Source organism: Pezoporus wallicus, unplaced genomic scaffold (assembly GCF_028554395.1).
Source record: "Pezoporus wallicus isolate ANWC-B61680 ecotype Strahan unplaced genomic scaffold, APGP_CSIRO_Pwel_v1 contig_7339, whole genome shotgun sequence".
In the NCBI taxonomy this organism is placed as follows: Eukaryota; Metazoa; Chordata; class Aves; order Psittaciformes; family Psittacidae; genus Pezoporus; species Pezoporus wallicus.
The window spans coordinates 254,864-397,105 of NW_026636333.1; the positions used below are offsets into that span (position 1 = coordinate 254,864).

The 142,242-nt window shown below is 47.9% G+C and overlaps 3 protein-coding genes and 1 long non-coding RNA gene across 5 annotated transcripts in view; 2 read left to right on the top strand and 2 right to left on the bottom strand.

The window, feature by feature from the left end:
• Positions 1 to 221: 221 nt before the first annotated feature.
• ITPKB (inositol-trisphosphate 3-kinase B) lies at positions 222 to 68,581 on the bottom strand. Its single transcript, XM_057400034.1, has 8 exons — positions 68,401 to 68,581; positions 66,032 to 67,115; positions 16,007 to 16,106; positions 15,175 to 15,388; positions 12,488 to 12,692; positions 6,687 to 6,788; positions 5,111 to 5,182; positions 222 to 2,404 (listed from the first exon to the last, which is right to left on the bottom strand). Exons 2-8 carry the CDS (start codon positions 66,950 to 66,952, stop codon positions 2,189 to 2,191), a joined length of 1,830 nt encoding a protein of 609 aa, XP_057256017.1. The 5' UTR covers positions 66,953 to 67,115; positions 68,401 to 68,581; the 3' UTR covers positions 222 to 2,188.
• Positions 68,582 to 90,028: 21,447 nt separating this feature from the next.
• On the top strand, positions 90,029 to 109,169 carry PSEN2 (presenilin 2). 2 transcript variants are annotated; one of them, XM_057400035.1, is made up of 11 exons: positions 90,029 to 90,068; positions 95,432 to 95,628; positions 96,357 to 96,586; positions 97,886 to 98,027; positions 98,915 to 98,982; positions 99,764 to 99,984; positions 100,804 to 100,902; positions 103,077 to 103,154; positions 104,709 to 104,828; positions 105,311 to 105,429; positions 106,751 to 109,169. In XM_057400035.1, exons 2-11 carry the CDS (start codon positions 95,485 to 95,487, stop codon positions 106,904 to 106,906), a joined length of 1,377 nt encoding a protein of 458 aa, XP_057256018.1. In that variant the 5' UTR covers positions 90,029 to 90,068; positions 95,432 to 95,484; the 3' UTR covers positions 106,907 to 109,169. The 2 variants fall into 2 exon arrangements, with proteins under 2 accessions (XP_057256018.1, XP_057256019.1); XM_057400036.1 differs by lacking the exon at positions 90,029 to 90,068 and adding an exon at positions 90,229 to 90,340.
• On the bottom strand, positions 93,830 to 121,828 carry LOC130594267 (uncharacterized). The gene is made up of 4 exons (XR_008971036.1): positions 121,794 to 121,828; positions 121,217 to 121,297; positions 110,680 to 110,735; positions 93,830 to 94,461 (listed from the first exon to the last, which is right to left on the bottom strand). It is a non-coding gene; the product is annotated as an uncharacterized LOC130594267 (long non-coding RNA).
• A 10,509-nt stretch (positions 121,829 to 132,337) lies between these two features.
• COQ8A (coenzyme Q8A) overlaps positions 132,338 to 142,242 on the top strand; it is a 29,921-nt gene continuing 20,016 nt past the window's right edge. The window contains exons 1-3 of the mRNA XM_057400037.1: positions 132,338 to 132,552; positions 134,809 to 135,219; positions 136,442 to 136,508. Of these exons, the coding sequence (XP_057256020.1) occupies positions 132,376 to 132,552; positions 134,809 to 135,219; positions 136,442 to 136,508 (655 nt within the window). The 5' untranslated portion in view covers positions 132,338 to 132,375. The remainder of the gene's footprint in view (positions 132,553 to 134,808; positions 135,220 to 136,441; positions 136,509 to 142,242) is intronic.

Sequence of the window (142,242 nt, forward strand, 5' to 3'; positions counted from 1 at the left end):
CTTTGGTGGGCTTCCCTGCAGGAAGGGGATGGAAAAACTCGGGCATCACCCAGTCTGGACCCCCCAGCTCTGCTCCCTGCCAAGCCAATTCCCATTGATCAGGATCCATCCTAGTGTGTGCTGGGGCCTGATTCCTCTCAGAACCATCACAGACACGGAAGCCAGCTCCCGGGTTGCTCTCGGGCTGCCACAGAGCAGACACAGACATTACAGCAGGCAAATGCTTCCCATATGCCTTTATTTGCAGGTTACAGGACTTCTTTACAGGCACTGTGCGTTGGTGTTGCAGCCGGTTCAGATTGTTTTCTGTATTACCCAGTGACTGAGAGGGGAGCTGGGAGCAGGGAAAACCCCTCCAGCAGCCCTTCCAGCCTCCAGAAAGGCATAAGACATCTGAGGGGAACAATGTGCTTCTTCTGAAGCCATGAAGCAGGGGATCTGGTTTATAAACAGGCTTACAAAATAATATACATATGTAAGAGCGGCTCAAAGCTAAAGTACAGCAGTAAGTGGTACGTATCTATGCGTATCTGTCCATACCCCTTCTCCAGAGCTGGAAAAGGGATGGTTTAAAAACTAAAAACACAGTTAAAAAAAAAAAAAAAGAGGGGATTCCATGCATTAAGTTTTAGTGTTTTGTGCAATTAAAATGGGATGAAAATAAATATAACTTAAAAAAAAACAACCCAACCTTTTCCATGACACTAATGGAACCAGAGGCAAGTCTATAAGGCACTTCCACATGGGCTATTCTAGAAAGCCTGGCAAGGAGCTAAAACAGTGCAACCATGTACAATGGCATCACACGAGCTGAAGACGTGTCTGGTGAGAGATGAACTGGGAAAAACCTTAGGAGACATCAGTCCTGGGGAAAGAGGCCGGGGCATGGCTGCGGGCAGTGCAATGGCCAGCTCCTCATTGCTCAAGGAGAGCTCCCACCGAGGGTGCTGAACCACTGAACGATGCCAGAGGGGCTCTGGAGCATCGCTCCTGGGAGCAGGATGAGACGGTGGCTTTGGGGATGGAGCAGGGGCTGGGTTTGTGGCTGCCAAGCTCCTGCATGCTCTTTATGTCCTCACCATGAGGGCCTCCCCTCCCCACCACCCTCCCCATGGCTGACCTTTGGAGCCAGCCCTGCTGCAAGCAGCTGAGTTCAAATGTTCCAGGAAGTTAAAGAATAGCCTCCACCCTAAATAGGGAACTGGGTGTTTCTGAAGGAGCAGGAGCGCTGGGGCTGTCCACGCAGCACTGAAGAACCAAAGAAGACTGATCAACCTGGATGGCTACTTCAGGTCTCATAGTAGTCCCTTACAAGCTATTTTTCTCTCCCCCAGCCTTGCCCGAAGTCTTTATTCACTGTGGAAGGCTGGAGATCCCAGCAAACGAGGGCTGAAAGCAGCTCCAAGCAGGGAAGATGGGTCTCTAGAGAGGAGGCTGAAGTGTTAGCCACCATTCCAGTGCAGCCAGCATGGGAGAATGGGTGGGAAGCATCTGGCCATGGTAAATACCTGTGCCTGACCACATGGCTCTGCAGCAGGAGGGAAACCATTGCGCTCCAGTGTCACCTGATGGTAACTGAGCAACTGCTATGGATGTCTTGAACACAAGGAAAAACCCCATTCTGCCCTTCTAGCATCATATAAGGACTCAGCACAGCCAGCTCTCTAAGCTGAAACGTGCTGGCAAAGATGACTAAAGGCTCCCACCCCAGTATCCTTTGACATCTCCGGGCCTTGCTCACACACGCTGGCTGCCAGAGGGTGCTGGGCATGGCCATTGAGTTTTTTCAGGATGAAACTACCAATCCCAGCACAGGGACAGGTTCCTTCCTCCACCAGCTCTCTTAAAGGGTCTTAAAATCAGGCTGTGCAAGAGACATAAGTGTGATAGGCAAAGCATGTGCTCGCCTAAGCATCCCCATCCTGGCTGGCACGGCTCATGCTCCCACTGGCTCTGCAAGGCCAAGGTTTCAAGTTCACTTTTGTTCTGGCAGGTTAGCTCTCTATTTACATGGAGAGGAGGAAAAAAAAGGAATCAAGACATCCTAAAAAACCACAACGAAAACACATTAAATAGGGAGAGTGTAGCTTTCAAATGGGAAGGGCCAGGGCTGGAAAGTGTCTTGTAGTGCAGTTCAGAAGTCAGTCGGGGGCAGGTTGGGGGTAGTGGCAGAGTCGGATGCATGGCTTTAATGTAAGTCTTCGTTCTGGGACAGCTCTGTCAGGATCTGAATGAGGTTGTCCAGCCCCCAGAGGTAGCCATCCTCTCTGTTCCCTTCTACCCAGGGCACGTTGTGCTGCAGAACTTGTCCCTCCGGCAGCGGGGTGGTTTTCCCAAAGTCAATCATCCAGACTTTGGCCTGCTCCTTCTTGTCATGAATGAAGAGGAGGGAGCTCCCGATTACCTGCAGAGAGGAGAGACCAGTGAGCGATGCTCCTATTGCTCAATCTCAGCCAGCTTCAGGGCTTTCTTCTCTCAGGCTGCAAGAGATGATGCTGAGATTTTGCAGGAGCAAAAAAGCAAGCCCTGTGTGTTGCTGGCTGCGGCTGCAAAGCAGACAAGCTGATTTACTCATACAAATCTCAGCTCTTGGCAGAAAGAAAGGATCAGAAAAACATGGGCATGTAAGACAGAGGTGTCAGTTTGGAAAATGAGTCAAGGGAAGGAATGGGATGAATTGTCTCAGACTGCTATAGGGATTTTTTCCAAGGCTGGTTCTTTGTGACTGGCTTGTGCTGTTCAAACTCACCAGCCCTGCAGCCATCAATCACCACAGGGACGGGGATGCTCCAGGTACAAGTTACTCGCAGTGTGCTCTCCCCTGCCTGAAACACCATCCAATTGCACCCACATTCTCCCTAGAACATGCTCCTGGCTTTCACAGTGCTCTGGGAATGCAAGTTACAGAGGTGCATGTAGGTGAATTTCCTTATCCATGAGTTCACTCAGCTGCATCTGCTTTGAAGAGCTCTTTGATATCCTGATCATCCTTTGGGAAAATCCTGCAAGTATTCTCTGGGCAAGTGTGGGGAAGCCCAGAGATGCATTTGGGGAGGTGAAGCACAAGACCTTTTACAACATAAGCCTCAAGGCCTGTCACAGAGTGATGAGACCCCACAAGCCCAATGCTCACCACCCACAGAGCAGAGATGCTCAGCCTGTGGGTACCTCCAGCTCAGCCCAGCCTCCAGACTGCCACCCATCAGCAACTCTGCAGTGGCTACCCAAGGCTTGGGAACACACATCAGTGTCAGGCCATGCACCATTGTGCTCTTCTGCTGAATCTGCTCCTCCGGTCAGGTTTTAGCAGGCAATACTACAGAAAAAGCACCAATGGGTGCATTTCAGAGCTGGCCCACGTGAAGATTGCTTCCCAAATTATGTCTGACATGCACGAACTGGTGGATGATGAACTCACTTGCCCTTGTATCGGCAGCAGTTAGACAGGACACAGCATGCCGAGAGCCAGGATTGCCCCACACAGTGTGCAGATACATGGAGGAGCACAGCTCTAGGGGCATCCAGCTGGTGTCAGCCCTCTGAAACAGCAGCACTAAATGTTACTGGGGACTCCCACGTCTGTGCTGTCAGTGGGATTTAGTTTGAGGTCTGCCTTTTAGACGAGGGGCTCAGATGGGAAGCGTGGACTGTTTGAAAAAGCTATTATGAATTTACATTTTTGAGGAGACTTCCTCCTCCAGCGCATTGGGAAAACATCCAAGGGCCAGAGATACATGTTATTTCTCAGAAATGCTTATCTTCTTCTAAGCTCTTATAGCCCACTCTTGGCCCGGACAGAGCATTTTAACAGCAAGAAAAAGCCTGTCCTGGGTCTCCAAATTCTCCTGCAGCTCCTTGGAGGAGCCCTGCCCAGCGAGGGCCCTGTGGAGGGACACACAGAGCTTGGCAGACTTTCTGCTGTGCTTCATCTCAAGAAAGTGGGACAGAAAGTCAGAGCTGCTGCTTTTTAATTTTGAAGGAGTGGAAACTCTTTTCAAAGCCTCCCTGAAAGGCTGTTTTGTTTCTGTGTTTCCAAATGAAACCCTGGCGCTTAGCTTCAGGGAGCATTTTGTTTCCTGTGTTGAACTGACCTGAAACCCTGGGGTTTGACAGCTCCCTTCCATGTGTGGCTGTGGCCAAGGTGGCTCCTGGTGAGGGGCAGTGGGCTCTTGGAGCTGTGGCTCCTGCTCTCTGAGTCGAGGGCTCCTATGATGCTCTTTTGCCCTTAGACAACACATGCCAAGGACATGCTCTCTCATGTTTTGTTAAGCAGATGCAATAGCAAATACTCGTTGCCAATGCTGAAGCAATAACACGGTATAATTAGATTATGGAGTAGTCCAATTTCATTGAAACTGCCAAGAAATGTAGTGCTTCCTTTTTGTATTCCCACCAGAGATCAATTTTCACTGTAGAAAATGTTGATTTCATGCACATTCATTTCTGGAGGAAGTTCTGTTCAGGGGAATCATGCAGTGACAGGACAAGGGGGAATGGCTTTAAACTGACAGAGGGGAGATTTACATTAGACATTAGGAAGAAGTTCTTCCCTGTGAGGGTGCTGAGGCGCTGGCACAGGGTGCCCAGATTAAGCTGTGGCTGCCCCATCCCTGGCAGTGTTCAAGGCCAGGTTGGATGGGGTTTGGAGCAACCTGGTCTAGAGGAAGGTGTCCCTGCCTGTGGCAGGGGGTTGGAGCTTTAACGTCCCTTCCAACTCAAACCATTCTGTGACTATAATTCTATGACTAGTCCTTACTCCAGCTCAGCAAAGGCAGTCCTTGAAGATCTGCAATACTGAAGCCTTGCTTGATCACATGGAGCAGCCACACAACACCTGATGCACATTTAGACAGGCCTTTGTCTCTAGAAAACCCGTCCACTTTTAATTTGTCTGAACACCAGCTTTCAGTAGATGTGAGCCCATGTCAAAGACATGAATATCTCTCAATCATCAGCTGATGAAGAATTAGATAAACAGGGGTATGAAAATAGGGGTATAAGGATAAATTCAAAACTGTAGACATTTACAGCCTTTGACTTCTCTCCTTGGACAATCTGAGATCAAACCATTTGCATCTTGAAGCAGATCTATCTGAACACGAGTCTTTACCTCATGGCACTTGAAGAACGGGGATGTCTCCAGCGTAGCACGGATGCCCTTCAACCGGTTAAGGTAACTGTTCTGGAATTGAAAAGACACAAACAAAACCCCCAAGCTGTCAGTGCTTCAGGAAGCCTACATAAAACTGCTGCACGGGGCAGGCAGGAACATTACCCCTCCCAGCACCCTCTCCAGGACACCAAGTTTGCATGGAGAGATGCTGGTGGTGTCCCTCAGCCGCCCTGTGCTCAGCATCCTCACACAGACCTGTCCTGTGGGAGTGTGTCCCCTCCTTTTCGGGATCCACTCATCCCTTTGGCCTCTACATCATCCTGTGAGCTCCTGCTGCTTCCAAAACTTAGCGAGAGCATTTGCTTGTGCTGAACCAGTCCCTTCTACAGACTTTTCCTCCTGCATCCATTGTGCTCCCAAGGAGGGAACAGCTAATTCAGCAGCATGCACAGCCAGGCTGCTTTTTAATCCCACCTGTACTCTTTTTAACAGGTCAACTCTTCACCTCTGTTGCCATTTTACTACTCAGTCAGCCAAGCATCGTAAGATGCTTCTGTAACTCCTTATCAGCACTTCTGCAAAGCTGCTACCATAGGTGGAAGTGCTTTCATACTGGTCAGCACACAGGTCAAGACCCAAGTGCCTGTTCAAGCATCCCTGCAAATTGCTTCAAAGGTGGCCTCTTTGATATCATGTTGAGGTTTAGATAGAAGGACTAAGTGCAGGAGCACACAGAACAGATATCTGGGCACTATAATACACCTGCATTTTCACACTTTGCATGGGGAGATGCACAGGGAGATGTATGGCAACGGTTTTGCCAAGGAGCCCAGTCTAGAGCCAGGGTATGATGGTGTGAGCGTGCTCTAAACTTTTGGGGGATAAAATGCAGCCAAGCAACTTCATTTGCAAATCCAGGAACAATCCCTGGGTATCTGTTGGCAAAGTGAATGTGCTTGGCTTGAAGGAGGCAGCCCCAAGGGCCGCTCCAGCTGCAGCCTTGTGTTTGTAGGCTTTATATAGTACAGCTTAAAATGGAAGTGCTTTGTCAAACAGGATATTTGACACAGTCAGTGTAAATTGTTTACTGCTCCATCTCTTACTCTCCTGGCAACATAGAGAAACTTGGGAAATGCTGACTGCGGCTCGGCCATGGGGAGGGCACGTGGCACGGGTAGGGACATGCTTTGGCCACCCTTCCTGTGAGACCGAGGGCAGGGCAGCCTGCTTGGCCAGGGTGGGAGCCCCTGCCATCACATGCTGGTGTACAAAACAAGCTCAGAGGCTGCCGACAGCCCCATGGAGGAGGGGGCAGAGAATGGCTGTGCCTCCCAGCGGGTTCTGGAACCAACCCTTGAGCATCCTCAGCACAGTCAGACACGGCTGAAGCAGTGCTGCTGCAGCTAACGTGTCCCCTCCCAGCCCTCCGCTGCTCCCCCCTCATCCCCGTGCCAGGATGGGGTTTCTCTGTGCCAGTTTTCATGCAGCCGCCTATGGCAAGGAGCTGATGAGCTGAGGGCAGCCTCTGCAGGAGGAGCTGTCTCCAGGCAGCCCCCCAGCATCACCCACTCACCAAAACGTTGCGGTTTCCTCTGGTGAACTCCCTGAAGGCCTCTGTGACTTGCTCCTTTGTCCGTGTCTTCTTGAAGTCCCGGTTCACAGTGCCGTCCTCTTTCTTGAAAAGAAGGGAGAGCAGTGAGCAGGGTGGGGAGGGAAGGAGCTGGGACGGGACTGGTGTTTCAGCAGCCATGCATGTCTCTGAGTAGGATGCAACCAGCCTTTTTGGCACCTGAAGGACCCGTCTACGCTATGACTATGAGCAGAAGCAGCAGTTCTCTGTCTTGCACATCCCAAATCATCCTACAGCTCTGCTGCATTGCCCCTTAATGCAAATGGCAAGTCTCCACTATCATATATTTGCTGAGGTCACCGGCAGTGTGGACAAACTACCTCTCACAGATCTGGTGCTTGCTGCCAGCAGGCTGGAGATCACTCATTTCTGGCCACACTGTGCGCAAAAGGCTTCCCTTCACTGCTGTGGCTGAGCACAGGCACCAACACCAGCCTCAGGCTGCACCCCTGCTTGGGGAGGAAAGCAGAGCACAACCACAGGAGGACAAAACTGAGTGCGAACAGAGACAACATCTCAGGGCTGGCACAAAAACCCTTCCATGCTAAGTCCTCCACAGACCACTGCAGCAAGGTGGAGACAAGGAGCAAGCCCCACAGCTGCCTTGCCTTTGATAGTCCATGGACAGCAACCCTCAAAGGCAGGAGCATGGTACCAAGATGCAGTAAGCAGCCTTGTGCTCTCCTCCTTTTCCCCGCAGGCACATCCGTGCTCCTGGCTGAACCTCTGGGCAACCTGTAGGTTGCTCCCCATTTCCCCAGGCCTGCTGATTTTTAGATCATCACGTTTCATTGTCTGGAGCAGCCATGGGTCAGGCAGGCAGAGCTCGCTTCCTGGATCCAGGGGCTATTTTAAACCACACGTGCTCAAGCTCACAGCTTCGCTTGCAGAGCTCCATCCCACTGCTCCAGACAGCTCATTTGCACACAATAGAGCAAAGGGACAGAGGCTAAAAAGACATCCTGTGGGCTGGGGAAGATGAAGTAAGGATGAAGAAGCACAGCAGAGGCTGGGGAAGAAAGAGAGCACAATGAAATCACCTGTCCCGAAGATCTTTGGGCCCTAGCTGGACTTTGAGACCCATCCAGGGAGGTACCTCTGGATGGGCCACGTGCATGGGGCTATGTGCATCCCTCTGGACAGAGGGCTGGCCATGGTAGCCAGTCCAGCTTGGGAGAAGCCCAAGTGCCCAGGCTGCGGAGACCTGGCAAAGCAAGCCTTGTACCGAACCCACACCTGATGTACAGTTTGGGATGAACCAAACACCACACTTCCAACTTCCAGCTTGCGTTTTGTGCAAAGGCAATAATGAAAGCAGTGTGTGAAAGGTCTCTGTCTACAGGAAAATCTTTGTTTGCACAGGGTGCAACCAATGTCAAACCACCCTGGACCCAGGCTGACCACCGCGTGCTGCCACAGGGCTTAAAAGCAAGGCTAGTGGCTGGCAGAGCACGGATCAGCAGGGGCTAGGGACAACCTTCTTGCAGGAGACCTCCCTGCCATAGCACCCATCCTGCTCATGGACCAAGCAGAGCTAAGCTCTCTGCTTCTGGCTGCATCTTGTGAGGCAGCAAGCTGCAGCAGAGCAGGCAGAAGGCCTGCACGAGGATGCTCTGGTGGCACATACACGATGTACAGGGGAAGGGTGCTAAGCTGCTGTACGTCTGCTACGTGAGCCCTGACGTGGCAGTTCAGAACTCAACCCACCCTCTCCCGGGGGATGATAGATATCACTTTGGAGAAATGCCACAGCACTAATTTCACATGTAAAGAGCACAACTTTCCACAAAGCATCCAAGAAAGGAGATGGACTTCTAAACGCTCCTAAAAATAAATGAAACCCACAGATGGCCTTTCAGATAAGGCAATCTAGGCTTCAGGAAAGCCAAACAGCCTATCCGCAGTGCTGCTCCCATCATCACCCGCCTCCCGCAGTTTCCTTGCCCAGCCAGATGTTGCTGCTGTGGGGCTGACAACTGCCATGACATTTACAGGTGTCCGAGCCCCGAGGGGGCTGGCTTCCACACAGCACAAATGTGAGGGGGGCTGATAAGGGCTATGCAGCCTCCGCCCCACCGGCGATTCCAGTTTGCACTGGCGTCACTGGGGCAGGGTTTGGGTCAGCCAGCTCTGCCTCTGTGTCCTGCCTCAGATGGGGCTCATGAGCTGCCCACATTTGGAAAGCCAGGTGAGGGCTTTTTCAGGGGTTGTTCTGTGACCCTGCAACAGTCCCAGCCCCAGGAAATACCGTCCCACCATGGCTTCGCTGCAGGCAGTGGTGAATGGCTCTCGGACGAGAGAATCTGCTTAGAAGTGGCACTTATCATAGAATCTCAGACTAGTTTTGAGTTGGAAGGGACCTTAAAGCTCATCCAGTTCCAAACCCTGCCACAGGCAGGGACACCTTCCACTAGACCAGGTTGCTCCAAGCCCCGTCCAACCTGGCCTTGAACACTGCCAGGGATGGGGCAGCCACAGCTCCTCTGGGCACCCTGTGCCAGGGCCTCAGCACCCTCACAGGGAAGAATTTCTTCCTAATATCTATCTAAATCTCCCTTCTGTCAGTTTAAAGCCATTCCCCCTTGTCCTGTGCCCTTGTAAAAAGTCCCTGTCCAGACTTCATGTCAGCCATAGGCACTGGGAGCTGCTCTAAGGTCTCTCGGAGCCTTCTGTTCTCCAGGCTGAACAAGCCCAGCTCTCTCAGCCTGTCTCTATACAGCAGAGGTGCTCCAGCCATCAGAGCATCTTTGAGGCCTTCTCTGGACTCACTGGCGCAGGTCCAGGTACCCCAGAGCTGAACACAGTACTCCAGAACTAAACACAGTACTTCTTGCAATGAGCTGCATGTAGCTTCAACTGGGTCACCGGTTGTATTACTTTTAGTGTGGCAATTTCATTAACACCTACAGCTTCTGACAGTTTCAAGCTACTCCCCAAAGTTAGATGAGTGTCATTAACTCCTTTTGCACAGGAAAATTTCCATTTTAAACAGGAAGAACCGGATCCTCAAGGCCACATTGGAAAGCAAGAGGTCAGCCAGTAAAAGGTCCCAACCCTGAGCTGCCTGTTGACCTCACCTGCCCATGCTGTCCCTGCTCCTTCCCCTGTGCCCTCTTCCAGCCCATGCATCCACGACCAAATCCTGCCCTTCTCTTGCACAACGAGGTGCTCTCCTGTATCAGGCTCCAGCCATGATATTACCTGATATTAGAATCAGGCAGATTCACCCCTGCTCTTCCCATGGAAGCATCTGCAGCAGGAAAGAAAACATGGGGGGGCTTGTCATTAAATAATAGTTTCCTGAAATTTCCTCCAAGTACTCAGTAGCAACTCAGGGAATTGAAGGAGTGCTCCTTAATGTGGAGACCTGACTCCAGAAATAGGGCAAATACAAGGATGTGGCACAGCATGACCAGCCCTGCTGGCAAAAAAAAACAGCTGGGAACCAGCATGAACTGTTAATGCTTTAGCTTAGGGGGAAATAATCCAGAAGTGAGGGATTTAAGGAGAATTACAGTAATTAGAGCCTTGATCAAATTAGTCAGCCCCTAGCACAGCAGCAGCATTACTCCTGGAGGCCAGCACTTCCCAACATTGCTCAATTAAAGGGCTGCCCCACTGCTCACACCATGCGGCAGCTCACTTGTGGTCATCCAAAACAGAGGAGCAACTCTCACTGCTTCTTTATAGCTTTTATTTCCCTCCACGGGGCTTTTTGGCCTGTGTGGGAATACGATCTTGGGTTTGGTTTTCTTTTACACTTTTCATTTCAAGTGGTTCACATATGACCTGCTTTGCTCTAAAGGCCTTTAAATGTCCTCAGATCACAAGCTGAGAAGCACCGCTGGAGGCTAAGGGTGTATCATGTTGAACTATAAATAGACAGATATTCCTTTATAACAAGGAGAAGAAACAGTACATGGGAGCTTTGGTCCCATTGGCCCAATTCTTATTTATATAGCCTCAGTTTTCTAATAAGCACCAGTAAAACAACAGCATTTGGAATGCAAAACAGCAGCAGTGGGAACTAGGCAATGGGTTGCCCTGAGCCAGGGCAGCTCCCATCATACTTGCAGGCATCCATAGCAGAAAAGGGTCTTTGGGAAAGCTGCGGAGATAGGGAAGAGCTGTATGAGCAGGCAAGTGCCCTGACCCAATGTAGGCACTGCAGAAAGCTGCTATGGGGCACCACAGCCAGCAGCATCCCAGACAGGGCTGTGGGACAGGCAGGGGTACCTCACGTTGCTGACAGAAGACTCTTGATGGGGCTCAGCCCAAGGTCTGCTCCTTGGGTTTCCGAGGGTGGCTGAGTGAGGGATAAATGCACTGTCCTCTGCTGGCCATGAAACACTGAATGAAGAAGGTGCCCTCCTTCCTATGTGCAACATGCTCTGCTGGGCTTTCCACAGCCCAGGGACTTTGTCCCACACAGCAGTGCAGATGAGTCCCTTCCTACCAGTGGTTTGGTATGTGGGTAATCAGAAGTAGTGGCTCTGAGCGACCCAGTCCCGCTCATCACCTTTTAAACCTATGGTTTAACATGTGTTTGACCAGTGAGGTGAAAGAAAATACCACCAGGAAAGTCTACAAATCTGCTGTATAGGCTTTTTCAGGCAATGGCTTCCTTTGGTTTAATTCTATCATTGTTACACCACTATCTCCAGTCAGGAGAGGTGCAGGAGTTTAAGGCTGCAGCTGCAAAGACTCAGATAGATGTTCTGGGAGAATTCTGTCCAGCTCAGGAAAAAAAACAACCTGTCATCAAGAGAAAGAAACTTCTTCAACACAGATGCATGCAGAAACCAAACCATCATTTCTGCCAAGAGCAAGTGGCTGCCTTGAGCTACCACTGGGCCCCCAGCAGTGCCCCAAGCCTGACTTGCTGCAGACACAGTTTGACTGAGCTCCCCTCAGCTGCCAAGCCAACACCATGCCCCGGCATGTGATGAAACCCTTAGCTCAAGCATGGTACTACCTCTAACTCATGCTGGCTGGCTATCAAAAGTCATTAAGCCATTGTTAATGTTCACGCCAGTCTTTCTGCCCTAACACAACAGCTTTGAGGGTAGAGACCTAATTCTGTTCAAGTGCGTCTCTCTGGAATAAAGCCTGCTTGCCAGGAGAAAAACTCCTGGGCTGGCTCATCTAATGGGGACACAAAAGCATCCCAGCAGGTGTCTCCAGCAACACGAGCTCTGAGCAAGAGCAGTCAGCAGGTTACACGTGTGGCAGAAAGTGCTGCTACTTGTGTTCACCCTGTTTCATAGGGCTCAGTTGCTGATTTTTTCCAGGCAGGGATGTAAATACATCCTCCTCATCAACTGGGGATAAATTCACAGTTCTGGCCCCAGATCAGCACACATTCAAGCTGGGATTCAGACTGACAGCTCAGTCTAGCAGCGCAGCAGTATCAAAATCAAACAACTAATTTGAGCCTTCAAGTTGGAAGACGGCACTTTGCATTTCACAGTCAAGGAAATCAACCAAGCAGCTGATTTAATGAGATTATGGCTAAAACTGTCCTCTTGCATTGGTGCCCTGAGGTCAACTGCACTCTCAGAAGAGCAGCTCTGCCGCAGGCCAGGTGCCTGACGAGGGTGGTTTGGCTTGCAGGCACCAGGGATGCCCTGAAGTGAGATGGTCTTGCCACCAACCTGCTGTGTGTGTGCCTCCGTGAGTGAGTTTGGTTACCAAATGCTCCCAGCAGCTGTTCCCCCTGCTCTGCACACCCAGAGCAGCCTCACCTTTATCCCCTCAATCCTGAAGCCCAGCGTGGCAGTCGAGCTGATGGTCTCCCTCCACTGCATGTAGCGGGGCTTGGTTACTGCCCGCAGCACATTCTCCTCCTCAGTCGGGGCATCAGGGTCCACCTCAATCATCTTCTGGTACATGTCCTTCCTCAGGCTCGGCTTCTTCCGGGCCTTTATCAGCTCCTCCTCCAAGTATGTCCTGCAAGGAAGGAAGGGAAACATTAGAAGGCCCTAGGACCACCAGAGAAGGTGCTACAAGCCCATAGACAGCCCTTGCCCCAGAAATCAGGTCAAGCCAGAAGAGCCAATATCTGTGGAATAAGGCAACACAAGCAATAACAGAACAAACCCCACTGCAGGTAAATGGATCCTGATTTAAATAGCACTCCATCAGCAACACCTGGTTATCTTCTCAGTTCATCAAGGAGCCACAACCAGTTTGGCAGTAACATGGGAGGTTACTCCTCACAGGTGCCCACAGTGTTACTGCCACCCCTTGTTCCTGAGGGGGCCTTGTCCTCTAATGCTCAGCAGACCTGAGCTCTCACACTTAATGGCTCTCACAAACTAAACATGGCTTTCAAGATGTGTCCACAAAAGTGCCCACATGCTCTAGGACCCATCTGAGTTGAAGGCAACAGGGAAGTTACCATCACTCCTGGGGCTAGGGTGTGGGGAAAGGAGGATGGAGAGTGCAGAGGAGTGTGCCAAGACCTTGGCTTTATGCATCCTTCAGAGGAGCACCACTCTGAGCCAGAGAATGCTAATGGAGAAATTCTGCACTCAGGCATGCAGAAAAGCATCATCTATAAAATAATACTTCCTGCAGCAGTAATAAACCACTATGTAACTCCTCTTGTGGCTCCCAAACCCACCCCAGCTCAGCCTGGCAGGTGCCCAGGCTCTCTCCAAACAGCTCATCAAGCTGCAGAAGATGCCCCAGCAAAATGACACAGGAATGCCTCCCCCCCATCTGTCACCTCCAAACTGCTCTATACCTCCCCCTCAACATGCCCAGCTCTGCAGAAGGGCTATGCCCTCTCTCCATGTCCCTTGTGCCAAAATCCCTGCACTGAGAGTGAGGTTCACCTTCAGAACCAAGCAAAATGCATGGGGAGGATGCTAGGCAGACTACGTGGGATGGGGTTCCTGTGTTTCCCCCAGGCTAAGCAAGGCAAACTGGTGTCTTTTCTCAGGGCAGGGATATGCCATCTGCAGGGCACCAGCCCATTTGAAAAACACTGCAGGTGGACATGATGAAAGGCTTCAGCAGAGATCACCAAAGCCAGGATTTCTGGGCAGGCAGAATAAAAGAGCAGAATAAAGCAGCGGTGTGCTCACAAGTGCTGCTCACGCTGCTCAGAAAGCTAGGTTGCCTTTTGATGAGAATGACAGATTGTCTGTGGTTTGGCCCCCCTGCATCGCTGCAGGCTTGAACCATCCCCGGGGCTTAAGACAGACAAAGTTTTGTTTAGGGATGACTGAAGGTGGCTCCTGCATTCCAAAGCCAGGCTGGCAGGAAAGATCCAAACCTGTATCTACCCGGCAGATAGCTGCTGGCTCAGAGGAGAGGTTTAACAGCCTTGAGGTTTAGTTTATCTGCCCAGCTGTGGGGATGCCCCTCTCCCCAGCATTAGCCCAATTCACCCTCCCTCACCAGCTCCTTCCACAACACCATCTTACTGAATGACGATGATGATGGTGCCCAGCATATATGTCCCCTTGCCTACTCTGCCTGTCTTAGCTCCAAAAACCCAAGTGCCCAAATTACCCAACCTGTGATTTGTGTGCAGGAGGCTTTCCTCCTCCCAGAGATAGCCACAGGAGCACCTGGGCAGCATGTCCAGCAGGTCTTCTGGTGGCTGTCATCTCTGGGTCCAGAGTGGATCCCATCTCCTTCCCGCATCAGCATGGTATGTGCCAGCCAGGCACACGTGGCTGCGCTGGGGCCTCCTGCCCTTCTCTCCACCCCTCCGGTGGAAAGTATTCCTCGCCTCTTCCCTGCTGACAGCCCGACACGCCAGTTCGAGTTTCACATCAGGAATTCAGGAGGGGAAAAATAAAGATTCCTCTCTCCCACAGAAACCATCAGCTTTTCCAGCAGCACAAGCATCTCCACCGCGTCCAGGCTGCGCCTTAGCCAGCGAGGGGGGTCTCAACCCGCCCTGCCGCTAGCCTGCAGCAGACCCAGGGCTGAGCGGTGGTCCAAGGCTGCTCCAAAGCTGGCAGCCACCGGGGGTCACCAGCCCTGCTCACATTTGCTCTGGGACACCCTAGTCAGCTCAAAACATGCTGCTGGCCAAATGGCTGCAGCTTGGGATCTGTGGATGGTTCTCAGGGAGGACACGGGTAATGTTGCTCATCTGTTAGGAAACGTTTCAAGAACTGTGTGTGAAAGGCTCTAAACTACTTAGCACACACATTTTATCCCTCAAGTGTGCATGGGAGCAAAGGGTGAGCAGAGGGAAAGTGCCTCGCTTACGGAAGCTGTGCCATTCAAGTGTCTTTATTTCACCCCTCTGGCACCAGGGGCAGGATTTCCCACACCTTTTGCTCCCTGCCCCTTGGCTGTGTCCTCATGGGGCAGATAGGCACGTTGCAGGTTGTGTTTCAGCGAGTTTTACCCAGGAGATGCATTTGCTTTGAGTATCTCACCAAACAACATCCCCAGAGCCACTCACCTGACCCCCATTTTGCAGTCCATGACGCAGGGGGAGTCAAATTCAGCCAGCAGATCTTCCATCTGGTTGTATCGCTCCCCATCTTTCACCACGTCGCCATGGTAGGCGGGAACATAGGGCTTCAGGACATCATTCATCAGGCGGTCGAGGCAGCGCTGCTCGGATTCACAGTGCTTCTTCAGTATCCTGCCGTTGGCCGCTGCCTTGAAACTACCTGAGGGTGACAAGGGACAGTGTACACTTGCATTGGATGGTGGATGATGCTGTGCCTTCCCAAAACAAGAAAGGCAGCCCAGCACCCGGGAAGCATGTCCATTGACACCTGCACAAGAAAGAGTTCCCACAGGCTGGGACTTTCAAGCTCAAGCTGCCAGTGTCAGAGGTTTATAATCAGCAACATCACACCTTAAACAGGGCAGAGACCTGCCCTGCAGCACCCAACACATCTGCCTCACATCCTGTGCGTGCTCTGTGGTAGGTTCACACCTTTGTTTCTAGGCTCATGCATGGGGCATCTTTGTGCTGGGCAGCATCACCTGCTTTGTTGTGGATCAGCAAGAGCTTGGGTCTCACTCAAAGGACCCAGCTTTCTGCTGCTTGAGAAAATAGCATCAGTAATACCTTCTGGCCATGGGAGCCTGAAAGCACAGAGCACTGCACTTCCATGTCACCCTCCTTAATATTAGGTAAGTCACTCTCCTGGGATAGAGACGTGGGAGCTGAAATCTGTGACCTTCACGCAGCAGTCAGAAGCAATTCTGGCCAACAAAGCCCATTAACCTGAGATAATGAAGAGCCTTTCCCCAGCTCTGCCCCTCCCCATGCTCTGTACCTGCGTGTCCCGCTAGCTGGATCCAAGGATACTTCTTCTTGAAAGACATCACAAATGGGGACCAGTGCACCATATTCTTGATCTTCCTCCATGACTTGCTCTAAGGGGAAAAAAAAATATTGAAGGTGAATGCAATGTTTTAAGCTTTTACCGTCTGTAAAGTCACTTCAGGCAGCACACAGCTGTTTTGGACATGGGAAGAGGCCCCAGAGCCAGCGCAGGATGGAAGCAAAGAGAGAAGCTGCTCTTTTCCCATTGCCCTGTGCCAAGCCGGAGCCTCTATATTCAAAAATCACAAGTAACTTCACTGAAGTGGATGGCGTTACAGTCTTGTTCCAGTTGGCTGCTGCTGCAGAGGACCCAGCCATCCGCACTGCTTTGTCTCGGCTCCCCGCATCCCTCTGGAGAAGCAGCGGGGACATTAACCCATCCTTGGGTACCACAGTTAGATCACTGCAGACGGAGCAGGGAGGGGAGCCCAGGATTTCTCCCCGGCCACATAACTCACCTCCAGCTTGTGCAGGGAGCAGGAGATGCTCACACAAGCAGGCAGAGGCTCACTGCCTGGCTTTTGTTCCCCACTGAATGTCAGCTGCTTTGTCCATTAAGCTGGCAACCCACGTGCCGCCGACCCGCCTGCTCCAGCCCATCTGTAACTACGTTTTAGGGAACAATTCCCTTCTGACATGTTGTGTTTCTCGCCAGATAGATGGCACAAAACTATTTACATGAGTGTAACAAGGGCTGCATCAGACATACGAAAGCCTCCTTCGAAGGCTCTTTCCTGCGAGAGTTTTTCCCTGGATTGTTCTAGGGAACATGCCACCAGTAAAGGCAGGGGGATGACCTCTTATCTCAGCCCCAGAAGGCGACAGCACAAACAAATCCGGCAAACAATATGCAACGGTGACAATGGAAAAATGCCTCCTTGCAGGAGCTGGGACAAACAGATGGTGTAAGTCCTGGCTGCTCTGAGCTACTGGGTTCAGCTGAAAGCCTGCAGATAAAATTATCCTCATTTGCTCCGCTCTGAAGGCATGGGAAGGAGCCTTCCAGAAAGCCCAAGTAATCTCTTCCTCGTGTTTGGAGAACCAGCCCCTGTTCCAGTAATGCCTCGCAGACAGCCGCGGAAGAGCCAGCGGCCCTGACTTGCAGTTTGGATGCTTGTTGGGGGTGAACTCACGGCACAGGAATCCGTACTGGGAACTGCTGACATGTTTAAACGGCGAGGAAGAAGCCAGACGAAGTGTTTGAAGTGTGGAAATCACATCGGGTTACCTCTGCACCATGCAGCAGCCCCAGTGGGGAGTGGGGGCACATCGCACGGAGAGGCAGGGGCTGCCTGCACGGTGAGGACCAGGGGCGGGAGAGGGGAAGAAGAAAGGTCCTTCCCCACCTCCCAGCTCGGGAGGAGCAGGGTGGCCCTTCCCTGGATGGCTGCCCGTGGCCCGGCGCGTCCCGGCGTGCCCTGGCACTGGGACAGCACTGCAGGAATTTGGCACGCAGCTGCCCAAGCGCGGGGTGACACCGGGCATCCCCTGCGCCCAGGCTCCTCCATGCCACGGGTTTGCTCTGCCACCCAGCTTGCTTGCTTTGGCAGGGGGGCCGGCCAGTTCCCTACCTGACATGAGGATGAATGTTTTTATTTCCAAACAGAGTGCCAGAACTTGTGTGCTTTAGCTGTTCTTTGTTCTCCCTTTGGCAGAAAGTGGGAGGGAAGTGGGGGGGGGGGGGTGTCCCCTCCTTTTGTTTTTAAAATAGTAACATCAAGTCCTGGCTGATGTCATGAAGAAAAGAAGGGGGAAGAAAAAGTCTCAGAGGGAGTTTGGACTCCAGATGAGTGGGACCCACCTCCTCTAAAACAAGGAGAAGGAATCCTCCCCCCACTTACTGCACAGCACCATAAGTCACTCCGTCCCAGGAAACACGCCAAGGCAACGTGTCTTCCCAGGCCAAGAGTTTGTTTTTCGATGGTTAGAGCTTTATAGCTTGAACCTTGAGCAAAGCACAGACAGAATGAAGGCAACCAGCCCCTGAAGCAGGACAAGCCGAACTGGCTTCCCCCGCAGGGGTTTTCCTAGGAGTGATGCACTCCTGGAGCCCCCCAGAGACACAAACCACCGCAACAGACTTTCTGCTGAGCTGCACAAGACAAAAGCAGTCACTGAGCACACCCACATGAGAAGCAGGTTGCATGTCCCTGTCGCTATACACTGAAGGAATCATTTTCATCCAGGCACTACCTAGTTTCAGGCACACCTTTGGCCATGCATTTCCAACCCAAGTTTTAAGGACATGTTTAATGACTTAATTTATGGGGAAGCTTGAGGCAGCTTTGTCCACCTCAAGTCCCTCCCAACTTGCTGGAAATAGACTGTGTAGCAAGTTGTGGCCACTGCAGCAAGCTGTGGCTTCATGCAGCCACTTCCCCACCGCCATCGTGGGGACAGCCACATGGGCACTTGCAGGAGAGAGGAAGGACCATCCCCGCTGCAATCCCCTCAAGAGTGACAGTGACCAATGCCCCCAGTGATCCTGCCACCCTCTTTGCCTGAAGATTCTCCCCAGGTAAGAATTTGCTCCATGAGGTCATCCTTCGTACTTTCCCTGCTGCTTCAAGAGAGACGTTAATGTGGCTGTGAACCACTGGCAGGGTCCTCCACAGCCACTGGGGATGGCTGAGAGCTTCCAGCTAGAGGTCTGTGTTTATTCAAACACTGGCCTCTGTTCAGAAATCTGTCTCAAAGCTGACAACTTGGGATCCCGGTCCTGCCAGCCCCTGTGTGGGGCTCCTGCAGCTGGCTATGGAAAATCAGAGCCGCGAGGTTCACACCACTCCAGTTGGACTCCATGGCCATGTGCAGGAAACAGCCCCTCTGTGCTGCGTGCCTCCTGCCCTATTAATATACAAAGCACTATTAATATACAAAGGGAGCATTAAAGCTATTTACAGTAAAGAAATCTTCTTTAACCCGGCCCGTCAGGAACCATAAGGGCATTGCCTCCAGGCTCTTCTGTGACTTTTGGTTTATATTTGAAGGAATTATTGCACACAGGTGCAGGAGCACACGGGCAGCTGTATGCTGTATGCACATGGTGGAGGGGTTACCTGCAACAAACCCCCCCCCCCGACTCAGACTAAAGGATTTTAGTGTGAGGTGTCCCTGCCCATGGCAGGGGGGCTGGAACTTGATGATCTTACGGTCCTTTCCAACCCTAACTATTCTGTGATTCTATGATTTTTCCCCACACTGGCAAGAACAGCTTTGCGGGTGGTGTTACCAAGCGATGCTGCTGAAGGCCAGCTACGGGCTCTTCCAGTTTGCCTACGAGGAAGTGAGCAGGCAGGTTGTCATGCTGAAAGCCAAGCATGCTTCACACTCTTTTGCATGATCAAACTCTGTGCCTGCCTGTGGCACCCTGCACCCAAATCCAGCTCCCTGGTTGTTTTCCCTCCTGCAAAGCTCCCTAAGCCATGTTGACTGCATGTGGCCTGTGTAAGCAGTGAACACGCACGAGGTGTCTGATGAAATTCCACACTTTTCATTTAAAACCTGTTCCAGCGTCAGCAAATGACTGATTAGCTGTTAGGTAGCAAGTTAGTGACTCTGAAATATATTTAGTGAGGAGCGGCACAGTTTTCCCTCATCATCTGCCACATGGAAATGAAGCTGAGCAACTGTCAGAACCAGCTCTAAAAATGAACTTCCAAGGGTTCTGCAGCACTCTGCTTCTGTCTCTGCCCTCTTACAGCTTTCACTTGCCCTGGAGCATGGTGCCCCAAGCTGGAGGTGGGATACGGGCCAGAGGAGTTAAGCCCTTCCAGTGAGCACCCACAATTGGTCAGTGGGAGAGGGGTGCTGGGAAAACAATTTTATCTGCTGCATGTTTAACTTTACTTATCTGAAGCTGAAAGCAAACTCTAGGCTTTCCCCATCTGTCAACAGAGCTTCATATGGAAAGAACAACACAGGAGAATTTAGTGCCAACCCAGAAGGTCAGAGGATATATTGTGTTTAATTAGATTAAACAAAAAGCGACTGATGAGCTCAGCGCTCACTGTACATTTTCCCTACAGCATATGGCATTCCTTTAATGTCTGCTTGCAGGGTTTGTGCCTTTCTGGGACTGCCTGTCGCCTCCCTTTCCCAGCACGGATGCTGGTGGAATTTGACTGGTGTGATTCCCTGTGCACGGAGCCAGCGGGGTGCTCTTTCCTTTCCATGCATTCGGCCAGAGAGATAGGCAGTAACTGATTTAATTTGCTGAAATTATGGTTTCCTACAGTTTTATGGGACCAAATGTTCCTGGAAATAGCAGGAGCTGGACCTGTATTTCAGTGCTTTTGATTAACTAGAGCATGCACCATCGGAGGCAAGATTACACAGCTGGGGCAGGGGATGGGAAAGAGTGGGAGCAGTGTTCAGTTAAGGATTTTCCCCATTCTGAAAAGAACCTCAGCTCTTTTCTCCCAGGAAGATCCTGAAATAGCACAGGATCAGAACAGACGGAGGAAAACTATGAGGAGACACCACTGCCCACTGCTTCTCCTGGCTTCAGTGCAACTGCTGCAGCACAGGGGCTTGCACGAGTGACACCCCGGCTTTCCCTTCACCCACACCAGCACCCTTGCTCACTCCTCAGTCACCAGAGGGACTCTCCAACCACGCTCCCATGGGGCTAGTGAGGGTGGAAGGTACAGTGGGCCTGCTCGGCTCTTCGCTTTCACTTCCAGCTCTTCCAGAAGGAGAGGTGCAGCCCTGCGGTGCCAGGAGCCCCTGTGGGAAGGGGCTTTTGGCACAGCTCAGAAGTGCTCCGGGATGTTTCACTCACTGAGCTACTCCTTGTGTCTGAAGCCTTGCTGGTTTAAAAGACAATGTGGTGAGCAGCTCAGAAGGCAGGCTTTGTGCTGGGGAGCCCTCTTCTTCCACAACTGAAGAACTGGGGGGAAGCGTTTGCCCACGGAATTCACTCGGCGTCAGCCTGCTCTGTGGCCCCTCGGACACAGCCAAGGAAAAAGAGGCCATTTAGTTTTCCATGTTTAAAAGAATGAATGTGTTTTCTTCTGGTCTTTAAAAAGTAGTTAAGGTTTCCCTAGTGATGATTGTTTCCCTTGACTGGGAAAAAGCTTGTCACTCCTCCAGCGCAGTGAGGAGGCCAGCTTTGTTCATTGTGCTGGGTGCTGGGTGCGGAGGGCAGCGGGGCAGAGCTGGCAGGTACCATGGAATGCCTCCTCCTGGCGTGTCCTGGCATGTGGGCGATCAAAATGCAGGATCCTGGCTGAAAACCCTCCTGTGATGCGCTCCGGAGCGCAACTGCTGAAGTGGTGCAGAGCTGAGGTTATGCCCTGCTTGGCTTTGCCATCTCTCAGCCCCCTGACCACCTCCTTCTGTCCAGGCAGCAACAGAAAGAGCCCAGTGACTGCTTCAGAGGCTGTGATCACTGCCCCTGACGCTGGCAGCAAGTGGCAGCCCCTGTTTTACATCATCTTCTTCCTATGCAAACTCCCCTTATCCATGCCAATGCATTTGCTTCTGTACTGCACAACCACTAAACAGCCTTGTTTTGGCCAGAGGAGCAGCTTGCAATGGGAAGGTTGTGGATCGGGAAACATTTTTTGGTTTAGTCACACAAGGCATTCAATAAAAATCTGAGCAGCTCCCCAAAACCTGGCAGAGGCAATGCCAGTCAGGCTCTCATGGCCGCCGTTGAGCAAACATAAAGTGAGGCCCAACGACTGACTTCACTCAAGTGAATATAAGGAAATGCAGTTTGATGACTGAAAGGCATTTCTGGGTGCCCAGCCATTCAAGTCCCAACCCCTGAGCCCCATTAGACGAACTGTCTTGATGGCTGGGGTGTAGGAGCTCCTGCTGGGGCATCACAGCTTCTGCTGCTTCCCAAGGACTCTGTCTCATTTAGAGAGAGAGAAAATCCCAACAGGTGCATTATTTGTTTTACTTCAGATGCTTTGTTTTCCAGAATAGTCTCATTTTAGCCAGCGAGGACTTTGGCAGGAGAGAAGCCACTCCCCTCTTGGCTTTGTGAGGACTGCCCTTTTCTCCATTGGGAGCAGGCCCACCAAGACCAAAGATCTCGGGTAGAGGGTCATAGATAAAGCTACCGCCTTTCTTGCCATCCACAAGAGACCAGCATGCGTGATAGAGGAGCCTCGATAAAACCCCATGAAAGCCAGGAACATCTGCTCGTATCATTGAAACAATATTCCAGAGTATTGGAAAAAAAACAGGAGCTTGTTGCAGGCTCCCTCTTCCTGCTTGTGGTGGAAGCGAGGAGCATTAGAAGCAGCAAAGGCAGATGAGTGAGCAGCAGTCCTTCGGCTTGACCTCCCCTATCACAATGGAAGGAAACGGAGCGGCTGTGGGAGCCAGCTGCACAGAAGTCACCCATCAGCTAGAAGGACGTTTGCAACCTCCTCACCCACAGAGCGCAAGCAGAGCACAGCAGCGGTGTGGGCCCCGTGTCAGTGCCACTCTTGGGGTTCACCGTTGCGTTAGAGCTCTCTGTCCAATTTGGCAAAGAAGGAAAGAAGCCAGAAAAGCCTAAGAGAGAGCACTGGAGCTCAGAGGCACAGCCTCAGAGTCATGGCTGTCTCCATGAGGCATTCCTTCCTTTACTTCAGCAAAGCCGAAAACCTCCTAGTGCAGATCAGCCGCAAGTGACTTTCCCATAAAGCCGGTTGAATTATTAATTGCCAGCATTAGACACATTCAGCCTACTTTCCTGAGTCGGAACTGATCCAGATCTCTGGAAATGTATTTGTTACTCATTAAGCACACACAAATAAGGTTTGTTAAGCAATTTTCAGCTTAGAGAAGGTAAGTGAATAATTCAGAAACGGCTAATCGCTTTTGCTGCACTGCTACGTAGGATGTACAGTGCTTCTTCCTCAGCAAGCAGCTAGCTTTTAAAAGCCAGCAGATGATTACAATACTTGCTGGTAGCCAAAAATGGGCCTTGGTGACCTGGTTTGTGAGGAGTCCCGGAGCGCTGCAGCCCATCAATGCAACATGCTAGTGCTCAGAGCTGTAGGCAGCCAGATCAAGCGTCCAGCTGAGAAACACAATGTGCTGTCCAAAGATCTGACCCCGTATCAGGGAGCTTGTCATCGGCGTTGATGGAAACTGCTCTGTTTCCATCTGGAGACTTGCGTTTGATCCCTTTCCCAGTTCCAGAGTATTCACCGCTGTCTTTTTCTGGTTCGTAATGTCATTTCTGCTCACTGGCTCCTCTAGCAGCGCAGCCCAAGCTGCAGATGTGGGCTCCTGAGCTCTTCAATCTCATCCTGCTGGTGGAGAAGAACCCCCCCATCCTCCCCAATCCTGACACTGTAAATCCCAGGAGCCCAATCCTGCCACTATAAATCACTGTAAAATGTGAGAGCTAGCACTCCCTCTGGGACCAGAATACATGCCCTTCTTGACACCAAACAACTGCCTCAGTCTCTGGTCACTTGATTTGAAAGCCAGCTAAAGGCCAGAGCTGCAGTTTAGGATACAGAAGAGATTCAGCTCCTAAAAGTCACAACAGAGTGTTCCAGTGGGCAGTGGTTTGGCAGAGCACACAGCCTTCCTGCAAGAAACGGCCTTCACACAAGAACTCTGCTCTTACAAGCCAAGCAGGTGGGACAGAAGCTGTAGACTTTGCTGGGTCCTCCCAAGGGATGGCCAGGACCCCTGAGTCCTCTGGGAAGGGGGCTCCCTGGCACAGGGTATGTTGGGAAGCAACACAGGTGCTCAGACCAGCAGGAGATGGTAAAGTACCAGTTATTGCCAATCTAGTTTGTTAAGAATGGGAGATAGAGTTACCCATAGGATTCAGGCTGCCAAATACCCTCTTCTACATTTGAAGGCAAGTTTTTAAGGATTTAAACCAAGATGCTCCATTTAGAGTCTTCTTAAAGGAATTTTGGGTCAGAGACATCAAACACAGAAGTGATATCAATGAGTAGAACAAAGCAGCTTCTAATGCTTGGTTTTCTGAGTCTGATTTCTCTTTGTCTGTTTCAGGAGGTGACCCAGAAATCTTGGGATTGGACTAGTCTGCTCTCTGACAAGGGCTATGACATGAACTGAAATGCCCAGAGCTCATGCCCCAAAGAAGTGGGGCATAGATGGACTTCCTGCCCCTCAAGGCCCATAGCAGGCACACACTACAGTGTGATGCTACATCACTCATCCGTTCAGCCTGACTTATTAGCAGGCAGGGTGGACATGGGCCAGACCATGCAGCCACTGACATCCAGTACTATTGTAGCCATATGAAGTATTTCCTCTGGCATTAGCACAGAAGGCATTGATATGGATGCTGTAAATACAACACCCTAAAAGCATAATGCCCATAAGCCGTGATGATGCACAAGCAAGGTTATGCAAAAGCAATGCCAAGTCATGCAATGTCAGTGAAGCAACCTGCAGGAGAAGCTGGATGAGAAAGGCCTGGCTTTTAGGCTTGAGTTTTCCTGTTGCTGAAACCCCCAGCAGCTCGCACTGGTCTTGGACACATTTCCATTGTTGTTGGCCATAAGAGAACTTCACTTTGTGGAATATGCGAGTGAGAAATGCATCTCTCTTCCATGAGCAAGTGAAACGTTTAGATGTGCTTTAAGTGCCTTGGGCTGGAGTGGGAAGGCAGCGATGGAAGGAAATAAAAAAGAGCCAGGCTATGGCTGTGGTAATTTGTTTAGAATAGAAGAATTTTTAAATTAGTCATAAGCCCTGAATGTACCCACATTTACTGGGTATATGAAGTGTAAAAAGCTGATTTAGAAGAGCAGTTATAAGTTTCATAAACATGACTAAACTCTAAAGCTGAATGTTCAGCAGGCGTGACCTTTTAATTCCCCCTTAAATCAGTTTAGCACTCTCATTTGTGTTTGGAGTCCCTTGTGTTTGGATAGCACTTTGATGATTTAAAGTACTATTTAGAGTTTTATTGTCTCTGCTGCTTCAGAGCTAGGACCGCAAATACTCTGCTAAGTGGCTGGAGGAGTTTCTGCTTATGCAGGCGCTGCTGGCAGCACCACCAGCTTCCCTCAGCTAGGCTCCCCAGCATCCCAACATGCTAGCATGGGATAGACCCCTTTTCCTACACAGCTCCTAAATAAAATTAGCAACCAGAAGAACCTCCTCCAGGAGTGAAAATACAGCTCTGGTGTTAAAACAGCACTGACCTACTAGAAACAATGATCTGGACCTGGAGGCAAAGAAAAGCTTGTTCCAATCATCGTGCACCCACAGGCCAGTCCCTCCTTGTGCTGCAAGGTGATGCTCAGGCAAGGGCAGTGCAGATCAGCTTTTACAGATCACAGCATTCACTACTCCTGGCACCAGAGTCTGTGGGCACACATGGGTCTTCCCTTTACCAGAATGAGACAGACTTAAGTTCATCTACCATGAACTGCTTCCAAGCCCACCTCATGGGCATCCCGGATCTCTCTCCTCCACCAGCTTCCCGGCTGCACTGCCCTGAGTGGGTATGAGAAGCACTTCAGAAGCTGCTTGCAGTCACTCCTTCCTCACTGAATGCATCTACCAGAGGCTGCACTAAAGCCAGGGGCTCCTTCAAACACAGAGCATCTCATCCGCTCAGCTGCTCATTCCCAAGTCCCCACCCTAGCAGTGTCAGGCTGCGAACAGGGAGCACATCCCCCTCCACTTCAGCCAGATGACCCTGTTCCCTGTCCTATGCGGACACAGACCCTGCTATGCCCCTGCTTCTTCAGGCAGGGTGCTCGGCATCACCCGGCCTGGTGAGGACAAGGAGTGGCACAAGCTCCGTGGAGCCAGAGCCCCATCTGTGTGCCACGGATACAAGCAACCTTAGCGAACAGGACAGAGGGACGCTGCCCCCCTAACCCATCACAGCAGAAGGTCTGACAACAAGCAGCCCTCAGCACAGCCCCAGCAATGACTTTATCCTCAGCTTCATTTTCAGAGTTAAAGCCTTATGCACGCCCCTGCAACCATTTTAGTTATGAGTCACTGAAAAATGCCAGCTTTAGCAAGGCGGCTTGCCTTCTGCAGGGCTAGGTACATACCTGCGCCACCAAAGCCAACGTCCTGCCACACCTGCCTGGTGGGAGACCATCCGGCACGCTGCGCAGCCCTGCACCAGGGAAAAGCCAGTGGGGTAGTGGGGAAGAAGCTGTCACAGCATCAGGCAAGGAGGTTTCTTGGTAGTGATGAGCGATGGGGTTTTCCTACGCTGCTGCTTCTACGCTGCCTTTGAAGCTTGTGCATGGAGCCGGCAAGCCCCGCTGCACCCCGGCACACCCCTGAGCCCTTAGGGAAGGGGATGGCATCCTCAGAGAGGGTTACCCAACCACATATCCCAGCGTGGCACACGGGGTTGGATTTTCCAACCCAACCGTGAGCTGACATGTAGGGGTGGGGCAGGGCAAGAAAAAGAGATTTCAGCTGTTAAGTCCTAAGAAAATGAGGAAAAAACCCCACGCTGCTCCTATATAAATGGCCCTGATCTTCTGTGAGCTGGTGTATGCGATGCCATAGGGCTGGGTTTTTGGGTGGAAAAAAGGAACACAACAGCTGGCAAAGAAATCTGCCCCTCCGATGCTTGTTTACAGCCCTCCACAGGGTGCTGGGGAGGAAGAGGTTTCTCTAACCAAAAAGGGAAATGCTCATCTGAAACAGGAAAATGGAACTTTCTTTTGAGCATTACTAATGGAAAATTGCCTCTGCAGTGGCTGTGTGTTGAATCCCTGGCTCAGGAGGAACACCCTGTCCTGCTGACAGCTTGCTCGGGACCCCAGGTCACCATGGGGGGCTGATGCTGGCACAGACACAAGGGGGAAGATGCTGGGGTTTTGGGGGGGATACAGTCAGCTGGGGCAATAGTTGCTGAGTGCCCTAAGGGCACCCCCTAAATCCTAGCATCCCCCTCCCTGGATGTGGGAAGAGGGGTCTGAGTACCACAGCAATGCAGGCTACACATCAGATGCATACAGCATCACCAGGGGTGACCCAGGCAATTGAAGTTCATCATTTATAAAGAGAGATTCAATTGCTTCTATTTTTGTTGTAAGTGAAATTGTTTCTAAACTACATATTTCTCTTGAGAGAGTCTATTTTTAAAGCAAGCGGCATGACACAGTGTTTATGGACATAACTCCAGCGCCAGCCCCCAGGTACTGATTTAGCAAGCGGCGGCTTCTCCCTGATGAGCTGAAAAAGACTTTAAAGAAGTAAAGCTCATGGGTTCCATATTTAAATCCAGATAGCCTTTCTCAGAACAGCACTGTTATGGTTGAAGAAGATGTTCAAGCCGTTTTCTGATCCAAAAAAGGACAAGATGATGAAGGGTAGTTATATCTAGCCATATAATCGCAAGGGCGCTGGCAGAAGCGATACAATGAACCTATTACAAACATGGATTTAGCAAAGCCAGAGTTTAGCTCATTATATCTTAGCATTTCCATTTCAGCCTGGGGATAAGCAAGGGAGAGGAGAAATGAGCGCAGGGGAGACACCCGGTTCTCTGAACCATCGAGGTTTTCAGCAAGGCACGAGCCCACGATCTCCAAGACTGTGTCCGTGGGCAGCAGCCGGCTGCTGAAGTTCTCCTGCCGCAGGCGACTATGTTTAGCTCCTCTTAGAGGGTGAAGGAAGCAGAAGAGGAGGCAGAAAAACTTAGTCATCTTCTCCCCTTAGACACTTTGCTGTTCATTTACTTCAGCAGCACATGAAGCACTTGGTCACTTGTTCTCCAACAGGCTTTTTCGAATTTTATTTTCCCAAACCAAAATAAAAAGAGAAAAAGGAGGTTCCTTCCCAAATGAGCAGCTGGTGGAGGAGGCTGTGGGGAGCGAGCAGTGAGTGACCAGGACTTCACCCCATGGCTGCTGCGGACACCCAGGACAGCGTCTGCAGAGTGCAGGAGCAGAGAGGGCAGGCGCTGACGCTTCCTCTCGCTCAGTGACAGCTCTACGAGGCACTTCAGCACGCCAAGGTGCAAAGCATCCTCCTCTGCCTCCCGAGCTGAGATCTGCTTCATGCCCCACCACAGCCAGTTGGTACCTGCCCTCGCACTGAAATCATCTGCAGCATTATAACACACCGCTCACGCTCCAAGTGTTTTCCTGCAGCAAAGCAAGAGGCACCTTGCCACCTAAACCACACGTCCAGCTTGGATGTCCTCCATTCTCCAACCCAGAAATACCAACCTCAGAGCAGCAGCTCCTTTTGGGCTGATTTCACTAAGCTAGCAACCATAGCTCTCACATTAAAGGAGTCCTTAAGGTTAGAAACGCTTGCCAAAACTGGCTTGCTCCAACAGAGCCATAAGGAAAACTCAGGAAGGGCTGGTGCCCTTCCAGACTCCTCTTGACCTCAGAAACACAGAGGGCCCTTGGCACTGCCCGTTTCTCCAGCAAAATGCAGGCACCAGCACAGGCACTTGCACTGAGATGCATGCTGGTGCCGAAATGCTGCCTGAAAAGGAAAAGCATGAATGACAGCAAGAAACAAAAAGCCTCTGAATGTGAGTGCAATTGAGAGCTGGGTGTTCGGTTTCTCTCCTCTGCACAGCATCTCAAGGCAGGAAGGCAATCCCCAAAACCCATCTTCTTCCCCCATCAGAGATTAAACCTGCTGGTGTGGCGGGAGCCCAGTGCATTTTACAGCTGACATGGGATGGGGGTTTTGTAGGGCTCAGAAGGCACCCAGTTGGCTCACTGCTTCCTGTTGCTTCAGCTTTACTACAAAGCAACATAAATAGGTCTTCGTTCTTTGTTGACATTTGGTGCTGTACAGCAAAACACGCATTGTTAACTGAAAAATAGGAAATGCTGCGGCAGCTTTGAAGAAACTCAGCATTTTTCCTGTACAGATACAAACACAAGCGGCTGAGTGCCAGATGCCTCTGCCCTGCTTTGAAGACCGATGAAATTCTTTACAACAATCATGAACTACTGCTTTGTTAGCACCCAGCAAGCTCCAGCGACACCAGCAAAACCTGGTATTTCCTCCTTCGTCCTCATAAGGGAGGAGAGGGGGATGCTGAATGCTACATTTCACCCCCCGAGCAGAGACAGACAGCCCTGAGCGCCTATCGCCGAGCCCAGGGCAGGCGGAGGTTGCCAAGACACCCGCTGACGCACAGCCGGGCCCCACTTCTCTATTTTTCCATTACACGGTGTTGAAGCTTGCAGAGCAGGAGGTGGCTTTGTTGAGCGAGCTATCGGGAGATCAGCGAGACGGCAGGATCCTGCAGGGCGTGCTGTGTGCTACTTACACCACCTTCAAGTGAAGGAGTGCGTGACGGAGCCAGGAGTTAGCCTGGCTCGGAATCGACTTGAGCACGTTTTCAGATCTGGCTGTGAAAAAGGGCACACCTACTACAGTGCTTCTTGGAGTGTGGGTATAGAAAAGCTGAGGTCCTGAGCAGAGTGAGGTGTGGGTGGGAAACCAGAAATTCCTGGTGGTTTTCCCTGGGGAGCACAGCAGTGACTCCTGGAGGAGGATGTGCTGGCACAGTCCTCACTCCAAAGTGCTACATGCGGTACCTGGACCTGCCGGGACCACGGCAATGTGGCTGGCCCAGCATGGCCACTGCTGCCAGTGCCTTCCTTGGGGTGCACCCCACTGCTGTGCCATCGCCTCCAGTGCAGTTTAACAGGGCTTAGCCAGCCCTGCACGTGCTTGAGACAGACCTCTGTCTTGAAGCATGGATGGAGAGCATCATGTGCGTAAGCAGCCACAGCCTGAGGAAAAAACGACCCCATCCAAGAGCAGCTGCTCACCGTAAGGTCTCTCTCATGCTTCGGCTGGTGTCATGTCTCCAGCAGAAGTTCATCGTAGATCATGGTTGGATTTTAACCCACCCTTAGCACTGAAGCTCTCTTCCCACTGCCAAGTGCTGGCAACCATGGGGATGGTCCCTCAAGCACCAGCTCAGAGCAGCAGCCTCCCCAGCTTCTACGAAAGCCAGTGCTGTGTGACACCTCTGGTCACAGCTTACCCATCTTCCACAGCAGCTTAAAGCTGCAGGCCAGACCTGTGAGATATTAAAAGCCACAAGATACAGCTATTTATGAAGTTCTTAACATGCCCACAGCAACTAGGGATCATCAAGCCAGTTTCTGGGCATAATCATTTCAAGTACAACTCAAATATTTTTAGAGGATGCTCCCTAGAAGTCCAGCTAACTGCTGGACCGTTTTACACATCTCCTCCAGGTGTAATTCCATCAGGACCATTCAGGATTAACATTTTGGGTTTCCTCTTTGGTTCAGTTATTGTGTTCACAATCCTATCTGTGCCTTCCTGGTGCGGGCAGTAAAAACCTCAGCATTTTGTTCCCATGCAGGGATCTCCTGCCCTGCAGGGTTAATTCCCCACCACTCTGGAGTACTGAGCAAGTACCGAGAGGCTGCAGCTGCTATTGCAAAGCCACCCCACTCAGCAGTGTGCTGGCTCGCAGCGTGGCAACCCTGTCCTCAGCGACAGGGGCTAGCAGACAGGCACAGGACTGAAGTATTAGTGCAGTGGTACTGAATCATGGCTTAGGAAATATCCCCTTCCTGAAGCAAAAAATGAAAAGTTACAAAGCCCCAGGCATTTCCGAGCTCTTGAGTTGCTTAGGAATGGAAGGGTGCTGCAGAAAGGCTGTTTCATGTATGGGATGGTGTCTAGAAGTTCCCTGTATCTCCTTTTGAGATCTCCTACCTGAAAAACAAGTCTAGCTCTCTACAGAAAAGCGCCAAGACCTTCGCAGTCTACAACCAAGTAGTACCAAGACCAACCAGAAATCACAAGTTACCTTTCAGTTGCCTTTTGGTGGCTTTGCTGAGCAACACTGACTGTCTGGCTAGTACTATTCGGAGCCTCAGTTTGGGCTGTGGAGGAGAAGACCTAATTTTGTACTGCAAAGTCACAACTATGTGCAATAGCCTATTGGCCTTACAAGGAATGACAAGGAGAGATCTGCAGAAAATGACCTGTACTGGTTTGCAAACATACTGTCCCTGCTGAATGGCAAGCTATTAATAAAAGGATATTTGCACTTTTTTTGCCTAAGACCATTTTGGATTTGCTGTTCCTTCACCTGCAGGAACACCAAGACTCTCTGCGTGAAAAACAAGTCAGGAAGCTACTGATGAGAAGGTGGTATTCCAATGCTTACAGCTACAGGAATTTCTGAGAAGGCTTCATGTGCTCCCTCTTACAGCAGGCAAAGCACTTCAGACTGTGGCCATCGCAATCTGAGTCCCAGTGACAGCACCATCAGGGGAGGAGGCTCACACCTCCTCACCAGTGCTTCACTGGCAGTACATGGATCAGATACACCAAGTAGTAACACATCCACAGGCCACCACCAGGAAGAAGGATTCATTTCTCCTAGGCTGGCATCTCCGAGATGGCCAAGCAAAACCGCTGCTGGTGCTCTTCCTGCACATGGGCCCTGGACCAAGAGCATCATTGCTAATCCCAGGGTTAGCTACTGACTGTACACCAGCACTTGCAGAGCTCTGCATAGGAGCTATGCAAGTATGATGGGTACATCCTCTGTGTTCCTAATCACAAGTGGAATTGTCTGTGCAAAGACAGTGCACCTCGCTCACGACTCAGCACCCAGCAATGCCACCAGCATCAGCTGAAGCTCCAGCTCATGAGACCAGATGTGAACATCTCACAAGACCTAAATCTGCAAGTGATGCTGCCCAGGCGGTGCCACTATGGGCACAGCAAAAGAACCAAAAATCCATCAATAAAAACATTTCATCTAGGCCAACAGCAGCAGCACAGGTCTATCCCTCTCGTGGTGTCATGGGGCACAAGTAGATGGAAGGTATCCTATTTTATTTAGCTTATGAACAGCTGTAAGCTTTTTAGGGCGTTACAGTCAGTCGTTCTGGAATGGAAAAGTTTATATGCTGGAAACAGTGTCTTGCTAATGAACTAAGGTATTTTTAATAGCCGGGTGTTAGAGGTACTAACAAAAAACGTGTTGGTGAGGTGCTTATTTGTGACACCCGTTGATGTGCCAGAAACAACAAAGTTGTTCAGCACAAGTCAGTGAACAGCACACCCCAGAGGGTGGCTAGATTAGGGGAGGGTGGAAAGGGAGGTTCTGGTGTTCTGTAGAGAGATGTAGTTAAAAGAAGAGTTATTGAAAGCATCTGGAAAATTATAGCTATGGCAAGCAGCTAAGAAAGGCTTATTTGGAAGACACAGGTCCCATTAAAGGGTTGTTAATTTAAGTTCAAACAGCTTCAAAGGAAAGGAACAGAAGTACTTGCAGAAGCGAGGATCTGGACAGAATCAGGAGGGAAGCTGCAGCCGTGTTTCAGCTGCACAGCAGTCAGTGCTGGGATTTGGGATTGGCAAAGGAGCTCACCACGTGGGCTCTCTGTTTCGAGCCGAAAGCTTCAGATCCAGGGAGATGAGCAATGCACACATGGGGCTCTGTGTGTGCATCACCTCTACCTTCAGTCCACAGCACTGTCTCTTCCTTAGATCAAGAAGACATCATGAAAGTTATCTACTCAAAGAGACTGGTCTCAAGAGCTGGATTGTGTGAGTCAGGTCTTGTCAAGTCTCCCAGTCCCATTGGAAAACATGAACAAGCCACCCCTCTCTTCAGACAAGCCTGCCCTTTGTACACTAGGGATCCTGTTCAGGTTGCACGAGGCCCTTTGCCACCCCTGTGCTGTGCACGGGCCACGGCAGGAAGGCTGTGATTTGGGGGAACCATGCTATCACACCCAGGCACAGGAGAGAAGCCTGTGCATCGAAAACACAAGACAAATTCATCCCTGCATGAGCTTCCCTTTGCAGAGCCCTGCCTGAACCACTATTCTGGAGCCACATAACATGTCCAACTGTTAAAGCACTGACTTGCATTGCCTGGCTGTAATTTAACCTTGGAATAGTGTCAGCCCATGTAAATGAAAGCCACAGGGGCAACTTGTGCCATTCAGCCCTGCGAGAGAGCAGCCATGCCAGCAAGCATCCCACACTCGGGAGCCATTAGCACCTGAATAAAGGCAAGGAGAACAGAAAGAAAGGGGATAAAAAACCTGAACTGGAAATATGTCTTAAAGCTTGGGCTTTGAGCTTTGCCCTTTGGGTGGCTGCAGACAATGGTTGCCGCATGCATTTGCTGTGTGCTTTCTCAGCTGCACACAGTGACTGAGAGGGTTCATAGAATAATAGAATGGTTTGGGTTGGAAGGGACCTTAAAACTCATCCAGTTCCAACCCCCTGCCACGGGCAGGGACATCTCACACTAGACCCCAGGTTGCTCCAAGCCCCGTCCAACCTGGCCTTGAACACTGCCAGGGATGGGGCAGCCACAGCTTCTCTGGGCACTCTGTCCCAGAGCCTCAGCACCCTCACAGGGAAGAATTTCTTCCTAATGTCTAATCTAAACCAACCTTCTGTCAGCTTAAAGCCATTTTAATGATGATCTGGTTGATAACAGAGCTGTGACTACTCTAATTAAAATGGCATTTCAAAAAGAAGAGCGCCCCACCACGCACTGTGCTATATCCTCCATTTATATGTGGCCAAAGATGTTTCCCTTCCTGACCAATTCCTATCCCACACAAGCAGCACTGGCTTCTCCCCCTCCTCATATTTTACTGGACAGACACCAAGGACTTGCTCAGCATCTCACTGTGGCCATCTCTTACAATGGAGAGAGCCAAGAAAGAGCCAGATGCTCACTGCATCCTGGAGCCCCATGGTGACCCTGCATAGCCAGGGTGTGATGCCGATGGTGTGCCCAACAGCCAGCTCCATCCCTGCTCCGCCAGCAGCCAGAATCCGCTGTACTATCACTCTGGCACACTCCTTCCTTCTTTGGCAAGACAGGCCAGAACTAAACTTTTCCATTGAGCCGGGTAAACAAAGACTTTGCTTTTCCCCTGTAACAGAATTTAGCCCAGGAAGTCACATGAGCACAGCTGCATCCAACATGGATATACAAAATGGCTCGAGCTGCTGGCAGAGTATGGATGTACAAAACCTGATACAGGACAACGCTCTGCCCTGGAAACTACTTCCACTAAGTGTGTGGAATTGCACCAGAAACATCCCGTCCTTCCTCATGACCTGAGCCCTGGCTGAAGCAGATTCCCCAGCACACAGGATTTATCAGGGAGGACATGCTGTCACGATGGCCCTTGCAGCCAGCTGTGTGTCCTGGCTCTTCCCAGTGCTTCCCACACACAACCTCCAAACGTCTCCCCCTTGAAATGCTGTCATGCATTCACCCAGTGCACAAGTCACCCTCAGCAGGACCCCAAAACGCAGGTACAGGTAATCTGCTACTGGAAAAACCCATCCCCACAGCCAGCCTGTGGATAAAAGCTGGAAAATCACCCCGTGAAATATCTGTGCCCCAGAGCACGGAGAAACAACAAGCACTTTGCCTTAGGGGCAGCAAAAACAGAGGGATTTGCTGATGGTCATTTTCTGCTATTAGAGCAATAAATCCATTCAACAGTCAGCCAAAATCCCAGAGACAAAGAATGTGAGCTTAGGGATAACAGGAAAAACAGAAAGGTGTTATTAGACCAAAGTATTTTCCAGCAATATTTAGAGGCAGTTTTGAGCCCAGCACCGACCAGTCACAAAACCTGTTACCTCTGAACCTATTCCAGGCTACCCCTGCAACTACTGCGCTTAGCCTGGGGCGTTCTCCCTCTGCACAGAGCTTTGCAAGCTCCAAAACACTGGGAAATTCATCTGAAGCACTTGCAGAAGATAGTAAATGCAGACTGTGCCCTTTCCAGGAGGAAGGCAGGCTAGGAGGTTCAAGGGCAGCAAGAGAGGAGCACGAGGTGCTGACTCAGCAGTCTGCAGGCCTGGCACTGTCCCGAGTCTGCACTTTGCTCGCTGAAAAACACTTTTCATTGATGCCATTATTGCTGCTTCCTCACTGGAATTCCTTCTCTTACCTCTCTCCCCTCTTTGGTGGGCTTAGTGGATGTTTTCCAATGGAGAACATTGTCCCAGTAACCTTGGACCTACATGTGTGGAAAAGGCAAGGTAAACTGGCTAGGTAAGCAGATCTTCAATGACTCTGCTGCTCTTAAAGCAGAACCCCTGCTGCTGGCTGCAAAAGTGCCTCCAGCGCACGCTGCTGACAGCAGACAGGATCCAAGACTTGTGATCTTCTTGCTCACCAATGGGATGTTTCCAGCCCCTATACTGGGGCTGCCCATGTACAGGAAAAAACCTCTGCCCCTATTTTATTCCCAGTAAAAGCACAGACATGGAGGTTGTTTGGCTAGAAAAGTGTTAATAATCCCATTTCCTGTGGATCTGGGGGCCTCATCTGGATCCTCTGCTCCGGAGTCCTTTAACGTGCCCTCATGTTGCAACACGCAGCAGCTGCCTGGCGGGACCCAGCAAAAGCCAATTCCAGCGCTCCCACTCGACGCCTCGCTCCCTACGGAAACGAGCTGTCAGGGTTGCGTGGCTGGGATGACAGCTTCCAGTTGTGCTGCACTCCCAGCGTGCAGCCCATTCTCAGTGGATGGGCAGGATGCTCACAGCGGGTACTTTCCCCAGGTCCCGCAGGCAAGCTGTGTTGTTCTGATCCCACCAGCTGATTTTGGCACCTAGATCTGTAGGTCAGCATGTGCTCTCAGGAACTGGGGAAGACAAGCTGGCATAGCTCAGGGCTATCAAGCTGCTCCTTCACTCCAAGCATTCCCAGCTCATGCTCAGAGACGCAGAGGTGCCAGGCTGAAACCCTGCCAGACCAGCATAACACTCACATCACACAAAGAGCAATGGTCCCTCTCCCCATGGAAGAGGCTCGTTTTCCAGGACCAACAGTTGGTACAGAGCTTTCCAAAACTGGGTGCATCCTGTCCCCAGCAGCCAAATGCCTGTGCCACATACGCCAGCTGCCACCCCAGCCCTGCACTGTGCATACAGCAGTCCTGGTTTCTAATACCACTGCCTGCCTTGAATAACTATGAAGTACCATGCACAGGAGTTTACAGGCAGCCAGGCTACCTGAAAAACACACCTCTAAAACCAACAGACCAAACCTAGCGCAAGGAGCCCACAACAGACACATGCTCCATGGAAGATCTCCCTGCTCTGAGCAGAAACTCAATTGCAGAAGTGAGACTGAAGGGCAGGAGGAGGGCATGAGCCCCGCTGCCCCGGCACTGGCACCGAGAGAATGACAGGGACAGGCAGCCTCACAGGAGCACGTGGCTCATCTTGAAAAGGATGATGTAGAGCAAAAGCTGTCACAGGACCCATCCCTGAAGAGATTCTTGACCCAGGACTAGGCTGGACCACCACAAGCCATCACTGCTTTCTGAATTCAAGGCCAGGCAGTGATGTGTACTCACATTTGTACTGCAGCAGGCTAGAAACGGAAAGCCATGGTGATGACCCAGCTGAGGGGAAAGGAGAAATCAGCCCGACGTGTTGCGATTTCCGCTCAGCCCTCTTGACTCCTGCAGTCAGTCAAGTGGCACTGTTTGTTGATGTAACAGGGACTGACTCAGTGGGAACAAACCCCAAGGGAAAGGTCCTGCTGAAATATTTGTTCCTATTATTTACTCTGTGGTTTAATCAGACATCTCTGCAGAAAAAGCCAGCAAATACAAGTACCTCCCCTCGCAGATTACTGCAAATGAGGTCATGGGGCCCTGATTCATTTACAGAGAGCTCCCTAGGAACCAAAACACTGCAGGAGAAGAAAGTGTACCCACGTCTTCTGCATCCCAGGACTGCCACCACCTAAAGCACGCATTTTAAGTGCCTGAGCCTGAAAAAGCCAGTTTGCTTCCTTTCCCTGGGACACGCTTGCTCCAGCTGAGGATGGCAAACGGGGAGACATGAGAACATGAGGTTTTGCTGCAGCTGCATTAAAAGTCAGGTGGTGATGAAGCGCGTACCCACGCCACATGCATCATCAAGATTTACAATCAAACACAAAGCTCTGACAAGGAAATGTTAAGATTTGGCTTCATCCTTCCAGTCTGATGCAAAGCTTCCTTTGAACTTTAAGCTGTTCTTTTCACTGCTGAGCATTAACATCTGCCATTTCTATGGGATCCAGAGGAAACTTCGCAAGAGCAATCCAGCAGACAGCCATTTAGCACAACCACATTTCCAAACTACAGGGCAACCATATTAAATTAAGCTCCTTTCAACACACACGCACACAGAGAAGAAGAACAGGAAAGGCAGACGCCCCATCAACCTCTTCAGTTTGAGATGAGTGTTTCATGTGAGTGACGTCTCAAAAAGCGGCAGGTAAAGCGCCTTAGCCCCTGGACTGCTTCAACTCTACTGTGACTTAGAAAAAGCAATGCAAAACCACCCACCCTCAAATCGGTCCTGAGCAAGAAAAAAGTCCTTGGCTCGCTTGAAAAGCCCTCGTCTCCCTGTTCCCAATGCCTCGCTGCTCCCCAGCCAGTTTGCTGGGGCCAGGGTATGGCAACAAAAGATGTTTGCAAGGACAGTGGTTCGGTTGACAGCGAGCTATCAGCAGGTAGATGCCCAGAAAAGAAAGTTACAGCTCCCCAGAGAAGTAGCTCTCGAGTGCTATTCCCACCTGACAGGTTCCCTGTACTGCACAGCTTCCCTGAGGTTTGTCTTAGATTTGTTTATCAGATACCGGGAGTTTACATACCATGGAATTGTCTGCGAGAAGGGTAACTACATGAGCATTAAAGCCTCGGCACAAGGTTTTTCAGAGGCACACAAGTGTGTCTCTCCCCAGTTAACTGCACAGTTAGTAACTCCAGAAGGTTACGTACCTATGCAGTACCTTCAGACTGCTACGTTTGGCCTTCAAGTGTCCACTGATCCTCTGTGGGATGTGGGATGTGAACAAGCAGGTACCTAAGGGAGCCCAAACCACCATCCCAGCCCCTGGGTGCAGGGGAGGGCACATGATGGTGTCTGTGAGCCAGCCTCAAGTGCTGCAGCCCATATGGAAGGATGGAAGGAGGCTGATCTGCAAGGCGGCTGTTGATCCCTGCTCCCTGCTCTGCCCCCATTTTGCTCTGGGAGAGCAGCCCACATGCAGGAATCCCTTACAGCTGGCACAGAGACCCTGGACCTAAGGAATGGAGATGTGCAGCAGGGCCACACGTACAACGTGACCCAGTGGCGGAGTTCTGATCTGTGTTTCTGGGTGGTGCCCCACAAGAAGCTGAGAGGATGTTGTAAAGTCCTTGTCACCTGGCAAGCCTCTTCCCAACCTGATCTCATTAATCAATCCCTCTCAGAGACAAGCAGTAATTTCCATGGTATGCTGCCAAACTCCCTCCTCCACTCTGTGCAGTGCTTTACATACCTCAGCACCTGTGCCTGGATCAACAGGCAGAGCATCTGCCTTTTGCTCTCCACTCTCCTCCACCAGTAAATCCTGTATTTCACACCCCACACACTCAGACTTGTGAGTGCAAGCAATAAACTTCTTATTTTCTAGAATAGGCTGGTCAAGGAAGCTGTGGCTGCCCCATCCCTGGCAGTGTTCAAGGCCAGGTTGGAGGGGGCTTGGAGCAACCTGCTCTAGTGGAAGGTGTCCCTGCCCATGGCAAGGGGTTGGAACTGGATGAGCTTTAAGGTCCTTTCCAACACAAACCAGTCTGTGATTCTATCATTTTTAGCTTTGTTCATCCTTTCTGTAGCATTTCTCTCCATACACACTCATCAAAGCTGAGGTCCCTGGCACATCTCCAGAGACCCTCCACTTCATAGGCAGGTGGGAAACATGCCATCGCACCCAGGAGGTCACTCCTGTTTTCCTAGAAGATGTGGCAAGCATTTGATCCCTTTGTTTTCCTGTTACCTCTGAAGAAATGACTGCACTTGGTGTCTGTCAATCCCAGATTCCCCTGATGATGTGGGATGTCTGTTTCTCCATCCCTGTTGCGACAGTCACACACCACCACTGAGGGCCACAGGTCAGTGGGCTCTGTCACCACTGAGTGGAAGGGCAGGCAGGGTCCTTCTCAGTGAGTGGTGGCACCAGCTTGTGAAATGTGGCAGGGTGTTTCTGATGGGCTGCCCTGCAGGTATGGACACCAAGCACTCAGGGGCTAAGAATGGAGCTAAGACACTGCCAGAACTTCTCTGGGTGGCTGTGACATGCTAAACAGGCAGTGCAAGGCACCAGGAAAGCAGGACAACAGTGGGCTCGTGCTCCAGCATGGGGTGGTGAGGGATGAAGGAAAAGGGATGTGAGGAAGAGGAGGAGGAGGGAAGGAAGAGCAGCCCTTGACGGCTGGGCCCATCTCCCCTCCCACCTCCCAGTGAATGCCCTCAAACAGCCACTTCTTTTGTACTTCCCCACCTGCTTCATTCCAAAAAGCCCTTCCCTGGCAAAACAGCTCTTACTACAGTGGCTCAGTGAATCTGAGCTGCCATTAGGAACAAAAATCTCTCTGCAGCTCAACCCAGTAAAACCTAAACTGCAGGGTGGTGGGGCTGTGGGATGCCCTTCTGAGGATGCCAGCGGGTTAGACAAAAAGAAAACCAAATCTAAAGTCTAACAGCAGCCCACAGACACACCACAGCTCATGTTCAGAGACTGCATAAATATTGCTGTTCATGATGGATGGCCTTTTTATCATGAGAGTAAGTCAAATCAAGCAAATTACTTTGCTTCTTTATTCATGAAAGCATTCTCTGCACCTGCTAATAGCCAGTGGCCCACGATTTGCCTGACACAAGGAATGAGCATCCTCAAGTCCCACTCATTTCCCGGGAGTGCAGGCACTCGGCACCCCTGAAAGGAGACCTCAGCCCTTCCCCTGCTCTGCAGCACTCAAGCAGTTATTCTACCCGAACCTTCCCTTTCCCCAGTCTCTGTCACAGAGAATCAGCCACGCCACAACTTTTCCAAGCACCTTTTACACCTCCCAGTCCACCCCAACAAACCCTACCTGCAACAGGAATTCCCACAACAGCCCATCGCTGCTGGCTTGCCTCGGGCCCTTCTGCATTGCAGTCCCACTGGGAAGACGCTCTTCTCTCTGCTGCCAACAGTCCAAGACGTGGCACGCTCTGGGAGCAACGGTGCCTGAAAAACTAGGTGCTCTCCTGCCTCATGTTTCGCTCCTTAGGCTCTGACAACAGGTCTCGGCTGTGCCCGGGAGCCTTTATAATTCGCAGGTGGCAATTCCTTAAGTTATAGGCAGTTTTCCCAGAGGTTTCCCGGATCTTCTGTGCAAGGCTATTGCCATAAATCAACTGGATTGCTTAGTCACCTCTGTTTGTCCAGTCAGTGCCAAAGCAGACCTGCTATTTCACAGCATGTACTGTACAAAGGAGCCAGTTCCTGTAAATTAGATGCACCACCACAAACTGAATCACATACTGTTTTCTACATCGACTTGTTTTCTGCTGGACTGGAAGAAACAAACTTTACAGTCATAAATAAGACAAAGAACACACATGAGTTACGGAGCCATGTTAGAAGCTGCCTGATGGAGGGCCATGGGTGCCTGGGAAACTGCGGGGCAAGTCAAAAGGTTGAGGAGTGAGTCTAGAGGAGCTCTGAACAGGGATCCAGGCACTGGATACTCACTGAAGACAGTGTTTTCCCCTCAGGGTCACTACACTGGACTGTGGAAGGCTGAGACCCTTCAGGACATGTTTATGAGCATAAAGCAGCATCCTAATCAGTAGCTGCTCTTCAGCCCTGCCTATTTCCAAACAGGCTACAAAACAGAGGTATCCAAAGTAAATGGGTGCTGAGCTCTCTACCAAGCCTTCCTCATTTCTGAAGTGGAGCACACTTCAATTGCCCAACAGAGATTCTGTCAAGGATGCATGGGATGTGATTATTCCCACAGAGCTGACAGTCAATGTTTGCTATCCCCAGCTGGGGGGCTGCACCCCATAACTCCCAGTGGAGTGCTCCTGTGCCTGCCCTGAACACTCACCAAGTGCTCGCAAGTGCTGAGAGCCTGGCTGGTCCCATTTAAACAACGGGACAGAGAGGCCCAAATCAGCCAGGAGATGCTGAGAAGCTCTACTTTCATACCCCCACACATCCCCCCACCTCTATTCTCTGCTCCTCCCCAGGAGCTCCCAAAAAGTAGGGCAGCATGTCCAGTACTTGCAGTCATGGTGGGGCCATATCCACCTCCTCTGGACAAATTACGTCAATCTCTTTTCTATTGGAAAGGTTTGTGTTTCAGTTCTCCTTACCATATTGATTATAAAAATCTTTGACTTGTGTGACGTACAAATAAGAAACATTTGAAAACCTGGAAGGCCTGTGGCAGGGGAGGAGAAATAATCAGGAAAGTCTGTGTAGTAATGCTGCGATAGTGTTTAAAGTAAACAGGAATCGAGGCCTGTTTGTGGTACATCCTGTACAACAAAAACAGATTAAAAGATCATCTATTACCACCAAGGTCTTACGCTATAAAGGCTATAATCTAATAGAACCTTCTGCATTTCAGAGGCAAGGAAACTGCCCAGGTCCTGATAGACACAAGTCACCTCTGATGGCTGCAGGCAGAAATCGCTGCACCACCAAACTGCTTCCACCAAAGGACAGGAGTTTCATAAGCAGGTTGCAGAGCCTTCAGGAGCCTGCCCAGGAAATTAGCACTGCCAGTGGCCCTCTGGATTTGGTGCTTAGAGTTAATGGCACTGATGTGCTAGGGAGAAAGGACAATTAAGGAAAATTAGAGAAGGGAAAGGAACAATAAGGATTAGCACAATGCTCAGGAAAACATCCAAACCCAGGGAAGCAGTGCTAAGCCCCTGGTAGCAGCAACCACACTCAACAGCCAAGACCCAACACATCTACCCCTGGGGCAGTTGTCCTCTCTTTGGCATCACGGGTGGGGTAGGGAGACACCTATCGCTTCTGGTGATGGTGCAGCAGGTAAAGCTAGGCCAGACCAGCTCCATAGAACCACGGAATGATTTGGACTGAAGGGGACCTTAAAGCTCATCCAGTTCCAACCCCTGCCACCACAGCCAGCGACACCTTCCACTAGACCAGGCTGCTCCAAGCCCTGTCCAGCCTGGCCTTGAACACTGCCAGGGATGGGGCAGCCACAGCTTCTCTGGGCACCCTGTGCCAGCGCCTCAGCACCCTCACAGAGAAGAATTTCTTCCTAATGTCTAATGTAAATCTCCCCTCTGCAATTTAAAGCCATTCCCCTTTGTTCTGTCTACGTGCCTCCTACACAGAAACCAGAGGGCAGTTACTCACTGTTCAGGATGTCCCCTGCTAATGGAGGTACTGCAGGTCCCAGCCTAACAGCCTGATCTTCCCCAGAAGGGTCCCTGCAATGGAGCATCCCTATGCAGCCAGCACTCCGGCCTACCCCAGGCTGCACTGAACCTGTCTGCAGAGCTGGGGACCAGTCTGAAGTGAAGGGATGATGCAGGACACAGTGCTTAGCTCTACTCCAGGGTCTCTAACGAATGGCACCCGCTGGCCCATGACCAGCCATCTTAATGAGTGGGCTTTTGTGTCAGGTTTTGTTAGCAAGAGCCACAGAGGTGCAGGTTTAAAGACTTACCAGCTCTTTCTCACTCCCCCACCCCATAAACAGCTTGTTCTTATTCTGACCTCAACTATTAGAGCAACTAGGGGTGCTGGTCATTTCTGTGAAACCAAGAGCAAAAGTAACCTTCATACTGGGCCAAATCCTGAACGATATTTTTTTGTTTGCTTGGGTTTTTTTAACAGTCCTTTTCTGCAAAAAACTTCACTTAAATTTCAGTGAGTTTTGCTTTCCAGTAAGGATGGAGGAAAAACTGAAAGATTTGGAATTGGGTCCATGTGGTGTAAACACAATGCAGGCACTGTTGATACATGGGTGGGAAGCACTCACACCACAGAGCAGGAGCTGACAGGGGGGACAGTGCTTCTGGTCACTCAGATACAAGAGCCTCTGTCCCAGTGCACCCTCTGCAGCACAGCACACAGGACATGTAAAATCCTTCTCAGCTCATGCATGCCATACATGTTGGTGTGCTACTCCTGCCACCACCTATGGCTGCAGCACACTGGAGTAGCTGTGTGGTGACAGCAACACCATGCTGAGAAACACACAGCTCATCTCCTGTAACAGAAGGCGAGGTTGATGGGTTTTGCATGTGTGTGCCTGGCTGCATGCTACTGCTCCTGCTCCTCCTCAAGTCACTTACAATTAACCTCGCAAGGGCTCTTCCACCTGCACGTTACTGAACCTCAGGCCAGCTGAAAGGGGCTGCAAGAGAAATGCAAATTCAAAGAGGAAACCTGCATGCCCCAGTTTGAGGGCTGCAGAGAGATGTTTTTATCGGCGCTAACCTGCTCACCTTGGCAAGCTGCCACCAGAAGAAGGAAGCACACTGCTTCTCTCTTCTTGCATGAGAGGTTAAGGACTCCCCTCAGCATGAGGCAGTGCATCCCTGCGGTCACACACCCCTGTAACATCTGCTTTTATGTCCGACTTCACCTAATCTGCTGCTTCAGAGGTTACTTTTGGAGGTGATCCTTGAAAGAGAAGACCCAGCACTAGCCAAATTATTGATTATTGCCATTTGTAGAGCTAATCATTGCAAGGAGCTGTAATAGACCCTCAATTGAAAGATGAAACTCCTGCAGGATTATAAACCCTCATTGTTCCCAGAGCAGAGCCCAGGGCTGCCTGTCCCAGCAGCAAGCAGCCAGGCGGAGACAACCCCTATTGTCCTGCACTGGCTGTGCACAGGCAGTGGAGCCTGCCTGGGAGCTGGCAGGGCTCCCAGCCTGATGGGATGCTGACCGGAGCCAGTCCCTCCAGTTGGAGGAGAAAATCCCAGTGCAGGAGGAGTGGGGAATTTCTGGGGAAATCCTGGCATAGACAGAGCCCACCTGGGAGGAACAGCTTTAGCTGGACCAAGGAAGCAAAAGACAACCCTTGCCACAGAGAAGATGCTGAGGGTAGGGAGCACATCCCTTCCCATGGGGCCACGCAGCCCAGTGGCACACAGCATGGAGCAGCATCCAACAGGGCTGCCTGGACTACCCACATCCAGAGAAAAATGGTAAGGAAAAACAGTGAGCACAGTGTTGGAAAGCAGGCAGTGCAGTCCCAGTAAAACCCTTCCCTGGTAAATAATGATGCATGTTGGACCCCAAGACTCCTGGAGGGTGCAAGTTGGCTGTGCCACTTGCTACCTCCATCAGCTCCCTGTTCTGGTGCCAGTGCATCAGCTTCACCCTTAGGAATGTCTCTTGCATCAACACATACCCACCACCCAGCTCTACCTGCAAATCCTGCCTTTTCCAGGCCAACAACATGAAACATGCAGGCCTGTGGATGGGAAGCTGGGGCACAGCTCCAGCACCTCAACTGCACAGCTCCCATATCAGGGCATATGATGGACTAACTACTGACTGAAAGCCCTCCTGATGTGCCTCAGGCTCATCCCATACAACATTCTGAGACTTTCCAGGCAGCTAGGTTCAACTGAGTTTCTTTGAAGATGCCATGGCAATCTCTAGGTCAGCTAGTGAAGCTCCAGCACAGTTTCCCTCCTCACACAGAGCACGATTAAAGTCCTAGTGCTCAGAGGGCAACACACAGCCATACACAAGCCACTTGAAGACCCTGGACCAGTGCTGCTCAGTCTGAGTGATGCCCACACAGTATGCAGAAATCCAGGGAACCCTACAGCTCTAATACACCCTTAAAGGCTTTGCCATAGCAGTGTCTGATGTAACTGGAGCAGGTACAGATGCTTGAGAGCAGAAATAGATGGATTAAAAATTTCAAACACATGTAAGAGAAGTGGACAGCCAGCATGAGCTTCCAAAAGGAATGGTCCCCTGAGCCATCACACTGAACCACTTCTGACAGGGGTCCTGAGATCTCTCAGCAGCACTGAGTGTGGCTGCTGTGTGGTTACCCATATGGGGTCCTACAGCTCTCGTCACTCACCTTTATGACCCACCACCAACTCCACTGTGTCAGCCCAACTGTGCTGCGCTCACTCTTTGGAAGCTGAACTACTCAGTGGCAGCCTTTGGATGCTGAAGAACACACCTGAGCCAGGAGGGTGTGCAAGTATCAGCCCTGCCAGAACAACAGGCCCCAGTTACCCAGCTGCCATATACTTGGAAAACTTTTTTCATTTGGATATGCCATCCAGGAGAGGCAATTTAGGACAGCACACACATGATCTCTCCCATTTAAACTCTTCCTTGGAGATACAACCACAGTTAAGGTTATATATAATAATTACTGGGTCTACTTCACTCCTGCTTGCTTAAGTAAATACAATCTAAAAACACCTACTGAAGAAAGTGTACCTTCTCCCCCTCCCTAGACAAGAAGCCCAGCTCCATACCTTAAACCAAATAGCCTTGTTTTTCTGTGTTTCTCTTCATTCTCTGTCACAATAAAGCATCACGAGCAGCACTGCCCCTCTAACTAAAACTGCAGGAAAAGGGTGGGGTATCCTAACATAGCTGTGTGTTATTTATGTCACCGGTTGAGACTGCAGCCTGATCTTCATCTGCTGTAAACCTGAAAGCTGAGCTGAAGCTAAGGCAGCTCAGGGACTTCACACCAGGGGAAGCATTTGCCCCCCAAGCCCAGCTGTGTAGGATGCTCAGAGATGCTCTGCTGATAGCACCCATGGCTGCAAGCCTTGCACAGCTCGTGCTGGAGCTCATACCAACTATGGGGGGAAAATCCACCTTCTGGGGTCCTGCTCCTGCGGTGCCTGACGCTGCCATGGGGCTCATGCTGATCTGTGTGATGCACCTCATCGTTTCTGATGTTAGGTCTAATGAGTTACAAACCCAAGGCTTTCACCTTCTCAGGTGCTGTATTTAATAGAAAACTGGGCAAATGCTCTTACTGGGAGTTTTGGCTGTGAGAGCAGTACAGCTTACGTGGCCCAGATCGGAGTGAATGCCATTCAGTGTGTTTGCTCTGAGTCACGCTCCTGTTTCCCAGGAAGATGAAGCAGCACAGGAGTTGCCTTCTCATTTTGACTACAGCTTTCCATCCCTGCAGAAAGCTGCTGGCCCTTGCTATGGGCCACACAGTGCCTCTGCAGCCCCCTCCCCATCGGCAGAGCACAGAGAGGAGCCTCTGCAAAGACAGCCCAAGCCATCGACCGTGGAGGCTCTTGTGCAACACTGCCCAAACCATGCAGAAATCCCGTCCCGTTCCTTCCACATCATCAGCTCATGGCTGCTGCTGAAACCCCACATGTGGCTGCATTCTCTCAGCCTGCAGAGCTGACAGCAGGCGGCTTGGATGGACCCACATCCCCTTCTCCCCTTGGTGTGAGTGGGCTCAGAGGAGCCTGCAGCAGAGCTCCTTTCCCAGCGTGGCTCTGCACAGAGCCAACAAGCAATTTCTTCTCCAAGACTGTGTGCACATCCTGACAATTTCATCATGCAAACTGTATGTCTTATTACCGGACAGGGTAAGTAGAAAGGAAGGAATGGAAGAGTTTTCGCAATGCTCTTAGATATTTCACTTGAAGCCCATTAGTTTGCTGGCCTAACAATCCCACATATAAACTCTGTGTATCTCCTGACCTCAGTGGTCTTTACCAGGACCTTTTCACTAATCCCCTCTGAACAGGATAAGGAATTTAGTGGGAATTTACCCTATAGCTCTTGTGAGACAACATGTTTCAACAGCTAACGTGAATACAGGGACAGCCACCTCTGTGCTGCTCCTGCGAGGGCTGCCAGCAAGTGCTCTCAAGATGGCCCATAGAAACCCTTGTCTTTTGAGACTCCAGGACACGGAAGCAAATGAAATCATAGAGAAGGTGGAAGGAAGATCTTACAAAATTAACTGCACAAAAATAAGGTTTTCTAATCCACCTGCTGCCTGAGAATGAATTCTACACCCTGTTAAGATTAGTTTTGACAAATATACATCTTTTCTTGACTTCTAAGAGAAAGAGCTTCCCTGGGAAACCATCCAGGGGGCATAAATACTGAGAATATGTGACTTGGGGATCCAAGCTTCTCTAAGTGCTTTTGCAGGCAGAGGAAACACGCAGCATGAGAATGAGCAGCCTCCAGTAAAGGGCTAAGTGAAAGAGGCGTTCAATTGCGACTAATCAAACCCGAGCACTAAAAGCCCAACATCACCGTCACTAGATGAAAAATCTGTTCACTCCCACAGTGTTGAATAAGCTCAGGTAGCCCCAGAGGCTCACGATCTCCATAAGCAAACTGACACTTCTTGGTGCAGAGATACACGTTCACAGCGTTTCCTACAAGTAACCGTCATGCCCTAGCTACAGTTAAACTATGCACATCCTCTCGCTGCCCATCCTTTGGGGACATCTTCTGCCAAGGACACCCCTGTGCAAGTTAATTGCACAGAGAGTTTTGAAGATGAGGTGAGGGACCTGCAGACCTAATTTTGGAGACGAGGACAAGGTCGGGGACTAGGACGGGAAAGGAGGGCAGAGCTGCAGGGAGCCGGCTGGGGCAGCCGGAGGACACCTCCAATGATGCAGGTGGGCTCCAGATCCATGCCCTGCTCAGACCATCCACACCAGCCTAGTCCACATATGAGGGATCCCATGAAGTAACAGCATGTACCTGGGTTTCTCTTGGCACATCTCATGGGTGTCCCTGCAGAGATGCAGTGTTACTCATTCCTAACCAGTTCTCTCACCAGGGCAGACAAATTGTCTCTCCTTCAGGACAAGGTGCCATGGGGCAAATAGCACCAGCAGGGGCTGGGTACCTTTCTTCCCTGTTACACTGGTACCTCTCAGTGTGACACAAAGCAAAGTGGCCCCCACACCTCTGGTGGAGGCTGAAGGCAGCCTACAGAGCTCAGCTAAAACCAGGTGAGGGTCTGGATTAACCCTGCAGAGTCTTCATAGTGAAGCAGGGAGCGATGGGGTCAGCAGCAGCACCCCCTGCAACAGCAGTACATCTCCCTGCTCTTCCTTGAGACTCCTAGGAACGATTTATGATTCAAACAACAAAGACCTGAGGAACTACAGCCTGCTCCAGCATCATGGCCCAATTTTTACAGGTCTGAGGTGCAGAGGGCTTCTGCACAGAAGCTAAGAGACAGGAACATCCCAGACAGGTACTTGCTGGTGTTTAGATGCGCACTTAACATGCACAAACCCTGCACCTGGCACACATCTCCAGCATGCACATGCATGGAGGAGGCATGAAGGCGCCCGGCTAAATAACATGAGATGGTTTGTATTCATTTACTGTAACATTTTGTCCTCGGGATTGCAATTCATCTCGCCTATTTTTAGCCATGTTCAGTGTAGACGACTGCATCTATGCTAGTTAAATTCTTTTACAGTCACAGTGCTGCTCAGCCTCGGCAACTCTCATGCTGTGCAGGCAAGTCACATACACTGTGCTCTGCAGGGGCCTGTTTCTCCCCACAAAGGGAGGCTGGCTGAGATTTAGCTATTTGCCACAAACCCTGCCCCAGACATCATTAAGCACTTTTAAAATCTTATCCGACCTCTCCTCACTTTACCCTGCCTTGCCATGTCAGCCTTCCACGATGCTTTTTTTCACTACCTGCAACTTTTCACATAACTTTTCCCTTCAGTTTCCTCCTTTTCCATCCCCTGATCCGCTTTTGCGCTCGGCTTCTCCCCGACTTCCCACTCTGCCTCCACCCCACAGCATCCACATCTCCTCCCGCTTTGCCCGTGCCATCACCCACGAGCGCCGGCTCCACCAGCCTCTGGCCCAGCTCTGCCCGCCCCGGTGCCCCACCTCGGGGCACCCACTCACTGGGTCCCTCCGTGTCCCCACACCCGAGTCCCCTCGCAGGCTCACCGCACGCAGCCGCACGCCGCCATCCCGGCTCTGCCCGGCCTCCTCCGGGCGCTGCTGCTCCGCTCTGCGCAGAGCGGGAAGCCGCAAGGACGCCTGCGATTTACACGTGGCTAAAGCAGATTCCCAGATGGCTTCGCAGCTTCCCTTGTATTCTCTTTAGCCTTCCTGGCCCCCGCGGTCATTTCCCTTTTCCACCTGCCTTTCCCCTTCGCTCCCTTCCTGTCCGTCTTACCCCTGCTCTCCCACGCCGCGCCGCTCCCCTCCCCACGGCCGCCCCATCGCGCACCCCTGCAGCCCCTTGCGCTCCCCGCACTCACGGCATCGCCTCCGCTTTGCAGTTTGCACCGGCCTTTGCCCGGCTGCAGCGCGAAGTGTCGCAAGCGGAGGGCAGCTGAAAAGACAATCAGCGAAAAGCTGGGGAGCGCCTGCAGCTAAACCTGACAAAACCCCGGAGAAAAGTGCTCTACTTCCAGCTGGAGCATGTGACGGGATCGAAAACCCTTTGTATGCCTCTGTGGGAACAACGAGAGGGGAAAAAAAGTAAGTGGTGACATGATGAGGCAGCAAAGAGACAAAACGTGGGACTAAGGGGAGGGAAGAGAAAGAGGAAAAGAAGAAAACAGGAAACCCCAGGTAGATTCTTAGAGGCATTTCACATGCTTTTTTTAAAAGCTGCACTTCCTTTGAGTTATCTGTGCTGGAGATATTTTCAACCCAGCTCCGCTTCCCTTGAAAGATTAATCTGGCATTCATTCAAGTCTCAGATGAGCTTGCAAAACATGAAAAGAAGCTGCAAGTGTCACTAACGTGTAAAACCAGCCTCAATTCTGAGATGGAGAACTGTGCATCTTCCTCCCTGAGGGTGTCTCTTACCCTCACCTGCCCTGACCTCCCCATGCCTCCCAGTAAGAGCAAATTTATTTTCCTTCCAAATGGCATGGTAGGCACCCTACGTAGGATCCTGATGATGTTGAGAGATTAATCTGAATCCAAGGACACCGAAGAGAAAGATGTCTGCTTCACCCCTGTGTGCACATTGTGTACATCATCCAAAAGAAGCGCTCTGTTTGCTTTCAGACAGAGCAGTGCCAGACCTGTGCCCCCTTGGCATGAACAACAGCCCTGATCTAGGGACAGAAACTGCAGTAATTTCACAATTGATGACTGCACTTTCACAAAATGCACTCAAACCACTTTTTCCATTGATCTGACGACTCTGGTTACTCAAACAGCTCCTCAGCTACTTCCTGTTCTGCTGGAGAGCTCAGCCACTCTGCTAAGCAGCACAGAAAGCAACCCAATTCTAACTTTATTTTGAGGTCATCACAAATAGCTGTGGTGGATGGCTTCTGTTTTTGTTCCAAAACTCTATTTATAAGCTCACTCCCACTGGAGGGCATGGCAATCTGACCTCTGCTGCTCCCTGAGATGCTGGTTCAGCATAGTTGCTGAGCTGAGCCCATGCACCACTGCTGACATGGTCCTCAACTCTCAGCACCAGTGAGCACAAGACAGGGGAGATTCTTTCTTTGTGCCACATTTTGTTGCTAGTCTGTCCATGCTGTGCTTCCCAAAGGATTCCTGATGGAGCCAGCTGGGAGGGGGATTTTGCAATGCGGGCAGCTCTCCGTGGTCTGGCCCTATATAAACAATGCACTAACCCAGCCCATATGTGTATTTTGTGTTATTCTTACCCTGGATCAGATTTATCTCTCATGCAAGCCCACCAGACTCTATGGAGCTTCAACAGAGTTGATTTAGCCCAGTCTCATTCCAGTCTTGCAACTGAGATGAAGCAACGTGCTAGAGCATCCATTCTTCTCCTTAAAAATGAGAGGGAAGTGCTGTTTGCTGGCCCTGGTTCCTGCAGTAGCAAAAGAAGACAGCAAGGGACCAGCAGACAGCAGCAAATAAAACACTTTCCAGTGAGATCAGCTGGAACCTCTGCTGCAAAATCAGCCACTGAATCTACACCTGGAGTCTCCCTTGCTTGTCCAAAAAACCCACAGGATCTTTCTGAGATTAGTGGTGAAATCTGTGGCTGATCATTACTCAGGATGAAAAATAAGTTGTCTTTTAGGGATTTAAAGGGATTAGCAGGTATTTTCCAAAGTATTTTATCTTTGGAGAATTTATTCCCCAACATTCTAAGCTGTGTTGCTTTAGAGATGTTAAGTGCCATCACTTTGTTAGTGTTTCCTGAGCCAAAGCTTGTTTCTCAAATCCCCATTCTGTTCAATAAACACTGACACCAAGTAATAACATTCACTATGTGTGTTGTAACCATGTGTTATGTTACAGCTGGCCACGCTGTCTAAACTGACTTACAATTTAATTTCCAAGCAAGTAACTTAATTGCATAGTGTATGGAAAATGTTGCTGTTGTTATGCAAGCCTCTGTTTTCTGACAATAGCCAGTAAAGCTGTTTTCCTCCCTTATTTTTATATCCTGGAAATATTCGGTTTGTTACGCCAACAGTAGTTTTAGCTGGTTTTCCAAAGGCAGCTGCTCTCCAGAAGACCGTCTGCATGTATACAATCTTTGCCCTCCTGATGTGATTTCCATGGAGTTAGCCCTGCAGATGGAGCACCTGAGAAAAGTGCACAGCCCACCAATGGGAAGAGGGATACACCCAACGTCCATGCCTTTGCTCTACGGATGAATTCCCTTTAAACATGTCATAGCTCTAAGGACAGGCTAAAAAGAAGAATCATAGAATCACAGAACAGTTAGGGTTGGACCTTAAGATCATCTTGCCTCCTTCCCCCTGGAGAAGCAAAGACACATGCCTAGCAGCTGGAAAGAAGTGAACGCTGTAGCACCTCAATTCAAGAGGCAAACTGGAGAATGTGTTGGCATATCCAATGAAATTAAACTGAAATCCAAATACCCTTATTGCTGCTAGAGAACATCTGGCGTCATGTCACACAGCACCTCTGCACCATTCAATGAGAAGGGGGCTTAGGACAGTTCAACAATCCTGCCTGGTATTTTCTTGAGCACTGTCAGAGCCTAAGAATCATGGAATCTCAGACTGGTTTGAGTTGGAAAGGACCTTAAAGCTCATCCAGTTCCAACCCCTGCCACGGGCAGGGACAACTTCCACTAGACCAGGTTGCTCCAAGCCCCCTCCAACCTGGCCTTGAACACTGCCAGGGATGGGGCAGCCACAGCTTCTCTGGGCACCCTGTGCCAGCGCCTCAGCACCCTCATCTTCCTAGTGTCTAATGTAAATCTCCCCTCTGTCAGTTTAAAGCCATTCCCCCTTGTCCTGTCACTACATGCCCATAGATCACTGTCCAAATGCTATTGTTTGGTTGGAAAGTTGAGAGTTTTGCTAAGATTGTACAATCTGCACTGAAGCACTGGCTCTGCGCTGCCTCCCCACTATAAGTTTAACATCCTTAGAGCTGTTTTCCCATCTCCTGGCAGCTGCCTGAGTTGCAAATCTCTGAATCACCTTCCTCTGTAGAAAAGTGATTATTTTTCAGACTAAACAAATGGACAGGGAAATGGTGTGAGCCTCTATGTACTGTTTGTATGGTCCCTATTCACTGATGACCACTTATATCTCTATCTGTGCCTCTACCTCCAGATTTTCCTGGGGAGCTGAGCTTGGCTTTTGGCAGAGATGTGAGAGTCGGATGCCACCTGCCATCGCAGGCCTCATGTACAAACAGGAAGGCTGATTTCACTTTGGTTCTGTATGGGCTTTTTGTTTTGGCTGGGGCAGGGAAGGAGAGCTGGTGTTCTCCGTGTGTTACATGCTCTGCCCTTCTGGCCTTTCTTTCCATTCAGTTAATTTCTCAGCTGGGAGAAGCAGCTACTTCAAGGGTCCATTTGCCCACTCCTGCAGTTTTAGTGTGAGCTCTGCCTTGTTCTCACAGCCCCCAGCCCTTGCCATCAGGTGGCTGAGACTCCAAGCTTTCATCTTTAAAAAGAAAGTACATTTACAGCCTTCTGGCTTGCAGAGAAAAGACCGAAAAAGTTGCCCTGAGTGCGAGTTAAAGGCATAAAACTAGGAAAACAAGCAAATAAACACAGCACTTCCAAATAAACACTGAGACATTTGGTGGTTTCTAAAGGCAGTCTCCATTGTCTGGGGGAGAGCTTGAGTTGGCAGTGTTTTAACAGTAAGTGCGTGGTCGAGGGAGCTGCAGAGCTGGTACACGCACCATGGCCTCTGTTCCTTGTCCTGCTGCAGGCACTAATCAGCCCCCTTGCAGGGGGACCCAGAGCTTACCCAGAGTAAGTGGCAGAGCCCTCACAGCTCCCATTGGTGCCACGGCCAGCACGGAGCATGGCCAGCTCCTCACCTCTACATCCCTCCATGTTAAAAGCATCTGTATTCTGTGCACCCCATAAGATCTTCAGTAACACTGAAATTACAGCAGGCCTGAAAAATACTTACAAACCTTCCTGTTGGAGCACCTCCCATATGAAGACAGGCTAAGAAAGTTGGGGCTGTTCAGCCTGGAGAAGGGAAGGCTGCGTGGAGACCTCATAGCAGCCTTCCAGTATCTGAAGGGGCCTACAAGGATGCTGGAGAGGGACTCTTCATTAGGAGCTGTAGTGATAGGACAAGGGGTAACGGGTTAAAACTTAAACAGAGGAAGTTCAGGTTGGATATAAGGAGGAAGTTCTTTCCTGTTAGGGTGGTGAGGCACTGGAATGGGTTGCTCAAGGAAGTTGTGAATGCTCCATCCCTGGCAGTGTTCAAGACCAGGCTGGACGAAGCCTTGGGTGATACGGTTTAGCGTGAGGTGTCCCTGCCCACGGCAGGGGGGTTGGAACTTGATGATCTTAAGGTCCTTTCCAACCCTAACTATTCTGTGATTCTATGATTCTGTTGCAGGTAAACGTTAGAGTCTTCCCATAAATGGAAGAGGTCTTTCCTATGACCCCTGCCCAGGAGGGACTGATGCTACAAAGTCTGCCATCCCACACCATGGTATCTTTTTTCTCCTCCTTTTGTGCCCGCGCCCTCCCAAGGCACACAGGAAAGGGGCTCAGAAGACATTAAAGGTAAATCTCAGCGAAGAAGGCTCCTCTCCAGACACCAAGGGATGCACTTCCCCCGAGGGAACGGCACAACAGGCAGAAAACTGGGGGAGAGTAAACTTAACAACGTCATCATACAGCAAACGTGTGTGTTCCCTTCCCCTCTGCCGGGGGAAACTCTGCGGCACGTTTTGGTTACAGCAAAGTAATTACTGGCTGTTTGCTCGTTTCCCTTTAATGAATCAGTTGACTGAGAGCGGTGTGAGTGTGGAGGGAGTGAAAGTCTGCACACTCCGGCTTCGCTGAAGGTTTCTAGATCAGATTGCAGGGCCCCAGGAGTTCGGGTTATTTTTCTAACTGATGCTCGACACTGCATCTTCCGGAGAAGCGGCCAGTTATCTACAAAACCTACAGCTCTTATTCATTTGATACCACAGGTTTCAGTCTGAATCACAGCAACATGTGGTTGACCTCAGATTAAAGTGCTTGCTCCATGGCATCAGACTTTAAGGTTGGGAGCTGGACGGAGTATGGATTTGTCTGTATCCGAGCGCAACCGAAAAAAACACTAGGGGAGAGGAGATGTTCACGTTGGGCTGAACACAGCTAAAATTGTAGGGCTGTGGAAGGAAAGCTCTGAAATGGTTCATTTGGAGGCAAAGCAAAAGGAGGTGTTTTATTTCGGGTTACGTAAGCTCTAAAAATCCTTTTCTCCTTTCAACGTGTTTTAACAGGGAGGTCAACTCTGAAGTGAAAAAATGCCATTTTGAATCAAATCTACATTTGAAATGCCTGCGAAACATAAACAAACCATTCCCAAAATGAAACAGTTCATTCTGAAAGTGTCAGAATGACACGCATTGCTATTTTTAACTTCCCTCCCTCTTCCCCCACCTCTGTATTTTTTTCTAGGCCAGAACTATTCAGAAAATGTGTTTGAATTTGTGAATCATTTTGACTCCCCCTCCCCCTTGACATTTGCTGGAAAAGCTCCTCTCTGCCAAAAAACTGTTCCTCCAGCTCCAGCCAGCTCCTACAATCTTCTGTCCTGCCAGGGTCTGATGGATGGGGCTGGGGGTCCCACTGCCTTGGGGATACAACACAGATGGTCCAAAGGAAGAGTGGGTTGGGAGGGCAAACCCCAGCATCTTTCCAGGCAGTGATGGGCTCTGTGGCACAGACCAGCCCGATCCTCCCTGAAAAAGCCTCCCCTGAGGCTGAACAGGGAAGCAGGCTCTAGCAGAAGGCACCACACAGAGGGAGTTCCTCATTGGGCTGTGGCTTCCAGATATTAGGGGAGTGCTTGGAGTTTTGGTTCTCTTGGAAAAACCTTGCACTCAACACCAGGCCCTGAAGGTTAAGGGGATGTACCATGGGGGGGGGGGGGGGCTTGGAGCTGCCTCCTATCAAGTTTGTGGGAATTCTGGCTTTGGTTTCAATGGAAATATGACAGCTCTGAGGCTTGCAATGCAATATAGAGGCTTGGTTCTTTGCAGCCTGGCAGTTCGTAGAACAATTTATGCCTTTGCAATGTGAGTGTAATGTTACTGCTCTCATTTGGGAGTATTTTGCTTCTACCCTGAAACTTTTAGCAAGTGGAAAACTTGGATCCTTTTCAGTCCTCACATCCAACCTATCTGTAAGCCTTGCAGATTTTTTCAGGATAACGGAGTCTTTCCAACCTACCCACCTGACTAAAATTCACCTCCAGGGCTCATCAACTTATATCTCAATTTCACATCTCAATAGCCTTTCCTCTGCAGGCTTGCTCTGCAAAGGTCCACGAAATCCACTGCTGAAAGATGGCTTTGTGAACCTGTCATTCAGGCCCTCTGCAGCTCTCATCCTCCTCACCTTGACTCCTTCTCCTGAGGTGCAAGTTTAAGCTGCTTGGCTTTTCTTTCAAGGCTGTGATTTATTCTATCCCCATCACTTCTTATTTCAGTGCTGAAAGGTCAACTCCTGTGTATGCTCAAGCATGAGATCAGCCTATATTAAACAGGCTCCTCTGAGATTTCTCCCTTCTGGGAAGGGTTCCATCCACAGGAACAAGCCTGGGATTTGGAACTGCCTTTAAGCTGCCCGGAAGCTCCAAGACCAAATATCAGAGCTGGTTGGGCTGTACGGTACAGTGACAGACAGGAAGAGACAAAGTGGCATCATGCTACCTCTGCATTTCCCTCTCATTACCAGCCCAGCAAATGGTCAACATTATGGTCACTTGTGACCACCTGGTCTCCCATGCTGCCTTCCTTGGCTTGAAAAAGCCATTTCAGCAACCATGGGTAATATAAGAGAAAAGGGGCTTTGAGGAGAGAGGCCAAGTCCTTTCTCTTCAGGATGAGATGTAGATGAGGGGCTGCTAATAGTGGAGGAGCTGAGCTACAGCCCTGGCCTCAGATCATTTGTTTTAACCTGCTCTGTAAAGGGGTTTCCGTGCGAGCTGGACGACATTAGTCGCTCCGTCCCCTGAGCAAGGGTCTGGTTCAGTTCAGAGCTGCTTTTCCAGAAGTTCATCTTGAATGTATGAGCTTCCCACAGATTATTTTCAGTGGTGGTACATCTTGTTTGTGTGTGAGGGTGGGAATGTGACATCCGAACAGGCAATCCTGTTCGCGGAGCAAAAAGATCAAGGTTAGTTCCCACTCTGCTGAAAGTACGGAAAGGAAACACAGGATTTGTCGAGCAGGGAGAGATAAACTGGATGGGGAACATTTTATATACAAATTCCTAGGAGAACATTAAAACAATGGAGCTGGGAGAGGACACTCGTCATGGTTTTTTCAAACAATGGGTTTCATATATTCTGTTAAAATACAACAGTAATTCAGGTGGACAGAGATAAGACACAGCTCTAAAACCTCTTTCCTTTGTTTCATTTCTGGACGCCCTGGTCTCCACCCCGGTAAGACATTCCTACCAGGAAACCCCAGGGTGAAGGGCTGTCTAACTAAATACAGCTCCAAGGAGATAATAATTAACAGGCTCTTTCTGAAGCTGCTCAGCAATTGCATTTCTGAGGGCCTCCTACTTCTGTGACCACATGCCTTACTTTCGAGGTGTATTCATTAACGGCAGCCTGACACTGCCCTAAGCAGCAGGAATGGGGGTTGCTGCATGGGGGTGCAGTGTGTGCCAGGCCCTGGAAAGAGCAGGATGAGATGGTGGCACTTGGAGGCCAGTGTGGTGCCAGCAAGCAGTGCCCAGCAATCCTTCTCCTGGTGCTGCGTGACAGGCACCTGCCTGGCAGCATAGGATCCCATGCTTCCATCTGCAACAGCACCCAAACGTGGAAATACCACCCAGGAGCCTTTCATGGCCACTTTGTGTGGGGACTGAGGACAGCACAAGGTACGAGGTGATGCTGAACTGGCCTCAATGGAGCTAAGATGACGCTATGCAGGCATGGATTAAAAAATAAAACGGAATTGGGCTCCATTTCAGAGTTCAAAGAAATGTTTGAACCTATGGGCACTGATTCAGTCTCATCTCTAATTATATCCCAAGCTCAGCCTTTTAACTAGTTCTGTAGTCCTCAGTAAGGGCCACTTTGGAGTTGTCACTTGAGTTCCTTGCCAATCCGTTGCTGGATTTTCCACTTGACATTATTAGGGGATTAAGTTGTTTGTCTCAGCATCTTTTATCTGTCCCATTGAGTTTCCAACAAACAGACTTTAACCAGACCAGAGAAAATAGGAGAAAAAAAAACCCGAACACTTCCAAGATATAATCCTGGTTTGGGATTTGTAAATTATTGTGTAAACTTATTACTTTGGATATGTAAACTTTGTTGACTCCTATAATCTGGAATGTATTAAAGAAAACTGTAGGCATTACAACATGTCATTGGATTATACTGTCCTGATTCAGCTACAGCTGTGGAAGAAATATATAACAGGAGATCCTGTGGAGTTATACATTTTAGACTTAGATCATCAATTGCCATAGAGAAGATAAAAACAAATGTAGCTGAGCCTGGAAAGAATGTTGCTAAAATTGGAGGAGCATTTAATGTGAGTAGCCTAGGGGTGCAATAACTTTGCCTGTGGCTTAACAAAACCCACCCACATAAAACATACCAAGAGTGACTGCAGATTGGACTCTCTGATCTGCAGGCTGCCAAAAAAGCAAACCTGACTTTTTTCCCCTTCCTACAGATGCAAGTTTGAATGGTCCCTGCAGAGCATTAAATATATATTACCCATAATAGCAACCTTATTACAATTGGACGTGTTGCTAATTCTCCCCCAGTTGCTCTGTACCTTGCTTGCAGTGGGAGGATGCCCCTGGACATCCAACAGGGCTTGTGGCTGCCAGCAGAGCAATTCCTATGGCCCACATGGTGAGAAGGAGCCTGCTCACCTCCCCCTCAGCCCTGCCCTTCCTTGGCACCCCATCTTCTCTCTTTTGAGGACTCCCTCCACCACTGCATTTAAATACCCATTCAATGAAAATGTTAGCTCAACGGGACAAAAGCAATTCCTACGCTTCCCCAAAATGCCTTCTCAAAGTGCAGCTGCAGCAAACAGGGCTCAGCGGTGAGCTGGAGGCCAGGCTCTGCTCTGCCCTTTTCCCGAGCAGCAGGGACCGGAGATTGTTTAGTGAGGAACAAGAAAACAAACATCCAACCCTAAAATGCACTTTCCAAGAAGTCACCCTGCAGATCCTTCCACTTATAGAACTCCTGACCCCGAAGCTCTGTGGCACTGCACCTACCAACAGGCAAAACCCCCATGGGGACCATGTCTCTGGTCCATTAATTCAGTATAATGTTGGATTTACCTTGAGATGTAACTGGATACATGCAGGGGGGAGCAAGGTGCAAAACGATCAAGGACCGAATCTGCAGCATGCTCCTGCTGGCTTCAGCAGAGCTACAATAGCTTTTATCAGCATTTTATCTGACCCTAACAAAAGGAGCAAATTGTTTAGCAAAGGAAGAGGGTTCTTTGATTCTATCTTGCTGCAGATGAATTGCCCAAGCAAGGGCAAAGGGACAGGAAGTGAAGGGGGAGGAGAGAGAGGTGATGCTGAAGGTAGGTGCTACCATTGTTTAGCCCTCTGGTAACTTCCACTCGGAGCTGTGTTTGTGCTGTCCTCTTCTGCACACACTAATGGGGGCAGAGGGCTGGGCCTGCTCCCTGGCACAGCCATCCTACACCAAGACGTCGTGCTGGTTATTCCTGGTATTGACACATTGGTCTTCATTCAGGCAAAGCCCAAAGCATTCCAGCTGTATGGAGTTCTGTGGCAGTGAAGACTGCAAGACTGAGACCTGTTTCACACAGTCCAAGACCACTATTTTCCAAAACCTCAAATACAAGACTTAAAAGTCCAGGATGAAAGCCCAGAATCCAAAGATGAACCCTAGGCAAAACTCACATCAATTCAACAAGGTCCACACCACAGCAACTGTGGGTGCTGATCTCCCTGCAAAAGCAAATGTGTGACTCAAGCAATTGAGACAATCTGATTCTGCCCTTTGAATGAAACCCATTAAAATGTCCATCAGTACATTACTCCAGAGCCCATATACGTCTTTCAGGGAGGTGAGGGATGTTTTACTATTACTTAAAACCACAACAGTGCTGAATACTAGTGCAGTTCCTGTTGTGTACCACTGATCAGATAATACACTGTACTGCTTAAAAGAAGAAGCTGTAAGCGCTGAGCACTTGTTGGTTTACCCCCTAGATCTCCTTTCAAAAGCAATCCTTGTGTTTTGGCTAGCAATAAATCTTAGATCTGAAAGGAAGAATTGAATTCCTTCTTCTGGGCTCTTTTTCTACATCATTAATGAAAAGAATGTTCTTTACTATAAAAATCACACTTCTTTCTTCGCATAGCTGAATTGTATGATCACATTGAAAAGAATATTGTGAGAGGGAAGAGGCTAGTACAGGTCTTAGCAGCTTACAGCAGCTTCAGACTCCAGTACTGCCTACCTCTTAGAAAGTAAGGTCAGAAAACACCAGCGCTCAGTCAATGCAACTGCTTCTGACTGTGGCAGTGAGGATCTCCACAGGCATGCAGGCTGTGGTGATGAACTCCCACCGTGGCTGGGAAAGATGAAGCTGCAGTCTACATCTTCCAAAAGCTTCCACCGATTCAGGGTGCGTTCATGGCACACACACTCAGGCTGAAGCTTGCCGCTGGAGACCCTGAGCTTCTGAACAGATACCAGCTCATGCTAAAAGGCACTGCTGGGTGATCATCCCTGTTACAGAGCAGATCACATGTTTTGCTGCCTGAGCACCGATTTAAAATTAGCCAAATCAGAGGCTTTTGAAGCTGGCAGAACTCAGACTGCAGCAGCTTCCTAAACCACTTGCAGCTGTTGTGCAGGTTATGCATGACCTGGTTTTTTATAGGCATGGATAAGAATGAAATGCTGATAAAGTTTATAGAAGACATCCATGAAGACTTTAGAAACAGATTCCTCTGTCTTAAGCACACTTCTGGAGTAGTCCTCAAGATCGCATCAAAGGTGAGACTTATTCCGAGGAGACATGTCAGCCCTTGGCTGACATCTAAGCAAGATGAATTCCATAAAAGGGCCATTTCAAATGACCTACTGCCCAAAAAGTCACGTTTGAGAGTAAGAGATTAGGCTGCAAAGTTACTCAGAGATTTGAAAATGTTAACATTTAGTTTTCACTGTCTGTTAAATATTAACATATCTTTCTTAGAAAGCTTGGCTGGGCTTCACTGGAAGAAAGCAGAACAAATTTACTGCACAAATTTACCTACTGGTATAAACAAAATAATCTCTAACCATTACAGAAGGCTAATCTTAGCTGAAGTGACATTTAACATCACACATAGCTGCCATTATTTCTCTAGTGAGTTAGATTTACATATAAAGAAAACATGAGCTCAGCACTGGCTCTCAGTCATTGCATGGCATGCGAGAGCTCAGTGCTGTGCTAATATTTTCTTCACATGCAAATCTGTCCTAATACATTATAGAAATAATATGGAAAACATGAGGCAGGTGCTGACTCTGCTTTGATTGGGTTTTGTCATTGCAAGGTAAAGACAAACTGTAAGGTTTCCACTGATCCAGGATCTTCATTCTGCAGATGTTCAGCTTAACACCTGAAAGGTCCAACTAGACAAGCTCCTGACATCCTGCAATTCCCATCAGAAAGGGAGGAAACCTGGATGTTTGGGTGATGGGCTTAATGTTTGTTCTTCCTGCACCTCAGAAATGCTTTGGGCTCTTCTTCCCACTTTTTATGAATGCTGTCAGTGTGAAATTGCTTGAGAAACAAAATACTCAAGAGACAGCAGCTGTGCTAGCAAGTAGGTCCCTCTGTGAGAAAGATCTGCTACGTGCCATGTAATTCCTGTGCTGTCAATCATGGAGAATGTGAGCACAGAAGAAACCCTTCCCAATGAGCTTCAAAGTGCTGCTGAAAATGGACTTGAAATAGCACCGTATGTCTCTCTTTGGGTAATGGCAGCATCTTCCCTTAGCCTCTGTGGGTGGGAGCTCATAAAAAAGCTGCTTATTTCCCAAGAAGGCCACATGAGTAGGTAGGAGATATGCTACCAAATAGAGAATGGTGCTTTGTGAACTCCCTGGAGTGCTCAGCCTCCATCTGCAAGAAGCCTGAAGCTCTGCCCAGCCCTTTGGGCACCAGGGGCTCTTGATCTCATCCCAGCAGACAAAAGACACTGTTCTGTCAGTCTGCTGAGTGTGGTGCTCTGACAGTGGAAACACAGGGGTATTCACCTCATTCTCCTCTTCCCCATAGTCTTCCCACAGTAGGGCTGAAGGAGGCTCCATCCTCTGGCAGCTTACCCCGTGTGCTAAGCACCTTTCCTGATCAATGATATGCATTAGTAGAGTAATAGTTGCTCTTCAGAGGGAGCAAGCAGGGCCCTAATGCGCTAGACATTATACTAATACTAATTTGGTGGTACCACTCACAAGCTCATAAGCTTAGTAGCATTTAAGACAAATATGGTGGGAGGAAGGAGTAAACTACATAAACACAGTCAGCATAAAGATATACATTCACGGGGCTTGCATGCATCAGCATAGCCATGTGGTCAGGGTTTCTATTACAGAGACTTCCTGATCACGGTGACAGCTAGGAAAGGGAATGAAAGTGTATTTCATTTGACCGATTTTTATAGGAACAAATCAGGAGCACTGTTGTCAGCTTATGCCTTGGATCATGTCAAAGAGAAACAAGCAAGGGTCCCACAGGCCCTTGGCTGACACTAACCCCTTTTGAACTCGGCTCCTTTCAGAAATGCGTTACAGCCATTGTGAGTCAAACAAATAAATCAATTAAAAAAATCGCCTGTCAGCAGCAACGCCATTAGCTTTTTCCAAAGGCTCTTGCCATTTTGCACAGGTTAATGGAAGCCTCTTACTCTGAGCAAGCTGCTCTGCCTGTTGAAAGCAGCAGAGGTTTCACAATGTACCCAGAGTCGCCTGATTACTATTCTGTCGTATGTCCTTGTGTTTCCACAGCGGCTGTGGGAAAGCCAGGAAGAGGAACACTGCACTGTCTTGCACTGTTTTTCCAGAAGTGTGGCTTTTTTTCCTCTTGACATATCATTTTTCTATAGTACACACTTGCACAATTTCTGCCTTTCCCCCACGTGCCTGTTGCTTTGTCTGTAGCTGCTGAGGAGTTGACAAACCACGGGATTTAGGATGAGAACAACTCATTGTAATGACCAGCACTGGAATATCTTTTGCTTAAGGAGCACAGCCAGCTTCCAAGCCAAGCCTCCCGCTGCTAAGTACACCTTGCTCTATCAGCTCTCCCTTGGAAGGAGCAAACAGGGTTCCCCAGCCACAGCAAAACTCATAGACTTGTATTTTCCCACTGAAGTCAATGGGAGTCACAGCTAGAACGGGGCTTATTTAGGTTGTAAATCCCCCTTTTAGTAGCAGGGCTGCTGCCTTGGGCTACCTGCGCCACTTGGAGCCTAAGACAGGGTAGCACCTTCTCACTCCCCTATATACCCAACCTGTGTGACCAGCAGGAGGGGAGAAGTCTTCCCTCGGCATGAGATGTGCCAAGATGGAGAGAGGCATCTCCCAACAGCCACTTGTTCATGGCTTGGGAGGTGGGTGAGTGGAGACACTCGCTTCTTCCCCAAACTGCCCGTGTCTCTGTCACAGGGGGCATGCAGTGAGCGCTGCTTGGCAGCACTGTCAAACCACAATGTCCCATCCCAATGTTCTGCCTGGACAGGCCACCCCTCCCACACAGCCTGAGAAGTGTCATGGGCTCAAGTGTCTTTGAAACCTTGCAAGCGTCAATAAACAAGTGTGGGGTTTCTCCAGCAGCAGCCCACAGCCGGGGGAAAGCCACACCTGCAAAAGGCCTTACATGGAGGTTTACTCAGACCTTAAGTGGATTTGCAATTAGACAACAGCAAAATGTCAGATTGCTCTTACTGTCACTGCACTTCACAAGCCTGCTGTAATCATGGCAGGGTCACCGTTTCCCAGTGCTGCACAGTCCACTGGGCACTAGTGCACTCCAGGGACAGGCAATGCACTGAGTAAACCATTTCAATAAACAAAGGCAGAGCCCGTATCAGCCACAGAGCTGGTCCAGGTCACGGTGTCCAAAAAAACTGGCCACAAAACCTCCCTCCCTTTTGCTAGGCAACATCATTTTCTAACTGGCCAATTTGCAAACCCAACCACAAGTGAAGTTTACTACCTGCAGAACAAATGGAGGATGAGTCCGTGCCAGCCGGAGGGATCTGCCCGCTTCCCGGGGATGCCAGAAGGAACTACAATAGACAGCCGGACATCCCTAACAGATTTGCTTAGCCAGACGGCCTCCAGAAAGGAAGGGCAGAAGCCAGCCTGCTGTTTATCAAACCTGTAAGCATGCTATATGAGATATGCAGCACAGACCATATCTGCAGCAAGAACTGCCTTCCTGCCGCTTGTCATTACGTCTCCTCCAGGTATGACAGCCATCCCCTGTGCCAGCACCACCCAGTGCAGAGAGGCAGGGCTCTCTACCCGCCAAGCGTTTATCTACTCAACCCAGCCATGATGTTGGTTTCTGTCAGTTGAGGTCTCTCAGGATCTATTTTGATGGAAAAATATGAGTTGCAGAGAGAGCTTCTCACACATTCTCCCTCATTACACAACTCATTTCCAGACCCTGTGCGTTGTTAAAAGGAAATAGAGAGCTCATGAAAACAAATGAGTGTGCAACCTGAGACTGCTTCAGTAGCTGCCTTCTGCTGTCTTTATGGATTTAGAAGATGCTGCCAACCGGTACACAAAGTTGGGTGTTATGTATATGAATCAGCTTTGAATTACTGGGCACTGGCACACAATCCTGCTGAGAAGTTCACTATAACCTGCCAAAGGCAGTGATCAGCCCTGCATGGGACCTGTGGAGCCCAGCAGAAAGTATCACTGTAAATGAGCCCAGCTGCTCCTGCTGAGAGGACTCCAGCACTGAAACACAAAACCAAGCGCACCTCCTTAGGCTGCCTAACATATTTTGACCACATCTTCATCTCATCTAGCTTGGAGTAATCCCACTGAGCCCAGGAGATCTTAGACCTGATCTGAGCTAGCTCTGATCCAGGCCTCTGGACAATAAAAGCAAGCCTTGCCTGTTCACTGCCGAGTCAACAGCCTGGCTGAGCTCACTGGGGGCCATGGGAGGCTGTGCAGAGTCAGCTTCAGGCTCCAGGAAGCTTTCCACAAGAGTGTCAGGCATGATTTTGCCCATCAGCGAACTGTTTTCAGCAGCAAATCAGTGAGTGGGATCTGGCAGTAGGAACAGTCATTAGTATGGAGAATAGAGCAGAGATTACTACAGCTCATGCACACAAAACCAGCAGAATTTAATCAGCAGAGTGATTGTAGCAGCTCCCAAAGGGAGCAAGCTGATTCATCAGTCAAGAGCCCCAAGATACAAAACTGTCTGCAGAGATGATGAGCCACAGGCTTGTAACTTCATTAAGTGTGCTTTTACTCGACTGCTTCTCCATCCTGAGCAGGGCTGAGATCTTGGAACACGACAAAACAAGTAGGAAAGCAAAAATATGTAATTCAGCCTGCTGTGTGTTTTACAAACCACAGTCAGTCCTTCACAAGTTGGATACCTTCACTTAGATGTTTCCCTGCTCTGGTCTTCCTCATGTCACTGACCTTAGCAAGAGTTTCACTGTCATGTGTCTGTGGGAAGTTAAACATATTGAAGCACACCACTGAAAGTTGCTGGGCCTTTATCAGACTCCAAAATTAAGGAACCAGTGGGTTATCCTGCATTTTTCAGGGGCTGTCAGTGTGAGGCTCCACAGCTGATCTCAAATCAACGTAACATCTCACAGCCAGGGGATGGGAGAGCCCATGTGCTGGGGGGAGAGCCTGGTGATGCGCAGCCTGCAGTGGGGCACAGTGGTTCAAAGCCCTCTGGATAAATGGGGCAGAGCATGCTCTGTGCAGAGCATTCAGAAGTGGAATAAACTGCCCAGGTGACGCAAGAAATCCCAGGAGTGTCTGCCTTTGGGAAGCACATCAAAGCCCTCCTCCCCGAGGAGACCTTTCTGCTTTAAGGGTGATACAGCACTGCTGCTTTCTCTCACCTGACGCCTCTGAGCCAGCCCCACCACAAAGATCCAGAAACAAATGAACTTGATGTAAATACCAAATAAAAATATGCTTACCTAAAATATAACATACCCCACAAGCAAAAGGTGTTCTTCAAAAGGGGAATTACCAGAAATTCTAGTGATTTTTGCTTCCATGTGAAAGGCACACAGACACTATGGTGATGGGCATCAGAATAAACTTCAACAGACAGTTGGCCCACACAATTTTGACTCCGAGGAGGAAATATATTCTCCCTTAGGCTCATGTAAATCATGGGAAACCTCCAGCACCCAGGGAAGCTGTGCTGAGGAAAAGCTGAGGCTCCTAACCACATGTCAGCAGAAGGCTGCATTACTGGGTGTATATTAAGCACACCAGCAGGCAGCGTGCAGCACCAGGGAAGCCTTGCAAGGACCGTGCACAGTGGGATGGGTCCTGATCCTCTCTCCTGCATGCAGGGGATTTTCAGACTGGGAACAGGGATCAGTTTTTCATGTAAGGGAAAGCAAATGCCGCTAAGCAAACGGAAAGTTTCTCTGCAGACCTCTGCTTTGACAGACCTCTGCCCTCCCTCTGCAGCAATGCCTTACGAGCAAGAATGCTGTCAGCCCTCACCCCACCTCCCCAGTGCTGGTGCAAGACTCACCACTCGGGGCTTCTGCTGGTCCAGGGTCTGCAGGAAGGCTGGTGTCTGGTCCAGGGTGCGCTCAGGGTCGCTGGAGATGTCCTCCTCGGACTCCTCCCAGGATGAGGAGAAGCCTGTGGAAGAGGCTGAGGACGACGACAGCTTCCGGACGGGCAGGCTGCTGGGGGGCACGGCGCCCGCCTCCTCCTCCGGGCCCCCCAGGTCCGTGACAATGACAGCGGGGATGCTCCCGCTGATGGCTGGGCACTGGCCCTCATGTCCTGTAGGGGCCACCACCACCTCGTCTTGCTGTGGTGCAGACCCTGATGGCCCCAGGGGGCTGCTGCCCACCGCCAGCCCTACAGTCGGAACCACCATCACCACTGAACTCCCCGAGGGCTCTGCAGCGCTTGGCCAGACTTGCACGCCACCAACATCAGGGGCCTCACTTTTCTCATAAGCTTGTGGCTGGGATCCACTTCCAAGTCCCACCATTGGCACCGTGGGGCTGGCAGGTCGGGATCGAGCTGGCTGTGGGCTTCGTGGCGGCTGGGCAGCAGAGCTGTGCGCTTGGATTTGTGCCTCAAAGAGCCCCACTTTCTGGTTCACTTGAACATTGTGCAGCTCCCGCTGAAGTTGCCGTGCCATGGGGGGTCCTGGCTGCCCCTCCTCGCCCCGGCTGCCACGCCGTCCCCTGGGGCTGCCCGGCGGCTGCACAGGCTCTTCAAGGGGTGGGAAGAGGAAAGCGGGTCCACGATGTGGGGAGCGGGGTAGCACAGGGGCCGGGCTGAAGACAGGGAGTGGACGGCAGCTGCCGGGTGTCTCCAGGCCCCTGGGCAGCACTTGTCCTGGAGGAGGCGGCGTCTTGCTCCTGCTGCTCGTCACCTGGCTGTTGCTATTCATCATCACCAAGCTATTGAGTGCATAGCAGTACACAGCCATAGTAGTCAGCCGGGGCGCACAGGGGGGCCGCTGCCGCTGCCTCCTCGGCACTCAGGCTCCGCGGGGCTGCCCAGGGTCTCTCCACACTGGGACCAGCAGCATCACTGGGAAGAAGCAAGGGAGCTGGGCTGGCCCCGGCCTGCAGCTCCATAAAATGCGATGGCTGGAGAAGGAGAAAGAGGCAAGTGGTGAGAACAGCTCTGCACTCCCCCTTAAGCTCACCCTCCAGCTGTGCACACAGCTGGCCAGACTCTTCCCTTCCTGAGTGCCTCCTCCTATCCCTGCACACACCTTCCTGCATCCCCAGTGTGCCACCCCTGGGAACATGGCCCAGCCTGGTCATCACAAGGGTCTGAGCCAAGGGGAAATCAAGTCTAGGGCTGTTTCCCCCTTTTCCTGCCTTCCCTGCCAGCGGAGGCAGCTGCAGCACCAGTGTCTGAGAGGACATACAGTCAGCAGCTGTTCCCGCAACAGAATTTGGGAGTTATGGTCAACTGGTGTGAGCTGAAAGAAGGGAAATACTCCAAACAGCTCCAATTTGCCACCTTCTGGTTTGTCCCCTATGACCGAAATCAAGTCTCCAGCATGGATTTCTGTTCAGTGACACACTGCTTGCAGTTTTCTGTGGTGTGGGACCACGTCTCCACCACTGCCATAACCTACCATGTGCAACAACACACACGGCTTTGCATATCTTCACGCATTCCCTGTCTATACATGCCTCCCCTGTGCTCATCTGCCTTTACTGCACACGCCTCTAAGTCACAGCCAGACCCCACAAAGAGATGCGTGGTGGTGTCTGCTCTGTTTTGTGTGTGTAAGCGTGTGAGAGACTTGACTTCTGTAGGTGGCTCTCTGTGCCCTCTGCACTTCAGTATACCTTCCTTCATGCCCGTCTGCTCCATGTGCCACTGGAGCTGCAATCCCCATCCCATGCTGGGGCATGGGAACTTACAAGGTGTACACAAACACGCTGGCTACATGAGTGTGCAGGCATGTTTACACACGTGTGCTAACTCTGGCTATGGGTGTACACGTCTCTGGCAGCACATGTGTGTGATGCTGTCAGGGGTAGCCCTGTGCCTCCCCGTGCGCCTCCTTGCAGGTAAATGCCCACAGGTCCAAGCACAGTCCGCAGTGACTAAAGGCTCCCCATCCCTCCAGGCACTGCTGGGAGGCAGCGTGCGGCTCAGCAGAGCCCGGGCAGCGCGGACACCCACTCTCTGCAGTGATCCCCGGCACTGCAACGCTCTCAGCTAAGCGAGCACCAGCACAAGCTCCTCAGCCATATACCGGGTGCGGGACAGCCCGCTCGGCCCCGGGGCACCCCCCTGCCCCTCCGCCAGGGCCCCACCTCGTCCCTTCCTCCCCGGGGCGGCAGCTCGAGGGTGCCCCGGCCGAGGGGTCGGCCACGTCCCCGTCCAGTGTGTGTGTCCCAAGCCGCTTACCTGGGGGCAGGATCCGCGCCTCCCTCAGTGCCGCCGCCGGCCGCGGGGCGCAGCGGGACCCATCTCCGCGGGCGCGGGACTCGTTCCGCGGGTCCAGCCGGGCTTCCTCCCCCTGCGCGGCAGCGAACGGGCCGGGGGACGCCGGGTTCCCCCGCTTCGCGCGGCTGCGGAGACTGCGCGGGTGGCTCCGCGCTCCGGCCAGGTCCGCTCCGCGGCCCCGGTGCCCGCTCCCTGTGCGGCTGGAAAGGCGGAGAGAGGAGGTGGAGGAGGAGGAGGAGAAGGAGGAGAAGGAGAGGAGAGGCGAGGAGGAGGAGAGCGGAGGGAGGGGGTAGGAGAGCAGGAAGGAAGTTGTGAGCCTGTCTGGGGTTGAACTCAGCGGAACAAGTTTCTTTTTTTTTTTCTCTCTCTGCTCGCTCGGCTGCAGGGAAATACTGAGAAAAAAAAAGTTTCCATTGTTAACTAAGAGAGGAAAAAAAAACACACCGCCGCCGCGTGCTGGCCGCTGTGGGTTAAAGACACACGAAGCTGTTTTCCAGCGCCGGCCGGTCCCGGGGTGGGGGTATCCCCCTGCCTGGCATCCCCCCAGCTTCCCCCTTCCCGCATCCCGCCGTGGCATCCCGCTCCACGCGCATCCCCGGAACGCGGAGCTAGCGGCCTCCGCGGCCGCAGGCGCCCAGCCCGAAGGCACGGAGCAGCACAGCCCTTCGGCGCGGATCCCCCTCCCCAGGCACAGCCACCGTCCCCCTCGACCTGCTGCTCTTCAGCACTTGGGCATCCGCACCCGAGCTAGGCTGGTGCAAAGCACCCCCTGCCCGGCGGCACGGCTTCGGGTGAGCGCGTCCCGTGGCAGTGAGATGACCCCCACAGCTCCAGACGCCAAACACCAGCGCTGTAGGCACATCCTCTCGGTTGTAGGCACATCCTCTCGCCGTTGCATTGCTCCAGGTTTAGGCAGGGCCGTAGCTAACCTGTGCTGGCCACTGCCCTTGGTAGGCCACAGACAGCTCTTCCTGAGCTCCCGCGGCCCCCAGGCACGGGTACCGCTTGGCAGAGGGAGCAGGGCCTTGGCTATGGTACAACATGATTTCTGTATGAAGATAGATCATTGGAAACAGTTGTCTGTACGTCAGCACTTCGGGAGAGCAGGCACTGCCATTCGCTCTCAAAGGAGCCTTCAAGGTCAAGCCCAGATGCAGTTTTGGGGTTGGTCTGCAATGGCCAAGGGGGAGGGAGAGGGGAAGAAAAGAACAGCAGAAATCTGTATCTGCTAGGATTTCCCAGTTAGGAATTTCCCCTAGAGAGGGGAACTGATGTCACAGCAGATCGGCTCCTTGTAATTAAGACAGATGTAATTAAGACATAACCTCTAGAACATAAACAGGGGCAGATCTCCGGATCTGCAGAAGGTGTGGATTGCCAATCCCACAGGCAGACAGACAGAGACACCCAAAATGAGCTTATGTTTGTTTTTCCAGTAAAAGAAATGCTATTTTGAATTCAGTGCAGGAACAGGGATTTTTAGACTCTTTCCACTCCAACCCGTTTCCTCAGTGTCTGTGCTCAGTCAGGAACTAACTAGTCTTTCATTAAATAAAGTATGTGATCAATCTTTCTCAGCAAAGTGCTGAGTATAATGGCACTATTCATGGGCACAAGCTTCCCCCTGTGTGCAAATATCTGCAGTTTCTGGTCATCTGTTGCTCCCGTTCCCTCGTGTCTGCAGACACACACCAAAAAGTGGGAACATTTGGAAGAAATAATAAATCCAGAGTACAAAAAGGCAGGTATCTCCTTTTTGTAAAACAGCTGCACTGTGCTACGCTAACAGCCTCTGCACAGGCTTGCAAGCACTGCACGTATCTGTGTGTGGATGTTTTGACCAGCCTTTGGGGTTAAGAGTATTTACACCAGTGTAACCACAATGAGTGCTTAAAGCCCTTTCTTAAAGTCCCACATAGTCAAGCACCATCAGACATCCATCCTACCCTATCACCAGTGGTGAATTCCCTGTGGCACAGTGACTGATACAAAACTCCCTAAGGGAAACCTGGCCTTAAAACACAGCAGCATTTTAGTCATGCAGCAGAAACATGTGACATCTAGATCTAGAGCTGTTCTGTGGGCATTATATGCAATTACAAGCTTTTCTTTATGAAAGAAGCACCTAATAAATGTGGAAAGGGGAAAAAGTCCAGGGATAAGCCTTTGACTTTTCATAATGGGTAGGTACAAGAGGGAAATAATTGTTTCCAGACTGGAGCCAGGCAGCAGTCCACCTCATAGAGTGAAGAAAAAGCAGACAGCTTCCAGCACACTTGTTTTCAATCAAGTGGAAACCACATGTCTGAGGTTAGCCTAAATGGAAAGCATGGAAACAGGTTGCTTGTCCAATCCAGGGACAAGGATGGAGGCAAGAAAGAAGAAAAGTTTCTTTCACAGACACAGACGGAGGTCGCCAGGCACCAGTTCTGCTGTAGTTGCTTGGTGCTGCCAAGAAGCCTTCTCCGTGGCTTTGGCACTGTCGCATTAGGTGCTGTTCAAAGAGAACAAAAAGATGGTTCCACCCTGACTCACTTGCAATCTCAGTGCACATTCTTCAAGTGGAAGTCCAATGTTGGGTCTTAAAAGATCTTGCTTCTCCTTAAGCCATGTTCTTCATTTGAATTTATATGTCCTGCTTCCAAAGAAAATCATCGCAGTGCTTGAGGATGCTGAAGACAGGCTGGGTTAAGGCAAACAGCTGATCTGGCCAGCTTCTGTGTGGGAACTTGTCCTTATGCAAGACAGTGAGGCCATTAAAATGAAAAAGATCTTTCATGTAGGAAGGGCATATACCCATTCACTGCAGCATGTATTTAATCCTGAAATCAAGCAAGGACACACTTACAGAAGGGCACGGACCTGTCCTTACTGTGTAACATCTCCAACTGACCCACAGGCTATAAGCATTTGGGGAAAGAGCTATCACAGCTGTGGGGTGGTGGCTGTTTGTAGGGGCAGCAGCACAGGCCCTGCTGTGTGTGGGTATGTGTTGGAAAGGAGGTTTGGCTGCTGGTGGGAGGGGTGGCTCTTGCAGCAGGAGCTGGATGAGAGGGCTATTGGGCAGGAGTGGGGACCAGCTGCGCAGGAAGCAAATGCTGGATAGGAAAAGCAGGCAGTACAGCCAAGGCTATTTTACTCCTTTCAGCCTCTGCTGTGACCCTACCTAACGTTTTGCTTTCAGTATTGCTAAAACCTTCTCCTGGACAGAGCCCTCCACAGCTAGGGGGGCCCTGGCAGACCCATATGGTGCTGGTGACCCTCTCAAACACAGGCAGAACTGTCCTTTGCTACTTTATACACCCTCTTCCTCTGGAGTCAAGGTCTGTGTCCACATCTTGAGGCTTGCCATGCTGAGCCTTTGGATAGCATCCTAAAAGTCACCAGAGTGTGAAGATGAAGATGATGCTCGCATCGTGAGGGCCTGGGGCTTGGCAATAGAGATGTGTTCTAAGTGCTTGGTATATTCCTTCCCCTGACCTGTTTTCTTTAGGGAAAACTGAGAGAGACATGTATTAATTTAAAGAATCATAGAATGGTTTGAGTTGGAAGGGACTTTAAAGCTCATCCAGTTACAACCCCCTGCCATGGGCAGGGACACCTTCCGCTAGACCAGGTTCCTCCACGTGCTGTCCAACCTGGCCTTAAACACCTCCAGGGATGGAGCATTCACAGCTTCCTTTGGCAGCCTGTGCTAGTGTCTCACCACTCTAACAGTAGGGAATTTCTTCATTATATCTAACTTAAATTTCCCCCTTTTAAGGTTTAACCCATTTCCCCTTGTCCTATCATTACAGCCCCTAATGAAGAGTCCCTCCCCAGCACCCCTGAGGCCCCCTTCAGATACTGGAAGGCTGCCACGAGGTCTCCATGCAGCTTCTCTTGTCCAGGCAAAAAAAAACACCTTCCCCAATCCAAACCTCAATAACAATGGAAAAAAAACCCCAAACCAAAATACCTTACCAAAGTGAGGTCCTGTCCTGCAGAAATACCTCCTTCCATGGAGAGGGGAGTACAGCTGCATGATAGATACTGGTCATCCTATTCACTTAAATCCTTGGAGGCACTCAATTGATATGGTGTGGGCTCTGAACAGGACAAAGAATGAACAGGACAGAATGAACCACAATCAATCCAATTGTAAAAAGAAAGAAACAGACAAAATCATAACAATCTAATAACAAAACAACTACTACTCTAAAGTACCCTCCTCCTTCCATTCTTCTTTTATTATAAGCTTCATTTTTTAAATTATTACTCTCTGTCATGTTTTGAACTGGGTGGACAAGACAGCCTTCAGTGTGTTTCAAAGATGAGTTGTCCAAACTGTCACTGCTCATCCAGTTCAGTATCAGAAAGACCATCAGCATCCTTGCAGTGGAAGCCAGTATTTTACAGCATTTCCTCACCAGTGAGCTGAATCTTTCAATCATGTAAAATATAGAAAGAAATGGATGAACACAGAGTAATTCTACAGTCAGCAGATTTACTTTATGTTCATGCTTATGCCAGTGTGATGGAGAATAAAACAGGCTAGTATTTTACCACAGAAGACTCAAAAGGAAGCACAGCACTGAATTACATGCTGGGAACTGTCTGCGTTGTGACTGTCACAGGCACGGCACGATTCTGGGATGGCTGGAGGCCTGAGAAAAGGGCTCTGGATGTTTTATCTTGCACCAGCCCCTTTGCATTGCTTCAGAGGTAAAACAGGTTAGAAAGATGCTGGTTTTCCCAGCTGTCAGCAGCCTCTGAGCTGGGTTATCTAGTCATTTTCCCCCTCCTGCTCTCCTACAGGAACACCTATAATGACAGAATGAAGCAGTGACTGGTTAGTATATTCTGTTCCAGCTCTTGTTCAGAGCAGGAACACCATGCAGAGACACCTGTGGCAAGTCAATGTAATTTAGGGCAGTCTGTGTACTGTACTCAATTCTGCCTGAGCTTGTACCTCCACCCAGAGCATAATGGAATCAATTCTGTTCTCTGGGAGCTTCCCCCACACATTCCTGCCTGCACCTCACCCTGTACTGTACCAAGTGATACGGCTCAGTGCAGCCAAGAAAGCTAAAGATCTCAGAGGTCTGTTCCTGGCTCTGCCCCAGCCATGTTGTAGGGTGTTAGCAGTGGGGCTTAGTGCCTCTCTGCCTTGTTTCACTCACCTGTGAAACAGGGAGACATCCTCTATCTTCTACAGTATTTGTGGCTGTGACCTGCCTGAAGTTCATGTGGGTTCCTTGGAGGAAGGGGTGCATACATCTGATATATCCATGCAGAGCACGCATGTGCAGAGTGTTAGTGCTGGGTGAAGAACATCAGTTTGGCTCCAGGTTTTACAGCAGGACTTTGAAGAACTATTACAGAACTGAAGAGATTAAAAATGTATGCACGGAAAATATTAATGTATGTATAGAATATATTAGGCACAGCAAGGGACTCTGATAAGGAATTATATACACACGTGTTAGGCAAGAAAGTTTAGGAACCCTAGAACAAGCACAGGATGTTATATTTCCTCCTGATGCAATGCATATATGCCAGAAGTACCTTTGGTTTTCCCTCAGCAAGTAAACTCCCAAGGATGAAGATGTGAAGGTCTGATGTGAATGCCCACTGGGTTTAAGTCTGGATATGACCAGCAGTTTCAGTGCCACCCTTCCTTGGTTTTCCTGGTGCCAGAGAAGAGCCCAGCCCCGCAGTTGGTGTGTACCACAGCTGTGTGCCCTGTGCTGCAGCAGGCCTTTACAATGGCACGCTGGATGATAACAAGAATATAAACGTGCATATCTGGGGAGTAAGCCCTGATTCAGCATTAATGTTCCCTTTTTCATTGCACACACTGAATTAGAGGCACTAGGATCACACAAAGTATGCACTGAGTTTTACTGAGGTTAAGTAAAAATAAGATTGTAAAGGGTAATCCTTCCCCATTGGACCCTGAGGCTCCTAAAAGTTGTACCTGGGTCTGTGGTTGAGGGGATAAAACAGAATTCAAATACTGCTTCATTGTCTGAAGAGGTTTTTCCTTCTTCTGGGTCACAGTTATTCCACTACAGTGTGAATATAACCATAATTGGGCAGCTTTGCATGTGTTTGAGATAGCTACGATCCCAGCAGGAAAAACACAAGCTGGTTTTTAAGTGTGCAGTGTGTCACAGAGACTGGGTTGGGTTTGGTGGGATACGATGGGGATATTCAGCTTCCAGCCCTGTGAGATTCCACTGCACCTTTTAGGGACAAGATGAACATGGAATCACAAGAAATGCTGTCCAAGTTTCCACTCTGCAACTAGTGATCTCTGTGTTCTGAAAAGCTGGAAGAGGGCACAGAAGAGGACATGGTTAAGAGTTTTAAAGCCCATACTGGGCTGTGGGCATTTAATTTAAAATAAAGCCTTTTGGCTCTCTCCAAGGGTCTATTTTTGCCTATAATACAATAATAGATTTTAAGGATTTACCATAATATTTCTATGATGGACAGAGGTTTACCTTTGTGTGTTCCTATGTCTGTGAAAGGGGAAAAGCTGAGCTTTGAATAAGTGCAGCACAGTTTAATAATCTGGCAGATCTAAACTGATTCTTGATAATTTTGAATGGCTAAAGGAATGGAGCTATGGAAATATTCCTAAATGATGTTGCCAGACAACAGTGCTCTATCTGTGCTATTTTCTGTACGTAGCTCTGTTTATTGCCACACAACAAACTGCAAAGGTCAGCAGAGCCTGACCCTGAAAAGCAGCTCTATTATAGCAGGCACTGGAAAACACCAGCCCTAGCATTGTTTCAAGCAAGAACATCTTTCCCAGACAGACTGAGATCTGTACACTGGATCGTGCTGTCCCTCTAAGCTAGAGGTAAGGAAAGCCCTTACGGAAAGAACAGCACACATGTCCACCTAGGGAGATTTTGAGCCCTATAACAAGTCTCCATACATACATACCCACGTGCGCAGGCATAGTAGAGTTCATTTTAACAGTACCAAGAGCAGCTTCTCCATCCCCACCTAGTTCTAGCCACAGCTGTGTCTCCCTGCTGCCCCCTGCCTCTGCTCTGGAGACATCCACTCCTGGAGCTGTCTGCTCCCTGAGCTGCCTTCCTGGTTCTGGATTCGAGCAGTAAATTCAGCAGTGCAGCATAGTTCTCCTTGCTATGCTCCCACCTCCTTCATCTAGTATGTCCAGGACCAGGCTCCCTCTTGTGCTGCCCTTCCAGCTCCCCCAAGTAGTTCCAGGTTGCTCCTAGATGAGTGGAGTTACTTATCCCTGAAAGGGCACACATCTAGGATTTTTAAGCCATCGCTGCAGACTACAGAGTTTCAGATCACTGACATTTCCCACTCTACTACTACAGTTGCTACACCTGGAGTTTTCACCCCTGTGTAAGCAAATTGAAGCATTTAAGCCCACATTTAGGTGCCTGTAAGAAAGCAGATTTCAAGAGTTGGGATGGACCCTCACCTCACCATGAAGTTTGCCATTATTCACAACTCCCTGGGCTCCAAGCAAGGGCCTTCCCATTCTTCTTTTCTTTTGGAAAAGGTGAAAGATACTTCATGGTCTGGCTGGTACTAACAGCTGATTGAAATTATGTATTTAAAAAGCCATTAGATCTGGGGAAGGTGAAGATCTGGTTCAGAAAGGAGACATTACCATCCAATCTGCTGAATGAGAGCTGATGGGCTAGACTGCAGCTCTAATGGGTTCCTGGATATTATGTATTTGCTCCCCACTTCCTGCTGGATAGATACTACAGAGTTCCAGCTGGCTGCTCTCTTCTTCCAGGGGAATTCACCTAATTGCTTAGAGTAAGTTAATGAGATGGAAAAGCAAGGACAGGAGAGGTGTGCAGCCTGCAAGTCTTCAGCAGAACCCCTGAATTAACTTTCTACTATTCTTCAATCCTTTGCTCTCCTCCTTTCCAGAGGTGCTTATAGAGCCCTGTAGCCCTTGTTGTCTGAACCAGATTCTAAATGTTAGAGGTTCACCAGTTCCCTTACGTTCTCTCCTGCTGGCTGATGACAGCATTGACCTGCATAGGAGAATAGGAACAGTGCAAGAGCTCAGCTGCCTGACATCTTCCTCTCTTCTGGCTCAGAGAGAAGGAGATTAATAAGAGCTGCCAGGGAAATGTCTTGAAATGACCCTTTCTGATATGAGAGACAGTATCCTGGAAACACCCACTGTTTGTTGGCAGAGATACTCACTTCATTCCTCAGCTACACAAGCAAATTTCTTTAACTCTTCTCAGGGCCATTTCTGGACTGGACTGCAAGTGTGTTTTACATAAAAAAAACCCTAAACCAACACCCAACCACTTTGTTTCCTTCTGTTTCACATGCCTGACATTTCCTAAGAGAAACAAAATGTTGAAACAATGAAATACTGTTCTTTTTCACAGCCCTATCTATCATTAAGAGACAGTTTGCTTAATTCCTCTTCTTCCCTGTGAAGGCAATGGTTGGGGCTGAACAAGGCTTACAGGATCCAGTGAGAGGTGCCATTTGTGTCACTAGCAACAGTAGTCGTAAGGGAAACATCTACCATTTTTATTATGTCAAAAAGACACGTGGAGGAAAAATGGGGCAGGCTGAGATTTATTACACTTGATGGAACAGACTTTAGACAAGTGGAAATTTGGATCCTTTGCAGGAACAGACCCTATGAGGCTGCCGACTTAGGCAGGGAGGGAACACCACATGATTTGGAGGGAACATCACATGGGCATACTCAGACCTGAAACCTCTGAGAGAGATTGCCGATGAACCAAAGAATGGAGCTCAACAGAGCTGTCCTGCTCAGCAGGCTGGACCCTGCTCTCCTCTGGATGTCATTCCATCATAGTTGCTGGAGAGACAATGGGAGGGATTTCAGAATAACAAGTAAAACTCTAGTCTTCTAAAAATCAACTTCCATTTTTTTGCAGCAGGGTTTCCTTTGCACACTTGAGACCACTGGACACTAGGAGGTGAATTCTAACAACTAACAAAATGCCAGCCATTAGATTTACTGTCTAAATAGCGATCTCACCTGCAGAGATTTTTACGTAGCATAGAATCATAGAATCATAGAATCACAGAATGATTTGGGTTGGAAAGGACCTCAAGATCATCCTGTTCCTATCCCCTGCGATGGGCAGGGACACCTCACACTAGACCATGTCACCCAGGGCTCTGTCCAACCTGGCCTTACACTTTCCAACCCTTGACTCAAAAGCCCTGAAGTACCTGCACTGTCACAATCCCATCTTCTTTCCTTTCCCAGGGAAATCGATCTGGATGGGAAGTGATGAGTATAGAGAGATTTGGTAAACTCTCAGGAATATTTCTGGAAGTTGAGATAAGGAGAATGAGAGCACCAAAACACCCATGATACTGGAAGTGGTAAGTGCCCTTGGAAGCCCCCCCAGAGTTCTTGAGACACATGCCAGGTACTTTGACTCCTAAATTGTTAGTAGTTGTATTTTCCCTCCATGCCATTTTCCCACCTCCCCTCAATCAAGATGATGGCCAGTTCTGCTCATGGGGAAACCGAAAGACTGAATCATATATGAGTGCAATGAGGCTGTGAGGATTTAGTAATGAATCTGACAGGGACAGAGGGAATTGGGAGTTGGAGCAGTTGTAAAGTAATTTAATTTAACCAAACAGTGGATAAATCCTTCCCTCCAACTTCCTTTCTGAATGCAGTTACTTTTCCTGGTAGTTAGGTTCACACTCTTCCATGTCCAAATTCATTTCTTTCACATGACGCATCAGCAGCTGGAAGCAGGTGATGTCATGGACTCTGACACTAGGTTGTCATCAAATATTACATTCCTCTTTTATTCTTTTAAACCACACAACTGCAGTGATGGCTTTGCTGGCTGCTGGCCAGCTGTGTCTCTGCACAGCAATGGAAGGCTACTTGCCTCTGTTTTCCCATATTCCTCAGCTTGTTTGCTCTTTAGTGGAAAAAATAACTTCCATGGCAAGGCCTTGAGTAGCATCTACAGTTGCAGTGCATCCAAGAAAAACATACTACGAGAACCACGGGAGTCCTTACAGCCTTGGCAAAGCAGGGGTTCATCCCTTTTACCTCAAAGGAAAAGTGATTCTGGGCAGCTTCAGTGTCCAAAGGTGATCAGAGAAAGATCATTGTTTCAGATGAGACATGGAAGGTTAGAGTCCCTCAAATGGCAGCAGTCAATGTGAACACGTGTTACAGTTGCCTTTACATGGAAACGTGTCTCAAGTTTTTTGGCCACTTTGGAAAAAGAAGGCTGAGGATCTTTGCAGGGAGGGTGCAGGACACTTCATAGTTGATGACATTTGCCTGGCAGTTGTTAACAGATGTTACCTCCCAGGTTTACAGAAGTGGGTAGAGCCCGAAGTCAATATTGCACTTCATATTCTGTTAAAAACGGATCAACAGCTCTCATCTTTTTCTCTGTCAAAACTGTGCCCTCTCATTATTAATGCTTAAATGATTCTCAGAGGGGTTTTTCTCCAGTTTGGGGTTAATCAGAGGTGTTTGCCTGGTACAGTAACTCATGAAACAGGAAGGTGCAGTCTTGAATTCTCTAAAACCTGAGGTTTTGTCAAGTTCTGTCTCCAGCAACAGATCAGTTTTAAAAGCATACATCTGGTCTAACCCATTCTCAATGATAAATGCTGCCTTTGAGAGGGCAGTCTTGATGGGTTGGTCTGGGAGTAACTCTGATGGTTGATTTCCACTTTAATTATCATACATTTCAGAGTGTATATAACATGCCATGAGCATAAACGTTGATGAGTTTGGGTTGATTTTGTTGAACTGAGACATTAACTGTATTGTAGGCAAACTGATTTAGAATAGCTATGACAGCACTCAATTTTTCAAATCATTACAGAATGATGAGATTATAGTCAAATATTTTCTATTACTATGTTTAAGCAGTTACAATTATGGAAGCTTTTTCATAAGTAAATGCAAAATTATTGCAGTGATTCTGAGTGTCAGTGGGATTTGAAAGCCTTTAATTAATTTTGGTTGCACTGGAAATAATCATCATAGTTTGAGAATAATAAAGCAAATCAGCCCCTGGGAAGCATCCCATAAAGTGGGTTATAACACATCTGAATTAAGTTTTGTCTCTTTCTGTGGCATTTAGGTAACCCATGAAAAATCTCCAAAAGGCTAACAACTGTAGCAGGAAACACAGATTATAGGCTGCATGTGTTACCCAGTTACATCCATAGAAAAACACCTACTGATTACACGGGCTATGGACTAGGCTTTACACTGTACACCTAGGTTAGAAATTCAGTTGCCTCTAGGGTAGAAACTGATCAAGTTCTCTCTTTCAGAATTCAGTTCAAAATCCCTTCAAGCCCTGTCTCCAAGGAACGTATCTCCTATTTTCACTTGTACTATTCAAAAATTGGAAGCAAGGATTTACATATAAGGTACAAAATAATCTACTGAATTCAAATCATTTTCCACTGGGTAGATATCAGAGAGTCATAGAATGAATGGTTTGGGCTGGAAAAGACCTTAAAGATCATGTAGTTCCACCCCCTGCCTCTTTCAGCTTAAAGCCATTTGCTGTTGTCCTGTCACCCTACAAAAAGGGCCTATCTTTTTTCCTCACCAATATTTAAGGTAAGCATACTGGACAGCCTTTCTTTTTAACAAGCCAATGTGATGTAAACAGGATGACTGAACAGATAAGTCTGAAGCTGCAAATAGCAGAGCTCTGAGCATTTGGAGCGGTGAGGGCAGTCCTTCTGACAGCACAAGGCACTGAGCATTCATCAACACAAGCGCCACAGTGAGCTCAGTATCTGGCAGGACACACCCTGAGTTAGGATGACAAGGGAGAAAGAAGCACAGAAAAACATTAGGAAAAGGTGAAGAAAGATGCATTACTCTTTGGGACAAGATGGACAGTGCAACCATGCAGGTATCAGTTTAGAGCTCCATCTTGCCATATGATCCCTATTCAGAAGCCTGATGTGTTTTCTCAGGACCGCTGTCCCAAACTGGATTGCAGTTTGGTTTTGAAGGAGGCAGAGTTAAAGGATTTTGGATTATCCATTCTTTGTCCCAACTTTTAGCTCTTCTCCACTTTTTAGCTCTTCCTTCTCCCTTGGTGGAGAGTGGTCAGTTCATGTGGTGTTTAGAGTCAGTTTTACAATTCACAGGTGCTTGGGTTCATTGGTGTGTATGTTCAAGTAGCTATTCTTTATGATTCAATCTTTCTTCCATGAGTCAACTTACACTTGTTTCAGACTTCACACTAAATATTTTGCAGCAAAAAGCCTCCCAGGACTGGAAGCTAAAGTTTAGGACAAAGTATTTGGTACACTCCTTGAGCATAAGTTTTATTTCATAATAAAGAAAGGTGAAGTCCTTCTTAGAAAAGTCCCCAGGAGGATGGTATTATTTGTGTGCTTTTTCCACACTCTCTCAGATTTCAATAGAAGATTATATCTTATTTATAGGAATCCATTGGATAATTCAAATAAACCAACAAAGAACAGGAAGAGATGGTGACCACTGGCTTCTTTCAGCACATTCTTAGGATGATTAACCATCCATCAGCTTTGCAGTGTAGTTTGACTGAACCAAAAACTACATTAATGTTGTTAACACTAAAAGGAGCTATTTCAGCATGTCAGAAATGTATTGGCTTTGCAACAAGATCAAAGCACAAGACAAAACAAATCCCAACATTAGGCAAGGAGCTTCACTTTGACTGAATCTGGTGGACGTAGAACAGCTTCAAGAAGAGAAACAGGAGCTGTGGAGAAGATATTCAGATGTGAGTTTTACACTGCCTACACAAGTCCTTGTGTTTGCGAAAAAGGTGGCCACTACCATCAGCACTTTTAGAATGCTATTTAACTTGTTTTCACTCTTAAGTATTTTAAGAAGGACAGATTTAATTTGGGGACTATTCAAGTATGTTCCACACCTCAGAGCAACATTTTACAGTTTTTCTCGTGAATGCAAATAAACCCCAGATATCTCTGCTGTGGATCAGTTCAGACTGATTTCAGCTCAACTCTGATTTATTTGGCTCAGCCACGAAGTTGCAAATGTATTCAAATAACCTTAAGAGTCAGAACTTCACTGACGTAAGTGAAAAACACATGTATATCATAGGCAAGAGTCTCTCTGTCCAAGAGTTTACTCTCTAAGGAACAAGTTGAGCCTCGGAAAGGTTCCTGTCTCTGTGTTGTAGGAACCTTTAGGGAGTTTGTGAAGGAACTAGGGAGGAGCCTAGACTATTAGTATCCTAGATCAGTGCCCAAGCCACAAGCTCTTCTCTCCCTGCTGCTCAAATCTCCCACTTCTGCAGCAAAAGTGCTCTGGTTCTACTGGTTAAAGGCTCTTCTCCCTATAAGAAGAGCACAAGAGACCATTAGAGACATTAGCTCAGTACTGAGATAGAATCAAACAGAGGTTCTGTGTTCAGATATAATTTCTGCAGTGGGAACAAGTTCACCTTTTCAAGGTCTAGGAAAACTCATCTGCCATCACCTGCTGAGTGCATCTGCTGTGTCACTGAGTGCTTCAACTACAGATTGGGATCTGGAGGCTAGACTTGATTCAGCATTCACGAGGAATCTTCCCTGAATAAGCAGAGTAGGCTTTGCGCCTGTAAAAAGTGTCACACTGGCTTTCTGAGACAGGAAATTACTTTAAGAGGTGAAATGATTTAACTGCTTTTAAGATAGCTGCACCAGGTGGAAAAATTAAATGAATCTGATGTTGTTATGGAACCGCCTGTATAAATGTTGGAATAAACAGGAGTGTGAAAAGCTCTGAGAAAGACACAGGAGACAGAAACGCTGTTCAGGGAGAAAAGCAGAGGTGGGTGAGAAATGATCTCAGTGTTGGCATTGTATGCAGCACAGTGGGTATCTACACTCACGACATAGCACTTTGCTCTTCACTCCCCGGAGTGGGTGCCTCATGGCACTTCTTGCTCAGGATGAGTATCATCATTCCCAATGAGAAACAAAGGCAGGGAGAGGTAAAGACCAACACGTTTAAAATTGGCTGGTGATTTTTGGTGTCTCTATTTCTGCATGTCTAAAAGGAAACCAGTCTGGTTTCCTTAATGAAAGACATGACTTTGATGAACGCCATGACTACCACAAAGTGTGGAATAGTCTGCTCAGTGTGTACAAAAACAAGACCCAAAGTGTCTCAGATGAGTACATGGGAAAGGTTGGTCTCATGTGCTCCTCTTGCTCATACAGAAAGTCACCACCATTGCTGTTTCCTTTTCTAAATTCCACTGAAGGCATCTTTCTTCTTTTTAAATAATAGATCTGACTTTGACATCACTTACCACAGCTTTGTAGTCACATTTGAATACAACCTGTAAGTCATCCACAACTAACATGCAGGTATCTGTGGTGCTGCATTTGTTTCTTACTGACATTTGGATGAGTAAACTCATTTGCTTTGATAGGGAAGATGAAGAAACTGCATCTTCCCTTCATGTCATGAAGAACTGTGATTTTGTCTTTTGGAGATGGGTTCTGCAGCTCTTCTGACAGCACTACACCCACCCTCTGTCTTCCTGAGTTTTGTGCTGCCTTCAGCAACAGCACAGATGCTGGAATTGAACTGCTTGGTGACTGTCAGGCAATGTGGCCACAGAGCACTGGGATTCCCTTACCACGGATTTAAAGCTCCTGACTGAACCAGGCAGAACACAAGCAGGCTGCCTGCCCCAGGTCTGGATTTTCACAGGGCTGCTTTGGAGATGGCCCATGTGAGGGAATTCAGAGTGCATCCCTGAACACTGATACAAATTCTGGTGCAGCACCTCCCTTTGCGCAAGTGCTTACATTGACTCCATCGCAGCACATTGGTGTTTCTGCTATTTTTCCCTCCTCTTTATATTGGGACCACAATTTGGTTTCTATTTGGGCAAATATCCAGTCCCTCATATGGATTTAGGAAAATGCAAACATAGCTCCAGAGACACCACAGTCATTTTGGAAAACCTGTAGCTTGTATTCAAATGAATGTTTGTGTTTTTTATTTATTTGCAATATCCTCTCTTCTATAATCCTCCACTGAGTAATGCCTTTCTGCTAAGCTAACTTCACCTTGACAATGACAGATCTATGTGCTGTTCTCTTTCGTTTCTCCCTCCTTGACTATCAGATATCATTATGTGAGCTGTTAAATAGCAGCTGTACTTAGCCCAGCCCTGGCTGAAATGATCTCCAGGCTGTATGTAGCCTTTCGGAGACAAATACAGACAGGCTTAAATGGACAGAGCTTATCCATCACCAACAGTCAACTCTGGCTATCTGTGAGAGTTGTGGTATGACTGTGTTTCATGAAGACAATTTTTGACTAAGAACTTTGCCTGCAAAGTTCTGCTGCTCTGGGAACACATATTACTGTTAGTGAAAACATCCATGGTATGTATGGGAACACCAAGGTGATTTGGGTATAATATGGCAATGGAATGGAAAACGGAGTATGATTCATTATCAAAGTGAAAGACCTTGCAGACTTTAAAGAATATTTAACTCCTGAAGTTCTTCTTGAAGCAACTGATGCTTGTCAGATATGGGGGGGGATGTTACAAAGAAGAAGAGAAGATGAGGTGGTACTAGTTACTGTTATTTCCTTAATCTGAGGTCTGTGCTTGAACCTTCCTGATACATAAAAGGACTCCTTTGCTTTTTTCCTCAATTTACCTACAGTTCCACTGTACTAGAGGAAAAATAAAGCCCCACGGTTTTGAAAAGCCACAGTGGTTTAACGGCAGATTTGCCTTAAACCTGCCTTGTTTGATCAGTAGAAAATCCCTGTATGAATTCTCTCATTTCATTTATCTTAAAGTGTAATAAACTCTTCAGCTACTGCCGAATTGAAAATCAAACTGGTTGGAACCAGTTTAATTAAATCAGTTCAAAACCTAATTTAAGGCCTGATTAAATGGTGTTAATGCAAAGTTAAATAAACTAAATGCCAGCAGAGGCTATTTTAGGGATGGCCACTCCTGCTGAAGGGGAAGGAATTTAAAACAAACTAATGTACTCTAAAAGTCAGTAAAATAAACTACTCTAAGCGCTTCTGTGCAGAGAAGCTTGCAGAAGTATGACAACGGATTCTTTGGAAGACTGCTGCTTAACATGAGCACATGAGTGACATTTAGAAATAGATAGTGATAAAACCTTGCTATATTTAAAAACAAAAATCAATCTAAGACACTTTTCACCTCACTCTCAAGGGAGTGAAAAACACATCTTTGCCTACATTCTCTCACATTTTTTGCCATTGCTGCTATAGCTGTAGCTCCAGCAGCGGGAACACTGTTCATGATACAACTGTGCCAGCAGAGACAAGATGGGCTGAATCTGAGTGCCTGAACAGTGTGGTGAAATCCAGCAAAAAACGTGGCTTCCAAACAACTGCTCTGGTAGTGTTCGGAGTTTTGCAACACAAGACATTTCACAGCTGAGTTCTCCACAGGAGGCTATATGAGCACCTAATGTATGTCATAGCAATCAGATTACAATAAAGATCTCCTCAAAGGATTATCACACAGTGGAAGAGGGTTGAGGACGAGACGTACCTGCCAGGCAGCAAACCCAGCCGTCTAGACATCCGTGCGTAGGAGGCCTCTGCCCCCTAGTGTATACAGGAGGATTCTCTTTACAGGCGGTGAGGGGGGAACCTCTTCGGAATACTATCGGGCAAGGATTTATTTGAATATTAATTTATAATGAACATTCCTCACCCACGTCCTCCCCATGATGACTACCAGCAGAGTGCCTAAGTAAATTATACAGGTTCGTCCTTGGACCTGTTGGAGAGAGTGCCCGAGGAGGCCACGAAGATGCTCTGATGGCTGGAGAACCTCTGCTGTATAGAGACAGGCTGAGAGAGCTGGGCTTGCTCAGCCTGGAGAACAGAAGGCTCCTGGGAGACCTTAGAGCAGCTCCCAGTGCTTAAAGGGCTGACAAGAAACCTGGAGTGGGGCTTTAGACAAGGGCCTGTAGGGACAGGACAAGGGGGGACTTTAAACTGACAGAGGGGGGACTGAGATAAGACATTAGGAAGAAATTCTTCCCTGTGAGGGTGCTGAGGCGCTGGCACAGGTTGCAGACAGAAGCTGTGGCTGCTCCATCCCTGGCAGTGTTCAAGGCCAGGCTGGACAGAGCTTGAAGCAACCTGGTCTAGTGGAAGATGTCCCTGCCCATGGCAGGGGTTGGAACTGGATGAGCTTTAAGGTCCCTTCCAGCCCAAACCATTCTGTGATTCTGTGATCTGCACAGTTATGGGGAATGCCTTGTTTTGTCTGTCATATGCATTTTTAACAGATGCTAGACATGTATTTTCCCTTTTTCTCAGGACTGACCTCATTTCAGTTAAAGTCACTATTGATTTATCATTGACTCGACACAGAGCAGAGCAGTGTTAACTCACAGTTTTCCAAGTCACATGAACAGGTCTGCTGACTTCTCAGAGCCTGGGATTGTCTGAAGGATTTGTCCCAAGATCTGGAATGCCAAAGAGATATCAACAACCTTAAAGGTACAGTGCATTTGTCTCCTAAGGAGGCATTTGATTCTTTAACAAAACTTCATAAAACATATATATAAGGAGGCAGGAGAACTGTCTGATTGAGACAGTGATCCAGAGGGCACCAGGGCAGCTCTGCTCCTGCCCCCAGACAGGCTGGAGGCACATCCACTGGAGCAGTCCGGCTCCTGCTTCATGGGCCTGCAAAGGGCCTGTGCTTAAAAGCAAGCCTTTGTTTGCATTGCATTGATTTGGATGTGTCACTGATTGCTTTGTGACTGTACACTTAACCAGATTTAACTCCCATTCCCTTCTCACCACCTTGGCTTTGTCTGTTTGAGCCTGGTCTCATGTTTAGCTCATTTCTACATACATTAGCGAGCAGTCATCTACCCATCTAATACATCAACACACATCTTCTATGATTCTGTGGACCCCAGAATGAATGGACCAGGAGATGATCTCACGTATGCAACATCATGGGAGACATGTACTGAATGAATGTTCACAACACAACTGGTTAGCATCCCCTTGTGATGGAGGTGTGCACCCAAGAGTCAGATCAACAGTCTGCAGTCTAGGGGACTTTGGATCCATATTTTCTTCCTGGTTTAGACAGAAGGATATGCCATGCTCTTCAGTACTGGAGCGTAACTCTGAACTGTCCAGTTGGAGCTGAAGCTTCATAGATACACCAGTGTGGGATCACTCTTTACTGATGTGACACCAATATGTGATACCCACCCAGAGGTGGCACATCATCATGAGCCCTGGCTGCTTGCTAAGTGATCTCATGAGTGAGCAGATCTCCTTCAGTTATGAGAAGGACGTTTACTTTGATGTTCAGTAACAACCTTTCCTTGAGAGACTGCAGATTTACAGAGTGCAATCAGCTGAGCAAGACTCTTGGAAAGTACTGTCTATTCTAGCATAAAACCTCAGATATGCTGGCCCTGACCCTGTCCGTATTTTCTGTGTAAGCATGAGAGGTTTTAATGTTATTTTGACAGACGGTGTTGTGCCTGTTTCCCTTTGAAAGCCAAGGGAGCATCTCAGTGTTTGAATTTGTGTCAGCAGCCCGATTTCCGGGTATTATTTATACCTCCTGAAATAAACCAGCCACAATTCCTTGGATATATTTGGAGGATTGTAACAGTTTATCACCAAAAACTCCCTGAGATCTCCTACTGCAAATGTCCAAGCACTAAAATGGAGCACATCAGGTCAATCCCACAGAATGTCCCTGTGTAGTTCAGAACAACCATCAGCCTGGAGACAACGGCTTCTGGTGAGAGACACTGATCTCCCAAGTCAAAAAGCTGGGATGTAGCTTGTCACATGCTTTTCCTAGGAATGGGCATACTTGACATTTTCTGTGAGAGATCCTTCAGGGAAATGACTTTACAGATCTGTCTAAAAAAGAGAAAAAGAAGAAGAAATATTTTTAATGGCATATGAATGGGGGCTTTGCTCAAAGACTCTTTTAAAACTCAGCCTCAGATCAGATGCTTCTTGTGATGCAGCTAGGAAAAAACACATGAAGGGACATCCTGACTGAATGCGTACAGTAGTAACTCTCAGGAGACTGGAACAACTATTGGTCTTCCTATAACCGACTTCTGGGTACAGAGAAGGATCACTGACTTGAGCTAGATTTTTGCCTCTGAAAACTACAAAGGAGGCAGGCAGAATGTGCGTTCCCTGGGTTTCACAGCTCCTTGGCTCTAGAGAGAGCCACCAGTTCTTGTGCTTTCAGGAAGGTTGCAATACATGCAGTTTTCCTGACTTGTACACGATCTACAGCTCTTTGCACTTGTCCAACAAGGTGCAAGAGAAAGGGAGGACCCAGGGAGAACATGGAAAGAAGCAAGGAATTTATTTGTCTCAACTTCAGGCCTGTGTAGTTCATGTTAATGTAATCTTCACTCAGAGCCCTTCATACTCAAGAGCAGCACTATTAAGAGACGAAAAAAATCTGCAAGTTTAGCTTCCAAAGCTGCTGAGAAAGGACAACTGGGCTTGTAAAACCAGTTCTCATCCCTTCAGCTGCTAAAAGAAAACAATTTACCTTTGCCTGCACAGATTTAGGGCAAGGCAGGGCTTTCACTGCAACATGCTTGTTGCTGGCTCAGTGCTTACTCTGAGCAGGCTCAGATGGACTGGCTGGCCACCAGCAAGGTGAAGAGCAGCACAGTTCACATTGTCAATGCCTTGGCTTTGAAAATGTGAAGTGTTTTAAAACAGCTGATAGATATTTCTACTATTATCCCAGATTTGTGGCAGATATGTAAGGTCCACATAAAAGGGGTGTAAAACTACTGTCAGCTGAAAAATCTGAGAGCAATCAAAACTGCTCCTTCTCCTAATATTAAACAAACTTGACAAACAGCTGAGCACACAACGTGCAAAGGATTCAATTCATCAGAGAAATTCCCATTTAAAAAGAACTCCAGATGGATCTAGCGTCCAGTGGAAGGAACTCAGCACAAAGACCAGAGATAGACACAGACTTTGAGATAAATTTCTAAAGAGCTCTGATGCTGTGCTAGTGAAGAGTGCATCCAAGCACAGAGTTTATCAGTTTCTTTGACTGACTTTACCTTGGCAGGGGACAGCTGCCGTGGTTTGATAGGCAGCTCTCTGGGGTGCTGAGGAATTCTACATGTAACTTGTTTCTGTGCAGTGGCTCAAAATAAGAGTTACGACTGTAAGAGTGGCTCAACATACGGGTTACGGGTATAAGGAAAGTGTATCACTTGTCACCAATATTGTGTAGGAAATTCAGGGTAAAGAATGTAACAGCCAGCTTAGATTTGGAATCTGCAAACCCCTCCATTTTCACCAATGACATACTGGGGGGCAGGTCACTTATTGTACCTCACATCTCCTCCACTGCCACCTTACCCTTCATTCCTTTGGCACGCAGGATCATCACGGATGGCACGAAGCAAAGAGGGATGTGAAGCTCTGTTGCAAATCCTCGCCGTGCCTGCGCCTGAGGTTCTCCCTAAGTGACGGCGGCAGCAGAGGGAATTTTACCATGACTCCAGTTCGTGCCTCTGCCTCCACAGATGATGAGCAAGAGCTGCCAGAACCTAAATTTCACTTACCTGACGCTTGATAAAGCGATGGGAGCAGCAGAGGCACAGGAGTGGTCTGTGTGCTGGCAGAGGAACAGTTTCATCTGTCCACAGGACTGTTTTGCTTACTATCATGCTAGGTTTCAACTTCCAACCGAAAGGCTTGCGCTCTGAAAACACAAACTTCTCACACCCGTAGCAAATAATGTGACAACACTTGTAGTTTTCCTTTGTTCATCCCTCATCTATAAACCGAGCCGAGGTCAGACGCAGCTCCAAAGAACCATGCCGTGGCCATTTCCTCTGGTTTCTCGATTTACTCCTCTATGCTCCCCTATTACCTTTCATTCCAATCGGGACGTGCACTCTCTCATAACCTTCCCATTTACTGAAGGCTGTGGATAAGCATTTAAACACCTTCAAAACGCCGGTGCCTCAATCCCAGTGCGTGTAAAAACGTAAATTACGGGTGTAAAGGCAGGCACTTTCAAGCGAGCAGTTTAAATCCGCCGTTCACCGGCACTATAACCCTCCTGCGCCCGGCTGTGAGGATGGTCACTACCCGTGAGGGGAGGCTGTAGCAGGCAGCTCGCTCCTAGGGGTACACTCTGTCTTATGGCAGCGCCTGGACACCCGAGGGCTGCTGCTGAAAGGACGAGCCCTGACTGCAGCACTCAGAGCCTCGGCTCCTTTCCGGGCGCTGCCGCCCCGGCAGCCTCGGGTTAAGCACAGCCACACAAGCCCACAACCGCCCCATTATGGCGGCTCCGCCACGCCCGCCGCCTCGCCCTCAGAGAGAGAGAGAGGACGGGGAAGGGCGCCTTCCTATTGGCCATCCTTCGTCCCACCCTTGTCTCCCATTGGGGGACGGTAGGTAAGAGGCGGGGCGTCTCGCCGAGCGGCAGCAGCTGGGCCGAATCGGCGGCCGAATTCGTCCCCCCCGGGCAGCGCTGGGGCCAGGGTGTGCCGAAGCCAATGGGTGCGGAGCGGAGCGGAGCCGAGCCGAGCCCATGCCGCGCCGGGAGCAGGTAAACAGCGGCGGCCGCCGGGGAACCCCCCGGGAGGGGGGATTGGCTTTGGCCGTGCCCCGCCGGGCTGCGGCGGGCTCGGGTTGCCCTCCCGCCGGGAGGGGCCGGGCCCTGGCCGAGGGGATTTCGGAGCCGCATCGCTGCTGGAGCCGTGCGAGGCCGCTGCGCTACGCTCCGCTCCACGCCGGGCCCTGGCACAGTGGCTGTGGTGGGGAGGGAGCTCCGGCAGCCTCGCTGGCTCCTTGTGGAGAAAGTGACATCTCTGTGTGTACGTATGCATATTTCTGTATGTGCACCTGTTACATACGTGCGTATATAAATATTGTTACGTGTGTTTGTGTGCATGGGCATAAACACACATGTGTATGGCGATATATTTCTCCTGGGCGGTGGCGTTCCTGCCTGCGACCCAGGATTTGGCTCGGAAGTGCTGCCGGCACACCTTAGGCTTCTGATCACTCGAAAGGGCAGCAGGGGAAAGGCCTCCATGGTGCAGGGGCTGCTCGGGGCCTCCTGTAGCATCCCTGCCTGGCGGGGGGTATTTCTTGTCTCTTCTGTTTCAAAGTGCTGCTTGTTGCCCTCCCCTTCAGCCGCTGTGGGGGTGGCCGTGCGCTGGGACGGACGGGGCAGCTGAGCCGGTGTGGTGTGCCCGTAGCGAGCGCTGGGGGAGGACGGGACACCCTGGGCTCCGTGTCCCCATGGCAGACCACCCCTGGTACCCAGGTAGGGCGCAGGAACCGAGCCCCAGCGCTGGTGTCCTTGGGTGTCCCCGGTGGCAGCGGTAGCACAGATGCGAGCAGCTGCTCCTGCGTGTGAATTCTGACCCAGGCTTTGAGGCTTTGCTGGTGTCGGTAGCTCTGCAGGGCTGTGGTGCCTCGGGGCTGAGGTGGGAAGTTGACTGCTAGTGTGTTAGGGCTTAACGCTGGCAGAATAATCCTTCTGATCCTCCTTGGGAGGGTCTGATCTCCGCTCTGCCAGCAAAATAGCCCTCTGGGGCCATGTGCTGTGTGCCTTTCTTGGGGGAGTAAAGAAAGCAGTGCTAGCTCAGCTGTGTTGGTGTGCCCTAAAATGCAGAAAGAGGGCTACAGATCTCTACACCTTCCTGTAATATCTCGAGTTTCTTTTGTGTCCTGGGGCTGCAAGTGAATGGCATTTGCAAGTTCTGTTTTGAGCACTGAAATGGTGTGTTCCAAGTCCCCCATTATTTTAGCAGCATGCACGTCCTGCCATTATTTATTGGCAAGAACCTGGAAATCTTTCCTCCTGATTTTGGCCCCACCACTTAGGATACCTTAGAAGTTTTTCCTTCCTCTTCATACTTCCCAACAGCAGTGCTTGCTACAGCTGAAACTTCAGAGAACATCAGGCTGTCACTGTCAGCCCACAGCTTCCTCTTGATCTAAATACAGCAAAGAAAAACTCATTCTCTTAATCTATTTGCCATCAATTATAGCATATATATACATATACCTAAAAAAAGCAGGAATTTTAATTCTCAAGTACATTATTAAGTATTCTGCCAGCCTGTAGCAGCTGTTCTGTGGTGTATATTGTACTTGTATTACCTGTGATGGATGAAATGCGAAGCAAAGGATTTAGGTTTGCTTGAAGCACAGTGATGCTGCAGAATGAAATTAAAAGGCAGTCTGAGGCTAGATCCTACTGTTAGTGTGAACTGGCCCCGATTAATCAAAATCCATAAAGCTGATTTATTGCAGCTGAGGAAGGAGGTCCCTTGCACGAAGGACATCTGGAAGAGGGAAACTGTAACTCCTGCTTTCCTGCAGGCTTCACAAGAGTGCTGTAAAGCAAGAGTTGCTGGATTCCCACCTCAGCTGCTCTGTTACAAGGAGCACTTACTACTGACCTAGTTTTTGTCCCCTTTCATTTTTGCCATCTGGTTTTTGAGAGTTTGGTCTTTTGGCTCTTAAACATCATCTGATGTTTTGGAAAGGGACCTAATGGTTTGACTCCATCCACAGAGGGCGGAAAAATGGAAAACCTTGTCTGATACCCCGCAGCCAAGTGGGTCAGTTTTGATGATGGTTTGGTGCATGCTGTTCAACTACTTTATTTACTGTATCTGGTAGACCGTGCTCTGTAGCTTTCTGTGAATATAGATGCAGCTTACATTACCCTCCAACCTGAAAGCTCCTCCTGTTGCTACAGCCAGAAAGGAGCACACTTGTCTCAGCTCTCAGTGCTTTCCCTTCTTGACCTTTTCTTTCCCCTTTTCAGCTCAGCCTAGGAAGACACAGTCAGTGTGCACGGGTGTATTTGGCGTCATGTGCAAGAGCAGGAAAGAAGGTTCCTGTGCCTTCCATTATGGGGGTATCCTGCATCCTTGGAAGGCAGAAATTATCTCCAAAAGGCACCTTCCCTCAGGTTAACTGGTGAAATGATACCAGGAAACTGTGGCTTTGTAACACCCCTTTCTTGGTTGCCTGATGCTCTGTGGCTCCTTTTCTATCTGCAAAGAAAGCCCCCAGGACAAGGCTCTGCTCAGCTCAAAGGATGCTGTTGTGCTGGGCACGTGGACGTGAGAGTGACCAGGCTGTCCCTTCCTCCCCTGAAAGACACGCTACTTAAATCAAAGCTCTCTCTGGCAGCCAGCACAGCCTTGGTGCCACTTGAAGATGCAGCTCTGATGAACAAATAGAACATCAGGCAAACTCCCTACTGTGTCTGTGGGGGGAAGAGGGGGAGGGCCAGTGTGCCTACCTCTGTAAACAGTATGTCAAGGACTCCTGCTTAGCTAAAAGCCACACTGCCATAGGTGCTGCAGGCCTGAAGCTAAGGTGGGCTGCTGCTCCCTTTGGGAGTGAGCAGAGCAGAGGGCTTGCTGCTGTAAGGCTTGGCCCTACTGGAAGGGGGGTGGCCCAGCCAACGCTTGCTTTTCCTCAGTGTGGGCACTGGGGCTGTTCACAGCCTGGGATCTGGTCCTGCTGCAACCTGGCTCTTTAAAAGCAAAGGAAAACAGTGCCTATTGTCTTCTCAAAAGAGCTAGACAGAGCACCTGGTGCTGGCACCAGGGAGACCGAGGATGATGGGACAACCCTTTGGGGAGGACCACGTATTTAAGTCAGTTTAAGGTGGCTGTGAGTACAGCATCTGAGAATTTGTTGAGGGCTTGTTGCTATAGGAGCTCCTGAATCTATAGGAGCTATAGAATCCCAGATACGCTGGAGTCTGTGTCAGCCCTCAATGAAACCAAAGCTATGTAAACAAGGGGCACTAAAGCTGTGTTCAGGACTGAGTCTGCTTGCTGACCAGAAATGTTGTTGCATCTTTGCATTTGTCCATATACTTGTTGAGGGAGAACATGCCCAGCTTAAAAATGGCTGTTTTAAAACATGAGATTCTTTTCCCATGTAATTGTGTAGGTTAATAATTAGCACTGTTTTTGCTATTGGTTTAAGTCCTCCAGTGGGCATAACTAGGGTGTTGAAAGTAGGCTAATTAATTGGCTGACCCTTCTAAATCCTCTGCAGAATTTACACAGCAAAAATTGTGTGTCAGTTTCTTAGATACTGGGAGAAAAAAGTTCTTTAATATTTTCACTGAGTTGTTAAAACCTAAATATTGGTCCCAAACTATCAGAGAGTAAATCTTTACTTATTTCTTCCCTGGTCTCTGACATGGGCAGGAGGTTTTGAGAGTTACTTAAATTCCATGGGTAACAGATCCTCTGGCATGCATAACTGCCTGTTCACAGACCCAGAAGTACGTCCCGACTGAATGACTTCATATACCTGCCTTTAAAGGCCTGAGTCCTGTAGCTGAACCAAAATCTAGGCTCTCAACTGTAAACTATGAGCCCTTGTGCTCAATTAAAGGGTGTGTTAAGCGCTTGGAGTGGAGATTTTAGGCTCTAAGAAAAAGCAGACAAATGCAGGTGTTATGCAGCTCACTCAGTAATACTACAGACAGGTTTGGCTTGAGGGCTACCCTTGCATTTGTTTGGTTCCTGTAGCTGCACCACTTTTATCACTAAAAGAGGAACAAAATGATGTGAAAAAGCTTGAAGAGAAGGCAGGGGAGGAGCAGATCTCTGAAAAACGTTTCACTTGGGCAGATGGAGCTGACATTCTAAGATTTCTCAAAGGTGCCAGATGTGTTGAGGAGGTTGTGAAAGAAAGGGGAACGTTCCACTCCTCCCTCTTTCCTTCCTCCAAAGTGAATTTCAATCTCCTCAGCCAGAAGCAAGAATATCTGAGAGATCTCCAAAGCATCCACTCTGACCTTTCAAGCTGCCTGGCACACAGCAGACTGTACTGGTCAGACTTGAGTGCATGATTCAGATTTAAGTGACTGCATCCAAATCACGTGGCTTCTTCAGCTTCCTCTTCTGAGTTGGATGTATTTCCCGAGACACATGGGCTTGGGTGAAATACTGAGGAGGAGAAGTGTTCTTGTAGATATTACAGCTTTACAATGTTTTAGAATCATAGAATCAGCTAGGTTGGAAAAGACCTTTAAGCCCAACTGTTAACTCCAGGACTGTCAAGCCCACCACTAAACCATGTCACCTAGGGCAAGCTGATATCCCCTCATGGCTGCCCCTCGTGATCTCCAGTCCACAGCCATACCTCATCTGCCCCATGCTATGTAGCTGCTGCCCCTACCCCTCGTGGCCACCCCTCATGGCGCATGGCTGCCCCCGCTATCACCTCATGATATCCCCTCACAACCACCCCATCACTCCCCTCATGATCTTTCCACATGGCTGCCCCTGCTCTCCCCTCATTATCTCCCTTCACCTAAGGAGACAGGTCTTTCCATTTCTACAAACCTCTCCTTGTCCATAGGCAAAAAGAAGAACTGCTTATAAAATTAATCTGGTAAGAACCAGTCAAACCAGCACATAACTCCTGGTTAGGGGCTTATGCAAATCTGAGGCTCTGGGTTACTAAGAAACTTCTGCTATCTGCGATGCTTGCAGGAGTGCTGTGTAAGAGTTGAGCTCTGTTAGCCTTCTAGCAGGCAACCAGCATCTGAGGTGATGCTTTGTTTGGCCGAATCAAATCAAACACTAAGCACTGAGAAACCTCCTTTGTGGAAATCAAGGTGTACTAATGGGAGAGGGAAAACAGAGGCAGCAGCTGTGAAAGCTGGGGCAAAGAAAAGGAAGTATTAAATTGCTTCAGTGCTGCTTTGTGCTGTTCTCCCCAACTGTAAAAGTCACAGTGACTTTAATGGAATGGATTGTCATGCCTGGGGTGACAGCAGGCTAAATCAGGTGTTAGAAGGAGATGGAGTTACTTAGCGAGCTGTAGCCTCCCTGTGTCCCCTCCTCAGACTTCCAGTGGCTTGCAGTGCAGTGTTCACTCTTCCCTTCTGCTCTGCTCGTCTCCTCTCCTCAGCTTTGAGCTGTGCTTGGCTGCGCCCCTTCTGAGTGCTCCCTGGGAAAGCAACGATGATCACATTCATGAACAACTCGGACAGCGAGGAGGAGCCCTGCAATGAGAGAACATCCCTGATGTCTGCAGAGAGCCCTCCAGTGCCCTCCTACCAGGATGGCCTGCAAGCCTCAGGAGCCGGGGAGGCGCAGGCACATAGGGTAGGTGTGCGTCCTTCCTGGCGAGTGAAGAAATGGGATGTGGTGATAGATACAGTTCTACTACCCCTCAGACCTTCCCAGCAGGCTGGCTTCTAGGATTGCTCTGGCCACTGTTGTTTCTCACTCTCAGCCAGCAGCAGCAGTGCGGGTTCCCATTTCCTCCACTGTGACTTCTTCCCTCTTTTAATCTCTATATATACTCCTCCCTTTTCCTTCCTTTTGGTAATGATACAATTTTACAGATACGAGCTTTTAATCAGGACCTGATGCACATATGACTCTTGCAGGATATCCTTTTCAGCCTCCTTGTTTTGCCAGAAACCCTTTGTCTGCTCTGATCAAATGCAGAAATATTAGGACAGAGTCTAGTCCTGCTCCCAGTGAAGCAGCAGGGTAAAGCAAGCACAGCATTGCTGTGGGGGGGCAAACTGGTCAAGCTTATGCACCCCAGTGACATTTCCTCTAAGTTCTGGGCATCTTGCCCTTCGTGTGCATGTGCCCATCTCTATGGCACTTGAAGAGGCCCCAAGATATTCATAGTTTTGGTTTAAGAACTCTATTGCAGCTTGTTTGCAATGGAGTTTCTAATTGTATTGTTCATTTGGTACCTCTGTGTTAAGAGCCAAGTTGGTATGCTGTGGTGGCCTACAGCAGTCTCATGAAATATGATGGAATAAAACTTTGAACACAAAGAAGTGTCTCACATACTTGTTAATCTTTCTTTTCAGAAGAGGCGAACAGGTAGCAGCCGTAGCCCTAACAATGCTGCTGATGGGGAAATGTCTGACTCGGGTGTTCCAGTGAGAGGAAGCGCCTTGGAAAATGAAGAGGAGGAACTAACTCTGAAATATGGAGCAAAGCATGTAATCATGCTCTTTGTGCCTGTCACCCTTTGTATGATTGTTGTCGTCGCCACCATAAAGTCAGTGCGCTTCTATACGGAGAAAAACGGGCAGCTGTAAGTGGGGTCTTCAAAACAGCCTCTGAGTACATGGGATCTCTAGCTTTATACGCAGGTGCCACGTACACTCTGTGTACGCAGAGTGCTTCCTTGGCAGGTTGGGAGAACCTTTACACAGCTAAAGGTGGCTGTGCAAGTGTACAAAGATATTACTAAAGTATGCTACGTTCCTTTGTGTAAGTCCTTCCATACCTGCATTATACTGATGAATTAGCACTGTCATTAGGGCACCCTAAGTGAAGCCTGTGAGCGGTGTAATAGTCATAGAATCATAGAATGGTTTGGGTTGGAAAGGACCTTAAGATCATCCAGTTCCAACCCGCTGCCATGGGCAGGGACACCTCCCACTGAACCATGTCACCCAGTGTCACCCAGGCACTGCCAGGGATGGAGCGTTTACCACTTCTTTGGGCAACCTGTTCCACTGTCTCACGACCCTCACAGTAAAGATCTTCTTCCTTGTATATAACCTGACCTTCCCCTGTTCATGTTTAAACCCATTACCCTTTATTCTATTGCTACAGTCCCTAATGAAGAGTCCCTCTCCAGCATCTTTGTAGGCTCCCTTCAGATATTGGAAGGCTGCTAGAAAGTTGCTTCGTATTGCAGCATAAAAGGCCCAGTCTGAACTCATCTGCTCACTCACTAGCTGGCAGCGATCAGGGAATAGCATGTTCATTTGGATGAGTGTCTCATTTCCTGATGACATTTCTGGTTCTCACAGACTCACGGTGTGGATACATAATTCATACAGTTATGATTGATACTGTTCATGCTGACTGTGCTCGAGAGCACTCCTGGGGCTCTAACTGTGCTTCACATGTTGGGTGGAGAAACGGGGACTGCGGTCCCTTGAACTGAACCAATGGAAACAAAATGGGGGGTGAAGGGTGGGATGCAGGGTGATGAGAAGGGATAAAGACTCCAAAACTCTCCCACCAAGTGTGGAAAGAAAGGGATGTAGCCTTGTAATCATCATGGAGAGGATCCAAAGCATGCAATAAAAATGTGTGGCCTGGAGAGAAGCTACTAAAATGAAGTCATTTAAACTCTAGATCTCTTTGTTTAGAGCTTTGCCAGCCACAGCTTCTTGCAGGAATGTGCTTTTGATAGAGACCACTAATCTTTAGTTGATAATTAACTGGAGCCCAGCCACTTCAGAGGCTACCTCTTGTGTTTGCTGTCCTTGGCAGTCCTGCCTCCCTTTCCCACACACAGAGAGGACTGGCTTTATCTTGTTGCAGTTGGTTGGAAGAGAATATATATACTTTATATGGCTTTTGCTTTATACTGCAGGATCTACACCCCTTTCAGCGAGGATACCCCGTCTGTGGGCCAGCGTCTCTTGAACTCGGTGTTGAACACCATCATCATGATCAGCGTCATTGTCGTAATGACTGTTTTTCTAGTTGTGCTCTATAAATATCGCTGCTACAAGGTAAAGTGTTCATGCCAGAGCCTTTTCCACCCATATGCCGTGAGCCTGAGTTCAAGTGGAGCCTGTGTGTCCGTGAGAAATACAGGCACTGCACTGGCTAGTCCACATCTTAGTCACAGCAAGAAGCATCTTGTACAGCAGCCTTTGTCAGAGGTGGCAGAGCTGTGCCCCTGAATATGCCTTGTTGGGTTTTTGTCATTAATGGTAGGCTCTTAAAAACCAGGCCTGCTACTTTGCGTTAGTCAGGTCTGAGTCTTCACCATCTGATCAAGAAGGTTTGCGGTTCATACATGTGGAGTAAGTAAGGCATACCGTGAATGCCTTCTCTTGGGAAGTTTCAGACAAGCTTTGTGGGAACTGCTATTCTTCCTGCCTGTGGAGGCTCTGGTGGATGGGACAAGGCTTTGGGGGGAAAGGCGCATTCAGGTTTTGTGGTGCCCAAGGAGTTGTTCTGTGTTGTGCCGGCCCAGCATTTGAGCACTGGCCATTGCTGTGTTTTAAAGTTGGCCCTGAGATGGACTTATTGTACAATCTCGGGCAAATCCCTCCTTCTCCTCTTCTCCACCAAGCAGAGAGAATGTGCTCACCTATCTGATCTAGGAGCCAGGATATGGGTACCCATGGAAATTGATAGGAAAGAGGCTAAAAAAAACCCCTAGAACCCAACCAACCAAAACAAATACCAAGGAATAGAATATAAAATGAGAGAGTTTGGGAGAACTGGGAGCAATTGGCTGTGGGGAAGGCAGTCTTTGGAAGCTGGAGGAGGAGTGCAGAAGGAGACTGCTGGACAATAAAAGTTCTGTCAGTAGTGCATGCAGTAGGCACTGCAAGCTGCGTGAGGGGTAACAGTCCCTTCACTCACTGTCTCTTTTTGTCCTTGATAGTTCATCCATGGCTGGCTGATCTTGTCCTCTTTGATGCTGCTCTTCCTCTTTACCTACATATATCTCGGGTAAGTGGGAATGGTGCAGGTAACCTGGCAGTTCAGAGTGCAGAAAATGCCCAACTCAGACAACACGAGCAGTGTCTCCCCTTCTCCAAATGGAGGTTTAAGAATTGTTAGAATCATTAATTAAATTAAAAAATGGCAAATGAAGTCTTTAATAGGCAGTGCCTACTGTAGAAAAATCACTGGGAAGTGGTACTGTGAGTGTGAAACAAACAGGCTCACCCTTGTGGTACGGAGGCACTGAATTGTGTGTTGAGGAACAAAGGGAAGGGAACTTGACGTGCTGAGTTCTTTGTTTTGCCTTTTTCTCAGACTGTATTGTTTCAAGCTCATTCCCATAGCTCCCAGCTTAGGCACAACCGAGCTTTTAACCTGCAGGTGACACTTTGTTGAAACTTTTCAATTTTAACTGAAACTTTTCAGTTTTAACATCATGCATCTGGTGGGATGACTCTTACATGGCTTCTTTGCTGCAGATGGTCACGTAGCTGCAGGCCTATGTTTGGTTCACACTTGAAATCCTGCCTGCTCAAACCGTTGTAATCGCTGTTGACCTCAGGACTAAGGCATTGTGGTGACTGCACACATGGCATGTCCACCTCCTACAGGAGGAACAGAGAGCTAAGGGCAGCCACTGGCCACAGGGCAGGTTCCCCTTTCATCTTGAGAGCTGCTTCTATCCTGCTTCCTCTTCGTGTAATAGGAGGCTTGTTTAACTTCGGCTAGTAGGATGCTTTGTGTGTTAGCTGCTTTTATTGCTTAGCTAAATTTTCTTGTATTCCAGTGAAGTATTGAAGACTTACAATGTGGCCATGGATTACCCCACTCTGTTCTTAGTCATCTGGAATTTCGGAGCTGTTGGGATGATTTGCATACACTGGAAAGGCCCCTTACAGCTTCAGCAAGCATATCTTATTATGATCAGTGCTCTAATGGCACTGGTTTTCATTAAGTATCTACCGGAGTGGTCAGCATGGGTGATTCTAGGTGCAATCTCCATCTATGGTAAGTCTGGGTTGGGACTCTCAAGGTGTGGCTCATGGAGAAGTTACTCTGAGGCAATCTCAGGACTGTGGATGTCATTCAGACAACAACTTTATGGTGCTAACAGGTTTAGAAAGGGGCAGGTGGGCAGTTAAGTTGACTCCCTCGCTTGTCTCTTGCTAACTTGTTCCTATAGGTGCTGCACTCCTACCATGTTTTTCAAAGTGGAATGACAAGTTGGGGAAGTACTGAACCACATCTAACTGCATGGTGGGGGTGGTTGGATTTTTGTCAGTAGCAGCCTGATAGTCTTGCAGGTTCCATTTGTGGTTATCAAGAGATCATGGATTTTGGTATGAGTAATAAATTTCAAGAGAACTTGCAGAACAAGGGGTAGTTGGGAGGTAACATTCAGATTGGTGAGGAGCTATGATGGAGGAGAGAGGGCAGGCAAAGAGGAACTTCATTCATGTGAAACACAGAGTCAGTGTGTGTGGCAGTGGGTTGCAGGATGTGAACAAAGTACTCCCAGTCTTCATCTAATTAAATTTAACACCTTGATATAATGCTGTTATCTACTTTCAAAGAAATAATGTGTTAGGAGGCTTTTTATAGGATTAGCACAATGAAAACTCTTAACTACTACACTGAGGCTTGGGGATGATATTTTAAGTGAACAGCATCTTCAGGGACTTGAACAACAGAAACTGCCATTCAGGAAATCATCCAGTTAATATTGATAGATGTAATTTTGAGGAGAGAATAGCTTTTTAAAGATAAAGAATGTAAAATATGCATGATAGTTTGAGATGAGATTGTCTGGCCTTTTTCTCTTTGCAGATCTGATGGCTGTTCTCTGTCCCAAGGGGCCACTGAGAATGCTGGTAGAAACTGCACAGGAGAGAAACGAGCCCATTTTTCCTGCATTAATATATTCCTGTAAGTCTGATCAGAATGTTAATGTTTTTAGCCAGATTAAACAGCCTATTTCTGTGTCAAACTGAAGAGCACTATTTTAGTTACTTCCTTGCCCTAAGATTGGTGTGCATTTATGTTCTGGAACAGACCATTTATAGAAGGCCTTGTTTATCAGTTACAATGGTGCCAACTCTGATTAGCCACAGGAAGCCTCCATTTGCCTCACAGAATCATAGAATAGTTAGGTTTAGAAAGGACCTTAAGATCATAGAAGAGTTAGGGTTGGAAAGGACCTTAAGATCCTCTAGTTCCAACCCCCCTGCCATGGGCAGGGACACCTCCCACTAAACCATGTCACCCAAGGCTCGATCCAGCCTGAAGCTGAAATGTTCAAAACCAGATTTATCCTTTCCTGAATGCAGTGCAGAATGTGCCCCTTTGTTCTGCATACAAAAACCTGTGTTAGATGGACAGTAGTCTTTGCAAAGTTCTCTGATGAGATGATGCCACCCAATATACTTCTACCTTGTGCGTACACTTTATACACTTTTAACATGTGATGAGGTTCTGTTCTTCTCATAGCCCCCTCTTGCTTTGTACACTGTATGGACAGCAGTGCTGTTCACTTTGTGGCTGCTTGCTTTGTAAAAGACTCTGTTCAAGTATTGCTCTACAAACAGAATCAGTTGTCTCTTGCCTGGCTTTCTTGGGCTGTTTAACTGTGATGGTGTCTTGTGTCCTTATCCAAAGGTATATATGTACTTAAGATAGGTGAAAGGCAGACGAATCAGCGCTCATGGGGTGTGGACTCAAGTGATTTGTGGACATCAGTGACTTTTGCATTACATCATTGTAAGGAGAATGGCTATTGCCAGATGTTCAGTGGGAAGTTGAGTATGGCTGCAACCTTATTGCTCTTTTTTTCTTCCCCCCAGCATTTAATGTTACATAAATGCTTTTTTATGTTCCAAGCAGAGCTTCTGTTGGCTTCAGCTCACCTTCGTTTTACTGGAGATTATGTTATACTGACCCGAGACAATCTAGATGAATCATAGAATGGTTTGTGTTGGAGGGGACCTTAAAGCTCATCCAGTTTCAACCCCCTGCCACGGGCAGGGACACCTTCCACTAGACCAGGTTGCTCCAAGCCCCCTCCAACCTGGCCTTGAACACTGCTGGGGATGGGGCAGCCACAGCTTCTCTGGGCACTCTGTCCCAGAGCCTCAGGACCCTCACAGGGAAGAATTTCTTCCTAATGTTTAATCTAAATCTCCCCTCTGTCAGTTTAAAGCCATTCCCCCTTGTTTGTCACAACATGCCCTTGTAAAAAGTTCCTCTCCACATGTTTTAGCTAACAAGGGTTTCTTTAAAGGAGAATGCAATTCAACAAATAGTAAGTACCGAACAAAAAGATCTTGTGCAGAACATCAGTGTCTCCACTGCGAGACCACATTCTGTGGCTCCCTCTAGATGTAAAAACATCTCTTGGCTGAGCTTGCAGTGGAAAAGCAGGCACTGTGTTTGCTTTGGCTTATTTTGTTTAGTTTAGCTTCTATAAAAACAGGAAGACTGATGCACACTTAAATAAACAACTGATTTGAGTTCCCTTCCACTGATTCCAAAATGGTTTGTCTTCCTTTTTAGTTTAGGGGTCCATGTCAAGAATAAACTCCCAAACATCCTTCAGTTGTTCTTGGAACCAAAACAGAAATAGCTGCTATTCTGACAGGAAAGAACCAAACCAAATAGGGAGAGAGAAAACTAGTGCTCCTAAAACTAGACAGCTCCTACATATCCCTCCTTTGTGTGCTTTACCTTTAGTAGAACATGAGGATCAGGCTGTGTAAGTTAACCTCCGGTTACCTTTTGTACTACCATTGTTTCCTGGGCATTTGTTTTTTGAAGAAAACAGAAGACATGAGGATCCTAGTTCTGGATTTTTGTGTTCTTTAGCCTACAGAGAGGACTGTATTGACTCTTACCTATCTGTACTCTGGGACTTTCTTAAAAACTGAATGCACTGCCTTAATTTTCTCCCACCTTACCTTCAAAGTGTGAGAGAAACCACCTAAAAATGAGTGTTTTAAAAGCGTTTACAGGAGCAAAAGTTTGGTTTTAGGGATAGCTAAATACCTATTTCCTCTGAGCTACAGTGATTGATTTATGCAGCTGTTTACTTTCTCTCTTGCTTCTAGCTGCCATGATGTGGACAGTTGGAATGGCAAAGCCAGACACAGCAGCAAGAGGATCAAGTCAGCAGATGTGGGATGCAGGTTTGCTTGCATGTTACTCTTCTATACAGAGCACTGTTCCATGGAAATAATGTGTATGTTTTAGACTGCAAGTAAATGTAAGCCCCTAAATCCTGATGGATGCATTTTTTTCAGTGGTTGCAGAACTTGATGTTCTGAAACCTGCTGTTAGGGCTGGCAGGAAAGATGACCAGATGATGCAGAAAGTTCCAGTATTCAAGCTGCTTTTATTTAAACCAAACACAAACAGGAAACCAAACAAATGTTGTTCAACACATCTTCAGATGTGCTGAAGACAGAGCTGAAAGTGGACTAGAGGGGGTTCATATTTTTACTAGCTGGGGATAGTAAATTACAACAAAGGCTCATAAATACAATGCCAATGAGCTCCTGAACTTAAGTGCATTGCAGTGTGTTGTGTTCAGGCCACTGGCATGGAGCAGACGCGCTCTTACCCAGCAGTAAGTGCAGCATGGCTTACCCTGCCAAAGAAAATGAATATCCTTACATTTACCCCTGAGTAAAAGCTTATTTTTGGGCAGTTACCCAACAGTAGCTGAGGTGTACCAAGTTTACATTCTAACTGCACCTGTGGCAATTTATGTGCCTTTGCTTTTATCTTCTTGACATGCAAATTAAACACAGTTTTAACGTGATTTTATAAAATGCCATTTATGATGTTGGGAGGATCTCCCATCTGGGCTTGTTGAACCTCAGAAAAGCCAGTACCTTTTTATGTTAAAGCAGTAAATGTATGCTATGGTTTGGTAACTGAACATGCTGCTTATCTCAGGATAAAGCAGCTGACACACTAACAAACAGCAGGGACACAATCCTGCTTTGAAAGAGCATGCTGAGCTGTACAGAATGCCTCTGTGCAAGCTGTGTCCCAGATCACAGTCTACTTGCATCTGCAGCAGCAGCATCCTGTCAGATTGACATGGTCTGGGAAGTTTGTATGAGTGCTTCTGGAAAATGGGGACTGAGGAATGTATCTCGGACAGGCTGCTTCCAAAAACACGACCAAGGGCTCCGTTAGATGTGTTTAACGGGGGGGGGGGGGGAGGGGAAATAAATCAGTGAACAACAAAATGTGTCCACTTTCTACATGTGAACACCTAGCTCCAGTGGCAGTGTGATTTCTCATAAATGGCAGTCCTCTTAGTCATCCATTTTTGTCATATGATCAGTTAGGGAACATCTGAGCATCTCCACCCCAAAGATACAACAATGTGGGAATGCATATTGACTTTACTGGACTTGTCATTCTAGCCTGTGCAGAGCTTAGTTCTGCATATGTACTTTCCTGTTAAAGCCATTGAGCTCCTGGGTAGCTGCCAAAGAAGCTGTGAACACGTACGCTTCCAACTGGTTCCAATAATAACACGTGTTTTCCTCAAGGCCACTAAGTGTCTCTGCTTGAACTGGTCCTGATGATCACACCTCCAAGAATCAAAGAGCTTACCTATTCCAGGGAAGTTTCACAGCAGTGTGGATTTCATGTGTTAAGTTATAAATGTAGCTACCTTTTCTTTTCTTTGTCTGCTTGTCTTGGCCTATTTTTATGGAACCAAGCTGAGGATGGGAGAGACAACCATGGGAGCTCTTCACATGCAGACGCTCAGATGTCGGAGACAAGGAGTCCTGTTCCAACCCGCCCCATCACTTCTCTAGAGGAGCTGGAGGAGGAGGAAAGTAAGAGAAGCTTTGTACCTTGATTTCAGTCAGAACCTGACACTGTTACCCACTTTGGTCTAATTGCAATTGATTTGAAGAGTTGTGTCTTGCTGAGCAACACAGATCTTGAGTCTCACTGCATATTGCTGCTGCAGAATCTGTTCTGGGATTGTAGTTCCAGTGACATCTCTTGGCTACACAACTGAAACAGTTCCTTCTTCCCCTTGCCTCCCATCCCTTTCTGTTCTCATGCTTCTTTAGCGGGTACATCTGTAAAGCAGCCCAGGGAAGCACCTCAGAGAATGAGGCTGAGCAAAAACAGCTGTGGGAGAGGAGGCTGGAAGACTCAGCCTCCTCAGTAGTGTGTGGGGTGCTAAGGGTCCAGGTTGGAGCCGGGATGAGGAGCCCTCACCTGCTCCCCAGAGGCAAGAATTTGTGCAGGAGGAAGCAGAGCAGGAGGAGCAGAATTAACACTTGTTTTCTTTTCCCACTTCTGTCAGGGGGTGTGAAGCTGGGCCTTGGAGACTTCATATTTTACAGTGTGCTTGTTGGGAAAGCAGCGGCCACAGCAAGTGGAGACTGGAATACCACGCTGGCCTGCTTTGTAGCCATTCTCATAGTAAGTGAGCAAGCTTTTAGTAACTCTCTTACACCCTATTTAGTACAGCAGTGTTGCCAGAAGTACCAGCAGCTGAGCACTGCTTAGTCACTGCAGGTAACATGATGGATATCTACGAGAAACCACCTAATCTAGAGAGTCAGGCTTTAAGCAGCCACTGAAGCTGAATGATACTGACTTGTCAGAACAGAGCCAAGTGTGGAGATGGTGAAACAGCCACAGTTACCAGCTTATAGTTACAGCTGAACTGTCAGTGTGCTTGCTTCAGTGTTAAAAGACTGGGGACTTCTGTCAGCCAGAAGAGTCAGTATCATGAAGTGCACATTTATCAGCAAGTGAAGCCGAAAAGATTAATTCCCTTACGCTAAGGAGAACTGCTACATAAGAGGATGAAGAACTGTCTTGTTCTGGTGTTTGAGCTTGGAAGGAAGCAGACTTAAAAATCCATGGAAATTATCAGTAAAAGCAGATGATGATCATACTGTAACTGCTAAAGTACCCGGTCCTGCCAGGTCTAATGACCACACACTGTTAAGCTTTCACCTAGGCAGAAAATAATTACTAGGAACTTGCCGTTTACATCAGCATCCTTATGGAAACTAACCAGCAGGATTTTTAAAAGGTAAAAGAAAATGAATTATTGTGTCCTTCATTTGTCATCGTGGAGGAATTAGAAGGGCTCAGATGAGAGAAAGAATCCATACCTAAATGCTTTTAGCCATACTGTCCTCCCAAAATGCACCAAAGCTTTCACACATGCTCCAAAACCCAAACCTTGGCCTGCTATCCAGATAAAACCAGAATTCACCTGTCGTAGAATGCAATGCAGTCAAAAGAGCAGCAGTGGATATTTTTCTATCTGCTCTGTGTGTGTGTGTGTATATATATATATTATTTATTTTACCCCAAGAGAACTTGCAAACTGGGAAGGCATTAGAAGTACATGCTGCTGTATATTCAGAGTCCTCCAGTGGAGGTTCTTACCTATGCAGCTCACTAGGATTTAAGCGCTCTCGTGTGCTGGATCAGTACTTCATACGTAACGGCACAGAAGAAAATGTAATCTGTAAATAAATGAGCCTCTCGGGGTCAGCTGTATGTCAGCAGAAGCTGTTTATAGCATTTTCTCAGCAGAAAGCTGTGCTCAAGATTGCAGAAGGAAGTGCCTGGGCAACTTGAAAGGTGAAGCTGTGGGCTGCTGCTAGCTCAGGCAGGATTCAGATGCTGTACAGTGTAGCTTATTATTTGTATATTAGATTGTTGATGACATACATTTCTGGGCTTCTTACTATATGTCTTTGTTTTTTATTCTCTCTTTCAGGGTTTATGCTTAACTCTTTTATTGCTGGCTGTTTTTAAGAAAGCACTGCCTGCTCTTCCCATCTCCATCACCTTTGGCTTGGTCTTTTACTTCTCGACAGACAACCTTGTGCGACCATTCATGGACACCCTGGCCTCCCACCAGCTGTATATTTAGAAGAGGTGGGAGTTAGAGGATTCTTTTGAAAGCTTTACTGTGAAGTATGGTTACACTGTTTGGAGTAAGTGCTGAAGTTTTACACTTAGTGCCATATATTTGTAAGGAAAACACTAACTCTGTGACATGATGTGTATTAAAAATCTAATATATACAGGACTCTGGGACTCCAGGGAAAATCCTGGCTCATTGCTGATGTCAGAGTGTTACTTTTATGTGATTTGATGTGTACACTGGCTGTTGCGAGCACAGAAACCTGTATGTAGCATGGGACACTGAAGAAGGGTCTGATTTGTGCTTCCAGAAGCTAAAGTGTTTTATCCCTGGAATTTCAATCTAGCTTAACTGTACTCTAGGAGTTTTAACACTTTTGAAGTGTTGTGCAAACATGCTGTGCAAGTAAATTGTAATTAGAGAAACATAGCAGCCAACATGCACAGAACAGAGCAGTCATTACACCTGGTTGTGAGCAGTACGGAAGTGAGGCTGAGCTGCATAACCTGTCTTCTGTGCACACAACTTCTGCAATTGTCCCAAATGCCTATTTATTCTGACCTTAGTTAGATACAGTGAGCCATGATGGATTTAGGCAGGAATGTTGGTGGTTGGGATGTTTAAACATAAGGCTTCTGATGTTCTGAGCCCATCCACCACCGCACCTAACAGCTGATGAAGGCAGGGCTGCCTGTTCCAGCACATCAGATCCTCAGTGTGGGAATTCAGATACTTTTTTTCCCGTCTCCTCCCAGCATTTTACCTTTTTGGAAATCTTTTTCTGGCTCCATACTACAATCCTCAGATTACCATCAGGTGGAAATCACTACACAACTCCATTAAATCAGACCTGTAACTTCTTGTGTGTATTTCTAGTTTCATTTCTGTGTGTTGCTGTAACTACTCCAAAGGAGGCTTTACCTTCCCTTTATGAAGAGGTCCTCTTACAGGGACTGACACTTGGGCTTACCTAGTTTTTGGTACTGTTTAAAGATTTTTTTTATTACAAAATTTAAACCAGTTATTTACCCTGTCATAACTTGTATCAAAAGACAGAGGTGCAAATTTCAATCTGCTTCTTACATAAGGCATCATTAATGCTAGGCATATTTACACACCCTTGAGTTCCTTAAAAGAAATCAATACCAGAATCACAGTGCTTGCTGCCAGTATAAAATACGGGTCTGACCAAACCTGTCTATTTTCTCCACCTTTTAAAATCATTTGATTTCTATTCAGAGAGTCAGTTTTTAAGAATAGCCAAGTTCTGTGGGTTTTTTACCTTTTCTTTTTAGTCTAGTGTCGATGATGCAAAAGAAGTGCTGTTTTCTTTGACAGCTCCTCAGTGTCAGTGTTTCAGAATGCAACATGATGCAAGGTTTTGTGAATAATGCAGTGACAGAGAGATGCAGAGTTTCATCTCTCATAATGCTTTTTAGATAAGGCTTTGAACTACACATTTTTAAGGTAGTGTTTTTTCCAGTAGACTTGTTCAAGCTCATCTACTTTGGTATTTAACAAGGACATCATGTGAGTGATGCAAACACATGTAAGGGTTTTCACAAGCTGTGTGTCTCTCAGTTTGCTCTTTGTTTAGTTTTCTGTCCTCATTTCTCACATTAGCAATGTTTGGACTTAACACCTGCAGAGTTAATTATTACTGAAAGGTATTTCCTTTGGAAACGTAAATCAGTGGAGCTCCGTCTGCTGATTTTTAAGGTTTATGTGAGAGTTGGGTTTTCTTCCTTTTATTTTTGGGGCATTTTTTAAAGCAGTTATGGGGCCAAATGAGAATACTGCAAAGATGATTCTACTTTTTGCATTGCATGGTGTAGAGAGGGTGTGAATTATTTATAAGTACTGGAGGAAAAATCCTGCTTGGCTTAACAGGGTTGTAGCATATTGTTAGAAACAACTTATTTCTGTGAAAGCAGAGTTGATATTCGAAGCAAGCTGGAGGAATACCTTCAAATATTGAAGGATCACTACTGGAGCTGGTGGGTTGCTGCAGATTTGTGCTTGTCAAAGATTGGCCTTCCGCTGAGCAATTCTGCATAGTTTTGTTATTGTCATTTAAAAGGAAACTGAGCAACAGATTCTGTCAGTGCAACAAAATGTATTGTCCTGGTGAGTGGTAGGAATATATCATGTACATACTGGAGTGGTTTTAATTGTGTAAAAGTTCATATGTGCTTATTACAAATATATACATATTCTCTCTGTGTGTTTATGTGTGCATATGCACACATACACACAAGTTTTAAAATTATATTGACTGATATCTCATTGGCCATTTTCACCTGGGCATAAAGCAAAGTTTTATTTGTGATGTTAATAATGTATGGCCTAAGATGTGGAACTGGAGAAGGCAGGATTTACTTTATTCCCTAGCTGGCTGCTACATGAGATGCTGAGTCAGTGATCTGGCAACTTGAATGAACAAAGCATTTGTCTGTCTCCTGTGCTCATTCACTGACTTCAGCTTGGCGCATGCTCTGCTCAACTGCAGTCTCTTTCGCCTGAAGAGATCCCAACATTCCCACTGATGTACATCCCCCTAAAAGCACTGCTGTCAAGTAGACAGGGGTGACACCCCTCTTGATACAGGTGTGACTTCACAGCCTCAAGTCCTGAAGGAGGTGCCACATGTTGGCGTTTTCCTACATGATCCCTGTCACACCCGCTCCAGTATGAGAGACTGGAGATGCATTCTGCCCGCAGAGGGTGCACAAGAAGCAGCACAGTCATGAAGTACAAGAAATGGGCCATTCCTGGTGGATACTCAAGGTCTTATTCATAGAACCTAACTTCAGGCTTTTAAGGCAAGTCCCTCAGAGAGAAGTCAGGCTGTGCTAGAAATGTCATCTCATCCTGGCTCACAGAGAGGAAGGAACACATTTGCAACATGAGGTGTCTCAGCAAGAGCCCTATCAACACTGCAGAAGTCATGCCAACTTCTGTTAGTAGATACAGGAAGGTCATAGCACACATCTGTCACAGTCAGGGAAATGCAGCAGCGCTCTCCTCTCCCACACCTTCTTTGCTCCAGTTGCTAGTGAAGTCTCCCCCATGGGCTATCCAGATGAAGTTAGATGAACCATCTCTCTGAGTAATAACTCGAGACTATCTTTACAAAACAATTAGGAGGTCTCTCAGTAAATTTCTCTGCTTTGTTCTTGCCTTCTTATGTACTCCCAGTTAATCACACAGAGTGTTTTCCTTTTCTTTCCTTGTTACCAAATTGTGTTTTGGTTTAAATTGAATATATAGTTACTTTTCTGTATTGTTTCCCTCAGTCCCTGGTCTCCCTGTTCCTGCATTAGAGATGCTCCTTGGCAGCCACAGGAGGGCAGTACGTCTGTATGAAGAAGTACCAGCCATTTTCAAGTACTCTGCTGTGTGCCCCTTTTAAGTGAGGCTGAATGCCCTGTAGTCTTCTTCATGGCAGGGAGAAAGCAGGCACCTCACACCCCAGCACAGCTGCAGTTTTGGCACAGCACAGGCCGGGCTTTGAGTGAGAGTGAGCTCACATTGTGCCAGAATCTATTTAAAGATTTCAAATGTGATGCCATGTTCAGCGCTGCAGCTCTGGGTGAGGTCCTGCTGTTGCATTAGACACACTATTTTGTTTGGGTTGTGTTCCCCCCTTATTTTTGGAAGCATTCAGCCTTAGTTTCAGGCCTCAAACCCCCAAGCGTAAGTCAGGGGCTCTTCCAGACATCACTAAATTAGAGTTTCCCCTGAGCAGCTTCAAGAAGGAAAGGAACAGTAATACTTACTGCATTATCATTCCTCCTCTCACTTGCAGTCTCCTGTTCTGTCCCAGCAGGTCTTGCTAATCCTGGGGGTGGAAACAGCATGCTGCTGTCATTCCAGCTCTTGGCACCTAAGGTCAGGCTGTATCCTGTTGTCTGTGCCCTCAGGAGAGCCAGGTGCTATCTACTTTTCTTGAACTCATTTGTTTTACAGGAAAGCAGCCTGGACAAATGCTGTATCTTTGCCAGAGCTTCTCCTACCACACTGTTTGTACACCACCTAACGTACTGTTGCATCCCTCATTGAACTTATTCTTGCTTTCCCTGCCCCCAGTATGGTAAAGTGATACGAGCTATTGCCATTCCACAAGTGGGAAGCAGGGAAAGTGAGAGAGTAAATGCTGGTTTTAAGCTTGGTTAAAGAAAGATCTGCCCACATCAGACCAGGGCACCAAAAACAATCACACAAGACACTATTAACTTCTCTTACCTCTTCCCTTTGCTTCAGGTTTGCTATCACCATCTTTTCCCACTCTAAATTGAAGACATTGGCCCTGAGCACTGGAGGAGTTAAGTGAATATGAACTGTTAACTTCTCCTTTGTGTGATGGGTGCCCACAATTTGGGAGGTGTCAGTGCTCAGCGCTATTTATGGCTCAGTGTTACAAAGATATAAATAAATAGAAACACTGAAGTGGAACTAGCTAAACTCCTTAATATAGAAACCTGAGACAGGTACAGGGCCAAGCAGTTGGAATGGAAGTTTTCCAAAACTGGGAACTGTTGGAGTCCTATCAAATGCAGCCTGAACTAAGTGACAGCTCCCAAGGGCAACTCAGGATTAGGTCTGTGCAGAAATAAATGGTGTGAAGCCTGGCACTCCCAAACTGCCTTGCAAGGCTTGAAGAATGAGAAGGGGGTGGAGTAGGAAAAGCATTAAGCCTATTTTCTCCTATATAATTGTTTCTGTGATTTCAGGGAGACTTCCTCACCCTGGTATAAAACGTGAGTAACTCCACAGCTAACTTGCATTTAAGCAGACTAGGAGCAATGCAAAAAGTTTGAGAGCAACTCATCCAGCCTTTTAACTTATGCCATGCCACCTTCAATCTTTGCAAAGTTAAACAGAAGGAATTACAATTCTCCCTGAATTGAGCTGCATCTATTGATAAAGCTGCATCTGTTTATAAAAGAAGCCAAGCCTGCCTTCAGACCTGGCATAAGACAAGCAAGATCCTTGGAGTGCAAGGTAGGTATTGAGGATGATTTTTAAAGCCACCTATTCACAGCTTTGATGTACCAACGGAGAGTTAGCAGCAATAAAATGCCAGCAGCATTAACAGAATTATTCCAACAGCAACGTCTTACCCCTTCATCTTGCCAAAACAGACATGCCCTGTCTGTAAGCCCCTACCAAATATGGCCTTTGTGATATTCCAGGAAGATCAAATTTGAGTTATTTTTGTTCTCCAAATATTGTGCTAATAGTCTCTTCCTGAGTGCTGTGTGCAGGTTTCAATAGGCATGAAAACTGTTTGTCTTTCTTCTTTAACAAGGAAAAAGAAACAATCTGATTGCTGTCCCTGTGTGATTTGGGTGGGGAAGCTAAGAGCTGAAATGGCAAATGCACGGAATGATCCCAGACAACTCATGCTGCCTATTCAAACTCCAGATTGTGGGGACAACTAACAGGGAATAGAAATCTAGCAAATGTGTATGGATATAGAGGCTCTGAGCTGTGGCTCTTCAGCCTAGGGAAGGGCACAAGGCTAAGAAAACCAAAACACACCACGCACATGGGTAAGCTTACACAAGAGGAGTGGGGTGCTGGCTTCCCTGACCAGGTTTGTTATGGCAGTGCAGCTTTAAAGACTGAAACAGGATGGGAAAATGAGGGCCAATGGGGGACAAAGCAATACCAAAGGCACTTAGCATGTAAAGGGTTAGGTCAGCTTCTTTGGTACCAGTGTGTGTGTACACACTTCTTAGTGCTGTCATGAAACAGTGCTGCTGCAGAGAACAGTGAGAACTGTGCTTTGAAAGCAGGCTGTTGGAGTGACAGTTGTTGAAGCCCATGGGTGGATGGCACAGAGTGCATTCACTGTCCAGGCTTTATTATTAGGTACTGTACCTAGTGGGACTGCTGAAGGAAAAGGGCATCTTTGTGCTCCCACCTTGGACTCCTCCAGGCTAAAAATCTTCTTGGAAGCTCTGGGAGTTGATGGGCAGTGAACCTGCACTGCTGGTTCTTGGCACCGCTGTGCCTGAAGGCAAGCTCTTTTCCCTCTGCACAGCTATGGAGCATGTCAAAATGACTCTGCTGTGCTTCCACTGAGGCTTTCCAAGCACTTACTTAGGCATCGGGCTTCAAGGGCATGACAGAGCAGAAGAATGCCATTGGCTCTCTTTTACAGATAGGAGTTGGGTAATTTGCTCAGGGTCAAACGAAGGGCTTAACCTGGATGCCTGCACCATCTCTTGATCAGTCATTTCTTCCAGAGGCTTATATTAACTGCTGGCATCTCCTTCTCAGCTGCACTCAGCTACGTGTCAGTCAGGGTGGTCTGCCACCAGTCCATGTCTCTCTCTCCAGGTATACAGACACAGATGTAGATATTAGAGGTGAGATAATGCAGTCCTTGGCTGACCTCAGGAATTGGATCAATAGACACAGTAAAGCAGAAAAAGGGTCAGTCAGCTTCCAAATGTAGCAATGATCCTTTTCCCCTAGACTGACTGCTAGAAGTAAATCACAGAATTGTTTAGGTTGGAAAAGATCTTTAAGTGCTGTTAACCCAGTACTGCCAAGGCCACCACTAAACCATGTCCCTAAGCATCTTTTAAATACCTCCAGGGAAGGTGACTTCCTGGGCAGCCTGTTCCAATGCTTTACAGCCCTTTTGGTGAAGAAATTCTTCCTAACATCCAATCTAAAACCCCCCTGGCACAACTTGAGGCCATTTCCTTTTGTCCTGTCACCTCTTACTTGAGAGAAGAAACTGATGCCTCACTACAACCTCTTTTCAGGTAGTTGTAGAGAGGGATTATCTCACCATCATTAAGCTCCAGACAATCAAAACAGGACTAACCCACCACCTCTCCTTCCTGCCCATCCCTTCTGAAGAGTTTACAGCCATCCACTGCAGCACTCCAGTTGTGTGTCATCCCACCATGTTTCCATGATGGCAACCAGTTAGTTTTCCTGCTGCGCAATGGCTTCCAGCTCCTCCTGTCTGTTGCCCGTGCTGTGTGCATTGTAGATGCCTTTCAGCTGGTTTGGGGGAAGAAGCTCCAATTCCTATGTGACCATTTTCAGGCACTTTTCTGGCTTCTAATGCATCATTAACTCTTGAGTCCTTGCTGCTGCATGATTCCCATCCCCTATCTCTACTGACACAAAGGGCCTCGCTAGCACACTATCCCTCCAACACTGATTTATCCCTTTCCCCTTTCAAGTGCAGTTTAAAGCTCTTTCAAAGAGCCCTGCTAACTGCTGTGCAAAGATCCTTTTCCCCTTGGAGACTGGTGGTGTCCTGGTGTGTAAATCAACCCATGATCAAAACCCCAAGCTTCTGCTGGTGACACCAGGCTGAGTCTGCTGTCTCTTCTCATATCTTCCCTCATCATTCCCTGCAACTGAAAGGATAGAAGAGAACACTACTTGTTCTCCTGATCCCTTAACCAGTCATCCCAAGGCCCTGAAGTCTCTCCTGATTGACTTCTTGTTGCAACTTCATCACTGCCTACCTGAAAAAGCAATAATGGATAACAATCTGAGGGCTGCACCAGGGTAGGAAGCTTCCTCTTGACATCTTTAACCCCAGCCCCAGGGAGGCAGCAGACTTCCCTAAGAAGTGGGTCCGGTCTGCATATTAGCCCTTTCGTTCCCTTCAGAAGGGAGTCTCCTATGACAATGATAATTGTTGGGACTCTCTATATGAATCACCTTCAGGCAAGTGGATGGAGTTTGTCCATTTGCCAGACCGGCACTCAGAAAACCCCCGCAGCTTCCCCTGTCTCCCTTCCCACATGTTGCTGTGTTTCGGAACAGCAAGGCAAGATCCACGAAGCCAGAACAAGGACTGGCTCTCAGGGCAGTGAAAGAAAACAGTTTCTTGGGGACCATAGTTTCCAGGCTGCAGCAAGGTAGCTCACTGCTCTCCAGCTGCGTGAGACATGGCAATGCCGTGCCAAGAGCTGGGGTAATGGCTGAGTTTGGCAGCACACTTCATCATTAGCCACCAGAGCAACCTATGATGAACTTGCTTGTTCCAGTAAAGTGTTCAGAAATAGCCCAGTTTCTCCCATATTCCCTGGCTCCAGTTTGCCTTCCCACTTTGAACAACTCTGCATAAACTGTTCCAGATAACCCTCCTGTCCTTCATAAAAAACTAAATGCAGGCAAAGGACTTGCTTCTGTTTGCCTAGCTTCAAAACTAATTTGCCATGTTTACCCGGGGGGTGAATGGCTTCATTGGTTATCATCTGTAAAGTGAATGCTGGCTGAAAGCTACAAAGAACTGAGCCTTTCCACTGTGCCTGTGCAAGATTGATTGAGGTACATGTAATCAATCAAGTGGCAAGAGGAGAGGGCAAAGCACTCATCCATCTGTGCAAGCAAATGCAGTTTACAGTGAACAGAAACAAGTCATGTGTCTAGCTCAGAGATAAAGAAGAATTACAGCCTGAGTAATGTTTAACCGAGTCTCACAGATTTGGGAAGAAACAGAAATACCATATTCTTGAGCTGCTAATCAGATTGCTGCACTCTTCATCTCATCCAACATGGCTTTGCTCCATAGCCATAAAAAGCACTGTTGTGCAACAGAATTTGAACAGGCAAGCATGATACTGTGAATGTTTTCCTACATTAATTGCTGCAGTGGCAGGGGCAAGGTGCCTGTCCTTGCCCTACACCGTCCTGCATGCTATCCAAAGACAAGGACTGGTATCACTTTCTTCTATTTAGTGCTTCCATCTGCAGCCTCTCCAGCTGGCACTGTCCTTCTCTCAATGTACTCCATCCCCGTGGGCTTGTCTTCAGTTTCCCAAAGCACTGGTACCCACTTAGCATGCATGTGGCAAAGTGTGGAGGTAGTGGTGGGTGACATGAGCCACAGCCGAGCGTAGTGTGGTGGCATATGTGTGGCATGCTGTACAACTTTTTCTGGCAACCCTCGTGTAGCTTGGGCGCTTGCTGGGGCTTGTTACCACCTCATCTAGAGAATAACACTAAGTTTGGTTTTCTTTAATAAAATAAAGAGGGGAAAAAATGCAGGTATCTACATGTAAATTTCTAGTTTGTGAGAACATATTTGCAATGCTGCTTTTCACCCAGTTGGAGAGAAACTTGTGTTATCCAGTGCCCTGAGCATGTGTGTGTGGAGGCCAGGGACAAACCCCAGTGAAAGACAATAAGGCTGTGATCTGCCTCATCCCTGAGAAAACCAGGTGAGTACCATCTAAAATGCCCCAAGGGTAGACTTGCTCCCTGTTCTCCAAATAATTGTTAGAGATAACCCCAGCATTGGTGGCTTGCACCCACCTCCTGTTAGAGTTCAGTCCTCAATGCTCTAGAGCTATATGACATGAGCCATAAATACCCTGTCCAGAGCCACCAGTCTGTTCTGGGTAGAGAATAGCAGTAACCAAGAAATGCTTGAGCCTTAACCTTTGTTACCAGTGCTGGCCTCCCAGGCCTCTGGTGGTCTTTTCCCTGCAGACCCATGGAGACAATAGATCACCTCTGTGGTTCAACACTTCACCATTGCTTCCCCAAGGCAGCCCCTCTCTGGGTGACCCAGAGTGGTATGAACAAGGGCACAGAGAGGTGCTTGTGAAGGCAGGTTTCTCAGCAAGGCAAAACCTAGAGGCAAAACCTGTGTCTTCTTCCCCCTCATTTTTCAGTGACAGAACAAGACAGCCCTTCAGCAGTCCTCTCCATAGGACCTGAAGTCCATTTCTGCCCACCTCCTTCCAGCTAGGGACCCTGCAGCAGCCCAATGGGCATTTCCTGCTCTTTCCAGCTGTGTGGAGCAAGCCTGCTCACTGACAGCCCCAGAAACCCTTGTCCTGCTCTCTGCAGTGTATCTTCTTCTTGGACAGAAAACACTTGTCTGGAGAACTGCCACACTGTCTCCTTTTGGCAGCACTAAACCATCTTAAAAATAAAGTACTCACTGACAAACTTGTCTCCATCCCTTTGCAGTGAGGGGAGAGGGAAAAGAAAGACAAGTGCAAAGAATGCCCGAGTGCTTCAGGACGAAAATACACAGCTCAGGAATCAGAGCAATCCTAAGCATTACAGAACTAGCTCATCATTTGGATCCTATGATGATAGAGGATGTGCATGTACACTGCCTGAGTCAGGGAGATCTCATTTCTTTACAAGGCTGTTGCTCTCATTCTTTGCCATAAACCCATATAAATAACATATGGTACCAACAGCGTCACTGAAACCTGCTGAAGTTTTGAAATGCCTACAACTTAACTACTAAAACCAAGCCACCTGTCCAGCGACTTCTACTTGAGCTGTTCCAGTTCACCATCCCTGTATTACTATGTTGTTGGAACACCGTGAATCTATGTAGTCAGATAAAACATTCCTCTTGCCTTGAAGAAATACCGTCTAAAGACAGTGAGTGAACACAAGGCAAAACTCCTTAAGAGGTTGTTTATCTGACCCTCAGCAGTTCCTTGTTGAAGGACTGAGGGAAACATGTTCAGAGCAGCCTTTGCTTTGTGGTTAGCTGTGAGCACAGGGGAGGGATGGTGATGTAGATTTTATTGTGGTCGGAGAAACAGCTTGGGCCTGTCCTATGCAAGAGGAGTTCTGAGTGTTCTTCAATAGCCTGGATGCTTCTCCACGTAATGACATGACCAATAGCTGCTTAATTGAGGCTCCATTAAATCTTTTTTTTCTGCAGGTTACTTGGCTGCCTACTAATTTCCTGTTGCAACGGAGCCCTTCTTAACTGCAGGGCCCAAAGATCCTTCCAAGCTCCAGTTCTCTTTTTGTCCATAGAAGTCTAGCCACTGTTCCTCTCCACGTTCCTCTCTGGGAACTTGACCCACTTTGTACAAGGCTTTAAAGAACCTTTCACTGGGTTCTTCAAAGCAGTCAGCATCAGAACTGGCAGAGCTTTTCTTGGGTATTCCCTGGCACTCACTAAGCAGTGAGCTGGTAGGAGGTGAGCAAACAGACTCCTCACAGAAAACAGCAAACAGAAGGAGGAATGCAGCCCCTCCAAGAGGCTGACAGGACCATGCTGACAGCCCTGAATTCGCTCTTCCCTGCACCTTTCTTGCTGCTTCTAGCCCAATGCCACACCAGATCTGTTTTGTGCACCTCATGAAACTGCATATTTAAGCCCTTCCTTATATAGCTATAAACAGGCAATGTGAGGCAAAGAGATGATGGCACAGCTAAAGCATCTGCTACGGAGTGAGGACTTCCAACTGCTACATCAAGTTATTCCACACTGATCTTGGGTAAGGACCCCTTTCTGACTTGCAAAATCAGGATGTTTAGAGAATTAAATCATCAACAAAGCATCTTAATATCAGTAGAGAGAAGGCTCTGGGGAGGTGTGACTCAGTCACAATTTAAATGTATAATAATTTATATTTATATATATAATGATAGATTTATCACGAGGCTATTTATATATGTATTGTAACTCACAATCAAATTTATCATACTTCCATTATAATTTAATAAAAGCTTGATTTACATAATCCTCATAGGTGTAAGATTCTTGCTAGAAATGTTCTTGTTTCTGGGTGCAGCAGCAAGGATGTTGAAATCTGAGTGAATCTTAACACTGACCAAGATGTGAGAAGTAAATGACAGTTGTAGTGCCAAAGATGTGTTGTGACCAATTTCTTAATAATGTTCACTCTTGTTCTTATGGGTCATTAAGAGGCTTCACAAAATCTGGGAACTTGCTTCTTCCCAGGACTGCTCTGGCTTGCTCTGTAAATTCAGATCTGCATTGCACAGATCTGTAAAAGAATGCAGGCACAGAGCACAAGATCTAAATGAGATTTAGATGCAAGTTAAAACTTTCAACCTGCAATAACCTCATTCTGCCGTCACATCACACTAAGGCATCAAAGGATGCCAGCGCTTAGGTTTTTGTGTAGAAGTTTCCTAGGTTTCTTCTCTCTACCCCGCTTGGAAGGGCTTTAATCTAGGAAGTGTTTGCATAGCATATGCAGCAGATCAGCTCCTACACAAACTCTGACAGCTTACGCAAAGCATAAATGAAGTAGGTGTCACTGCTATTTTACCTACAATCCTGTGGTGGAGGGTACAAAACCAGAATGGGGCAGCCTGGGCTGATCCCCACAGGATTCACATCTCCTCCCTCTGAACAAGGCACAGTTTGCACAAGGCCGAGCTGTAAATCTGTCTGGGATTTGGAAGGGATGGAGGAGTGCTCCATTCTCATTTCCTCTTGCTGGGCTTTCCCATTGTGTAAAGCATAATAATAAAACCTAATAACATGGATAAGGCTAGAAAGAGGAGAAGGCAATGGCATGCATAATGATTAGGGTCCTGATGTGAGGGTGGAATGCTGTAAGTCTTCACAAGCAGGAAAGGAACTTGAATTCTGACCTCCCAAAGCCCATGGGAACTGTTACCCATGTTACATGAACCACTGATACCCCTTCTGAAGAGTAGGAGGACTCCCTGGTCTATTTCTGAAGTACAGCACTGTGCCCCATCCTTCTTTCCTAGGGTTCACGGATGTAAGCCTCCTAATTGGTAACACTAAAGCAAAATATTGACAACATTTTCTTCTCTTTTAACATTTTTCTCCAGTTTACAGGGAGATCTCGCATGGCTTTTGCCATGGAACAATTCTCCCAGTGTTTTACACACACCATGTCTGAATTTTATTTAGGACTGTGGGCACAGATAGGCAGCCATCCCCACAACAATTGGCCTCTGGATTGTGAATCCTGGGTGTCCTGCCCCTATTCCCCTCAGGAGCTAAAAGCAACAAAAAAGGACATCTGCTCCCAGCACCTTCAGTCCAGCTTTCCGAATTGGGTGGGAAAACAGACACTTCTCTCTTCTTTAGTCCAAATATAGAAAGAGCTAGCCTTGTGCTCCAGTTCAAGGGGTCTTTCAAGGCTGCAGAAAGCCTGGCAACAGAAGGTGTGAGGCAAATTGAAGAGCAGAGGCAGAAATACCCACTGGTTAACCATGTGGGAATAAAGGGAACCAGCCAGGCCTGTCTTTGAAAGATGGGGAGAGCTTTATCCTGTGCTTGCTCTGCCTACGTCTCGGACGATGACAGCATGCTCATGCAGGAACCCATGCAGTTCTCCCTGCTCAGCACAGTGAGTAAGACCTGTTTCACAATTAATGCTGAGCTGACGCAAGCAGAGTGATGTTACACAGAAACTTAGAACTGACATCCAAAATGCAGGACAGGAGTAGATAAAGAGCGTCCTTAGAAAGAACATATGAAACTTAGATGACAGTGAAGATGAGTTTCCCTTTGGAGAAACTAGTGTGGAATTAACCACAAACAGAACAGTGAATTGCATGCGTGTGTCAGTATTGAAATGAAGAAAGCTTGGCATTTTTTTGACAATTCAAAGCTGGTATCTATTGCAGCCATGTTTCTGCATCATCTAACACACCCAACCTCCATTCCCTTCTCAAACATTCAAGTGTCATGTTTGGCCTTTCCATTTCAGCTATATTGTGTCTACGCACAGCCTGTGTGTGGAGCAATTACATCAGTAATGTGTCTTCCCCAAGGAACTGGTTTTTTAACCTTTCGAGTTCAAACCCAGCCTTTCTAGTACTGACTGAGCCTTGCTTCCAGTCGGATGTCTGGGTGATGAGGTGTGCTAAATGCATTTGTAGCTGTTTGTTCAGTGCCTTGCAGAGACCTCATGGCTTACCTGGGAAGCTGAGTGGGGTTTGGGTAAGAAACATATGATTTTATGTATTTATTAAAACATGAAGGAACATAGCTGGTATTTGAACAATATTTTCTGTGTTCATAAATACCAGACAAATAACCTTTTGTATGAGCTGCTGAAGATGTGGGGTATCATTATCCCCTTCTACAAGGGGAGATAAGGGGGGGGGGAAGTTTGGCACTAGCAGGTTGGCAGTAGTGCCAGTGGGCTGTGTAGAGTTCAACCCCCATATGCACTTATAGCAGACCATTTACCCAGTTTCCTTCTTCACAAATCCACAGCACCCACAGCTCCTACTAACTCTGATACACAGATCCTTTGGTGTGGATTTAAGTGCTCAATTCAAGCTACTAGTTAGCTGAAAACGCTGGCTAAAGCAAGCAATTGACAGTGCTGAAATTAAAGCTCGGGGCTGTTTGCTGGTCACTCCTGTAAGTTACGCTTCAGCTAGAGGAGAATTATAAATCCTGTTTGTTTTAAGAAGAAACGAACGATTTAATCTCCAAACCTCATCCAAATACAGTTCTGCCCCAACACAGCAATGTGGCAAATTCACCATAAAGAATGTATTGTTAATTCTCAGACAGGAAAGCTGCTGACATAGACAGGCGCTTACCAGAACATCCCGGACAGCCCAGAGCGAGCTGTTACTGTCAGCCCCTTGCAGCATGTGAGACACCACAGCGCTGGAATCAGCCTGGAGGAAGCAACACACTGTTCTTATTTCCCACACGTATACAGCATGCCATTGCCAACACATGCAGGGAATCATAGGGTCAACTAAGTTGTAGAAGACCTTCAAGATCACCAAGTCCAACCGTTCCCCAGCACTGCCAAGGCCACCACTAACCCATGGCACTGAGGGCCTCGTCTGCACGGTGTGTGAGCACTTCCACGGACGGTGACTCTGCCACTGCCCTGGGCAGCCTGTTCCAAAGCCTGAGCACCCTCTCTCAGTGAAGAATCACCTCATGCTCGGTGCATGAGCAGCATCACCGTGATTGTCAGCCAGCGCTTTGAAAAACCCCACTGGCTTCCACGTACGAAGGTTTCTCGGCCACGGAGCGCCACAAAATGGAGCTGCTCCGCCCGCCTGCCAGCCGTGGGGCTCCTGCCATCGCCTCTCCCCACACACCACCGGCCCCCAGGGCTGGCTGCCCCTGCCCCTCCCCGCCCATGGCGGGACCCCGCACCTCGGGCTGACACCGCCTCCCGGGCCGGTCCCCATTGGTGACGGGGCCGCCTCCCGCTCGCTCCCGCCCGCAGCACACGCACCTCACGCCTCACCTCACCCCGCCGCCCCCCGCCCAGCAGCACCCGCCGCACGGACCTCACGGGCCTCACGTCCCCTTGCCGCCGCCGCCGCGCGCCTCGTCCCGGCCTCCTCCCCGCCCGCCTGCGGTGCGATCCAGTGCAGTGCAATGGAGCGGTGCGGGAAGGGAGGCGGTATCGGTGTTGCCGCGGGAAGGACGGCCGTGCTTTCCGCGGAGCAGGGTTGCGGTCACCATTTGGCCTCTCGTCCTGGGGGTCGCTCCCCTGGGGCGCCGTTGCCCGTCGGAGGCAGGGACGTGTGAAGGGTCCGTGGGGCAATGGCGGCGGCGGCGTGCCAACGGCTGCCCCCAGCCCCGCGGGGCCGTACCCAGCCAGGCGGCTGCCGGTTGCGGCCTTGCCCGTGCCCTTGCCGGGGCAGCGGCTGCAGGACGTCGCGCCGCACGGAGGTGTCGCCGCGGGCGGCGAGCAGCGGGGCCGCGCCGCTGAAGTTGGCCTTACGGGGCTGGGCGCCGGGCAGCGGCTCCTGGAGCTGTGCCCGCCGTGCGGGGCAGGTGGCTGGGCCCGGCTGCTCAGCGCGGGCCGCTTCCGGGTCTTGTGCCGCGGCCGGGTCCCCCAACCCTGGGACGTGGTGGGTCGCTGCTCGGCTCGCAGGTGCGCGGCGTGTTCTGCATGTCCGGCCCGAAGCTGCCTAGGGGAAAGGGTGGAATGGGGTGCTCGGCGCTGCAGCGAGGGCGTTTTGCGACGGGCATCACGGAGGAAGGTGCAGAACCCTGCCCCGAGCTGGCTTTCCCGTGGGGAGCGTTCTGGCTGCTCCTGGGATTGTGCCGTGCGACTGGTTGAAGGTGGGCGCAAAATAAATCTGTTGGTTGCTTGCGGCTGAAATGGGGGAAGGAAGCCCTGTGAGCCCCTGGCTTTGGGAAGGCCCCTAGGGGAAATAATCTTACTTTTGAGAGGTGAACAGGCTCGTAGAGTCTTTGGAACAAATTGAATAGGAGTTAATGGGGAGACACCGAGTTTTAAGCAGTGAACAAACTGCCTGTAAGTATCTACGGATAGAAAAGTTTAGCTTGTATAATGCTGCGGTATAGTCACTGACCATCCTAATTTCTGCAGGGCTTCTTTACTAACACTATTTCTGATACCCCAACAGAAGTCCCACCCAGCAGGAGTGTGAGTGGGGAGCTTCTTTGTATTCCCTTTGTGCATTGGAAATGCAGTCTTGCAGTCAGCATTATGAAAAATGAGTTGGAAGGCTGCTTTTAATGAATGTGAAGTAGGCTTTTCTTTTTACTTCATGTTTAGGCAAAGAAAAATGTAAGAGGAAATGAATTCTTTCAGTAACCCAGAGTATTGCTTTCCTAAAAAGATTGAACCTTCTGCTCTTTATTTCTCAAGTTGCTTGTCTTAGGTTGCTTTACTGAACCGGGGTGTATTCTTTGAGCATATACATAATAATTCTTAGCACTGGGTGCAGGAGGTGGACTGAGTCAATAGAAGCTCAATAAAAGACTTGTGAAGGGGCTCAGAAATTAATCTGAGTTAAAGGCTCAAAGCAGATCGGTATTTAAAGAGAATGTTGCTGGTCTTGCATTTCTCTGCCATGTAATATGAACTTGTCTCCCTTTCATATATCATCATCAGAAGCGTAGCTGCAGTTCATGTGCTTACCAGTCTGCTTGCTCTTAGTCCAGGAGACTTGTTTCTGTATCTTGTAAATGCTTTTTCTTTGCTTTTAGTTAGCAGTGACCTTGGTAGCCTTGAGTAAGATATGCTTAGAATAAACAGTTGTATGTTATCCACGGGGATAAAAAATAGGTGTCTTGCTGCATGTTGACAGTGTCTCCCTTTTAAAAATAGTGTGATAAGTAGCAGAAGATGTGGAGAATTCCCTTACGTGTTTATTGTCTGAGTGCTGATCACCTTGTTTCCTTGCTGTCAAGGAGATTTCTGTGCTGTGGAATGCAGCTCTGGCTACTTCCTTTATGATAGTGCAGGTTAATAATAGTTCGTATTACATCCATGCAGCAAGACTGGAACTTATTTTGGCTTCTGGTAGTCCTCTGACAGGCAAGTGGTGGCCTGTTGTTTTGCACTCTGTTGGGCTGTATTTATTTTTCTAGAAACCAAGATGGAGAGGGGGCAGCAGCTGAATTCCTGCCTTTTGATTTCCTTCCTGTTAAACTGCTTCATTGGTTGCAGAGTTTGGGCTTTTTTCTTGTAGGTAAAGTTTAGTTTGTGCTTCCTGTGTGTGGTTTTCCTTATTGTCTTAACAAAGATGCTAGGGATGGCATGCATCTTGTGGTTTTTATCTTGCATGTCACTGTGCATGGTATAACTTGCTTGCTCCAGCTTGCTTGCTAAACGCACCTCAGGACTTGGCTAGATGCATGAATAAGCAGTTCTCTTACTTCTTCAGTGTCTCAGTACTGATGGATGGATGGTCCAGCTTAGGAAGGAGGTAGTGAGTCTGAAGCAGCGTTTTTAGGTGTTCTATCTCCAGTGCATATGTAGTTTTCTCTCTAAAACTGTTTAAGGAAGGAGCCTGGAAGAGGAGGCTTTTGGCTTATTGAGCTGTGTGTTCTGGGGCAGAGCATCTCTAGAAGAATAGCTTGTCTCAACTTGTTCTTTAGAAGTGCTTAAAGCACTGCCTGTGCTCTGAGTGAGTGCTTTCCTTCAGTACCCGGAGAAGAAAGTCGTGCGCATATGGAACCAAAATGCAAGCTGACAGTGAGGCGCAGTAGTTTGAGGGAGGAGGGTCAATCAGCCACTGCTTTCTCATCCAGCAGAGAAAGCTCATTTCATTGACACAAGCATATCTTTACATTCAGAGAAGCTCTCGGTTTTTTAGATGCCCCTTGTTTGTGTCCATCGCTGTTCCTCTCCGTCCCTCAGCAGACAGAAAAATGAAACTTGCCTAAGCTGGTGACAAAGAAATAATGGGATACCCAAATTTTGCCCTTTCATTGCACAGTTGTGTTTGTGCGCATCTTTGTAACAGCTTTTGTGTTTTGTCAGTAAACAGAAGTGTAGTGCTAAATGAAGTGTGTTAAATTCCCAATTAGTCGGTTTCTGGTGTACTATGGGCTTCTCACAGCATAGGAAATACACTAGTTTCTCTGAAGAACATAGCTGTCAGCCTGTGGAGTGGGCATCTAGAAGCTACAAAATCCTGTGTCTGCTTAAACAAGTCTGTACCCATACGCAGAGTTAAAACAGGTGTGCCTTTTCCTGCCAACTGCATAAGGCTGTCTTTTTCTTAAAGATCCTGTACATACAGACACCATGAAAGATGATCTGCTTGTGGTCTAGGTGGTCCCAGACCTGTTTTGTGTTGTGCAGGCAATAGCTTCCACTTAGATAGTTGTCTTAGTGTGTTTGTTTTGCCTCTCTAGTTTGTCCTGGTTTTCTGTGTAGATTAGATCTTTATGCAGTCCCTTTCATTGCTAGTCACGTCTCCTTTTAACCAGTTGCACCCCGTGGCTCTCCTGGAAGTGCTGAATGAATGCACTATGAAAGGGCTTGATGTAATACTCTGAAATGTACAGCTCTTTTGCTGTCTGAATTGTGACATTTGGGAGAAGTAAGTCTTGTCTTAGTTTGATATGGTCAAAATGCTCATCAAGGGAATAATCAGGACTAGGAAAGAGATGGAAGGGTAATGACTGGCCAGTAAGCTGCAAGTGGATCCAGTGTTCTTTTCGGAGAGCTCTTAAAAAATTGGTAAAGTCTAGAACTTTACATTGCATTAGAAAACTTTGTGGAGCAGAAGTTGATGTGGTTTGGGATTTACAAAGGTACCTATATAAGTTGCTGAAAACTTTGTCTCTCCTAGTTTGGAAAAGTGATATGTTTATGCTATATAGAATATGATTTCATAAACATCTAGATTTCATAAAATATACAGCATAAACAGTTGTAGATTACAGATTCTTTATCAGGGGTGAGAGCTTGCAGATTAGGTTTAATAGTAAGTTATGAGAAATAATGGAGCTCATTACTCGGTGTGTGGTGTGTAGGAGCTGACACAACCTGTCTGAGGATTGTGGCAGAGCTGTAGCTTCTGATAGACCATGTTCTCCTTCAGCACTGAGATCAGTTTTTGTCTTCTTGAAGTAGTCTTTTTTTTTTTGCCTGTGGTCCTCTTCTTGCACCTTACTTTTCCTTTGCTTAGAGGGAAGTTTTGGTACAGCTAGAAATAAGAAAGCAGTGTCCTAGCTATCAGAGCTGTGTAGGGGGGCTATGAATAGACAAGGATATGTTGTAAGTTACTAAATTTGAACTTACCCCTGGCTTCGAGGGCAAGGTTGAAAACCATGAGATCTGTCCAGACACACATGCCTGCAGCATCAATAGTGGGAAGCTGTGGTGTTAATCTGCTTGTGATGGTAACAGAAGGGTTATGGTCACTGTGTGAGCAGAGGCGAGATGCGCGTGGGTACCTCTTACTGACTGTGTAAGGTAATGACTCAAGACGCAGTGAGCACGGTTCTGTCCTGTTGTACAAGGATAATAAGCCAAATAGCCTCCTACACCTGAGGAATGCAGAGCTACAGTACAGTTACAGGGTGTGTCTAGATTTCCAGGAGCTTATAATTAGGAAGGCTCTGACTGGAGATGATTGCTGGTGTGGTGTTTAATCAATTAGATACAACTGTTAACAATATACCGTTAAGATGGTCAGTGAACTGGCTATGAATCCTTGTCTCTGCTCTGCAGGGGTGGGTATTTAAAGGACACTTAGGTATAGCCTGCCTGCTGTAAGGATCGGTGTACTCTGGAGAGAGCTGTGATCTGTTCCCAACCCTATCACTGACTTGTAGTGTGACTTTGGGTAGATTACTTGTTCCCTTCCCTCTGAAGTAGGGGAATTTGATATCAGTCCCTTTTCTTTAGCTTTTCAAGACGTGAGCGATGTGTGTTTAGATGCAAATGCAAGAGCTGCTATTTGCCTCGAGAATTTTGTCATAATTAATGGTGTATTTGTGTCTGAAGGAATCTGCACTTGTTTGGGAGGTGTAGCTTTTTATAGGCTTCAGACTCCTGAATTAGACTCAGTGTACTTTCAGAAAGTAACAACTTCCCATAAAAACAATTACAGCATAGCAGTGTGTGCCAAAGCAATAAGTAATTAACTGCAGGCTGATAACCTCCCTCATTTATACTTTGTATTCTACTTTTGAGTGTGAGGCCAGTGGGGAGCTCTGTTGGCTCCCTGCACAGAGCTTTATGCCGTGGAGCTGCGCATGAGACAGGGATTGGCTCCCTGTGCATCCGAGGGAGCTGGACAATGAGTTGTCTTGTGCTGCAGCTGCTGGAGTGACTCTGAGAGCATAGAGCTGCTCTGCAAACTTGGGGAGAGATGTTTGTCATGTTTAATTTCTGTTTGAAGTGCCATGTTTGGATTTAATCACTGCAGACAGAGCTTTAGCTCTGGTTAACCCGCAGTAAATAGTGCTGCTTAGAGCTGTTCCATACAGGTGTGGGGGACTTGTCTTTATAAGGGATGCTGTATGGTTAACACAGAGGGGTCACTTGGAACTAGTGGACTGTGTCTTCATGTGAACTTACCATAAACATAAGTAAAGGTATAACTTCAGCTTGCAGTAGGTGTTTAAGCATATGCTTCGAATATCTGCATGAATCTCATTAATCTATATACCTTGTGGTCATGCTCCAGTTTGATTTTAATATATTACTGTCCTTGTTGGTGGATGAAAGATCCACATGCGTGGGAAGTAACTTCAGTCACAGAATTCATGGAATTAGGCTGGAAAAGCCCTTTGAGATCATTAAGTCCAACTGTGCCCCTAGGACTTCACTTGTCAGAATTATTTATTTAATTCAAGTTACGCGTGTGCCTGCAACTTTTGAGCCCTGTAAAGGTTGCAGTGCGATGGCTTGTTCTGAGTGCTGTCCAGTGCATAAATAGCCAAAACCCTCCTCATTTTTGTCCTTGTCCTCGTCTCTTTCTTGGTAGCACAGATAATACAATGATAGGATGTTAGGTATAAATACAACTCCAGGTTCAAATATTGGCTCAATAGCCCAAATCTTTTTCCCCCACAAATAAGGGTTCCAAAACTGGAACTTTATTTTGGTTCTCCAGCTGCAAATATTTAATTCCCAGGAGCAGGCACAGAGCTCATTCTTGCAAAGAAGCGAGTGAGTGGCAGCCTAAGTCGGATCTACCTCAGTGTAATGGGAAGCAGCACGTACCCAGGACAGAATTCATTAGTGTATTGTGTTGGGGTGTATCAGCAGAGGAGGCAGCTTGTAATGAGGGGATGTGCTCTCTCACTAGGATCTTAATTGTCAGTGAATAATCTCTAGATCCATGGCCAGGGTAGAAAGAGACTCTAATTCCAGGCGTGTGGGCTGTGACTCTGCTCTTGCGTGGCCCCAGACATTGTCCAGAAAGAAGTAAATGGAGCCGTCAGTCCACAGCATTCACTTCGCACTGATGTATCTACGCCTAAAATAAAGCAGACTGCTTACTTTTAAAGTGTCCAAGCATTCTTTTCACTCTTGTGTTGAGTGTCAAGCCATTTATGGGGAAAATTGTTCGTGCTGGGTTTTAAACTAGCTGTTATTCGCCAAAAACAACTGCTAAGCCTTCTGAATTTTGATGGCAAGATGTATTTGTCCGCCGAGCAGCAGTCTATCAGTGCCTGTGCTGCTGTTGCAGTGATTAGAGAGTGAAGAAGTTCCACCTGCCCTTCAGAGGTGTTTATTTCAGCTGGCATTGGTAAACTGATTTATGCAGGGGTAGTTTTAAAGCAGCTTTTAGAGACTTGATGAACTTAGTTTAAGGAGGCTTGCGTCAGAGCAATGGGGCAGGACTCCTATAATTGAGTAGTTAGTTCTGTTGTAGATCAGAGCTCAAAACCCATGTCTTTTGGACATGCGGGGTAGGGAAAGACTGAAGAATGCACAAGGATAAACGGTGATGGCAACTTTCTCTTTTTAAAATGCAGTTTGTGCTGTGCCCTGCACAGTTGCAATACGGGTCAGCTGCAACCCAGGGAATGCAGCCGATGAAAATGTTTAGACAGGGGCTTGGAAATCTGGTATCAAAGGAACTGGTGGGGAGGTGTGTGATGGAGCTGGAAAAGGCCACAAGTGAAAGGACCACTTGAAAGGGTTGGTATGGCAACACACATAAAAAGAGTTGCAGAACAGATTAATTGAATAATACTTATTTTGAGGTTTACTGCTAGTTTATGGCCACAGAAGGAATGTATTGAGTACCTAGTCATCTGCGGTAGCCTGTTTGTGATGTTTGTGATACACTCTGGTGGTGTAGGTGGCTGCAACACTGATTGCAGGATTATAGTCCTTGTTTAGCTATAGCTAAGATAACAGCGATTGTGATCAAGGGTTGTAGGAAGGAGAGGAAGGCATAGAGACAGTTTCCTTTGGAAGTATGATGTTTGTCTGCCTTACTGCTGCCTGTCCAGCCTAGAGTTTCATTTTGGTCTCATTTACATGAAAGTGTAAAACTGTTGTGTTTGTGGTGGTATTCGTTAAATTATCTTGTGGTAGATGAGCTGCTTGCTTGGGTGGTAGCAAACTGCTGATGGTGAAAGTAACTCCCTTTCATTGAAAGAGGCTGTGTTGCCATGCACAGAAAATGTTTAGAAATACTTCTAGTATATTTCTGTAAGGTTAGAAATCTCCTTGTGTTTAAACTTGATCTGCCCTATATATGTGTTAGTGTAGACATGAGTAAGATACTTTTGACTGTACAGGCATCTGGAAGAAAGCCCATAGAGTCAGAAGCTGCTCAGTGTGTCTGACAGAGTACATGTTAGCATGTGGAAAAGAAGGAGAATAAATGGAGAGATGTGTACAAACACCAAAATTTATCTGTTGCCTGTTGGGAGCCTTTGTGTGTATGGTGTCTGAGGAGGACTTGGCTCTAGCTTCCTCATGCTAGAAGGTGTGGGGATGCATTCTAGAGATACATTCAACTGTGAGAAGTTTACGAAGCAAAAACTGACCCTGTCTATTCTTGGAACATTATCTCGTGATGGGTACTTGTCATTGAGAAGAGCAACTTGGTTGCCTGTAGGCTTGTGTTTCCTACACAGGGAAGTGTTTCAGCAGGGTGCTGGGATAAATGGCCTGTTGTGATAGCCTGTGCTCTGGGGAGCACGTGGCTGATGCTTCTGAGCCAAGAAACAACATGCATGATACCTAGGTGGTTATAGCTGCTGTGCAGATGAAATGGGAATGATGGCATGGGAGTCGTAAGGATTTTGGTAGCAATGTACCGAGTGCTGTCTTTTATAGCTGAACCTGTAAGGGGCAATTGGTCCTCTTTGCTTGTTGATATATTTAGCAGTGGAGGGTTGAGTGCGTGTTGTGCAATGTGTGTGTTGTATTAGCTCCCCTTATTTTTCCCTTATTTTTTTTAAATGTACATTTAGCATACTAGAACTGTCATTTCAGATAAATCCTCCAGCTGGTTTTGGGTGAAAGGAGAGTATAGTTTTAGTATCATTGGTTAGCAAGAATCTGTGTTAAAAGTGAGTGTTTTGGTATGTGTTTGAGCGTACAGTGATCTATATTGCATTACCCTGCGTTGCCCTTCTTGGGAGGGAGTGAACTTTTTGCATTCAAGCCTTCCTGTGCTTCTAATACTTGCAACTACAAAAGTACTTATTTCTTAGTAGTGACAACCTTAGAATGATCTCGCTTCAGCTAGGATGGTACCGTGCTGTTGGCTGGTTTCTTTGCCTGCCTCTGAATTGCAGGGACCGCCCGTAAATGCTTTGAGTAAGATCCATGTGGAAATTTCCAGTGTATAGATGTTGGGGAGGTGGTAGTGGGGAACCACCTCCTGCTGGCAGAGTATGCATCCGCACCTGACGGGGAGCTTTCAAGTTTAGAAGTGCATTATACAATGTGAAAACCAACCGTAGTGATTGAACACTGGAGAGATTCAGGAGTAACACTTCTTCCTGGGCTGGAGCGTATGGATAGGTCTAGTAAAGAGAACACAAGCCTACCCAGGTCATTAATCTGCAGTTTTGTTTTTATGTCTGACTTGCTAAGCCCAGATTTGTTGCAAACACTTGTCTGCCCTGTGTGATTGCAGCAAGGTTGTGTACTTAGCCAGATATTTAGCTTATAGCAGTCCACACTTCTCCTGCATGACATGTTTGTGAGCCAGGCTTTGTGCTTCCTGAAAAGGTAACTGGATCTGGTTGCTTGTGATCTGCAGCCGGATGCAATGCCATGTGTGCTGTTGATTATTACTCAACCTCTGTTGATTACTGTTTATAGTTTCAGTGTATGTGTGTGTGTTGATGGGTTATCTTCTAAAAATGAAATGGTGCCTGTGTACCTTCCTAGGAAATAACTTAAATATGTGGCCAGTAGTGCTCATTACCTGTTGCAGCCAGAACATAAGGGTGTTTTTTTAATCCAAATTATTGCAGAGAATGCTGTTTGGGTAAGGTTGAATCTCAGCATCTGGTGCCAACCACATGCTTCTATCTTCTGCGTTAGCAAAAGTGGGAGGACGTGCAACTGAGCCCTGGAGCTGTGACCCTGACTGCCCTTGAAATATGTGGGAGATGAATGAAATAAGCCCGTGAAAATCTCCATTGCAAGATGGTTTTGGCACTCCAGCCACTCCTGATGAACCACAGCGATGTAGGAAAGCTGGTGTCCTGAACTTGAGCTTGGTTCAAAGGAATCGATGGCACTTGCTCTTCAGACATACTCTGTCCTGCATCCTGCAGTGCCTAGTTTGCATTTCAAGACAGTAAAATGGCACACACTTTTAGGAATCCAGGCTGGAGCCTTTTGAACAGGAATGGGGACTGAGTCAAACACTTAAGTGCTGTAGTGCAGTACTCTGCAAATGCTGTGGTAGGTGTTCTGAGCATACTTAGATTTCCAGTTAGAAGTAGCAGAGTGAGTTACAACTTAGGGACTGAGTGGACTAGCCCTGAAGGACAGACAAAGCTTACTCATCGGTGTGTGGGGGAAGAAATTTGGCTGTGTAAAATGAGCAGGCATTGCTCCAGGGCAGGAATGCACTGTGACAGTTGTCAGTGCACTTCATCCCTGCTATCAGGCTCTGAGAATGTGTTCCAGAGCCTGATAATAATGAAAGGTCAAATGCTAATGGTTTAAATCCTTCTTAAACATCTGGAAGGAATCGAGACCATCTTTGCAGAGTTCTGACATTTACCTGTCTTTGCTTCCTCTGTTCAATGGTAACTTGAATGTTTTGTGTAGAGTCACTCATGACTAGTGAACCAGTCATGAGGTGAGTTCTCCCTTTGCCTGGTAAGGTCAGCTAACTAGCTGTCATTCAAGCTGGGCTGCAAACAAGTTCCCATGGTGGCTGGTTGCCAAAGTGGGAAGGGATTGTCTGGGGTGGCTTTCGGATGACTTGAAACTGGTTACAAACTTGTTTCTTGACCTCTTGCTTTTCTTTTTTTTCCCTGCTCTCCCTTTTTCACCTTTCAGCACAGAAAGACATCGGTCATGGCGGGTGATGCCATCTTGATCATGAGGGGCTTGACAAAGCTTAGTAAAGCAATCGTAGAAACCCAAGCAGGACAGCTTCGGCAGGTGTTCCTTGGGGGTGATGCAGTTACCATCGCAAAGACTCTCCAGGCTGCTGCTGAAGAACAGTTCAGTTCTGCCTTGGGGAAGATGCAGGTAAGCAAAGCTCTTTGTGCACAGTCTAGTCTGTTTTGCTTTTTGGTTTTGTTGTGAGGGTGGCTAGGACCTTGCATAGGGAACAAGAACCCAGTTCTGAAGTGCTGGATTGATAATCCAGGTGTTGCAACACTCTGGGAATTCTCCAGGATTTCAGTGGTGTGCAGTAGGTGCTTGGACAGGAATGGGAGGGGAATGTTGTTTCTATCACAGGGTGTTTAAGACATGCTGAAAATGAAAAGTGCTCTGTTCCCCTCACCTTGTCAAAGATCAAACTCTTGCTAAGGTGGGCCAGCAGCTTTGTTATTTAAAGTCTCCTTTAAAATCCAGTCATTGATTATCTCTCCTTTGATTAAGTGAATGAGCTCTTCTAGAGTCAGTTGGATTTATCTCGGTGCTGCTTCCTTTCTTGGCGGAGTTGGTGCAGAATGGTTCAGGTGTTCATCGCTTACAGCCCAGACTGGGTTTTTCAGAGCTGGATTTTCAAATAAGGAACTTAAAAGCCAAATGTTTTTTAAGCAACAGGGTCTATCACCAGGCATGGGGATGGATTTATAAGAGCTTCATGTTTGCTGTATAGCCCTCTTGAAAAAGTGGGCCTTGTCTGAGGATGTCTCTTAATCAAAAATGATCATCCTTTATCATCCTTTAGACAGTGTAGCTCATAATCATTTTTGAAACAGAAACCAAGTGAGGTTTTGATGTTTTCTATGCTATTAGTTTAGACTATCGCGGCTATCATGGTAGCCGGTAGCTTCAGACCTAGAATCTGGGCCTGTGTTTTCTTCCTTGTATTTAATAGAAATTCCCTAAGTGTGTTTGTGTATGGGGCTAATGCTTTGTCTTGCCTTTGTCCTTCTTTTTCACCTAGGAAGAGAGAGAGGGTGTCCTCCTGTTTCTGTGCAGAGGAGGGGCCCCACAACCAAACCCGCACAACACTTGCCTTGTGCTCTGTCGATGAGTTGCATGAGAAGCTGCTGCCAAAGTAGGGCTTGAGAAGAAATGTATAGTCTGAAGCTATGACACCCTCTGTTTTGAAGAGAGGGAAGCTTCTATGTCACTGCTTTTGATCTGTGGCAGGGTTTTGGCTGTCTCGCATGCTTAAAACTTAAGTATGGCAGTAGAGAGAACCACTTGCTTGTAATAATTAGTGTTGTGGCCACGGTCCCCATCTGTAAATAGATTTCCTCCCCCCCCCGTGCTGTCATGTTGAGGATCAGAATAGCATGAGACCTGCTGAATAACAGGAAAGACCATGGTCTGGTTTTCCTTTTCTGTAAGGAAAAGAAATGTAACTAGTGTTTAGGAAAGAGCTTAAAATATGCTGCCTCCTTGCCTCACCACAACAGGATTTAAGATCCTGTTGATTGGCTGTAATAGTCATCAGTTCTTCCATCAGCATCTGCCATACTGAGATGGGTAACTAGAATATGTCAAGAAACAAGTACATGGGAGACAGTGCTCTGCTGTTATGTGTTTGGTTGTGTTTATTTCCACACTGAAAAGTGGGAAATACCTGCACTTACTGGGGCAGTTCCTGCAGGCCAGGTCAGATCAGAAAACACTGTCAGGAGAAGCTAGCCTTGGTGGTTGCTGTGTCTGATGCTGCTATCCTTGCTTCAAGCACAGAATTCTGTTTATTTCTTTTGGGATGACAAGAAACCAAACCACAGTTTAGTGGTTGAATGATGAAATGTGTTTTGCAGTTGGCAATATTTTGGCTATGGAAAGCTGAGCTTACTTTGCCAATAAGTAGGCATCTGGTGTTGCTTTTGGTAGGTTTAGGCTGGTAAGTGCTGACCTTGCATGATTAGGGACAGGACAGCAGGAGGGAGCATAGTAGAAGTAAGAACTTAATATTATGAGGCATAGCTTTTTGTTGTCCCTCTTAAATATACCTTAAGCAATACTGCAGCTCCCATCTCCTGTTATTTCTGAGCAGTGTCTTGCTCCTAGTGAACTCCACAATTGGTGACCCTCCCTGCCAGTGTATGTAGAACAAGGTGTCTTCAGTTATGGGTGTTTGAGAAGCTATTGATGAATTTGTCCCATCAGTGGGGTTGAAAAGACTACCAGTGATCCCAGTGATTCAATGTCTTCCTTTTTCCTGTCTCTTACTGTGAATGCCTGCAGTGCCAGAACCTTTACAAATTACCTATTGTGGAGACATGACAGCCTAACTGCCCACCTCTGGGGACCACGGATGGGTAAGGAGCAGGTTTTAAGTTCTTAAAGTACTTCTGTAATTGTTTGCAGGAATTGGGCATACAGCAGGAGAACTTAACTGATCTCGATGAGAATTTTGGGAAAGACTATGACTTCTCAGCCCGAGACTCGGCAGATGCTCCAATGGACTTCTCCACTGCCTCCAGCAAGCCTCATGAACACAGCGGTGAAGGCCCTGCTTACTCTTACACTGCAAATGGACCTCTTAGAAGTGTTGGTGAGACTGGAGATTCTGGCATGGGTCAGAAGCCTTTCCCTCCCAAAATGGATGCAAGATTATTTGGAGGCTTTAGGGACCCTGGAAATCCTTTTGCTGCTGCTTTTGGACAAAATAGGGCTTTTCACCAAGACCATTCCTCTGTTGGTGGATTAACAGCTGAAGATATTGATAAAGCCAGACAGGCCAAAGCAGGTTCAGAGCAGAAACCCTACAAACAGATGGTATGTCTTTTTAAATTAAGGATTCTCAGTACTGCAGTTCCTGTACTGGATTGTACTTACTCACCTCTTCCTTTCTCTCACTTCTTCCTCTTCCACTGTTCCTCTTTGGGGATGTAAAAGAGTCAGTGCTCATTAACTCTGATCTCTGTGATTTTTTTATTCTGTCATTAGCTTTTCTTGCTCTCCTTTCAGACCTGCCACATCTATATCAGATCTTCTGATATAAGAGGATGTTTAAAAACCATGCACAGAGCTAGACTTTACTTTTATATTAAGGGGAGCTCTCCTTTCGTTCACTGGATGATGAAGACTCCATGTATTTATTGATATATGTTAACGTAATGAAGGGTTTGTATTTCATCCCAGTTTTTGGAGTGAAATGTTGAGCAGGTGGGTTCACCTGTAGCCTGCAAAGGTTTGAAGACTGACCTAAAGAGCCTGTCTTCTCCTTGAAAGGCCCTGTTCCCTTTAGCTAGCTGTTTTGCTGTGGCTGCGAAGAATGAATTGGGCCTAAGCTCCTCTCAGTGAAGGCTATGGTTTCCTGCCCTGTGTCTTGCTCTCCCGTCTACTAATGCTCAGGGCAACATTCCCCCCACCTCTACAAGGACTGTATCATAGCTCACAGTTGTTGCTTTGGTGCTTCCTGCCCTTGTGTGAGGCAGCACAGAGAGCCCACAGCAGAATTCGCAGTGGAGGTGCTTGCCATCTGCTCTGATCTTCTGCCTCCTTCGCCAGCCCCAGTATAAGATGGTACTGCAGGTTCACTCGCTCAGGATATTGCTCTGATGAATCTGTGTGCTGCTTCTGCTCCAGCTCTTATGCATAGGGAAATTGTCTACAGTACTAGACACCTGATAGCCTTCCATGAGCTTTAATTGCATGTGTGGAAGGGGGTTTGGGTTGGCACTGTGCCGCTTCTCCAAGTTCGAAGCGTAAGGGCTGCTGAGGTGAAAATAAAAATGAGGTTTCTAAATGTGCTTGTTATGCCTTTCACTTTCTGTGCTCTACTCCTCTGCTTAGTGTATGTTTTGGTTCATAGTGTGTGTTCTGCAGCGTGCTCACTTGAAAACCTCTCAACATAGGGCTCAGTGTTCACTTTCTGCAGCACGGAGTTGTTCAAGTGCTGTCGAAGTTGCGCTCTGAATTTGCAGGTCTCTGACCGAGTGCCCAGCTCATTTGTGTATTTCTTTGTTTTGCTCTCCTTTGCCTCCTTCCGCTGCAGCTCAGCGAGCGGGCCCGGGAGAGGAAGGTTCCCGTCACCAGGATCGGACGGCTCGCCAACTTCGGAGGTCAGTTTGCACACCCACGCTTGCAGTCACTGTGCTTGTACGTACCGGTTGATGACAGGCTATGATTAGTGCTCCTGCTGAAGCAGTGGTTGCTTCTATTTTCTAGGCAAGTTGCTGATGGGAAAGTGCTTTCCCACAAACAGCTGGTTAGCTCAGAGCTTGGTTTGGGCTTTTTCATTGCAATTCATTCCAATTCTTGGCCTTTAGTCAGAATGAAGTTATACTTTGAGTCCTGCTTTCTGTCACTCTTACAGCATATATCTAACTGTTATTGTGATAGTATGGCAACGAAAAGAGCTCCCTACCCGAACAGGCCTTTCAGCTTTATTCAGGAAGCTACCTGTAAACAGCAACTACAGAATTGGCATGGGGTTTCATTTGGCTGAGCACAGCAGGCTGATATTTTCCTGAAACTTAGTTTCTATATACCTGTTCTGGAGGGAGAGAAAAAAGAAGTCACTCTGAGTATAGGGCTGCAGATTTGAGAGTGCACACAGTAGAACTACACGTCTTCATGGTAACATATACTGCGCCGTGCTGTACCTCACTCTCTCCCTCTTACGAATTCTGCAGTCTGTACAAATATCCTGGTCCTGCATGTGTGACTTCATTTCATTGAGGAAAGCATCCTTTTGGTCCTTAGAGTGTGCTGCTGCTGACAAGCATAGGCAGCTGGAGCAACTGTTATTAAAAAATAATTGTTTCCCAACCTTGTCTTTGCTACTTCTCTGAACAGTGGTTAAATATAAACCATATCCTCGTGGTATTGATTTTTGAGGGCGGGGAGATTTGATTTACTTAGCCGTTGCTTATAACCCATTTTCTCCCAGGATGTAAAGTCTGAGCTTGAAAGATCAAGCTGAAACCTATGTAAAGAATTTATTTGCAGGCTGGCACTTAGGATGTTAAAAACCAGAAGTATCTTTAGTAATAATAACAGATGGTGCTTATCTAATATCTTATGTCCCAAGCCATCACAGGACTTAGAATGTTCCTGAGAAAAAGGGAACTATTGCAGTATTGCAGGTGGAAAAGATGATCACAGTTAGGCTTCCTTAGCACATCATTAGATGAGTAGTCTCTTGTTGTAGGTGGTTTTTTGGTTGAGTGGGGGTTTTTTTGGTGACCATAGTGTTTTGGGATAATAGTAGCCTATCTAGGTTGTGACAGTTGTACACTCTGTGAAGTAGCATGTTAGGCCCTCGTGGCTCTTGGGATTCTCTTCCACAAAGTTTGATAAAGAAGCACATGTGCAAAGTAGGCATCCTTGTGTTATGGATCCCAGAAGAAAGAAAACCAGTCAAATGTAATTCAGATCAACTGTTACACTAAAAACCAAAAACCCAACCCCTACTATTCTTCCTCTGTGTGGTTCTTGTCAGAGTAATACACACACTAGGAGGAGCTGAGGGCAGGGACTGATTCTGTGTAGTGCAGGAATAAACAAAGTGAGTTTTGCGATCACTAAACGTTCTAATGTTGGTCTCTCTAAGTTCACTGCAGGTGGTCTGGCTTCTCTCCTTGCTTAGTATTCCTGAAAAGGAAGCAGGATTCCAGATCTGTCTTTTGGAGTATCAAGGCATCACTTGAAAACTCACTTGACTCCTTTGTTTTTAAGCTCCAGTAGCACGCAGATCTCTGTTCTAATGGAGCCTTGACTTTTGTGGCAAGTGTCACAACACTTCTCGCTGTCACCTTCCAAATTTATCCGTGGCTGTTGCTGACAGCTGGTGGATGTGAAGTGGCAGATGACCAAACCTTCTGTAAACCCTGAGCTCCAGTGCTGTTGCTGTATGCTCCAGCTCTTGGCATGCAGGGCTGTTACACGAGGAAATGCTGACTCATGCGTCAAGGGGAAATATAACTGCCTACCTGTCTTCTGCTAACCTCAGGTTACAAAGCAAAACAAATCCTCACCAAACCAAAACCACAAAGGGAAAGTAAGAAAGGGCTTGTTTTTAAGCAGCATCCCCAATAATGTGTGTCATCGTGTTTTTTGGTCTTGCCCTTCTCTTCCCCATCTCTGTTTTGTATGATTGAAATTGCTGACAAGACAGCTCTTGCTTTCAGACTGCTTTTGGGGGGTTGTTGTGTTGCAAAAATAATGTCCAAAGTCTCTAGTCTCTGCAATCCTGTTAGCACTTACTGCTTATCTTTCCCTCTGAATTCCTCCTTGCAATGGCAAGGAGAAATAGTTTTGTCAGAACATACTGGCTAACAAACAAAGAATATGGCTTACAGGTAGGGTTCTTTTCCAGTTTAAGAAATCCCTTGGTAGTATTTTGGTAGGCTGAGCAATGTTAAAGAAGGTTTCTGAGGTTGTGATGAGCCTGAGCAGCATGGGCAGCTCCACATGGGGAAGACTACCTGTAAGGAACGCTTCTTAGCAGTCAGGTCTTACTCCACATCGGTACGAGCTTTTAAACAGCCTCTAGAGCTGCATGGAAGGAGGGTGTCTCTTTATAGTGAGCTGCAGCTCCTGCTTGCTGTTTGCTCCAAGTTTACAATGTTTTTTCCAACCTGCACATAGCTTTGAGAGAGCCAGTGTAGGTATGAAACCCTGTTGGCTAATTTGAGTGTGTGGTTCCTGACTGGCTCTCATCTGACGAGCAATGTTCTTTACAAACTGCATCTTTAAACCAAGAAACATTAGCTGGTGGCAAGAGCTGTGGTGTACCGTTTGCTTCTACCTGGTTTTGATTCCTTGGAAGTTGTTGGTGAGCTTTGGCTTATGGTGGAGTGTTTTCCTCTTAGATTGTGAGCAGGGGGAGGCTGTACTTGTGCGTCTCTCCTAGCTACTGCCTGTCCTCACTGTCAGTCCCTTCTGGGTGTTCTTAGGAGTGATGCAAGAGACAACATCTACAGTTTTTAGAAGCATCTGCGGGCTGAAGAGTGATAAAGGGAGTCTCATAAGGGTGCAAGAGGCAGTTTCCAATGGAGATGAAGATTTTTGCTTTTCCAAGATCCAACCCAACTTACTGTATATATAACTTTGCTTGGAAAAGGCAAAATAAGCTTAAATTGTAAGTGTTTCATAGCTTGGGCGTAGCTGAGTTGGAAGCTCCCTGTGCCTGCACAGTGTGTGTGTTCTCTTGTGCATTTTCTCTTGCCTTTTCAACATAGGTCAGAAACAAGGTGGAGGATGCTCTGATTCTATGAGGGAGCGTAGCTTAGAGGAAGTAAGATTTTTGTGCACTTTTGTTCTTGTTTCTTGTGTGCTTTGGGGTATCATCTTCATTTGAAGGCCTCAGAAGACCACTGTATAATGGTTGATGTGGATTTATCCCTTATCCCCTTCATGCCATTCAAACCTGCATGTGATTCTGACTTTTCATGGTGGGATAAATCCCACTTTTTTTCTTTACTTCCATGCGAGAGCAACAATACTTTAGACTGGGAGAAGATGGAGGTGTTGAGTAGGTCAAAAGCAGAGTTCATGTAACTGTTCCTGGGGTTCAGGTAGCTGAATTCCCATGCTATTGGCATGATCCCATTTACACTTTTGTCTTTGCTTGTTCTTTTGCAGTACCCCTTTAATGTTAGAGGGAATGTTGATCTCTCAGCTGCGGTGTCAGGACACAGTGGTAGGTGGTGGACAAATGAGTAATGGGAGGCAGGAATACTTGGACTGCAGTTTTCCTGGCTTCCCCCCTCTTCTGGGAGTAAAGCACATCTTGCTGGGAAGACTGGAGATAATTTTCTCCAATGCTTGCATGTAATTCTGAGCTAATGTTTCTCTGTAATGAGCACGAAATCCTTTCCTGAATTTCTTTGTCCTTTGTATGTGTTTTTATATGCCGCTTGCAGCAGCAGGCGTGACTGCTGGGGGTTGTATTTGTGGTACTAAATAGCCTTGATTTTTATTTGTTTTATTTGATTTCCTTCTTCTCCGGGTTGGAATTGGTAAAACAGGTTTTTCTGCAGCGTTGGTGTGGTTTTTTTGTTTCATGCTTATTTTGTAGCCTGATGGGTCATTGGTTCCACCCAAACAGTTCTTGATCCTCTCTTTATTTCCATTCTCCCTTCCTTGCGTCATCTGGCTTTTCTAAGCAGTTCCTGTCTCCCTTAATCATATTTCTGGTTTGGAAGTTTATTATTTTAATGAGATAATAAAATCCTTTTGCAATGAAGAACATTCAGGAAGCCTGTAGTAGAGGCTAGATCTAATGGGAGTGTAGCAATTGCACAAAAATAAAGCTAGCCTTGAGGTATGGTTTTAAAGTACATACAGGACAACTACAGGATTCAGCTGTCACCTGAATGTGGCTTTCTTCTGGTGAGCATTTCGTGCCCAGAAAGCTACTGGACGCTGACAGCCAGCTATCTGCAGCTTGCAGAATGTTCTGTGTGTTGCTTGCAGTGCTTGACGTGACTGAAACGAGGGCACAGGCTGCTCCAGGGAAGAGTCTCACCCACCGCTGTGCTTGGCAGGCTAAGCACAGTGATAACAGCCCATTCAGTCTCCCGTTTGTTTTGTTGTGGCAGTTGCTGAGCAAGAAGATTCTTCCTGAGCAAAAGTGATTCCAGACCATCTCTAGATGGACTCGGTTTGAAGTGTAACGGCTGCTGGAGATGCCTGGAAAATGTCTGAAGAGGCACCCTGCTGGTACAAAAGCAAGTGGCATTTTCCAGGCCTGAAATAATCTGCCTGCATAGAGTGTGAATACAGGAGTGTGACTTTCTAGAGGTGCTCTGGGATGCTGTCTTCCAAGGCGCTGAACTGTGGCTGTTCAGTGATGCTGAAAATTGTCCCAAAATGATAAGTCTTGGAGGAAATACTCATCTTGCAGACAAGGAAAATGAAAGATGTCGGAAATGACTTGTGCAAGGTCAATAGACTGGCGGCCTAGAGGAGAGTGCGTTTCTACAACCCTGCAGGTGCTTTGGAGAGATGGCTCCTGGTCACAAATGAATGGCATTTGGTGGGTTGACCTTGGTTGGCAACTAGGAACCATGCAGCCTCTAACTTGTTTTGTCCCACACAGTCTGGAATAGGAAGAGCAAAAGCAAGAAGACTTGGAGTTGAGATGAAGATAGCTAAATAGGGGAAGCAGAGTTCCATGTGCATGCAAAGCAGCAAGAGAAATTTATTTACTGCACCATATCAGCAGCCAGATGCTCAGCTGCTTCCTGGGAAGCAGAGCCTCAGCATTTGTAGCGGCTGCTTGGGAAGACAAACATCTTAACCCCAAATGTGTTTCTCCCTTCATCCTCCTTTCTTCAGGCTTTTACTGCTGAGCCTGATGTTAGAATTGTAGAACTGTAGAATGGTTTGGGTTGGAAGGGACATTAAAGCTCACCCAGTTCCAACCCCCTGCCACAGGCACCTTCCACTAGAGCAGGTTGCTCCAAGCCCTGTCCAACCTGGCCTTGAACACTTCCAGGGATGGGGCAGCCACAGCTTCTCTGGGCACCCTGTGCCAGTGTCTCATGACCCTCATAGTAAAGATTTTCTTCCTTGCATCTAACCTAAATCTCCCTTGTTTAACTCTGAAGGGCATGCATGTCCCTTTGATCAGTTTGGGCCAGCTGTCCTGGCCATGTTCCCTTCCAGCCTACTCATTGCAGAGGTAGAGTGGGGAAAAAGCCCTGACACTGTGCAAACACTGTTCAGCAACAGCTACGACATGGGTGCCTTATCAACACTTGTAGTTACAAATCCAACACAGAGCATGGTGCAGGCTGCTGTGAAGAAAATGAACTCCTATCTCAGCCAGACCCAATATTTGTCTTC

What these genes read in the sequence shown, in the direction of transcription:
- ITPKB (XM_057400034.1), bottom strand. Translation starts at nt 66,952, where the DNA reads ATGGCTGTGTACTGCTATGCACTCAATAGCTTGGTGATGATGAATAGC. An exon ending in ACCAGCAGAAGCCCCGAGTG is followed by an intron (nt 16,107 to 66,031) that starts GTGAGTCTTGCA and finishes TTTTCCCCTTAG; the next exon opens with AGCAAGTCATGGAGGAAGAT. An exon ending in GACTGCAAAATGGGGGTCAG is followed by an intron (nt 12,693 to 15,174) that starts GTGAGTGGCTCT and finishes CCTTCCTTGCAG; the next exon opens with GACATACTTGGAGGAGGAGC.
- PSEN2 (XM_057400035.1), top strand. Translation starts at nt 95,485, where the DNA reads ATGATCACATTCATGAACAACTCGGACAGCGAGGAGGAGCCCTGCAAT. An exon ending in GGGAGGCGCAGGCACATAGG is followed by an intron (nt 95,629 to 96,356) that starts GTAGGTGTGCGT and finishes CTTTCTTTTCAG; the next exon opens with AAGAGGCGAACAGGTAGCAG. An exon ending in TCAGCAGATGTGGGATGCAG is followed by an intron (nt 103,155 to 104,708) that starts GTTTGCTTGCAT and finishes TATGGAACCAAG; the next exon opens with CTGAGGATGGGAGAGACAAC.